The 121,896-nt window shown below is 41.8% G+C and overlaps 4 protein-coding genes, 1 long non-coding RNA gene and 1 other non-coding gene across 7 annotated transcripts; 3 read left to right on the top strand and 3 right to left on the bottom strand.

Annotated features, from left to right (window-relative positions):
* Positions 1–2,802: 2,802 nt before the first annotated feature.
* LOC115111076 (coiled-coil domain-containing protein 60) lies at positions 2,803–46,351 on the bottom strand. The gene is made up of 13 exons (XM_029636962.2): positions 45,916–46,351; positions 42,519–42,596; positions 41,972–42,048; positions 36,004–36,252; positions 25,032–25,136; positions 21,846–21,936; positions 20,956–21,217; positions 18,753–18,852; positions 18,257–18,334; positions 15,720–15,860; positions 11,300–11,437; positions 7,266–7,455; positions 2,803–4,389 (listed from the first exon to the last, which is right to left on the bottom strand). The coding sequence occupies exons 1-13, from the start codon at positions 46,207–46,209 to the stop codon at positions 4,297–4,299; spliced, it is 1,896 nt and encodes a 631-aa protein (XP_029492822.2). The 5' UTR covers positions 46,210–46,351; the 3' UTR covers positions 2,803–4,296.
* Positions 11,155–11,226, top strand: trnaw-cca (transfer RNA tryptophan (anticodon CCA)). The gene has a single exon. It is a non-coding gene; the product is annotated as a tRNA-Trp (tRNA).
* Positions 46,352–48,095: 1,744 nt separating the features above from the next.
* LOC135565325 (heat shock protein 67B1-like) lies at positions 48,096–52,366 on the top strand. Its single transcript, XM_065011728.1, has 4 exons — positions 48,096–48,549; positions 49,095–49,158; positions 49,444–49,564; positions 51,456–52,366. Exons 1-4 carry the CDS (start codon positions 48,096–48,098, stop codon positions 52,122–52,124), a joined length of 1,308 nt encoding a protein of 435 aa, XP_064867800.1. The 3' UTR covers positions 52,125–52,366.
* Positions 52,367–53,223: 857 nt separating this feature from the next.
* hspb8 (heat shock protein b8) lies at positions 53,224–71,841 on the bottom strand. The gene is made up of 3 exons (XM_029638468.2): positions 71,063–71,841; positions 65,428–65,491; positions 53,224–54,396 (listed from the first exon to the last, which is right to left on the bottom strand). Exons 1-3 carry the CDS (start codon positions 71,457–71,459, stop codon positions 54,231–54,233), a joined length of 627 nt encoding a protein of 208 aa, XP_029494328.1. The 5' UTR covers positions 71,460–71,841; the 3' UTR covers positions 53,224–54,230.
* A 468-nt stretch (positions 71,842–72,309) lies between these two features.
* Positions 72,310–96,676, bottom strand: LOC115111922 (serine/arginine repetitive matrix protein 4). Its single transcript, XM_065011149.1, has 12 exons — positions 96,648–96,676; positions 96,139–96,285; positions 84,693–84,785; positions 84,393–84,479; positions 84,077–84,154; positions 83,543–83,629; positions 81,162–81,330; positions 77,795–78,126; positions 77,411–77,608; positions 77,191–77,292; positions 76,884–77,042; positions 72,310–76,225 (listed from the first exon to the last, which is right to left on the bottom strand). The coding sequence occupies exons 1-12, from the start codon at positions 96,674–96,676 to the stop codon at positions 75,907–75,909; spliced, it is 1,800 nt and encodes a 599-aa protein (XP_064867221.1). The 3' UTR covers positions 72,310–75,906.
* An 11,199-nt stretch (positions 96,677–107,875) lies between these two features.
* On the top strand, positions 107,876–113,566 carry LOC135565324 (uncharacterized). 2 transcript variants are annotated; one of them, XR_010461533.1, is made up of 3 exons: positions 107,887–112,151; positions 112,387–112,612; positions 112,729–113,566. It is a non-coding gene; the product is annotated as an uncharacterized LOC135565324 (long non-coding RNA). The 2 variants fall into 2 exon arrangements; XR_010461532.1 differs by having other exon boundaries at positions 107,876–112,612.
* Positions 113,567–121,896: the final 8,330 nt, after the last annotated feature.

The following is a 121,896-nucleotide window of genomic DNA, read 5'->3' as shown; positions in this document are numbered from 1 at the left end:
GTTGGTCAAATAGCCCTTACACAGCCTGGAGGTGTGTTTTGGGTCATTGACCTGAATGAAAAACAAATGATATAGTCCCACTAAGCGCAAACCAGATGGGATGGCGTATCGCTGCAGAATGCTGTGGTAGCCATGCTGGTTAAGTGTGCCTTGAATTCTAAATAGATCACTGACAGTGTCACCAGCAAAGCACCTCTACACCATCATACCTCCTCCTCCATGCTTCACGGTGGGAACCACACATACGGAGATCCTCCATTCACCTACTCTGTCTCACAAAGAGATGGCGGTTGGAACGAAAAATCTAAAATTTTGACTTTCTTGGCCCAAGCAAGCCTATTCTTCTTATTGCTGTCCTTTCCTGGTGGTTTCTTTGCAGCAATTCGACCATGAAGGCCTGATTCACGCAGTCTCCTCTGAACAGTTGATGTTGAGATGTGTCTGTTACTTGAACTCTGTGAAGCATTTATTTGGACTGCAATCTGAGGTGCAGTTCACTCTAACGAACTTATCCTCTGCAGCAAAGGTAACTCTGGGTCGTTCCTTCCTGTGGCGGTCCTTATGAGAGCCAGTTTCATCATAGCGCTTGATGGTTTTTGCCACTGCACTTGAAGAAACGTTCAAAGTTCTTGAAATGTTGACTGACCTTCATGTCTTAAAGTAATGATGGCTTGTCATTTCTCTTTGCTTATTTGAGCTGTTTTTGCCATAATATGGACTTGGTATTTTACCAAATAGGACTGTCTTCTGTGTACCATCCCAACCTTGTCACAATACAACTGATTGGCTAAAATGCATTAAGAAGGAAAGAACTTCCACAAATTAACTTTTAACAAGGCACACCTCTTAATTGAAATGCATTCCAGCTGACTACTTCATGAAGCTGGTTGAGAGAATGTCAAGAGTGTGCAAAGCTGTCATCAAGGCAAAGGGTGGCTACCTTGAAGAATCTAAAATATATTTTAATTTGTTTAACACTTTTTTGGTTGCTATATGATTCCATATGTGTTATTTCATAGTTGTGATGTTTTCACTGTTATTCTACAATGTAGAAAATAGTCAAAACAAAGAAAAACCCTTGAATGAGTAGGTGTTTCCAAACTTTTGACTGGTACTGGATAATACTATGGTCTCAATACCATGTGAACTGTGACACAGGCATGAGCCATTTAGTCATCTCCTCTCTACTATACAGTTTGTCATCCATATTGTTGTTTCTATGGGTTCACATCCATTCCCATTCATTTCAGTAGGATTACACATGAATAAAATGGCGTTTACTGCAACCAACACATTTCTTATAGAAATGATTTTTAAAATTCAGAGTAATGTTTGTTTTTCACCAAACATCAGTAGTTTATGGAAAAAATATATTTGACACAACACTACAGTTCACATCACCGTTGGCCAGTCTTTTGATTTTGTAACCTCTCCACTCTGTACAAACATGCCTTTCTCTCTATACTTTCACAACTATAAGCATGAATAGAGCAGTGGTGTGGTCATAAATTCATTGGTGGGTGGGCCTGACGAAATGTGGGTGTTGGCAAATTTTGCCATGGGGCAAAGAGAAAATTGTGTAGTTCTGTAGCTAATCTATTCTACACAGTTTGACATGAGGCTGACAGACATTGAGGCTGAGAGAAAATGTTGCTGTTTTAAAGCTAATTTCCTGCATTTATACACATTTTACAATGGGGCAGAGAGGAACATGCAATATTATAGCTCATCATATGCTATTCTACAGTTTGCCATGAGGCTGAGACAACATTTAGCATTTTAAAATCTAAATAAAGCTAAAATATAGGTGTGTTGACTGTGGGAAAGGCACTGGATTATGAGCCGTCTTGTTCGCTAAATGAACAAATTAAATAGGCAGTTGCATATAACCATAGAAGCAGAGTGACATACTGTTTGCTTCAATACAGTCATATTCGTGGCTTATTGGGGGGTGTGGCTTTCAGTTAGTTTTTTTGGCAACCCATCCTGTGAGAGTGAATGTCATTCCAGTTCATCAAATCGGACTAACCCAGTGCACTGCTTGCTGCTTTCAAGTAGTTTTTCTTAAACTCATGACCTAGACTGGTAAAACAAAACAGACTTTGTTCCTAGATCAGATCACATGATCAAGGACAAATGCTTGACACTACATTCTTAGAGAAAAAAAAGGTGCTATCTAGAACCGAAAAGGGTTCTTTGTCCCCATAGGATAACCCTTTTTGGTTCAAGGTAGAACCCTTTTGGTTCCAAATAGAACTGTTTTGGGTTCCATGTAGAACCCTTTCCACAGAGGGTTTTACTTGGAACCCAAAATAGTTCTACCTGGAACCAAAAAGAGTTCTACCTGGAACCAAAAAGGGTGATCCTATGTGGACAGCCAAATAACCCTTTTTTTCTAAGAGTGTACCAGTGTGGATTAGACCGTTTTCTCATAACTTAACCTGAATGAGGTTAGAATAAGAGAGCATGTGTCTTCCCCTCCCCATACGTTGAGGTTAAGGTCTGGGGTTCAAACAGACTGTGTGGCATTCCTGAAATATGTGATCGACACCAGTTTTCCCCCCTTCACCCTCTCTCCTCCATCCCTGTCTCCTGTTCTCCCCTTCTCCCTCTCTCCCCTCTGGGAGTCTACAAAGCCTTTGACACCACTACACAAACCCGGGGGTGTACGCTCCAGCTCCCTCCCTCAATCCGACCATCCAAAAGAGAAAAACACAACAGCTTATCACAGAAGATAAGAAAGCTAGACAGTTATCTGCTGACAACAAACATTGGAACAAACACACATGATGATAAGTTATTTTATTGCCATCGCAGCATTTAGTCATATTTCTACAGATGAATGACATATAGCGCCACAGACAGAATCACATAATTGTAACCTTTTAATCATTATTGTTTTAATTATCACATTCATGATTTTGTGAAATCCTCTACAGACAGCTGTTGAAACACTGTATTCACAGTAACTCTTAACTAGTCTGCTCAAAGTCTTCACAAACAATTGTTTCCAGGCAGAGTTCATTATCTTTATCTAACAGGAGGCAAAGAGCATTTGGTCAGGCTCTTTATTTCCCCAATAAATAAGGGCTATCCATCAGACAAGGCCGGGGCTGGGGTAAGGCTGGAGCAGAGCTTGTATGGGCGTGGCACTGGGCTGATTTCAATAACAGACAACACGCTATCTATTATTGTTGTTTGGGATGTTTGTGGGGAGGGAAGGGCGGTGGATGTGATCTGGAGAGATGGGGGGATAAGAGGATGGTAGGAGGACGGGGAGGGAAAGGTTGGTGTGGGAATGGAAGAGAAGGGAGGAGGAGTGGACTGGCGGAGGGAGGGAGAAAGGGATAAGGGGACGGCACAAGGACAGGGAGGTATTTGATGGCTCAGTGAAGCTTATCCTCCCGTGGGAGACATGATTTAAGTAGGTTTGAAACGTAAACAAAAGGGAAACGGAGAACAAGTGGATGTGAATTGTGAGCCCGGCTTCCCACAGTGGATATAAAGGAGGAAGACTCTGGATTGGAATTGCCTGTGGGATCACAGATCTAGGATCAGCTTAATCTCCCCCAAAACCTAACCTTAGGTCAGTTCAGAGACTATGGGCAACTATATTTGTGTATGTGTGTGTTTCATCATCATCCATGGCCAGGGTGTGTGTGTGTGTGTTATTTATTTAACAAGGCAAGTCAGTTAAGAACAAATTCTTATTTTCAATGATGGCCTACCAGAAGGCAAAAGGCCTCCTGCGAGGACTGGGGCTGGGATTAAAAATAAAATAAAAATATAGGACAAAACACACACCACGAAAAGAGCGACACCATAACACTACATGAAGAGGGACCTAAAACAACAGCATGGCAGCAACACAACAACAACATGGTAGAAACACAACATGGTAGCAGCACAAAACATGGTACAAACATTATTGGGCACAGACAACAGCACAAAGGGCAAGACGGTAGAGACAACAATAATTCACGCGAAGCAGCCACAACTGTCAGTAAGAGTGTCCATCATTGAGTCTTTGAATGAAGAAATAAAACAGTCCAGTTAGAGTGATTTTTGCAGCTCGTTCCAGTCGCTAGCTGCAGCGAACTGAAAAGAGGAGCGACCCAGGGATGCGTGTGCTATGGGGACCTTTAACAGAAGGTGAATAGCAGAACGGGTGGTGTGTGTGAGTGTGTGTCTGTGGGTGTATTTAAATGTGTGAGCGTATTTGCGTGTGCGTGAATTTTTTGGTCGTTACATTTTCCTGGTATTAGTAAAAATGTTTACACCTCACATGTGTTTGGGTTAGTGGTCCTGCTGCTGTGGAAGAGTGACCCTGGAGAGGAGCCACGAGTCATAGTCCTCTCTGGACATCTGGACAACATGCTCCCTGGCTATCTGAAGAGAGGGAGGGAGGGAGAGGGGAAGAGAGAGTTACCACACACAGTTCCAAAGCATAGCACCTTTTAAGAGTGTACTATCTAGAATCTAAAAGGGTTATTTGTCTGTCCCCATTGAAGAACCCTTTTTGGTTCCAGATAGAACTCTTTTGGTTCTAGGTAGAACCTTTTGGGTTACATGTAGAAGCATTTCCACAGAGGGTTCTACATGGAACCAAAAATGGTTCTACCTGTAATCAAAAAGGGTTCTCCTATGCCCAAATGAAAAAATAAAATTTTATACTATGATATACTGTAAATACTTTGGTATTCACTGTAGTGTTTTCGTAGCCTTCACTGGAGTGTTTTTGTGGACTTAAGTCTGCAAAAACACTACAGTGAATACTGTAGTATTTACTGTAGTATACTGTAGTATTTACAGTTAACTATAGTATAAATACTGCAGTAAAATAAAACTAATATATACTATAGTATTTATTGTCGTTTACAGCTTGTAGTATACTGTAGTATTTATTGTAGTGTTTTTGGGGTCATTACTGTAGTATTTACTGTAGTGTTCGTGGGGTCATTACTGTCGCATTTACTATAGTGTTTTTGTTATACTATCTTTGACATAGAAGTGGAGGATTTCTCCTTCATGAAAACTACTGGAGGAATACTAAAATAGCAAATTGTCCAGGTAGGTACAGTAGGACTGGGGTCTGAATGGATAAATCAGCGCTTCTGCTCTTTTCTATTACATGTATGGAACACAATATATGGTCTATACTTGCTAGGTTTCTCACTTATGGATGGCACAAATTGCGATATGTGGGAGGGGAACAGGCAGGGTATATTGCCCCACCCCTCCACACACAACCCTAAGGTAAGCATCTTTATAACCAGTCGGTCTAATTTATCACTCTGAATTCCTGTTATTAACTTATTCCAACTGTTCTGTTCTGGGGCTTAGTGGCCATGAAGGCCGTCATCATCGGTGTGTGTGTGTGTGTGTGTGTGTGCGGAGGGGTAGCAGTCTGTACCTAATCATTAGTCTCAATATGTTGGTTTGGATGGTGGGGGGGAGAGGGATGTTCTGTCTAGTGCAGGGATCATCAACTAGATTCAGCTGCGGGCCAATTGTTTATTGAGCAGATGGTTGGGGGACTGGAACATAATTACGAATAATTTGTAGACTGCAAATTGACCGCAAGAAGCCCAAACAGATATAATATTTGACTAAAACATATTACTTCAAACCTTGCTTACATTTGTATATGAAATACTTGGGAACAGATTTCCCAAATTAAAACCACTCGGAGCTGATATTCTGTTTAAAAATACAATTAAAATAATCTCCAACAAGGAGAAAAAAATGACAAAAATGGGGGGGGTCAAATAAAACCACACGCGGGGCCTCCAGGTGGGGAACCGTGGTCTAGTGTCTAGTTTCCTACAATGTGTCTGGTTGCTGCGCATCACCCAGGTGGGTGCTGAATAATTATTGTGGATGAGGTGAATTCTTGCCTTTACAATGTTAAACACTTTTAAACACTTTAAAAAGCTCTATATAGACAATCCAAATGTAATATGGTATATCAACAGACTCTTTTATTCAAAGCGACTTGTACTTAAACTTTTGCGGCCTGAAAAGGGACTTGAAGCATGGACCATTTGATCAATTAAAATGTAACCATGTCCTAGACAGCCTCCTCTGATTCTGACAATGTTACTTGACCACAATTTGTTCTGTGTTAAACCCCCAAAGCCATGTTTGTTTAGACATCTCTCTGTCCTCAGGTCAATGGGGGTCCAGTTTTCCTTCAACTTCAAAACAACTGATCTGAAGTCAGACACGTAACCATTGCACCACAAGGTCTGGTCATCTAGGACCTGAAGAATGGTACAGTTCAATGCTCTATGAATTGTTTCTTGGGCAAAAAATTATGACTGTAATTGAATTCCTGGTTGTACTATACATGTACTATAAACAGTTAATGAGAATGTATATGTGAGGTAAGTGTGAGGTTACTAAGGACTGGGTGGCACAACAGTACTGCATCGGACTCCAGCGCAGAAGGTTGTGTGTTCACATTGGGGTGGGTGCTATTGAGCTTGAGTGAGACTGGGCCTGCTCTGACAAGCAAAGGAGATTAATTGGCTGCTGAATGAACACAGTTTTGGAGGCCACCGACAGCTCTCTTATGGGAAGATGCATACTCCTCAGTGGTGTAAAGTACTACTTAGATAGTTTTTTGGGGTATCTTCATTTTACTATTTATATTTTTGACAACCTTTACTTTTACTTTTTTTAAACATTTTAAATGAACTACAATTCACTACATTCCTAACAAAAATAATGTACTTTTTTACTCCATTACATTTTCCCTGACACCCAAAAGTACTCGTTACATGATGAATGCTTCAATTTTACTTGAGTAACTTTCTATTAAAGGTATCTATACTTTTACTCAAGTATGACAATTGGGTACTCTTTCCACCACTGAAACTCATTGCTTCCTCTCTCCTCGTCTCATTTTTAAAAACCCATTTGATGAGAAAGCCAGAGGTTCCTCCCATCGGACCTCTTCCTCCAATGGGGTTTGAGAAGGAGATGAGGAGAGCGGATGAGAGGAGGATGACATTAAGATATTCCCTATCTGAGGCAGAGGCATTGCAGTCAGGAAACATGTCTTCAAATAATCTTTTGTACACACACAATTATTTCCCCTTTTTAAAATGTTATACATTGTACGTGGCCCAAGCAGAAATCAAACCCACAACTAGCACCATGTTTAAACCAATTGACCAACCAAGAAACAATGCACTTCATTAAACAAATAAAGCATAATAATGAATTCACTATAAATCCATTATTATTTGATGTGTCCGTACCTCAATGGCAACACAGAGGTCAGGTAGGCAGAGCTCCCAGGGCTGTAGACCCCCCAACATCTTCAGGAAGACATGGGGTCGCACCTTGGGGGTCCGCTCATCTGCGAAGCGGCTGAGTTTCTCCAGAACTCGGCTCACCCCTCTGTCCTGAGACACCTCTGGAGGGAGATTGCTCAGTAGAGAGGATAGCCTGGATGGATAGGATGAAAAATACATACAGTATAAATCATCTATAAATAAACCTGGATTGGACGTAGGGCACATTGTAGAGGAGTTCAATTGATTTCACACAAATGTACAAACTGTTGTGCAAACATTCAAATTGTAGACCAACATGCAAAAACGTGTACACACACATTTACCCATGTATGAGTGCACAGTATCGACTCGAAAAAATAAAGAGATTCACACACTGTATATAAGCTCCCAGTAATTTATTGGGTAAACCCTGAAGAAGGCACAGTTAAAGAAACAAAATGGTAGTTTGAGGCCACCCCAAAAACAAAATGGTAGTTTGAGGCCATCCCACACACAGAAATCCTCCTCCCTCTCATGGTGTAGTGCTAACTTTTTAGGTGCCGGAGAGCAATACAAACATAGCCGCGGGAAGTGGGGATGCCGAGGGTGCTGCAGCGCCCCCTAAAAAAATTAACATTTTCACTAAAGTAGTGCACTGGGCCTTTACTAGCAGACCGATATAGACGTCTGCAGTGCGGGCAAAAATATGGGCAAAGACACAAATTCAATATTTTTCTTGATCAAATAACATGGAAAACAACCACTTTTTGTGAAGTATTAATTTATCATCCTTACAAACCACTTAATGTACATTACTGTATTGTACATAGGCTGGTCATCTAGTTTGTACGTGTAGACTTTCCATCACCATGAAGAAAAACAACACACAATTCAATAATTGAGTACATTGAGACATCAAGTGGTTTGTGATGATACACGACATGGACAAAAGTATGTGGACACCCCTTCAATTTCAATCACACTCGTTGCTGACACGTATATAAAATCGACCACACTTCCATGCAATCTCAATAGACAAACATTGGCAGTATAAATAGGCGACCGTATGTCAATAGTTTTAGGAACAGCAGTAACATCAGGCAGTATTTAGGCTACCAACTGCCTAGCCAGTTGTAGCTCAATCTTGGGTGCAATGATCACGTTCCCGCACTGACTGACTGTGTGGAGGCTCATTGATTTAACGTTGCGTTAGCCTACATGATAGACTTGTAAAGTAATAAAATATATAGCGGTCGGCTATATTAGCCACGACTTACCGTTCTTTGTGCAGCTTTAAATGTCGAACAAAGTTGGAAATTGTTGTGCCTCTGTCTGTAATCTTCTTTCCGCATGTTTTGCAAGTTGCAATCCGTTTTTTGTTGAATCAGCATCGTCTTTATATCTGAAAATAATAATTTGGGGTATCATCTTTCCAAGGGCTCCATCTGAATTCACCCGCCGACGTTCCTCTGCACTGCCACGCACAACTTTTTCTCGGCTGGCACAATTTGATTGGCTGCTGTCCAATTCAAACTGTCATCCGTTAAATGAAGAGTTGATGCGCTGCACACTTTTTTTAATAGCATCATTTTAAATATTTGGGCTTGGGGAGGGAATCAAGTCAGGTCGATTCATAAGGCTCAAGTCCAGTCAAGTCACGAGTCATTCGCGTTAAAGTCAAATTTGTGACTCGAGTCCACACCTCTGACTGTAAGTGCTGTTATGTGAAGTGGAAATGTCTAGCAACGACGGCTCATAACGGGACCGGCGAGTGCTGAAGCATGTAAACATAATCTGTCCTCGGTTGCAACACTCACTACCGAGTTCAAAACTGCCTCTGGAAGCATTGTCAGCACAATAACTGTTTGTCAGGAACTTCATGAAATGGGTTTCCATGGCCAAGCAGTCACACACAAGCCTAAGATCACCGTATGCAATGCCAAGTGTTGGCTGTAATGGTGTAAAGCTTGCTGCCATTGGACTCTGGAGCAGTGAAAATATGTTCTCTGGAGTGATGAATCACGTTTTAATCTTGGTTTGTCGGATGCCAAGAGAACGATACCCACCCCAATGCATAGTGCAAACTGTAGAGTTTGGTGGAGGGTGAATAAGGGTTTGGAGCTTTTTTTAAATTGTTTGTCTAGGCCCCTTAGTTCCAGTGAAGAGAAATCTTAATGCTAAAGCATACAATGACATTCTAGAAGATTCTGTGCTTCCAACTTTGTGGCAACAGTTTGAGGAAGGCCCTTTCCTGTTTTAGCATGACAATGACCCAGAGCACAAAGCGAGGTCCATACAGAAATAGTTTGTTGAGATTGGTGTGGAAGAATTTGACTGGCTTGCACAGAGCTCCTGACCTCAACCCCATCGAACACCTTTGGGATGAACTGGAATGCAGACTGAGAGACAGGCCTAATTGCCCAACATCAGTGTCCGACCTCACTAATGCTCTTGTGGCTGAATGGAAGCAAGTCGCCGCAGCTATGTTCCAATATCTAGTGCAAAGCTTTCCCAGAAGAATGGAGGCTGTTATAGCATCAAAGGGGTGACCAACTCCATACTAATGGCCATGATTTTGGAATGAGATCTAGCAAGTGTCCACATACTTTTGATCATGGAGTGTATGATGTGGCTCAGTTGGTAGAGCATGGCACTTGCAATGCTAGGGTTGTGGGTACAATTCCCATAGGGCTTTAGTACAAACATGTATGTACTGTAATTTGCTCTGGATAAGAGTGTCTATTAAAAAGGAACGGATAAAGCAGTTCATAGTGAAGTTAACATAGAAATAAATTGCATTTGCAAAATGCAAAAAAAAAAAAAGAAACTGGAACAATGTCAAGCAAATATTTTTATATTCCACAAGTATTATCAGATGAACTGCTTTGTACAAATAATTATCAGACTTAAATTATAAATGCTGATAAACACTCAAATCATTACGTGATCTTCCAATTCATTGATTCAGGTTTAATTGAAAGATAAACTGAGGTCCACACTCCAACCAACATATAATGTCCACAGAAGAAGAAGAGGAAGAAGAAGACTACTGAAGGAGGATAGATGACTAGAAACGAACTAGAATTTAATTGTTGGAGTAGTGAACGCACGATTTTGTGTAACTCAAAACGGGTAAAAATTCTACAGATCCAGAAAAAAACGACCTTGTGTATTTCAGGTAAAATAACAACCCAATGTTTATATCCCAGGACAAAGAGTTCAGAGTTTATTTTGATACTTCAATCTGCCTGTCTTGTGGTGATGTACAAATCAACATGTGCACGATAGCGCATGCAGACGCATGCGTGTGCCCGGTCTAGTCAGCATGCTAGGCTTCCACATCCTTATGATGTATATAGTTTCATAAGCGTGACTGCAAGAGACAAGAGAGAGGTCGGAATGTCTGACTGAAATATGGGACAAACCTACCCTTTTCCCCAAAATTTGTGGTGTTTGAATTTGTTGATAAAATGCAGTACATGATTGTTTGTGTGTGGGACAAAGGGGCAAAATGCGGGACTGTTCCACACAATCTGGTACATGTGGTCACCCTAGTCCCCATGCTTGTCTCAAAGCAGTGCAATGGCGCTGTCCCAGGTGCGTAGGCAAGGATGTGCCTGGGTGGACACAGGCCCACCCACTGGGGAAGCAGGCCCTACCAGGCCCACCTAATCAGATTGAGCAAAACCTCCAAAATAATACATTATTAAAAAAATAATAAAGAAATATGCCAAAAATACACTATCGCAGCAGTGCAGAAAACGATTTGTGGCTAGCTCTAGTGATGTCCTTGGTCTCTATTTGACTTCCTAGGGGAAAGATAGGGAAGTGAATTCTATGAAATGGCATCAGACACACTAGTTAGTCACAGGACTTCGTGGCGCAACGGTAGCGCGTCTGACTCCAGATCAGAAGGTTGCGTGTTCAAATCACGTCGGGGTCAAAAGTTTTGTTTGTGAAAACAAACACACATTCCAACATTCCAATCCATGTGATGGGTATTGCAGATGTCATACCACATGTTGTTGTTGCTGCAGTCTGTCTCTGGGGGTTTCATGCCGGTGACCCGTGGGGTCACATGACGAGGGATGAGGTGAGAGTGGGTCACATGACACAGGGCTTGGAACCTCTGGATGCCACTCTCTAGCCTCTTCCTGTGCAGAGAGGGAGTACAGAGAGAAAAGGAAGAGAGAAGAGAGTAGTCATGCAGAGAGGGGGAAAGAGAGACGGGGTGGGCACAGTGAGAGCAAAGAAAGGGAGGGGATATACTGTAATAAGATGCATACAGGAGAGATACTTAATCCTCTGACAACCACATAATTAGATAACAGGGTGCAATGGGGAAATTTAAAATTAGTTATGTTTATATTTAGTTTAGAATGATCAACACAATTTTTAGCATACGGTACCTGGAGTTTCTGTAAAAAACATTTCCAGTGTTGTTTTTGGGACACTCAAGGTGTTTGTTGATGGTCACTAGAGTTGAAGCTGAATGTTTAGGATAAGGGCCTGACCAGAGAAGGCTAGCTAGACATTTTCTCTGCTTCTGTGCGGTCTCCCTGTTGCAAACTAGATAGATTTTTGATTGACTTTACCAATTACTGATATTTTATGTTCACCTATTACAAGTACAATGAATTGCAATTCTTCAGGCATTCCATGACCTGTGACCAAAAACAAGCTACATGTGGACAGTACCAAAACAAAATGATCTAATGATTCTGTCTCTTTGCAGCAAAATCTGCAGAGCTGGGAAGATTGTATCCCCCATATAAATAGCATTCTATTGGATGCAAGAATTTTGTATAATCATTTAAACGGAAAAATTCTAAGTTTTGAATCCGGTGTCATTTTGCATATCAATTCATTAACCATGTGGCATGGAATCGGTACGTCAAAAATGTCTTCCCAACTATTTTCAAATCTATATGGCACGGCTGTCAATTTTTGGGTCCTTAAATGAAACTAGTATACTTTTTTATTTATCACAATTGTCTTTAACCAATTATGTCCTTTATGCAGGGCTGACAGACAAGTTCCTTACCTTTTTCCCCTTGCACTCTCTTCTTCCATTTTTGCAGTAATGCTGCAATTAGTTGGTTGTAATTTTGGGTAGAGCAGACATTTCCATGTGTTTTTGTTAGCTGCATGTGTGACATAACTCCCCCTATTTATGATATAATTTACGAAGATTTTAAAAAAGTCAATTAGTATATTTGAGTTTAACCACAATATTTGTTGTATTATTTGTTTTGTGTTTTCTGGTGGATTAAATTTAAATTGCAAACAACTTTCCAAATAGCGATATTTGGGAGATTATTTTCTTTTCAAATAACTGAAAGTGAGAGGTTGTAATCTGAATAAAGGGGAAAAGGGCCATTCTTGAACATAGGGTGAGACATTCATAGTGTTTTTGCTAGAGAACCAGTTTGGATTTAAGTATTACTTTTATATGACTGAAGCCTTTAGTGAGAAGTCTAATGCTTTAATATTTAATCATTTCTGCCCTCAGAATTCATATTCATTATATAAATAGGCCCAATTAACTTTGTCTGGCTTGCCGTTCCAAATAAAATGGAATATTGTTTTCTCATATAATAAAAAAAAAAGTTTGCTATGTGTAGGCAAGACCATAAGCAAATAGGTAAACTGGGATATGACTAAAAAGTTAATCAGGGTGATTTATCCACAAATAGACAGGTATTTACCTTTCCATGGTAGCAATATCTTATCTATTTTTGCTAACTTTCTAAAAAAATGTATTGGAGTGAGATTATTTATTTATTTCGGGATATGTATACCAAGTATATCCACATCACCATCAGACCATTTTATAGGTAAACTACACGGTAATGTAAAACTTGTATTTTTTTAGTGATCCAATACGTAATATATATTTAAACATCGAAAGGCGACTGGGAATATGGCCGAATACAAACAGTGTAGTTATTCCCTACGCAAGGCAATCAAACAAGCTAAATGTGGGTATAGAGTGGAATCGCAATTCAACGGCTCAGACACGAGACACATGTGGCAGGGTCTACAGACAATCACAGACTACAAAAGGAAAACCAGCCACGTCACGGACACCGACGTCTTGCTCCCAGACAAACTAAACACCTTCTTTGCCCGCTTTGAGGATAAATACAGTGCCACCGACACGGCCCGCTACCAAGGACTGTGGGCGCTCCTCCTCCGTGGCCGACGTGAGTAAGACATTTAAACGTGTTAACCCTCGCAAGGCTGCCGGCCCAGACGGCATACCTAGCCGTGTTCTCAGAGCATGTGCAGACCAGCTGGCTGGTGTGTTTACGGACATATTCAATCTCTCCCTATCCCAGTCTGTTGTCCCCACATGCAAGATGGCCACCATTGTTCCTGTACCCAAGAATGCAAAGGTAACTGAATGCCCCGTAGCACTCACTTCTGTCATCATGAAGTTCTTTGAAAGACTAGGTAAGGATAATATCACCTCCACCTTACCTGTCACCCTAGACCCACTTCAATTTGCTTACTGCCCCAATAGGTTCACAGACGATGCAATCGCCATAACACTTCCCTATCCCATCTGGACAAGAGGAATACCTATGTAAGAATGCTGTTCATTGACTACAGCTCAGCATTCAACACCATAGTACCTTCCAAGCTCATCATTAAGCTTGAGGCCCTGGGTCTCAACCCTGCCCTGCGCAATTAGGTCCTGGACTTCTTGACGGGCCACCCCCCAGTTGGTGAAGGTAGGAAACAACATCTCCACTTTGCTGATCCTCAACACTGGGTTCCCACAAGGGTGCATGCTCAGCCCCCTCCTGTAGTCCCTGTTCACCCATGACTGCGTGGTCATGCACGCCTCCAACTCAAATCATCAAGTTTGCAGACGACACAACGGTAGTAGGCTTGATTACCAACAACGAATAGACAGCCTACAGGGAGGAGGTGAGGGCCCTCGGAGTGTGGTGTCAGGAAAATAACCTCTCACTCATCATCAACAAAACAAAGGAGATGATTGTGGACTTCAGGAAACAGCAGAGGGAGCATCCCCCATCCACATCGACCATACAGCAGTGGAGAAGGTGGAAAGATTTACGTTTCTCGGCGTACACATCACGGACAAACTGAAATGGTCCACGCACACAGAGAGTGTGGTGAAGAAGGCGCAACATCACCTGAAGAAATTTGTCTTGTCACCTAAAACCCTCAAACCTTTACAGATGCACAATTGAGAGTATCCTGTCGGGCTGTATCACCGCCTGGTATGGCAACTGCACCGGCAAACAACCTATACCACTCTATTATTGCTCATCCATATATTTATATATTCTTATTCCTTTACTTAGATTTGTGTGTATTTGGTATCTGTTGTGGAATTGTTAGATATTACTGCACTGTCAGAACTAGAAGCGCAAGCATTTCACTACACTCACAATAACATCTGCTTACGATGTTTATGTGACCAATAACATTTGATTTATAGTACACTTATCATTATTAGGTTGTCTGCTTCTTTCCCCAGAGAAAGACGTGGGCAAATTCTATGAAACGGTCTCATACTGCCTGGTTAGTTACCTATGACCTTGTGGTGTGGTTGTTCAGAGACCAACTCACCTCATTGGACATATTTAGCAGATACGCTTATCCACAGCAACTTACAGTAGATGACTGCATACATTTTAAATCTTTGTTTGTACTGGTCCCCCGTGGAAATCAAACCCACAATCCTGGCATTACAAGTGCCATGCTCTACCAACTGAGCCACATGGGACTAGTGCTGGTAAGAGCAGGCCCAGTTTTCATTCATGCTTAAAAACATTAATCCTGACATGATTTGAATGCGCAACTTTCTGAGCTGGAGTCCGACGCATTACTGTTGCGCCACAAGGTCCTACGTAAGTAGACTGCTTGATATCCTACTTCTGGGAATGAGAAACTGAACACCATGTGAGGATCAGAACTTCGAGAGGCCTGATAGCTCTGGTAGCACACCACCAGATTTTGTGGTGCAACAGTAGCGTGTCTGACTCCAGATCGCAAGGTTGCGTGTTCAAATCATGTCATGGTCAATGCTTTTGAGACTAAAAACTAACCAGCACTAGCGATTAATTGGTCATTGAACAAACATGGCTTTAGAAGACAACTCAGGCAGGCCTCCCTCTGAGGAAGAAGGACAAAAGTCAGATTGGAGCTCCCGAGGAGCGCAGCGGTCTAAGGCGCGGTATCTCAGTGCAAGAGGTGTCACTACAGTCCCTGGTTTGAATCCAGGCTGTATCACATCTGGTTGTGATTGGGAGTCCCATAGGGCGGTGCATAATTGGCAGGGGTAGACTCATTGTAAATAAGAATTTGTTCTTAACTGACTTGCCTAGTTAAACTAATATAAACTTTTGTGGAGGTGAGTTGTTGTGACCAGATCTAGACGGTCAGAGAGGGGATAGTCACCTGGCATTGTGGTCCAGATTGTCACTGAAGATCTGGGCCAGCTCCTCTGCTCTCTCCTCATAGGCTGTCCTCATATCCCACAGCATGGACCTCTTACTGCTGATCAACTCACTGGTGGCTGACAGAGGCTTGGCAGGACAACTATACAGAGAGAGAGAGAAAAAATAGAATTACTTGAAACATTGGGACACATATTTCCCTCAGATTACACAGATCCACAAAGAATTTGAAAACAAATATATACATATTTGATTACAAATATTTGATAATCTCCCATATCTATTGGGTGAAATATGTGCAATCACAGCAGCAGAATTTGTGACCTGTTGCCACAACAAAAGGGCAGCCAGTGAGAACAAACATTGTAAATACAACCTATATTTATGTTGATTTATTTTCCCTTTTGTACTTGTATATAGACATAATACGACATTTGAAATGTCTTTACTATTTTGGAACTTTTGTGTAAAGTGTAATGTTTACTGTTCATTTTTTATTGTTGATTTCACTTCTGTTAATGATCTATTCCACTTGCTTTGGCAGTGTAAACATATGTTTCCCATGTCAATAAAGCCTTTAAATTGAATTGAGAGACAGAATGACTTTGCAATACAAAAACATCACATGTACACTGCATTCGGAAAGTATTTAGACCCCTTGTCTTTTTCCACATTTTGTTACATTACAGCTTTATTCTAAAATGTATTAAATAGTTCTATTTTGTCATCATATTAAACACAATACCCCATAAGGACAATGTCCCATAAGGACATTTTTTCAAATGTATAAAAAAAAAAAAAAGGGAAATATCACATTTACATAAGTATTCAGACCCTTTACTCAGTACTTTGTTGAAGCACCTTTGGCAGCGATTACAGCCTCGAGTCTTCTTGGGTAGCGTGGCACACCTGTATTTAGGGAGTTTCTCCCATTATTGTCTGCAGATCATCTCAAGCTCTCTCAGGTTGGATGGGGAGCGTCGCTGCACAGCTATTTTCACGTCTCTCCAGAGATGTTCAATTGTGTTCTGGCTGGGTCGCTCAAGGATATTCAGAGACTTGTCCCGAAGCCCCTCCTGTGTTGTCTTGGCTGTGTGTGCTTAGGGTCATCGTCCTGTTAGAAGGTGAACCCTTGCCCCAGACTGAGGTCCAGAGCGCTCTGGAGCAGGTTTTCATCAAGGATCTCTCTGTACTTTGCTCCGTTCATCTTACCCTTGATCCTGACTAGTCTCATGCCAGGTTTCCTCCAGACATGGCGCTTGGCAATCAGGCCAAAGAGTTCAATCTTGGTTTCATCAGACCAGAGAATCTTGTTTCTCATGGTCTGAGAGTCCTTTAGGTGCCTTTTGGCAAACTCCAAGTGGGCGGTCATGTGCCTTTTACTGAGGAGTGGCTTCCGTCTGGCCACTCTACCATAAAGGCCTGATTGGTGGAGTGCTGCAGAGATGGTTGTCCTCCTAGAAGGTTTTCCCATCTCCAAAGAGGAACAATGGAGCTCTGTCAGTGATCATCATCACCTCCCTGACCATGATTCTTCGTTACCTCCCTGACCAAGGCCCTTCTCCCCCGATTGCTCAGTTTGGCCAGGCGTTCAGCTGTAGGCAGAGTCTTGGTGGTTCCAAACTTCTTCCATTTAAGAATGATGGAGGCCACTGTGTTCTTGGGGACCTTCAATGCTTCAGACATTGTTTGGTACCCTTCTCCAGATCTGTGCCTCGACACACAATTCCTTCGACCTCATGGCTTGGTTTTTTGCTTTGACATGCACTGTCAACTGTGTGTGTGCCTTTCCAAATCATGTCCAATCACTTGAATTTACCACAGGTGGACTCCAATCAAGTTGTAGAAACATCTCAAGGTTGATCAATGGAAACAGGATGCACCTGAGCTCAATTTCGACCCTCATAGCAAAGGGTCTGAATGCTTATGTAAATAAGGTATTTCTGTTTTTGTTTAAATGTGAATTTAAAAAAAAAGTTGTGTGTAGATTGATGAGGGAAAAAATACATTTCTTCCATTTTAGAATAAGGCTGTAACGTAACAAAATGTAGAAGAAGTCAAGGGGTCTGAATACTTTCTGAATGCACTGAAATTACACACAATGCAGGGAAACTTTATATACTGTATATGTCTTTTTTTTATACAATACCATGATTGATAGATTGATTGACTGATTGAGTTGTTGTGACTAGAGCTAGATAGACAGTGGCTTTAGCAGGACAACTATACACAGAGACAGAGACAAGGCTTGTTTTCAATACAACACAGTTACACTCAATACAATATGATACTCAATGTAATGCAGTATAGTAAAATAGTGTAGGCAACATTTTCTGTCTGCAAAATAGCTCTTACTCGCTAACCTGACCTACTTGACCTCTTCTGGTGCAAAGCGCCTCAACTTTCAAAACGGAAAAGTTCCCAAAACAAACTTAACATTTAAAACAGACAGGGCAGGACAGAACTTATTTTTTATTCTGCAGCTGGTAGAACGGTAGAAAAGTAGTAGTAATTTGAGTTTAGGTGTAGCAAGCCAACCTTTTGGGTCTTGGTGTGTCTTTGGTCTTGGGGCGTGTTGTGTTGTCCCCTCTCTGAGGGGTGGATTGGGTAGGTGGCCTGTTGTGTGAGGGAACAAATCCGTTACTATTTAGTTAGGGCGTATAGTTAGTTAGGGCGTTTACATATTAGATCACCCTCTCACCCTGGGGTCTGGAGTTAACAAATGGGGTTGAAAGTCTGCGTGGAAATGCAAATGTTTCATTGCTAACCTGGTCACCATTGGGTCGGCATGACATGATAATGCTTTTACTCAGTCAACATCATGTAATCATCCACTAGCTCAATTCCAACACACACAGCCATTTATGAATTTGTTAATTCCAGAGATAACTTGTCTTGGTACCCCTTTAATCTATTGCTGAGTAAAGGAGAAGAGAGGAGCAGGAGAGTAAGGGATGAAAGCGGAAAGAGAAAATCCAGAGGAGTAGTGACCAGAAAGGGGAGTGGAATGTGGCTAGGCCTAGGGGGACGTTACCGGTATCCGACAGTCAAAGTGCCGTCGCCATGAATCTGCTCTGGATCACCGAAGTCTTTGGTGACACTCTGGTGGACTTCATCCATCAGCTTCTGAAGGTCTGGGCGGAGAGGCAGTAAACATGAACAGTGACAACATTATAAGGACAACGTTTTGTTCTTCTCTCTGTAGCCTAAAGGACTCACGTCTCACAGGTGTCACCGCTAAAGGGTTATCTTTGTTTTTTTTTTAGAGACGATTCAACAAAGAAATTATTTACTTTTTTTAAAGGAGCAAAATCATAAAGTCGAATAGTAGGCTATTTAATGAGAAAATCAAAAGTTGTGTCCCACAGTTCAGAGTAATTGCCAGAAGGACTTGCCAGAGGATGGCACTTACAATGCCAGGGTTGTGGGTGCAATTCCCACAGGGGACCTGTATTAAAATGTATGCACTCTGGATAAGAGTGTCTACTAAATGACTAAAATGTAAATGTCAGGAGAGTAGAGTTTTATGAGACAAAAATTATCCCCTAGCTCCCTCTGCTGTTCAGATGCAGTAATGAATTCAAAGTCAGTTCAGATGAACAGAGATTGTTGGCTACAGAACAAGATCTCTTTGAAACACACTATGGTGGAATACATCACAGGTGACACACATAAAATGACATTGCACTAAATCTTCATAAAGCACTCGAATAGAATGGAATACATTAATCAAAATATGAAAATACACCAACTAGAATTATGCAATTTATATTATGTGAGACAAAATTAATCACGTGGTGATTAATGTGCTTAGATACCTCATAGGAAAAACCCCACCATAAAACACACCGTCAAAAATGATAATAGCCAATCATTGTAACCAATTGTTCTGGCTTTAGATTTAATATAATTTTATAATTAGCTCATAATTTAAATGTATTATCTTTTATGAAAATATTCAAATGTTGATTCCTTTTTCATCAAAGAGTTTTTAAAATGAAAAAAAGAAAGTCCCTCCCTTCACCCTAGAATTCAGGACGCATTCTTCATTTTTTTTTTTTTCAGGTAGAAATGTGCCTTGGGGCGGGCGGAGTGAGTGAGCTCAGCTGAATATCTCTGGTGCCCAATTTCTGGATTTGAGGCATAACTCTGTGGATTATGGAGAAGAGCAGTTAATTGCTTTAACCTATGAGGAGTAGGGGGAGCGGGGGGGTTACGACAACGAACTAATGATGACTCGGGCAAACAAAACTAGTCTTTCGTCAGAATGTGATAACGAAGCATATAACGAAGGCTCTGATCGCTCTTGGATAGATCCGTTGACTAACTATCCTCCAGATTTGATGCAAAGCACTCTGGGAAGCCAGAGCTGGAGAGTAGTGAGGAAGGCTTTAGCTAGCCGTCCAGCTAGCGGGCCCTTTAGTGACCTGACTACAGTGACCAGGGTAGAAAGCAGCAGTGTTGTGTTGGGCTTCATTGCTGGAACAGCATTGGGAGGAAATCAACCCAAAGGAACCAACGCAAAGCTCTGGCATGCGCAATACAGACAAGTCTGGAGGCTTTCTCTCTCTCACTTCTGACTCCTATACTGCATCTGAAATGGTGCTCTATTCCCTACATAGCGCACTACATTTGACAAGAGCCCAATGTGCCCTACAGAGGGATTTGGGTGCCATATCAGATGCAGTGTAAGAGTCAGAAGTGACGTGTTGTACGAGGAAAACATTCCTTCAAAAACAAACATTTCACTTTGAGCCCAGGGTGTGTGTCATATCACGATCACGTCAGAAGGAAGAGCTGTTCCTATGACAACGGGATCCGGGTGTTTGGGTTCTGTGTGTAGATGTGTGTGTATGGGGGGGTCTTTGGGTTCCGTGCGCACGCCGCAGATGTTCCTGCAGAGTGACAGGGCTGATGGGAAACAGATAGGGCTCATTCTGGCTCCAAAAATGCAGAACCAGATGACCTGGAGTAACGAGCGGGCCCCGGCACACATGTCACCTAGTCTCTCGCACGCACACACACACACACACACACACTGAGCTGACAGAGAGCTCCAAAGAGGAGCCAGAATATAACACACAGAAAGATGAGGAGAGAGGCGTTTGCTCCACAAAACAACCCCATTGAACACAGACACAACCTTCACACACACTACCCCTCAGGTTTCACCATATTGCACCCCTTTTTAACCACAGAGACCCCTCTGAATATTACATACAAGACTATTTACTTACACTCTGACATGGGCAGCTCTGTCTCGGAGTCCCCTCCTGCTCCTGGTTGCTCCGCACTATCCTGGCTGGCTCCAGTGGCAGTCACTATAGCTCCAGTTAATGTAGCTCCAGTGTCTTCTATCCCAGGGCCCAGGGAGGACAGGCTGCCCAGAAGGGTAGGGGTGGTGAGGGCTGAGGAGGAGGCTACGCTCAGGGAGGACCCCTTCAACAGGTACAGACGACCAGAGGAGGAGCGGGAGGGCCTGGAGCCTGTTCTACGTGGCTGGGGGATGAGGTGAGAAGGAGGTGTCAGAGGGGATTTCTATGCATAGATTTTCATAAAAGCGCACCTAGAGCCTTGCATATGCACAGGCACACAGAGACTCACGTACATACACAGACAGACAGGCATGCAGGCAAGCAGACACACACACAAACACATATCTCCTTGGCTGAGGACATAGAGTATGAGGATTTGCAGAGGAAACACGTATCTCCCTTTCCTCTCTCCACCTCTTTTTCTCTCTCCCCTGTGCCCTTCCCTCTCTCCAGCCTGTCTATCAGTGTGTGTGTGTGTGTGTGTGTGTGTGAGAGCAGGAGATGAGAGGAGCACAAGACTTCAGCTGCAACAGCTCACAGCTCTCCTAATGTCCTCTACTGCCACAGACACACACAGGCAAGCATCCCCAAGGAGTGTGTATGTGTCTGGCTGGAAGTGTGTATGTGTCTGGCTGTGTGCGTGTGTGAGTGTGCGACAAATGTCTATGTATGTGTGTGTGTTGTACGGCTTGTTTTGCCTCCTCTGAGCAGGTAATATGACTTTAAGTGACAACCCTTTTAAGGACACAACCCCAGAATTAAACTCAAGAGGTGGATAGGCATAGAGAGATAAAAGAAAAGACAAAGAAGACCTTTTGCAGAGACACAAACTGGTCCCATTTGGTCTCTATGGCTCTCTCTTTATTCAGGGTCTTTAGGGTGGTTTTTCCTTGGCCAGGGTCCCTGGGTAACAGGAAAAAATACGTGTTTAGCGGGGTTGGGTGTGTGTGAGTTGAGACACATTCATCACACCGCAACATTCCTTGTCCCCACCACCCAGCCTTGGAGTGGGGACAAAGAGAGAGGCATGCACACAATACGCAGCCTTGGAATGGCAAGACCCTGACCATTATACAAATCATAATTCACTACCTTGATTTTTTAAAATCACTGCACACACATGGTACATCCAGGTTGTGAAGGTAGGAAACATCATCTCCACTGATCCTTTTTTTATTTTACCTTTATTTAACTAGGCAAGTCAGTTAAGAACAAATTCTTACTTTCAATGATGGCCTAGGAACAGTGGGTTAACTGCCTTGTTCAGGGGCAGAACGACAGATTTTTTCCTTGTCAGCTCAGGGATTCGATCTTGCAACCTTTACTAGTTACTAATCCAACACTCTAACCACTCGGCTACCTGGGGCCCCACAAGGGTGTGTGCTCAGTCTCCACCTGTACTCCCTTGAAAGAAAATGTGCTTTTCTTTAAAAAACAAGGACATTTCTAAGTGACCCCAAACTTTTGAACGGTAGTGTACATATCTGGCATTACTCGAATGTATATACTCTATTCTATACTATTCTACGGTATCTTAGTCACTTAATGTTTACATATCTGGCATTGCTCATCTCATGTGGATATACCGTTTTCTCTACGGTATCTCATTCAACTTAAGGATGTTTACATATCTTGCGTTACTCATCTCATATGCATATACTGTTTTCTATACTATTCTACTGTGTCTTAGTCCGTTCCACTCTGACATCGCTCGTCCATATGTATATAGTCTTAATTCTGAACAAGGCAGTTAACCCACTGTTCCCTGGTAGGCTGTCATAGTAAATAATAATTTGTTCTTAACTCACTTACCTAGTATAATAAAAAATGATTGGTTGTGTAATTTGTTAGATATTATGCACTGTCGGAGCTAGAAACACAAACATTTCGCTACATCTGCTAATCACGTGTATGCGACCAATAAAAGTTGATTTGATGGAAACCACTGTAGAACTATAATAACCTTGTGATGTGATTTCAGTCTCTCTCTGTAATACGTCTACTGTATAACTTCTCCCATAAAGCTTAAACTGATAGGAAATGTGATTCAGAGCAGAGTCAGTGAGGACGGAAGGGCCTCAAGGCAGTTACTTGCAATACTCCGAGGAGCGCTTTTGTGACATACTGTTTTCTGCCTTCCATCCCTCTCCGCTCCCTCCTCTTTTCCTTCCTTTCCCATCACTAATTCAACACTTCCAGAGAGAGAGATGGGTGATGATTTCCTAATACATTCTACCCAGCCCCATTGTGAGAGCAGAGCACAGAGACGGCGCTTTATACATTTCCTGAATCCATCCATTCTGCCTCTCAGTGTCTCGTCTGACACCTTCAGAAGCAGAGCATTCAAATCGTTAGCTTTTCAGGCTACTCATTCCCACTTCCATATTAGGAAAGAGAGACAAATATAGAGGGATTGAAAATGTGAAAAGAAGAAAAAGAGGCGAGAACAGATGGGAAGGCTGCAGTCAGAGCAAGATAGTGAACGATGAAAAAAAGAGTGAGTGGAAGAGAAAGTGTCAGAGAGAGAAAATGAGATTGAGAGAGAGAGGAAGAAATGTATATCCTCGGTGTATCATGATAATAGTATTGTCAGTGAAAGGAATGGATATGGTTATGACAGTGGGTTTGAGTTTATGGTTATGCAGCTTGGTGCTGTACAGCATGGCAGAGTAGGGTGGGTTTTCTCCTCAATCTCTGTCTCCTCCCTTCCTGTGTTGGGTCAGTATCAGGGGAGGTATATCGTGAACCTGAGGGGACGTGGAGATAGAGGAATGTAATCTCCTCCCTCTGCTCTACCCCCCGAGGGTTTGGTTTATAGTTCATTTACCACTGTCTGTCTGCCTCAGCCCCAGGCTTCCTGTATGAACCACACTCATGTCTGAGCCTCTGTTCCAATATCCTTACTAGCATCGCGCCTACTGTAGAATGAAACAATTTATTGGGCATTCTAAGTGATAAACTTCTGTCCCCAAAAAAATCCTTTACCCCAGGATACTTCAACGGGTGACTATCCTGGGGGAAAAGGGCTCTGATGAAGGCGATTCATGCCGAAACGTAGCCGATTGTTTTCTTGTCCTGTCAATAAATCTGATGTATGCAGCAACATAGTGCTCCTTTTTCTTGATTGTCCTGGATAGTCAACAGTTGTAGTATCCTGTGGTAAGCAATGTTTTGGGGATTTTCAAGTCCCTCAGTCGGGCACCTGATTTCCCCTTTTCTTTTAAGATGGGCTGAAGCACGTTTGGGTATGCCTTCTTTCCATTGATATGCTACTGTAACATAGCCTGTGTCTCTACAGCCTGAAGTGAACGGTGGCTCTGAGGCTGACTCAGGTGATTGGGATATGTTACAGATGCCGTGTGTTGTGTTGGTGAACTGAAACACAACATACTGCCCTGCTCTACTCTGGTTGGGGTCAAGAGTTAACAGTGTTAATGGGTTGAGTAGGTTACTTTCAAAATGTAATCTGTTACAGTTACTAGTTACCTGTCCAAAATTGTAACCGGTAATGTAGTTTTTGGATTACCCAAACTCAGTAACATACTCTGATTACTTTTTTGATTACTTTCCCCTTAAGGGGCATCTGAAGAAGACAAAAAGGATCCATCAAATGCATTTGGTGTGCCATCATAGTTGTGACCAGACTCGCTCAGGTGGAACAAACTTAAATTTGTGCTTTTTTTACATGTTGAATTAAATGCCATTGAGAAAACAGAAATGTGTCATAATGTATTTTTTCACAAGCATCCTTTCTGAATTTAAAAGTAAGCCAATCATCTAGTTTTTCAAAAATATCTCTAATCTGATTACAATATTTTTGCTGGAAACGTAACTGATTACAGTTACAGTTTTATGGGTAATCAGACAACATGTGATCAGTTACTCTCCAACCCTGGTCAAAACTGTGATTCAGTCCTGGCCTCTGCCCTTTCACTATGTAGCAGCAACACAATAGCTAACCCAACCCAAGCTGCATGTGGTCCATAAAACTACCTTACTTGAGATCCCAGCAGGACGTGACTGGTCCAGCTCTCCCGGTCCTGTCCAGAGTCAGTGCCTCCAGCAACCAGTTCAGACAGCACAGCTGGCGGAATATGGGCCCTCTAAAAGAACAAGAACAATGCTTACAGTGCATGCAGAAGTCCTGAGAGGAAAGGTTATTATAGTTTTTTGTTTTTATTTTCCTTTTTTATATCTATTAGTCTTTCAATTTTGTCATTTGAAATTCAGTTTAGTTTCAGTAAGTTTTCAGACCTGATTTGCTCGTTTTATGTCACGCCCTGATCTGTTTCACCTGTCCTTGTGCTTGTCTCCACCCCCCTCCAGGTGTCACCCATTTTCCCCACTTATCCCCTGTGTATTTATACCTGTGTTCTATGTTTGTCTGTTGCCAGTTCATCTTGTTTGTTCAAGTCAACCAGCGGTTTGTCTCAGCGCCTGCTTTTCCCCAGTCTCTCTTTTTCGCGTCCTCCTGGTTTTGACCCTTGCCTGTCCTGACTCTGAGCCTGCCTGCCGTCCTATGCCTTGGCCCCACTACTCTGGATTATCGACCCCTGCCCGCCTTGACCTGTCGTTTGCCTGCCCCTGCTACAATAAACATTGTTACTTCAATAGTCTGCACTTGGGTCTTACCTGAAACCTGATAGTATTATTGAGTTTTAGTTTCATAAACTATTCATATTTTGTTTTTATATTACACTACATGGCCAAAAGTATGTGGATACTTGCTCATCAAACTTCTCACTCCAAATTCATGGGCATTAATATGGTATTGGTCCCCACTTTCCTGCTATAACAGCCCACCCTTTTCTGGGAAGGCTTTCCGCTAGATGTTGGAAAATTTCTGCGGGGACTGTTGGGAAAATTATGATTAAATGACTGAACAAATCATTTCAAATGGAACTGTAACTAAGTAAACTTATACTCTGTTTTATTATATCTGATTAACAATATGAGTTCATAAGAAGGGATTGTGTGACACAGACAAGGAGTAATTAAAGTTAATGAACACCATTCCAACTGGGAAGAAAGGAATGGTCTGTGGATTAGGTAAACAGATAATGTAGTTAACCTATGGTTGAACTGACGAAACTGAGCTCTGGGGTTTTTAGATAAGGAAGTGAGTGCATTCCTAGGGTTTCTGTTAATTAGAACTGTCAGCTAAGTGGTGATCGATAATGTTGGGGGGTCAAAAGTTAATTCAGTTATGTTGTGTGACCTGTGAGTGTGTTAGTAAGTTAGAATGAACCATTAACCTCACTTGGTCCCGGTCGAGAGGAGGGTATTATGTTAAGCCATGAAATGACGTCATGTTATTGTATATAAACTGTTGCTCGTGGTAAAGTGGCAGCGGCTCCGAGCGTTACCTATTATTGAAATGGCTGATCTCCGTCTGTTTTATGCAAACAAGAATCTTACAAATTCTCATAAAATAGATTAAGGGTTTTCAATTAATGAAAACACAATGGCATAATTAAATTACAGTAACAGGGACTTGCTTCTATTCAGCCACAACAGCATTAGTGAGGTTGGGCGCTGATGTTGGGCGATTAGGCCTGGCTCACAGTCGGCGTTCCAATTCATCCTAAAGGTGTTAGATGGGGTTCAGGTCAGGGCTCTGTGCAAGCCAGTCAAGTTCTTCCACACCAATCTCAACAAACCATTTCTGTATTGACCTCGCTTTGTACAAGGGGGAATTGTCATGCTGAAACAGACCTAAAAATGCTGAAACATGCTGAAACAGGAAAACTGTTCCCACAAAGTTGGAAGTACAGAATTGTCTAGAATGTCATTATATGCTGAAACGTTAAGATTTCCCTTCACTGGAACTAAGGGGCCTAGCCGGAACCATGACAAATAGCCCCAAACCATAATTCCTCATCCACCAAACTTTACAGTTGGCACTATGCATTTGGGTGGGTAGCATTCCCAGCCATCCGCCAAACCCAGATTCGTGGTGGTGAGCTTTACGCCACTCCAGCCGACCCTTGGCATTGCGCATGGTGATCGTAGGCCTGGGTGAGGCTGCTTGGTCATGGAAACCCATTTCATGAAGCTCCAGCCAACAGTTCTTGTGCTGACGTTGCTTCCAGAGGCAGTTTGGAACTTGGTAGTGAGTGTTGCAACCGAGGTCAGACGGTTTTTACGCGCTACGTGCTTCAGCACTCGTTAGTCCCATTCTGTGAGCTTGTGTGGCCTACCACTTCGCAGCTGAGGAGTTGTTGCTCTTAGACGTTGTCACTTCACAATAACAGCACTTACAGTTGACCGGGGAAGTTCTAGGAGGGCAGAAATTTGATGAACTGACTTGTTGGAAAGGTGGCATCCTATGAAGGTGCCACGTTGAAAGTTACTGAGCTCTCCAGTAGGGGCCATTCTACTGCCAATATTTGTCTATCAAGATTGCATGGTAGCAAAGGGTGTGGCTGAAAAAGCCAAATCCACTAATGTGAAGGGGTGTCCACATACATGTGGACATGTATTGTATTTAGTTTCAGTTTTACTGTTACAGATATAAAGTATGGTGGCCTTAGGTTAGGCTAGCAACCTAGTGGATTTCTTCCCTTAGCTAGTGATGGCTAGTGATAGTGATGCAAAGCTGGTTGAAAGAATGCCAAGGGTGTGCAAAGCTGTCATCAAGGAAAAGGGTGGCTATTTGAATAATCTGAAATATAAAATATATTTTGATTTGTTTATTACTTTTTTGGTTACTACAATTCCATGTGCATTATTTCATTTGTTTATGTCTTCACTACTATTCTACAATGTAGAAAATAGTCAAATAAAGAAAAACCCTTGAATGAGTAGGTGTTCTAAAACTTTTGACCAGTAGTGTATGTAGGATCTTAATTTGACCAGTATTGTTGGAGAAAAAACCCTGCAGCAACAAGGATTTGAACATTTAGTTCATTATGTTGCTTTATCAGTGGTTAGGCTATTAGCTGGCCAAAATTAGGCTACTTGAAAAGTGCAATAGTGTTAATAAAACCACGTGTAGGTGTGGATTTCTGGTGAATTAATGCAAATCACGAAGCTCGTCTGCAGCGCAAGAACATTTTCAGCAACAACAAAGTTGTCAAATTAAGATCCTACACCTGTAAGCTTTTATAAAAACTTGAATTAACAAAACCATAGACCACTTAAACTTTTACAACACTTCCAACCACGGGTGGCCAAAAATAATCATTGTACCTTTATATTTTAAATATTAGGTTAAAAAAATGTACTAGATTATCCTCACATGTACCCTAAAATGTACCAAAAAGGAACCTCTGAAGGTACATTATTTGTATTTTGATATTTCTGTGCCCCAGGGAACACTACTGTACTCTAACTGTTCCCTTTTTCTGAGAGTGTAGCTCATAAGAGGTTGGTGGCACCTTAATTTGGAGAATGGGCTCGTGGTAATAGCTGAGAATGTATGGAATGGTATCAAATACATCAAACACATGGTTTCCATGTGTTTGATGCCATTCCATATGCTCCATTCCAGCCATTATTGAGAGCTGTTCTTCCCCCAGGAGCCTCCAGTGGTGGAGCTAGGCTATGAGTCATCCATCACCCATAGCCCAACTCCAAATATACAACTTCATTTCCTCAGACATTCACATCACTAGCTACGTTTCCATTATTCACTTGTCCAGTTGTTTTTTTTGTCGACATTTAGACTGTTTGCATAGAATATAGATGCGACAATTGCCTGCTAGCGTGCGTTTCCATTTAAACTGTCGTGTCGATCAAAGCAGCTGGACATAATTACGTCACATTAAAAATAAAGTTTTCGCAAAAACCTCGTGTCGAATAAATATTAAGTTGTAGACATGATTCATGTCAGTTAGTCCGCAAAAGCCATCAGAAATAGATTCGCTAATATTCTAATAATTATCATGTGCCAACGCATCGCCACCGTCCGTGACATAGTGAAACTTGCACTCCGGTAGTCTAGATCTGAAATAACTTGATGGTAAAACTTGCATCCAGCCAAACATAAAACGCAAGGCGAAGCAATTCATGCATTCTTGAAAGTCAAGAAAATCCTTGTCCTGCAAAGACACATTATTATACCTGAACAATTTATTTAGCAAGCAGTAGGCTTTTAGATTTAAATGTGGAGCTTAGCTTTCTAGTTATGTGATCACGTCACGTGCCTTAAAATCATCATTTATTTGAAAAACACGTTTCCATCAGAATTATTTGCAATAAAGAAATGTTTTACAAAATGAAAATCCACCGCTGCCGAATGGATAACAATGTTTAGAACATCTATAGCTGCTGGTTCCCTTACGCATGTCAGTCACCGTGTTTTTGCGACATTGTCGAATAAACCTGAGTCAATGGAAACCTGCCAACTGTCGCTGGAAAATATACCCCTGCTGTTAGCCGAGAAACCGCCAGAAAATAAGTAATGTTTCAAAGGTTGTTATCCGTGTTCTGATGGATCCTAATCTACGAGATTTGTATCTGCCTCCCATCCACCCGCCCTCTCTCACTCTTTCTCTCCCTCCCTGCCAGGACTGCCAACATACATCCCTGCCTTGATAATGAAAACTTGCCCCACTTTCTGATGAAGACCACCTGACCCACTAATTTGAGTGAAAAGGGAGAAGAGGGAGTGAGAGAGAGATAACGTGTTAGATAGACAGAGAGAGAGAGATGGGGAGGAGGGTGATAGAAAAAGAGAGTGTGAGAGAGAGAGATGGGGAGGGGAGAGACGGCCATATTGTGTTTGACGTGTGAGGAGACATCTGTGTAATGTAGGGAAAGGGAAACTCAGGCCGCCGAGTACTGGAGTTGCCATTCCTGGTGTAGTGTAACGAATGTGGTAATACGGCCTTGAGGCGTGAAGGTGTCAGTAGCTAGGTTTCCATCCAATTGGTGACAGATTTTTATGTGAATATTCCAAAATCTGTGCGTGATGACATAGTGAACAGAAAATACACGTTGTGGTTAAATTCCCATGTACCAGATAAAACAATAAATGGGTTTCCATCGTATTTTCAACTCTACTGACGATTTACTCACAAAAATGTTGTTATATTGTGTGTGCAAACTCTGAAAATGGCACGTGCATTCTAGCCAACAGGCTGTGTGCGCGTTAGATTGGCTAGATCACGCATATAGCCTACATGATGAGATTATTATTATAGACAAATGAGCTAGATTATTTGTATTTGTCAAACGGAAGTCAAGCATTGATTATCATCACACCAGTATACGACCCTCGATATTTATTGGAAAGGAGCATCAAGCTCATCACCTTGCACTTTCACCACCCTGTGAAGTTCATCATTATTTATTTAATCTGTAACCTAATAAACGGTATGCTTTCCCGATGAGTCGTAGTGGGAGGACCACACAACATGTCATCGCCTGACTCCAAATGTACTCCAATATGATGGTTATTATAGTCTATCAATATTTGCACATAAAAGCGTTTCCACCGACATTTCTGGCATAATTCATTTGACTATCAACATAAAGAGAGTCCCACACTCCATATATAAACGCCCAGTAATTTTTTGGGTGTTTACAAACGTTTCGGCATCACTGTTGCCTTCTTTTCTGGGTGCGTGCCATATCGTGTTTTTTATTCTATAATTCATTTTACCAAGACAAAAAGATTCCACCTTGTCTAGCATATTTTGTTTTGTCGACATGTGGAAAGTTTACCGAAAAATGTTCTGTTTCCATCAAGCCTGTCTTTACATATCTTTTTTATCGGACATGTACTTTACTCGCATAAAAAGGTTGGATGGGAAACCTGGTTATTGTGACAGACTACTGATTGACTGCAGGTGACAGTATGATGGAGAGAGAGTGAGTGAAAGGACAGGCGGTTTCACTTTATTCCCTGCCTCAATGGCTCTTCCTACTGGCTTCATTCACTCTGCCTGTTCTCTGTAGTATGTAAACAGCTCACTTTCTACTTTTTGGATCATTTGTTCACCTTTTTGTCTAATCACTTTTTAATCGTGAAATCTATACAATCAATTCTACTCTGTTTAAAAGAGGATCACTGGTTTTATCTAACTAAAGTTGTCTCATAAGCCATTGTAAGGGGATCTCTCTGCAGTTGTTGTTTGTGTGAATGAATCAATTCCCACTCATCTAACCAGAATGATTGTCTGAGAAGAAACCTGACAGCTTTTCAAAATGTCAAACTCTGATTCAGCTGCCACATCAATGGAATTTATTATGAAAGGACATCCGAAAAAGATAAGATGAATCGGAAAGACTGAAACCAGGAATAGTTGTCAGACAATAATTAGACACTGAAATATTAACTATTTATCATGTTCTGTTGACAATTTGTCCGGTTAAACCTGGGGTTGTTGTGGTAATGACTAACAAAGAGGGAATAAAAGGTTAACTGACAAGACAGAAAGACATACATAGTTCTGTTTGACACAGAACAAATTGATGGTGCAGAGATTGCAGAGATTCCTAGATATCCAAAACCTTTTAATGATTTTCTCATGCGTTTTAAATGAGGCAATGCCGTTACAGATAGATCAATTTATTTGACAATGTAAAACACAATACAGCCGCACATGTGGATCATGCATTTAATATCATTGAGGATTACATAAAAAAAGTTTGAAAACGTATTTCCACTGTGGTACTCATAAATAACTTTTTTTTTTATGAACAAACATAAGCATAGCAGACCTATCCTACTAGGCATACTTGGGTAACACATTTAAGACATAACAAAACATAGAGTATGACTTCCTCAGTAGATCAGCAATCTCAGGCTCCTAAACTGAGTTTGATGAAGGTGATGCCAGATGACAGTGATGCAGTGGATGCCAGATCATGGTGATGCAGTTGGCTTGCTGGCTCTGATGTTCGCCTCTGCCTCTCTGTGGCCTGTATTGCCAGGTGATGGGGTTGGCTTGCTGGCCCCGATGTCCTCCTCAGCTTAATCTCTCTCTAGCCTGGACTTCATACTCCTCCATAAACCACAAGTGTAGCCTCTGCTGCTGCTACAGCGCAAAAAAGCCCAGAGCAGAGTAGTCTTCCTCACCACAAGCTCTCTGCCATTTTCATAATGTAGTCAGGTCTCATTGATCAAGAAGCCGGTGCTGAGATGCATTTTCTAAACGCAAACTAGCTAGCTAGCTAGCCAAACCAGACAAGTCAACCTGTCATCAGTCCTGCAATTCTGTGGGTAACAACCACCAGATATATCCAATCAACAACTTAACAACTTATCACAAACAAAAAAACTGATTAAGAAACAAACAAAAACACGTAAAAACATCAAACATACGTACCACATTTAAAGAGCTCTTTTGTTTAGGCTGCTTTACAGCGCCATGACACCCACGCAAAGATATTGAGATCTTATGAACAAACCTGAAACTTTCTCATCAAAACTGCAGACAGACTGCACCCTTGATTTAACTTTTAAAATAACATTTTAAAATTACAAATGTAGGTGTATTTAGGATGCTTTGAACAGTAACATTAAATGTACACTCAAAATTCGATGACTGTTACTTTTAGATTTTTTTTTTGGGGGTGAAATTAAAGGAGGCCGTCGTTGTAAATAAGAATTTGTTCTTAACTTCTTGCCTGACTTGCCTAGTTAAATAAAGTTTAAATAAAAAATAAAAAAAAAATTAAAAGGCCGTCGTTGTAAATAAGAATTTGTTCTTTTTTTGACTTGCCTAGTTAAATAAAGTTTAAATAAAAAATAAAAAGTATGATTTTTTTGGGGGGGGGTTTGACACTATTCAGACAGATGGGAGAAACAGATGCAAGGTAGGAAACAGGGATAGATCCCTGTTCTCAGGTTGTACGCAACACATGCCAGAGATTGTTATCACAACACCAATGCTTTACACAGGAAATATTAATATTAATGGTTGATGGCTGTAGGTAACCAAATCATAGATTGCAGTCTCCTTGTCCATAGACTGCTTTCAAGGTAAAGACACAAACATTTTGTATTTTGTAATTTGGGTGAAGTACCTCTTTAAAATCCAATGCTTATTTGTCAGACTTATTCAAAACTTATCATGAAAGCCTGCAAAAATACATAGCCTCAAATACAGTTGAAGTCGGAAGTTTACATACACTTAGGTTGGAGTCATTAAAACATGTTTTTCAACCACTCACAAATTTCTTGTTGACAAACTACAGTTTTGGCAAGTTGGTTAGGACATCTACTTTGTGCATGACACAAGTCATTTTTTCAACAATTGTTTTCAGACAGATTATTTTACTTATAATTCACTGTATCACAATTCCAGTGGGTCAGAAGTTTACATACACCAAGTTGACTGTGCCTTTAAAAAGCGTGGAAAATTCCAGAAAATTATGTCATGGCTAATTGACATAATTTGAGTAAATTGGAGTTGTACCTGTGGATGTATTTCAAGGCCTACCTTCAAACCCAATGCCTATTTGCTTGACATCATGGGAAAATCCAAATAAATCAGCCAAGACCTCAGAAAAAAATTGTAGACCTCCACAAGTCTGGTTCATCCTTGTGAGCAATTTCGAAACACCTGAAGGTACCACGTTCATCTGTACAAACAACAGTACGCAAGTATAAACATCATTGGACCATGCAGCCGTCATACCGCTCAGGAAGGAGATGCGTTCTGTCTCTTAGAGATGAACGTACTTTGGTGTGAAAAGTGCAAATCAATCCCAGAACAACAGCAAAGGACCTTGCGAAGATGCTGGAGGAAACAGGTATAAAAGTATATATATCCACAGTAAAACTAGTCCTATATCAACATGACCTGAAAGGCCGCTCAACAAGGTAGAACCCACTGCTCCAAAACCGCCATAAAAAAGCCAGACTACGGTTTGCAACTGCACATGTGGACAAAGATCATACATTTTGGAGAAATGTCCTCTGGTCTGATGAAACAAAAATATAACTGTTTGTTATGGGGGTGCTTTGCTGCAGGAGGGACTGGTGCACTTCACAAAATAGATGGCATCATGAGGCAGCTAAATTATGTGGATATATTGAAGCAAAATCCTAAGACATCAGTCAGGAAGTTAAAGCTTGGTCGCAAATGGGTCTTCCAAATGTACAATGACCCAAAGTACACTTCCAAAGTTGTGGCAAAATGGCTTAAGGACAACAAAGTCAAGGTATTGGAGTGGCCATCACAAAGCCCTGACCTCAATCCTATAGAACATTTGTGGGCAGCACTGAGAAAGCGTGTGCGAGCAAGGAGGCCTACAAACCTGACTCAGTTACACCAGCTCTATCAGGAGGAATGGGCCAAAATGCACCCAACTTATTGTGGGAAACTTGTGGAAGGCAACCCGAAACATTTGACTCAAATTAAACAATTTAAAGGCAATGCTACCAAATACTAGTTGAGTGTATGTAAACTTCTGACCCACTGGGAATGTGATGAAAGATATAAAAGCTGAAATAAATCATTATTCTATAATCATTATTCTATTATTATGACATGTCACATTCTTAAAATAAAGTGATGATCCTAACTGACCTAAGACAGGGAATTTTTACTCTGATTAAATGTCAGGAATTGTGAAAAACTGAGTTTCAATGTATTAGGCTAAGGTTTATGTAAACCTCAGACTTCAACTGTAATCCATTTCCAAAGACACAAGTAGGCATTTCAGATTTCAAATATGTGTTTACACTGGCAACATTGGGAAGAAGTGGAATAATAAAATATGTGTAGGGAATAACAGTAGTGTTCCTGCTGACAAGCACACTAATTACCCTATATTTTAGCCCATTGTTAAGAATGAGAATTGCTCTATTGATCAGACTAAATAAAGTCAATAGATCATAAAATCTCCTTAACACAAGATTACATAAATCTACCCCTACACCATAACCAAATAATTTGAATATTTATTGCCCCCCCCCCCCCTGTAGAATCAAATTTACACTTCTGGGTTCTTATTTTCAGCTTTGACAAAAATGTTTTTCATTAGCTACAAATCAGGTCACCCTACCAAACGTCCCTGCTAAAACATACTGTAGGTTTGTCTGCTGCCTTACTGTTGTCACAGCCAAACACCAAATGAGGGGACTAATGCAAGTGTGGATTAAATCGACTTTAGTACATGCTGTCAAAAAGGCTGCATTCTGCAATAGGGACAGGACCTACTTTTGTTGACAACATTGTACATAAAACAGCGCTACCGTGCTGCTCTTTTTACAGTTTTATAAACTCAGCAGAGGATGTTCTCTCTCCATTCAGCACCACTCTAATCTTGAGAGGCGTTTCTTTAAAACATGCATCCAAACCCCTTGATCCCTGACATAACTAAACCAATCATATGCTTCAACGTGCCGTGGTTTACAGTGTTGTGGCAAGACAGGACAACGACGGAGGTGCAGCTCACGATGCTAAATTGCAGGCGCAGACGCTACGATTTCAAAACGATTTGGAGCACAGTTGAAAAGTTAACGCACTGACTATACAATGGGCTAATTAGAAAATTGAAAACCAGTACTTTTTAATGCGTGAGATATGAGGTGTGGCATGAGAAGGGGGTCAAATGTGTGTCTCACGGCCAATGTGTGAGAGTTAGCAGCTCTGCAGTGCCTTCAGAAAGTATTTATACTCATTAACATAGTCCACGTTTTGTTACAGCCTGAATTCAAAATTGATTAAGTGTATATTTTTTCAACAATTTACACACAATACCCCATAACGACAAAGTGAAAACATGCTTTTAGTATTTCTTGCAAATTTATTGGACATGAAATACGGTAAATCTGTTCTATGTGCGATATTTCTAATGCTTCCCGTTCTTAATTTTAGTTTTTGCATCTTTTACTTTTGGTTTCGTACACCAGCTTCAAACAGCTGAAATTACAAAGTTTTGGTTATTGAAAATATCTAATTTTAGCAACCAGGAAATGGCAGAACAATTTCTGCATATTACACCTTTAAACATAAGGTGAAGAAGGGTATCACTGTATTAGGTGATGTACAGTACAGGGCGAGGACTCACTGTGGTGGCTCAGAGGCCTGCGGGGAAGTCAGGGAGCGGTGGATGGGGGTGAAAGGTCGAGCTGACTGGGCCTTCTTCCTCCCTGGGTCGCTGTCAGAGTCAGACTCTGAGCAGGGAGGTCGGGGCTGGCCACGCTGCCACTCCTCTTTCCTCTTCTGCTCCCTCTGCTGCGCCTCCTCCTGTTCCTTCTCCTTCTTCTGGAGGAGGTGGAAGTAACCCCGGCCCTGTCTGACCGCTGACACCAAACGGCTGGGGGATAGAGACATAACACACACACACGAGATGAGTATATGGATACTGTACATACCGATACAGCATGTGACTGGGCTTGAGAGTGGGTAATCTACATGTCACAATATTGTGTTAAAACCTGAAGCCTAGGCCATAACTTAGGCAGATAACACAATTCTTCGGGTTTCAGGCAGATTTACTTAAAATATTTACTTTATTTAGTCATGCCACCAAAGATTCTCAGAAACCACTTCTGTTACTTACACAAAAAGAGTCACAAATATGTTAAATCCCCTACTACAGTGACCGAAAATAGCCCCAACCCAAAAATAGAATAGGACCGACTCCATATACAGCAGTCAATTGAGGATGTGCATCACCTGTGTAATTAATTCCTAAGCAGACAACATATACCCTGTCATAGATCACAGCTTCATGAAGTTACCCTGGTCTTTAAATCACACCAATCGGAGTGGGCCAGGTCTTGAAATCACACCAATCAGAGTGGACCAAGTCCCTAAATCATCACAGAGGCTGAAAAATAATCCTAAATAGAGAATTTGGGGAGAAATACGTGACGTGTGGCAAACTAATGGTTTCATTACAGTGATTTAGCACCTGCCCATAACCTTTCCCTTCCTTTCAAAACCATGTCTGCTGTTTTTCACCGGTGGCTGCATGCGTCATTACTTCGCATTAATATGCTACTGGTGGAAATTGAAACACACACACTTGGATACGCAGGCATGCACACACATGGATGCACGAACACACGGATACACATGCAGGCACACAAGTATCATAGCCATGGTTTGACTTTGCGGCTGAATGAACTGTAATACGCCTCAGTTTTCCTTAATTATCACACATGAGTAAGGAGCCTTGGTAGTTGGGCGAAGGGCATGATTCTATTGCTTCTAATAATCTGCTAGAATGGAGTATAGGTCGCAATCGTACACTACAGTACAGGCTTACTGCTGGTCACGCATGAGTCTTTCTTAAAGCCGGAGGGCAGCATTTAGCCTTTCTTAAAGCCGGAGGGCAGCATTTAGCCTTTCTTAAAGCCGGAGGGCAGCATTTAGCCTTTCTTAAAGCCGGAGGGCAGCATTTAGCCTAGTGGTTAAGAGCATTGGGCCAGTAACCAACAGGTCACTGGTTCAAACCCCAATGCAGGCTAAGTGAAAAATCAGATGACGTGTCCTCAAGCAAGGCCCTTAACCCAAATTGCTCTGCATAAGTGTGTCTGCTAGAATGGAGTATACATCTCCAATTGTATACTACAGTACAGGCCTACTGTAAGTGCTGGTCAAGCATTGGTCTTAACTAAACCTATAATAGAATGCACATTTTCTAAAATGACTACTTGTGGAGATTTAACTGATCTTGAACACAAAACATCTTCTACTCGTGTCATTATATGACCCGAGATGAGATAAATAGACACCACTGTGGAATAATTCTCTCCTTCAAGTCAGACAGGACAACAACAAGGACAATGCCTTGTATACGTTAGAGCCGTCCTGTGTGAATCATTATTCCTCATCTAGTGAGCAGCTGGCTGGCAATACTTCCCCCAGGAGCGGAGCCAAACAGACAAACGCTGCATATTCGGACGACATCACTGTTCGCACACACACAAGGCACGCCCACAGGCACACACACACACACACACTCATGGAGGGCATCAGTGTTTGAACTCTTGAATGTTAATTTGTTTCAGGCTGAACATTGCTTAAATCTGAAGCATTCCCTGCTTGCTCTATTTGTGATACCACAGCCCACTCCAGATCGGTGACTCTCCCTATCCAAATCCCCATGCGCCATGTCTTAATCCAGAATGCTGCCATGCCTTTATCAAAGCATCTTTCTATCCATCTCTCAGCATCTGTAGTGAATCATAGCATCACAGCAGCAACACATCCTCAGATCAGTTGCCATATGGTGTTCCCCACATTCTGTTGACAGCAACAGCCCAGTGTTGTGTGTATGGACAGTGTGCAAGTATCTCTCTATTTGTCTTTGTGTTACGGTATGAAAGTGCCCTTGACTAGACAAAGGCAGTATCTGAGTCTAGCATTGCCCTTACATCTCAGGTGTTGAAGCCAGAGAGTCACTTGTGGTGCATCACCGCTGATTCAATTAGTCTTCATCCCAAATGGCACCCTATTCTCCAAAAAAGTACACTAGGGAGTCAGGTGCCTTTTGGGAGGCAGATAATGTGTGTAGGTTATATTGCTGTGTCTTTAGAATATTGGAACTCCAATGCTTGAAATGCATCTTAAAGAAGGCTAATAGGGCTGCTTGTTTATTAAACACACAGGGCAGAGTTCAGATCAGGTCTAGTGTTCCATTGATTTCAGTGATGTACGTTTAACATCCTGTAAGTATTGAGCTTCCAATCAATATAATTTTGCTAGCCTCAAAACTTGGCCTAAACCTGATATTAGCAAATCACCCCCCCCCCCCCCAAAAAAAAATAGAACAGCGCAAAAGTTTGTTATGAGTCTGGCCTGGTCTATGCCAAAGGTGACAGAAACATTGAAAAAAGGTGTTTAATATAGGTGATATGCCAATACGTATGAAAGAAACTCTTTACAGTCGTTTAAATAATTCACAGTGTTCAGTTGGTAAATGAGCAGCGTTACTCTTCCTTGACTGTTGGGGAAATTGAAGTGATTTGATTTCTTCAACAGGTCATATCAGAAGAGGTATTAGGTAGCAGTTAGCCTGTTGCTAGGCAACCAACGGCATGTAGTTCACAAGTTGTGTAACGGTTCTCCTCTTCGTCTGAGGAGGAGTATGAAATATCGGACCAATATGCAGCGTGGTAAGTGTTCGTCATATTTATTACACTGAACACAGAAAACAAACAAACAAGAGAATAAAGGAAAACCGAAACAGTCCCGTATGGTGAAAACACTGAAATGGAAAATAACCACCCACAAACAAAAGTGGGAAAACAGGCTACCTAAGTATGGTTCTCAATCAGAGACAATGATTGACAGCTGCCTCTGATTGGGAACCATACCAGGCCAAACACATAGAAATATAAACACAAGAACAAAACATAGAATGCCCACCCCAACTCACGCCCTGACCAACCTAAAATAGAGACATACAAAAGGAACTAAGGTCAGGACATGACAAGTTGAGAAGGAGCGATACAGTGATTTGGCAGTGAAGCTTTGTGTCCCTATACAGAGAGAAGGCCAATCTGAAATGGCTCTTCATGTAAAAGGGAGAAATGGGAAAAGATCCACTTTTTTTCAGTTAGAACCTGGTTCAGAACAAGGTCTGTCCTAAATGGTAATTGTTGGGGTAAATTCCACCTACATTATAGGTAGTTAAGGGATTGAATTGCAGTCCTATGGATAAATTATATGTCCAATTCAGCTGACAGGAATTGAAATGGAATTGATCCCAGTATTCTATCCTCTCAATGTAGTGTTGAAATGCAACAGAATGTCAGTTGAATATTCTCATCCCTGTGTCCTGCGGGCAGCAGATACCTGGCACAGACCAGACGTGGCATTTGGTGTGTGTGTGTGTGTCTGTGAGTGTGTGTGTGTGTATATAACAACTCTCAGCCTCGCCACAGGGCGTGCAGACAGACTACACCCTCTCAGGACATCCAAGGGCGTCCCTAAAACGGCTGACATTTCTGACAGCTTCTTATAAAACCCAGATTATTGAATAATTCATACAGGTGTTTGAGGAGAGGAAAGGTTACCGTTTCAGAGGGAGAGAAAAAGACAAATAGCCCTAATGAATAGTGTCTGTTTTCCCTCTGTGCAAATAATAGAGAGGGGTTTCAGTGTTTGTTTCTAAGTGGCAATAGCCTACCCTTTACTGTCTTTTTATATCTGGGAAGACTTTATACCCTATTTTTTGTATTGTCATATTGTATACAGAAGAAATACCGCAGGTAGTTTCGTACCCCATAAAATGAAATATAATATGGTACCAGGTAATTCTCTTATCATATCCCCAAAATTGTAATTTTGTTATTAGTATGTTGCCATTTTTTGTTGACAGAAAACACATGATTACGTACCACCAGAGATACCGATGTATTCAGTCATACCAGGGGAATAGAAGCTCTGCATATGACTACTGTGATTATTAAAGGGTTCTGTCCCTTCACATAGTGCACTACTTTTGACCAGAGCCCTATGGGCCCTGGTCAAAAGTAATCCGCTACATTAAAGAAAAGGGTGCCTTTTGGGATACAGCCCTTTAATAATCATGGTAGTCATATGCACAGCTTCTATTCCTCTGGTATGACTGAATACATCAGTATCTCTGGTGGTATGTATTCTCCACTGGGATTCCTTGTTATGTATAATCAGATCTTCTCATGGCTCGCCAAGCATCTCTCCAGATATCTACATCATACATCACAGGGCTGCCTGTTTCTCAAATGCCACATCAGTCAGCACTTCAATGGGGAAATCTGTTTCACATCACATGATACTTGATAGTAACCATGGTTGTGCCCCAAATTGCCACCCTATTTATTCCTTACGTAGTGCACTACCTTTGACCAGACCCCTATGGGCCCTGGTCAAAAGTTATGCACTATATTTTCAAATAGGGTACCATTTGGATCGCATTTTGTTGCCTATGCAGTTTCTTCATCCAACCTCATTTACATTTACATGTTTGTTTGATGAATTAAACATAATTTAATTTGTTTTTTAGTGGTCTTGTAAAACAGCCCATTGGCCACAACTGTTGATATAAGAAAGTGGATGCATTGTCATCCTGACCATGACATTTATCTATGTAATGTAGAGATGTGTATTAAAGGTAATGAACAGTCAAAATCACGTTTTCATGAAATGTGATGATATTTGAAAGAAACCAGATCAAAGTATGATGATCAAAGTATGAAAAATGACTGTTGCTTCTATATTGATAAAGTTGAATCATAAAGTTACTGGTCCCCTCCCCCATGTTAAACACCTGGATTCATTACTAGGGATAAAAGGTGACATCACCTTAACTCTCATTTTAATACACTAATGGTAACATGATATTCTCTTACATAATTTAGAGGTGTGGTTTATACAGCTTAATAGCTACTCTACTGGTGCAAAAAAATTGACTGTAAGAGTGTCAGTAAATATAATAGAAAGTTTACCCTTTTCATCTACGGCAAAGATACTTACTGTATATGTTTCCCCTTTCATCTGTATCAAGTCTACACATGCGTCAGTGCTGCTGTGAACCGTATCACAAGAGACATGCCAAACGGGAGATATATGTAACAAATAATGTTGTTTGAGTTGCTTTGAGTTTGAGTTGCTATCGCCAAATTTACTTTAGATGATTTTACTGCAACACTGCTCACTGTATCTAAGTTGCTTGACATACAGTAGGTGTTTCAAAGAGCTGTCAGTTAAGGCGAGCTCATGAATATAAGCATCAGCCCACTCAGCCTGGCTTTTCAAACTTCCTGATAGTTAGCCATTAGAGAAAAAATATTTTTCAGAACGGCTGTTCAGGAGCTTTAAAATATGAGTGATTACATTTTTGTATAAGTGTGATAAATACTGGCTTATCTACAGAAAATGTGATGTATCGAGATGTGCTGATGGAAATATGTGAAATTAAATTTGGCAGAGTCAATAGATAGTCTCTGATAAAAAAAATTACGCGCACACACACACACACACACACACACACACACACACACACACACACACACACACACACACACACACACCAGCCTCACCTGGTATGTCCCAGATGCTTCCTAAGAGATACTGCATCCTCTCTCTTCCCTGCCTGGGGGCAACGAAATGGCAAGCTCTAGAAAACAACAACATCAAACAACAACATCAACAACAAACAAAAGGACAAGCAGACAGTTTTTAACACTGTAGCTCTGAACAACCTTATTTGCATAAAAAGCCTCAGCGGAGTCGACTAGTGTGTGTGTCCTCGTCTGACCTCTGGTGGCTAAGAGCCAGGCAGCGGGCCAGGAGAAAATATTGTGTTGCTAATGTGCTAATGCTACATCGCTCATAGAAATGACAGATAATCACACAATTAATCCCTCTGCATAATCGAGCAGCATTTCATATAAAGGCTCTATAGCCTACTCAAAATTATGCAGTAAAGGCAAATGTAAGTGTATATACAAGATAACAGGGTATAAAAACAAAAACTGAGAACAGGCACACCTTGTTTACTTAACACACACACACACACACACACACACACACACACACACACACACACACACACACACACACACACACACACACACACACACACACCTTGTTTGCTCCTGGGGAATCTGATGGAGTGGTGCAAACAGGCACATCCTCTTCTGGTAAGGGATCAGCCTTTAAAGCCTGTAATAAAATAAACAAGAGGAAACATTTGTAAGAGAGGGATGGGCTGATGTGGTCTGTTAATCACAACATTCACATACAGTAGCAGGACAATGTATAGTATACGTAGATGTCGATGACGCCTCCTAGACTGCCCCAAAGGTGCCAGAGGATAGTTCATATCATCATACTCCTAACTCTCAGTAAATCATAAGGCATGACTTCCACAGATAAAGATAGGCCCTAAAGCCCTTTGGCTAATTCAAACTCAAGCCTGTTGATGCTCATTTCTGAGAGAGTAGAGAGGCAGGGTGTGAGACTGGGGAGTTGACAGGACGTTCATTCATCACAGTGAGGCATGTCGCAGACCACTCCCTCCCAGATCTGACTCTGGCTTGCCCTTGTGCTCTCCCTTACACACACGCACGCACACACTGATTGAAGTTGATTGAAGTTGAACAAGGGATCATAACTTCACCTGAATTCACCTGGTTAGTCTATGTCAATGAAAGAGCAGGTGACCTTAATGTTGTGTATACTCACAAAAGTATTGTGCTTGAGACCACCTAAAGCGAGACCAATTCAAGACCAAGACTGGAGCAAATCAAGTTTGAGTCAAGACCAAGACCGGAGGGTGTGGGGGTAAGACCGAGTCAAGGCCGAGACCGGGAGAGGGACAAGGGATAAAGGGAATATGTGAGTCCAATTCAAGACCATGATTGTAATTTTGTCAAATCAACACCATAATTAGATTTCAAAATGTCCAGTGTTTCTGTGTTCATATTTCAGATCAACATATGGACTCTTTAAGAAATTCTAAATATTGAAAAAATGCATGCTGAGGGAAAATAGAGCCCCTCTATTACTAACCCAAACACAGTGGGGAACAATGGGCCTTCTATGCCTTCATGCCTTGATTATAAAAATATAATAATAATTATAATTATATTATTATTTTGAATGATATTCTGATTTAATCTCTTTTTATGGGGAAAGGAAAGTGTTAACACTGAAGAGAAGAAAATCTCTGGGGAGATACATCTAAGCTAGCTAAATCAGCCATTGGAAGCTAGATAAAGCCATCTGCCATTTAACTTTATTAGGGCAGATTTTGGAGTGACAGTGGAATCAGCCAATCACATTTTGAATTAATGGGTGGCACCGTTTTTAGAAAACGAATGGAAACTTCTCCCTTCTTGAAGGCCAACAGGGAACTGAGCAATAGCGAGCAGTAGTTTTCCCACAGCTAGCTAGCTTTTGTTGTCAGCTAGTTTGCAGTGGCTGCAGCAGAGGATGAAGTGTCATTTTAGCAACATGACATCTTATTAAAATCTGTTCATATACAACCCCAGGAAGAATATGACACTTTTTAAAAACATTTTCTGACAAGTGACCACTTAGATATGGTAATTTTCATAAATTCTCAGAATATTTGGGAATTACGTATACTAAGGCATTTGTGAAGATTCTATAGCAATATAGTGTGGGAAAGCGCCCATGCATTTGGACAATTAATAGACACTGCTGTAAATAAAACCAAATAAAAACATCTGTCTGTACTCCAGCACTTTGTATTTGACATGATACAATGACTATGAGGTGAAAGTGCAGACTGTCAGCTTTAATTTGAGTGTATTTTCATCCATATCGGGTGAAAATGGGGGACTATAGGGGGACTATATGGGGGGACTATGTACAAAAATATCCTGATATGGGATGAAAATACGCTCAAATGAAAGAGGACACTGTACATCAAATACATGGTTCCCATGTGTTTGATGCCATTCCATTCGCACTGTTCCGGACATTATTATTCCTCAAAAATGTAAGATTAACGTTATATCATCGTTGTCTCCTACTGCTTCTGACACCACGTGAATGAGATGACTCCAACGAGACAGAGACAGAGAGAACGAGAAAGAGAGAGGGGGGGGAGACCAATGTTCCAGCATTCAAGTATATAAGCCTCCTCTCCATTTGAATGTTGTCACTTTTAATGTGGACTCTGCCTCCTCCCTCCGCTCTGCTCGCCAGGCAAGCTGCCTAGCTGCCTCAGCAACTGAGCGTCCCCGATAACTATGATGAATGCAATGTCCACAGGAATAAACCACCCATTTCACATTATCCAATGATGTGTTAGGTGCCAATACCCCATGTATCTGCTGCTGCTACTTAAAGCCTGCTGATTTGCTGTGATGGCCTCTGCTGCTAGCCTAAAGCACAGGTATAATCGCCTTATAAATGGAGCCCGCCCTCCTATGTCTTACTTCAGATGCATTTATTAGGGACTATGTAGAGAGGCTGTGTATAGAGGAAGACAAACGATGGGCCTCCATGCCTATGCATGATCTAAACAGGATATGGAATATTCACTCTATAGACAAAAGGTCTAGATGGGATAACATTAAAGGGGAAAATCTCATAGCTACTGGAATCCCACAGAGGCTGGTTAAAGTAAACTGGCCAATGTGTGTCTGCATCTTTCACTGAGCCGAACCCTCTTGCTTTGGGTGGCTAGGGACAGAATTGAGAAGGGTTTTTGATGTAATTTTGAGGCATGAGAGCTGGGGCTGGGGAAGTATTTGATTTGTGATGACAGACAGACACACTCTCCGTGTCACTGATCTGTTCAGCGCAGAGGATCACTGTCCATTAACAGTAAATGGAGTTACGTGTCGGGCCTGAGGGTGTGTGTTTGTGTGTGTATGAGTGTGTGTGTGTGTGTGTGTGTGTGTGTGTGTGTGTGTGTGTGTGTGTGTGTGTGTGAGACGCTGAATGGCCCGGTCAGTCCAAGGGGACAGGACTGATAAATGAAGAGATAGACAGGATGCCATGAAATGAGTGCTCAGACACATCACACACACACACCACCGCCCACCAGAGAGAAAATATTACTTGCATACAGGGAAACCCGAGTTCAACGGTAGAAAAGAGGGTACATGAAAGGAGAGAGCGAGAGAGACAGTGCGCACGAGGGAGAGAGAGAGAGAGAGGAAGAAATATGAAATAATAATACATTACTTATCCAATAACTAAAACTTTCATCTTCACTCATCATTATTATGATATACTGGCAAAAAACATAGGTGTTCATTTTAGTGTCAAAAATGCTAATTCATGTTGTGATTGAGTGTCATGGCCGAGTGTAATGGAACTGGCAGTAGGCTACATGGTAGTCGTATGAAGGATAATCAATATTTAGGCATACTTTGTGAGCTATTTATGCTGGCCTACCATAAACTGTCACATAATTAAACTAGGCCTACTCAGTAGCCTAAATTATTCTTATTCAATTAGACACAATCTCCAGATACATACAAGGCCAGGGGGAAACAATCACCTCTTCCACAGGTTGTCCCAGTGATTCTAGTATGAGTCTCTTGGTTTCAAGGTAGAGCGGTTGTCCGACCTCCTCATAGGGTCTCCAGGGGGCTGCTCTATAGCCCTGCCGGCTCAGCTGCCACTGTCGTCGGTGATAGTTATCCCAGAACACCTGCTCCCTGGTCCACTGACAGGCGGACCACACCGTTCTGCTCCGGGCCTGGCGCATTTCTCCCGACGGTTTAAGAATCGGAAGCGGTTTGATTATTACGAAGTGACGCGGGTCTAGTGCTGCATTTCGATGAGTCGTCATTGTAACAACACCAGACAAAGCTTTCAAGTTGTAGACAAAACGTTGTGTAGGTCACGTTTTTAAATTGCCATGATTATCTTTGAAAATAAAAATAAGAAACCGCAGAATGGGCTGTTAGACTTTGGCACCGGCGTCTACATTGAACCTCACGCATTTTTGTTGTAGGACCCTGTCTCCCGTGGTTACAGAGAAACTCAGCCCACACAGAAAGTGCAAGGTGGTAGTCTATATGTCATGGCAGGCCCAACTATCTCGAAAACGCAATAACAATGCACATGCTTGTATGGGATTCCTGGCTTTCTCTTATATTATTTATTATTCAATGACTTTTTGAGGATGTTACTGTTGGTACAATAACACATGCACATGCCTAGTAGGACTTTCACCACTGTAAATCTCTAACATCCTTTTGAAGATATACCTATCATTACTTTCCTCCATGCATTCACAATCTTGTCCAGAGTTTATATTAGTCGTCTAGAAGAAGACAGTGGGGAATTGTAAACAGCAGCAATCTTCCACAAAACCCCAATTCAACCTCTGCTTACAACATCTTGCCTGCTCCTTGAAGTGAAAACTTGCTGAATGACAGAGACATCTGTTCTATCGGGTTTGTGCTCCAATGGACAGTGTGTCAGTATCTCAAGGCGTCTCACAGATGAAACAATTACAACTCTGTCATAGCTGATAAAAGATGGGAATGCTAATAACCCCACTGAAAACTGCCAAAACGAATAAAAATAAGCTTTTCAGAGGGCACACACACCAAATCAACACAAGCACACACACACGAACACACACATGTACACACACACTGCACAAAAATAGTTTAGATGACACAGAACATTTCGATCCCAAATTCCCACGGGAGGCATTTCATGCTCCAAAACAAACAGCATCTCTATGAGCTGTGACTCAACTCTGAGGATACACACTGATGTCCTGTTGGAAACACACACCCTTCCTTCCTCCCTCCCTACCTTGAAGTAATCACTGATCTAACACAAATGGATAGGTCTAAGCAATGATTCTATCACATAGCGTTCACATAGCCAATCATATCAGATAAGGGATTTCTTTGGGGTAAGGTAGGAAGGAAGGATGAAAGGGAGGAAGGAAGTATTTGAAAAGGGCCTGACTTACACACCTTTCATCATACAGCTGAGACACTATAGAGAGAATAAAGATCACTAGAGCGTGAGAAGATTGGCCAGGTCTGTCACAGTCGGGGCTGGGCCTGGACAAGACCTCCTCCACCTCACACACACACACACACACACACACACACACACACACACACACACACACACACACACACACACACACACACACACACACACACACACACACACACAGACGTGAGATGATGGGCCGGGGCTCTCACAGCCGGGGCAGGACTATGCTCCTCCAACTCATACAGAGTCTGGAGTCATCCAGCAGCTATTTGCCATTTTCCCCTCACAGTTATAAATACATGTAATTAGTTCTGTTTCTGGTTGCATCCCAAATGGCACTCTATTCCCTATTTAGTGCACTACTTTTGACCAGAGCCCTTTTGACTAGCGCCCTAAAGTAGTGCACTATAAAGGGAATAGGGTGCCAGAGTTTATGACCCCTTCTCCCTGGCCCTGACTCTGAGGCGCACCCATCACCTCACCCTCACATTCCCCTCTCATAGGATAACCATTAGTGCTTAATAAGTGCTAAAACAGACAGTGAGGGTATATAAAGAACCCTAGAGACTTCTCGGGCTTCACTGCACAGTGCTTCTTCTCTTCTGAAACCCCTCCTCTCCTTTGTTATAAGAATTCATCCTCCTGCGACTCTTCCTCATTAAAGACGAGTTCTGCATTTCTTATTTGCTCCTCTAATATTTTTTCTGAATCATGACCGAGCAGACCAAAGCGTACACGGAGGCCCCATCGGCACCATCACGTCCCCACAACTCCCGGGACTTATTCTGGTCTGCCCTCCGGAGCTGGTGGCAGTCCCCGAGCCCCAGTTGCCTCCTCCCCAACCAGGACTTTGGCCTGCCACCATTCCTAGAGGCTGGAGACCTCCGTGAATTTAGCTGGATAGATAACACCCATAGACGCCTGGCGGCCAGCTCCTGGCCTGGGTACATGCCCTCTCTCCCCCTCTTGGTGCCCTCCTTCCTGGTCCCGGCCTCCTCCATGCACCAGCCAGGCCCCAGGCTGAGCAGGGCAGAGTCTGCAGGGTTGCAAGGGCTGTCAGAGGTCCGGGAAGAGGGGTACAAGTGGAGGATCACCCTGGACGTCAGTCACTTCTCCCCTGTAGAGATCACTCTCAGGACCCGGGAAGGCTTCCTGGAAATCGGAGGTAGGCCTACACCTGTATACAATGTATACTGAAATGTATACTGAAATGCTACTCTTTTGTTATAGAATAGATGCATACAGTGTAATGAAACTGACATTATATGCTTATTTTATAGCACAAAGTATATTATAAAGTAAATGGCTGCTGTGTTGAACAAAACGCTGCTGTTATGTTATACAACAATAGTGTGTACTGAGACTGATTTGCTTCAGTGTTGTAAAGATGTATGGAGAAGCTTCACTCTATACAATCAAACCATAAACAGTCTGGTGTTTAGACAGGATGCCCACAGGACAGAGTTTGAGTGAGTTAGTGGAACACAACAGCTCAGGGAAATTAAGAGAGTAGGACTATGGTGGCATACAGCAATCAATTTCTCCAAAATGGCACCCTACTCCCTATATAGTGCACTACCCAATGGACCTTGGTCAAAAGTAGTGGAATACAAAGGGAACCGAGTGTCATTTGGGACACCTCCTCAGTGTTGATGTCTAGATCCTCTGTGGGTATTCATATTGCTAATATAATTTATATTTCTTCCTTAGGGAAACACGAGGAGAGACCAGACAAGCATGGCTTTATTGCTAGACGCTTTACCAGGAGATACACGTAAGTTTACACAAGAAAGCATATTGATATTCAGAATTTGAGAAATGTATTTAAGCTTCACCAGTTTGTATTATACATTATAATGTAGCAAGAAGAGACACATCGTTTTTAGAATACAAATTTTACACTACTGTTTACACCAACATAAAGCAAAACTAATGTTTATGACATTATAAATTAATCTTATGAGTACTGTACTTATAGACATGATGAATTATAAACATTATGTATTGTAATATTGCATTCATTGTATGTGTATGATAACATGATTGTGTGCTGTCCCAGGATCCCAAAAGGTATTGATCCTAAGATCATCCACTCCTCTCTGTCTGGTGATGGCATCCTGTCTGTGGAAGCTTCACTTCCTGATCCCACCATCCCTGCTGACGTCATCATTCCCATTCAGGTCAGGTGAACAACTAACTAGAGGCGAAACATGAAATTCAACTGTATATAGTACTAATTGTCTGTGGTGGACAATTCCTTGCCTTCGACACTTAAAATAAAGTACGGTATGGAATAGGAAGTCGGAAGCACTGGAGGTATATCCTAGTTTGGAGTAATAACAAAACTGTATCTCTGTGTCTGTCCATGTCCTTTTTATTGTTATCTGTCACATACATTAGAACACAAATAGATACATGACCCTTAATCATAACCTGTATGTTTATTTTATGTTCTTTACTGCTATAGTGGGGCAAAAAAGTATTTAGTCAGCCACCAATTGTGCAAGTTCTCCCACTTAAAAAGATGAGAGAGGTGTGTCATTTTCATCATAGGTACACTTCAACTATGACAGACAAAATGAGAAAGAAAATCCAGAAAATCACACTGTAGGAATTTTAATGAATTTATTTGCAAATTATGGTGGAAAATAAGTATTTGGTCACCTACAAACAAGCAAGATTTCTGGCTCTCACAGACCTGTAACTTCTTCTTTAAGAGGCTCCTCTGTCCTCCACTCGTTACCTGTATTAATGGCACCTGTTTGAACTTGTTATCAGTATAAAAGACACCTGTCCACAACCTCAAACAGTCACACTCCAAACTCCACTATGGCCAAGACCAAAGAGCTGTCAAAGGACACCAGAAACAAAATTGTAGACCTGCACCAGGCTGGGAAGACTGAATCTGCAATAGGTAAGCAGCTTGGTTTGAAGAAATCAACTGTGGGAGCAATTATTAGGAAATGGAAGACATACGAGACCACTGATAATCTCCCTCGATCTGGGGCTCCACGCAAGATCTCACCCGTGGGGTCAAAATGATCACAAGAACAGTGAGCAAAAACCCCAGAACCACACGGGGGGACCTAGTGAATGACCTGCAGAGAGCTGGGACCAAAGTAACAAAGCCTACCATCAGTAACACACTACGCCGCCAGGGACTCAAATCCTGCAGTGCCAGACGTGTCCCCTTGCTTAAGCCATGTCCAGGCCCGTCTGAAGTTTGCTAGAGAGCATTTGGATGATCCAGAAGAAGATTGGGAGAATGTCATATGGTCAGATGAAACCAAAATATAACTTTTTGTAAAAACTCAACTCGTCGTGTTTGGAGGACAAATAATGCTGAGTTGCATCCAAAGAACACCATACCTACTGTGAAGCATGGGGGTGGAAACATCATGCTTTGGGGCTGTTTTTCTGCAAAGGGACCAGGATGACTGATCCGTGTAAAGGAAAGAATGAATGGGGCCATGTATCGTGAGATTTTGAGTGAAAACCTCCTTCCATCAGCAAGGGCATTGAAGATGAAATGTGGCTGGGTCTTTCAGCCTGACAATGATCCTAAACACACCGCCTGGGCAACGAAGGAGTGGCTTCGTAAGGAGCATTTCAAGGTCCTGGAGTGGCCTAGCCAGTCTCCAGATCTCAACCCCATAGAAAATCTTTGGAGGGAGTTGAAAGTCCGTGTTGCAGAGCAACAGCCCCAAAACATCACTGCTCTAGAGGAGATCTGCATGGAGGAATGGGCCAAAATACCAGCAACAGTGTGTGAAAACCTTGTGAAGACTTACAGAAAACGCTTGACCTCTGTCATTGCCAACAAAGGGTATATAACAAAGTATTGAGATAAACTTTTGTTATTGACCAAATCCTTTTCCACCATAATTTGCAAATAAATTCATTAAAAATCCTACAACGTTATTTCCTGGAATTTTTTTCTCATTTTGTCTGTCATAGTTGAAGTGTACCTATGAAGAAATTTACAGGCCTCTCTCATCTTTTTAAGTGGGAGAACTTGCACAATTGGTGCTGACTAAATACTTTTTTGCCCCACTGTATATGTCTCTTTAGGTGGAGAAGGAGGCCATAAGTGAAGAGGGAGAGAAGGGTGGTGCCAAGCCAGAGAGGACTACCGAGCCAGACACAGAGACCCGGGACCCCCAGCCTTCTCCATCTGCTCCTGCTGTGGCTCCTGTGTCCCTGGAGGCCGCTGACTTCACCCCCACAGAACCTGGCATACTATCACCAACTGAGGCACTCGAGCGCTGGGATGAGTTCGCACGGGAAGTCCCTGGAGAAGAGGCTCACCCAGAGGCTCAACCAGACAGCGACGCGGCAGGACCCGAGAGGCATGAGGAGGTGAGAGGAGATGCAGATGAGAGGACCCCTACTGAGCCAGCTGGGGAGATGGCGAGACATCCCTCTGGGTCCGCAGATGATGAAGCCAGTGAAGAGGAAGGTCTTCCGACTTCCACAGAGCCCTTTGAGCACCTCAAGACTCCTGACAGCCCAGACACCCCAGACACAGTCACGTCTGACCAGGGGGAATACACAGACCAGGCCCATGACCATGGCGGAGAGCTCCAGCACCCGGAGGGCACAGGGGAGACAGCAGTAGAGCTCCCACAGCCTGAGGATCCTGAGCCAGGCATGAGTCCACCAGAAGAGGTGGCCCACCACTCCCAGGAGCTGGAAACCCAAGAGCACCCTGATATGGAGCAACAGGAGTACACCAAGTAAAAAGAAAAAGAGCCATGGCCATCATTTCATCATCCCATCAGGGATTCCCTATGAATCAAATCATCCTTCCCATCGCGCCTACATTCTGCAGTCTTCCTCCTCATGAGTAGACTGGTTCCAGATCTGTTGTTCTGCCCACTGCCGACAATGACCATAAGGAGTTTGCAAGACAGCACAAACAGATCTGGGACCAGGCTACTTCATCATCAGCCAGCAGCAAAAGCTTGCATAACTAAATATACCCTGACTCTGTATGTATGTGAAGACCCACATACATACTCACACTTTGGCGCTCCAATAAACCAATAGCAAAAGGCTAAAGCTATGTCCAATTGTAGTGTCCCATTAATTTACATTATGTTTAAGTCATATAGCATACAATCTTTTCCAGAGCGATTTACAATCAATATTCCATATGCTTTGGTATTCCTTGTTCCTCATATTGACATGCTGACCTCCAAATAACCTTTTCTAGATGGTTGATTATCACAGCCACACAGTAATTGTTTACCTACCTACCATGAGTACATAGGAACATGGATTCTTTATGGATAAGAGCGTCTGCTAAATGACTTAAATGTCTTTATCATGGACTTTCATGGTTTACACGTTTCTTGATACATATTATCTTACAGTAACCTATGTTTGTACAGCCGGGCCGCATTGAAGTCACTGCATGGTCAATCCGATGTCTGCATTGGCCTTGCAGCATTTCTGGTGATATGGCCTCTGTAGAAGTCAGGACAGTCATACTTCTTGCGCTTTGCGGACCGGCGCAGAGCTGTTAAGTAATGCTGCTGTGAAAGAAGTTGTCAAGGAAGTGAGTTTGTGTTTACACAGGACCTCTCCTGTATCAATCAATCCTTTGTCTACGTCCCAAATGGCACCCAACTTCCTTTAAAGTGCACTACTTTTTACCAGAGCCCTATGGACCATAAGTAGTGCACTATAAAAACGGATTAGAGTACCATTTGAGATGCACACTTACACTAAGCTGTTACCCAATTACTGTTGTTGGGCACTGTTGGGCAGACATCTTGGATTCTGGCCCATACTGTACGTGGCAGACAGAACAAAACACACAGATGTGAACACACACTGGGATTGATGGGAGGTTTTATTGCATAAACAAATACAAAGACATGAGGGAAAGGAGGAGAGAAGGAGATGAGGGAGGGCAGAGGAAGGAGAGGGTGGAGGGAGTGGAGATGTCTAGCAAAAATGCATTCCCTTTGCACCAAGAACGAGCACAGCGTCATCATTACATGCACAAATAGAAAAATGCAGCGAACATCCATTTGTAAGACCTCTAGGTAGGGTAATCATGGCTCTCAAATAGATGTGTCTATGGGTTGGCACGTACTGTTAAGTGCAATGTATTTACAGACAGTAGGCCTGCATTAGGGTAGAATACGGTTTCAACACACACGTATAGTAGGTTACACACTATAATGATGGGAATATTCCTTTCATTAAGTCTTCCCACTCAGAAATGAAGCCATATGGGATGACTTTATTTGATGATCCATTTGAATGTGCTTCTTTCAATTACACATTTAACATAATATGGTGTATATGAAGCATTCTGTCAAGTGACGTTTTCATCACAAATGGGATACGGATAGAAAACCAAGACATCACAGGATAATCCAGGCAGAATGGGCCCCAGCTTGCTCCTAGGCTGCTCAGTTTAGGATCTGGAGTCGGTTCAGTGTTGCATCTGGGACTGGATGCATACTGTACATAGCAACTCCACTGTGAGACATTAGGATTGATTTAGTTTGGGACTTTTAATTAAATCTGTGACAGATCCAAATAGCCTTCGCTGCCAAGAGATACACAAACACCATGTTATTATTATATATTTTAGGGGAGGGATTGAGTGATTACTTCACACTCAAAAAGAAAACCAGAATGCTTCTTTGGGACCATATTCAGTGCACTACTTAATAGTGAATAGGGTGCCATTTCGGACTGACCCAACAACATAGCGCGGAAGGTCTCGATGGCTTTGAACCTGTGTTAGCCCTTTCTCTACTCTGCTGGATGCTCTATTATGTCCCGAGGGGGGCCCGGGGTGAGCCTGTGTCTCCCCAGGCCTTCGCCCTAGACCATGGTGGCCTCCTGGCTCTGGCTGGCCTCTTCCATCTCTCCCTGAGGACCTTCGTTACTAAAGAGGTAGTAGGGAGGGCTCTGCCGTGCCTCGATGATCAACACACCCTCTGGCGACAAGGAGGCGAAGACCGTCAGAGGGTCCACGTCGATTGGAATCCTGAGAGGGAGAGAAAGAACATTTGAGAGACTTGTACATACAACTTTAAGCTTGAGGGTCTTGAAAAAGTTGGTAACTACAAAGACAGAGAGAAGAGGTGTGGAAAGGAAGGCAAAACATTGTGTACACAACTGTGCTTGGAGGTTTTAAAAACTTTGCAACCTTTTCTGAATTACCTCAGCAGTACTGCAACTACTGTTTGGTGCTAGCAAATGGATTTGATTGACATCTTGTCGATACCTATAACAGCCTCCAGTTATAAACAGAGGATTTAACACCTTGGCTCCAGATTAAATTAATGTTGAAAGCAATTTTTTTTTCTTTGACCAACGCTCATTTTTCAGGTTTTCATTAAAATGTTCTGGCTGCCGTCATCATCGCAGCGCCGTGAGGGAGAAAAAAAGAAGAAGGAGAAAAAAGAGACATACTCGCTCCAGGTGCAGGATTGAGAAATGAGGGCTGATTCCAATTATTAAAAATGGCTGTCTGATGCAAAGTTTATTATCACCTGAAATTCCCATTTGCATACTTTTCTAATCAGCTCATCTCAACAGCCAGACAGACAAGTAACAACCAATTTCCCTCTCCCTATCCCCCTTGGTTTTTGAACTAGTTTAGGACTAAATTAGCATAAATGGCTTCCTCATATATGTGTTTTGAGAGAGAGGGAAAGAGGGAGAGAGAAAGAGACAGGGACAGAGTGACAGACAGAGAAAAATAGTTTAGAGAGAGAGTGAGATATCATTACCGCCTGTCAAAATGTTTATGAGGATTCTGGAGGATTTTATTTTATTTTATTACAATCCCCATTAGCCGACGCCAATGGCGACAGCTAGTTTTATTGGGCTCCGACAAATAATGGAAAATACATTACACACAAAATACTTTAAAAATGTACATACATTTAAAAACATTAACATGTAGTGTGCATGTGTGTTTGCATCTATCAGTTACACATGTCAGTACATACATGAGATGGAAGGCAGTTCCATGCAATCATGGCTCTGTATAATACTGTACATTTCCTTGAATTTGTTCTGGAACTGGGGACTGTGAAATGACCTCTGGTGGCATGTCTGGTGGGGTAAGTGTGTGTGTCAGTGCTGTGTGTAAGTTGACTATGCAAACCATTTGGAATTTCCAACACAAATGTTTCTTATAAAAAGAAGAAGTGATGCAGTCAGTCTTTCCTCAACTCTTAGCCAAGAGAGCGTGGAATGCATATTATTGATTTTAGCCCTCTGATTATAATGAAGAGCAAAACGTGCCACTCAGTTCTGGGCCAGCTACAGCGTACCTAGGTTATTTGTAGCACTTGGCCATATGACAGGACAATAATCAAGATAAGATACAACTAGAACCTGCTGGAATTGCTTTGTTGAGTGTGGTGTCAAAAAAGCAGAGCATCTCTTATCATGGACAGACCTCCACCATCTTTACAAACATTGAATCCATGTATTTTGACAATGACAGTTTACAATCTAAGGTAAAAACCAAGGACTGCAGTCTCCTCAACTTGCTCAACAGCCACACCATTCATTACCAGATTCAGCTGAGGTCTAGAACTTAGGGAATGATTTGTACCAAATACAATGCTCTCAGTTTTAGAGATGTTCAGTACCAGTTTATTATCGGCTACCCATTCTAGGGTTGCAGTGATTTTACTAGCTGTGGTTGCTGACGTGTAGACGGTTGAATCATTAGCATACATGGACACACAGGCTTTGTTTAATGCCAGTGGCAGGTCATTGGTAAAAATAGAAAATAGTAGAGGGCCAAGCGAGAAGGATGGAGAGAGGAGGCCTGGTATGATTGGACCAATATGAGATAAACAGACAAGAGATTGCTTCTGAAATTGCACCCTATTCACGGCCCATAGGGCTCTGGTCAGAAGTAGTACACTTTATAGGAAATAGGGTGCCATTTTGGACAAAACACTAATATGTTTGGACCAATATGAGATAAACAAACAGAGATTTAAAGATTACCGTGGTTGCTAGATAGGACATATCCTTGGAGTATATAGCCCAGACAGAAGCATATGGCTCTGGGTAAAGTTAGAGGTCTTGTGTTCTCTGCTATCAATTCCTAATAAATGTCAGCATGGGATTAACCTTTGCTGAGTTTTATCTGGTCTAATCTGGTTTATGACACTGTAGTAGTGTAATACTTCATAAGCATGATCTAAACATACATTCTCTTTCTTATTTTAAATACATTGAGTGTACGAAACAGTAAAGATGCAGTATGCAGAAATTGCTCTGCCATTTCCTGGTTGCTAAAATTCTAATAGTGCGCCAAATGTCAGTTTATGTGAAAAAACAAGCAATTATAGCGTAGAGAATCATTGTACCATCTAAATAGCTGTGAAATATATTTTCTATAGCCAAAAATATTGCATTTTAGCTGTTTAAAGCTGGTGTACAAAACTGAATGTAAAAGAAAACTAAACTAAACTTGAGAAAGGGAAGCATAGAAATAGGTCACAGAACATATCTACCGCTTCTTAGACTTGCTTTTAAGAGAGAGAGAGAGAGAGAGAGAGAGAGAGAGAGAGAGAGAGAGAGAGAGAGAGAGAGAGAGAATGAAAGACGGACCCCAGACAGACTGGTCTCTGGACTTTGTGAAGCAGCTTGGCCATATAAGGCTCTCTGTCCATCGCTGGAGTTTTCATATGAGCTGCCAAGTGTTCCTATGCTACGTACAAAAGAAACACATGAAAAAAATCACATATGAAAAAAACATGGTTTTCAGACACGTGTGAACACACATATGTGACCCGTTAAGGAAGCTAGGCGTATGTATGTTGCACGTTACTACTCCAGAGGAGAGGCATTTAAACATATTTAAATATATATATATATTGGCCAGAAATGCGTTGGTCTGCCATGTAGTACGCTTCTGTCTATAACGTGAGCTGCTCAGATTATGTTGATTATCCTTTCAAACACGGCTTTTTTGAAAGACATAACATTAGCCATCAACAATTACAAACGTTTTGCTACTTTACTCAACAACATTGATGCCCTGAATTTAGCAGGCGCTATCGACAGATCAGTTGGAAAGAGTTGTGATGGGCTACTTTCTGCACATGCCACGGTCAGTGTAAACCGGAGTGACTTGACACAATACTGGCCAAACAAGATGTCACGTTCTGACCTTTATTTCCTTTGTTTTGTCATTATTTAGTATGGTCAGGGTGTGAGTTGGGGTGGGCAGTCTATGTTTGTATTTCTATGATTTGGGGATTTCTATGTTTCGGCCTAGTATGGTTCTCAATCAGAGGCAGGTGTCATTAGTTGTCTCTGATTGAGAATCATACTTAGGTAGCCTGGGTTTCACTGTGTGTATGTGGGTGTTTGTTTCCGTGTCTGTGTTTTTCACCACACGGTACTGTTTTGGGTTTCGTTCATTCCATGTTTATTGTTTTTGTATTCAGTTGTTCATGTGTACTATTTCTTATTAAAAGAACCATGGACACTTACCACGCCGCATATTGGTCCTCCGATCCTTTTCGCCTCTCCTCTTCGGAAGAAGAGGAGGAAATCCCTTACACAAGATGTAGCTATAGACGGAGTTAAATTGTTCCAGTCTGCCGTAAACCGTTCATCCATGTAAGAGTCTAGCTACATTTTCATATATTATAAGTTTCTAATTTAGTCAGAAAGTAATATTCATTGAAAGTTAAAGCGTACTGTTCGCTAGCTAGTGAACGATAGCTTGCTGGCTCGCTAGTTAAAGTTACGTGTATGATCTGTGTAGTAATATTATTAGAATCAGAAAACTATATGCATTGCTTGTATAAGCCTAATGTTAGCTAGCTAGCTAGCTAGCATTGGACATAGTTGGTTAGCTTTAACTACCTGCATATTTATACTACCACTATGACAATCAGTTTAATATGAGTTGAGATTATGCCAATTCATTGTTTAGCTGAACAAAAAGACTCCACTTCACCAAATGATTACAAGACCCATCAAGTCAGCCAGGTGTGTCTGGGGGTGATTACAGCCATCTATTGTATTTCATGAACATGTGTACATGTCTAGACAATAGTGACCCATCCACTTAGCTGCCTGGGGGATGATTATAGCATTTCTTTCACATGAACCATCAATTTAGACAATGTGTCTGGGTAAGCGTCATCTAATAATTATCTGGAGACTTTCTGTTTTTGATATCGCTACTATGCAAATATGCAAGTAACCATTTCGCTGTACCATTTACACCTTCTGTATTTAATTTTATTTGAGTGTGTGTTTACCAGAGACTGTAATGTGAAGAACAACATGACCTGCACCGCAGTCAGATTAGGATATAGGCCATATATATTTTTACCTGGAATCTTTCCTTATTCTAGGCTACTACTTTTACCATTTTTTGTCTTAAAAACGTTGGTTGTTTACTACACTACTCACTCTGTTTAGCACATCGCCTCACATGTGAATCTTTAAAGAGATGGGTTGGGGTTTTAGGCTAAAGAGGGTGTGAAGGATGCTGAATGGGTGTAGACCAAGAAGAACTCTCCAGTAGGTGTACCAAAAAGCTTCAAGGGCCATTTTCTCAAAAGTGGGGTGACAAGTTGATCAACTTTCAAAGCAGAATTGCTTTCCCATTGTTCCTCAACTGTAGTGTATGTAACATTTTCTATGGTTTCTACTTTTATCCAATGTAAACAACACAATTTTTTAAAATTCTACATAGGACTGAATTCATGTGAAACAAATTCATTATTTAATCATTTGTTGTTGTTAAAAAATGTACGAGTCAGACACGTGGTTTTGGGACACGTGCAAAGCTTCACGTACATTTTTCACGTTTTTCCGTTGTGAAAAAAATGTTTCCCCACATGTGACATTCTTTTTCATATGTTTATATTTCACCACTTCCAGCTCCCATCCAGAGACTGACCGGGACTGACCCTGATTACTGTAGCTTCAGAGGCAAAACAGCAGTGAGATGCAGGGTGCTATGTTGTTGAAATGAATGTGCCAAAACTTGCAACTGGAAAAAAGGCAGAGAAAGCAAAGGCCAGCGTAACATAACCGAAGATAGGGAGAATTGCAGGAAAGAGGGAGGTGGTTTATTTAATCGTGTTATCATTTTTAAAAATCCTTTTGGGCTTTTTAGATGTGGTCACCCTAAATCCCCGGTGGAAACATTTCTACTGCAACATGTTAACACCATCTTTTCACATGTGAGGAGAATAACATGATTTCATCCCCACATGTGAATCTGCATACCCGATTTTCACAATGTTTTTAACACTTGAAACTGCATATTTCACATGTGAAAACACATTATTCTCCTCACATGTGAAGGTGGTGGTAACATGTAAACTCTAAATGTAATACATGTGAAAATATGGTTTCCTGTATGAAATTTAAGCTTAACATGTGAAAACAGCTATTTCACGTGTGAAAATGTGATTTCACATGTGAAACTGCAAATTGGACGTGTGAAACGGCAAATTGGATGTGGGAACTGCAAATTTGACGTGTTTTTTTTTTAAAGGGCAGGGACTCAGACTCAGACCTAGAGTCCAGCCTCCATTTCATTATCATAACCCCTCTACAGTCTCTCTACCGTCTTTACACATAACTGACAATTGCCTGTCCGAGTCTGAGGAAGCCAGAGAGCAAGGGTAAAGAGTGGCATATCAAGGGGAAAGAGATACCACAAGACACACTTACTCATGTGTGGAATGTTGGAAATGAATGAAGACCCCATAATAAATCATCCCAGGCTTCAAGGCTCCAATTCACAGTCCCCTGTTTTTAGGGAGCCAAATGCAGCAAGTCTCTCTGACAAAGTCAAATCACTCAGCCAGCTTATTACGTGACACACCCGACTGCATAATCGTGTCTGTCCGGCTGGGGATTTTATACACCTCTGGCTACATAGCTTTTTATCTCTCCCATTGATTCTGTATGGCTGCCCGAAACTGTCCAATATGCTTTTTTTGGGGGAGAGGCAGTGAAACAGGGCTTGCGGGAAGAAAGAGACAGGAGGTAAAGTGACAATGACAATCCACCCACAGCCCTGAATAACAAACCAAATAGCTAGCACAGAGAGAGACCTTCACAGAAAAACACATAGGAATTACATTCCAGAGAGATACACAGAGAGACATTGAGTATTTGTTTTTTAGAATAGTGTCGTAGCATTTGCTGTCATTAAATATGTAGACTGTTATATTATCAAATCAATTCTCGTTGTGTAATTATTCTGTGATTAAACGAATCATGGAATGATAATTAACCAGGAAGTCGGGGCACCTATGGAAAATGTTGTTTATAGAGTTACAATTTCCCGAATATAACTTATCGATTACAGTCTTCTATAAATGTATTATTTATTATTTTATGTGACAAACCCTTGGATATCTGCACAAACCCTAGCATCATAAATCATGAATCAGTGATATACAAATTGGCTTAATTTTGTATTTACTAAATAACTAATCAATCACAAAATTACATAAACACACACACAGGACATTGGTTACTAACATGACATACAGAAAAGTCCCTAGTGGACGAAATCAATATGACAGCTTGGTAGACAAAGGAAAGGGGTGGGGACAGCTCAAGAGCGGGAAATTTAGAGTTGATAACTACACTGGAAATGCTAATACTTTGAACATGAACAGCCGCTCATTGAAAAATAAATTGCAATTTACATATTTATGAGTTTATGCCTTTGTTGTCCTTCTCTGTGATTGCTGGTCCGTCTGCTGGATAATACAATGCTCAAAAAAATAAAGGGAACACTAAAATAACACATCCTAGATCTGAATGAATGAAATATTATTATTAAATACTTTTTTCTTTACATAGTTGAATGTGCTGACAACAAAATCACACAAAAATGATCAATAGAAACCAAACTTATCAAAAATTAACTTGTCCTTAAAACAAGTCAAAATGAGACTCAGTAGGGTGTGTGGCCTCCACGTGCCTGTATGACCTCCCTACAACGCCTGGGCATGCTCCTGATGAGGTGGCGGATGGTCTCCTGAGGGATCTCCTCCCAGACCTGGACTAAAGCATCCGCCAACTCCTGGACAGTCTGTGGTGCAATGTGGAGTTGGTGGATGGAGCGAGACATGATGTCCCAGATGTGCTCAATTGGATTCAGGTCTGAGGAACGGGCGGGCCAGTCCATAGCATCAATGCCTTCCTGTTCCAGGAACTGCTGACACACTCCAGCCACATGAGGTCTAGCATTGTCTTGCATTAGGAGGAACCCAGGGCCAACCACACCAGCATATGGTCTCACAAGGGGTCTGAGGATCTCATCTCGGTACCTAATGGCAGTCAGGCTACCTCGGCTGTAAGCACAACCCCCACCTGTGGACGTCGGTCCCTCATACCACTCTCATGGAGTCGGTTTCTGACAGTTTGAGCAGACACATGCACATTTGTGGCCTGCTGGAGGTCATTTTGCAGGGCTCTGGCAGTGCTCCTCCTTGCACAAAGGCGGAGGTAGCGGTCCTGCTGCTGGGTTGTTGCCCTCCTACGGACTCCTCCACGTCTCCTGATGTACTGGCCTGTCTCCTGGTAGCGCCTCCATGCTCTGGACACTATGCTGACAGACACAGCAAACCTTCTTGCCACATCTCGCATTGATGTGCCATCCTGGATGAGCTGCACTACCTGAGCCACTTATCTGAGAAGTGGTCTGTGGTCCCCACCTGCAGAACCACTCCTTTATTGGGGGTGTCTTGCTAAATGCCTATAATTTCCACCTGTTGTCTATTCCATTTGCACAACAGCATGTGAAATGTATTGTCAATCAGTGTTGCTTCCTAAGTGGACAGTTTGATTTCACAGAAGTGTGATTGACTTGGAGTTACATTGTATTGTTTAAGTGTTCCCTTTATTTTTTTGAGCAGTGTAGTTAATCAGAGAGTCTCTGGTTGCGTTCCCCCAGAGATCAAAGTCTTTCGTAGTTGTAGCTTGTTATGATGGATACGTCACAGTGCCATTCGGTCGTTCGACCGGTTGCGTTTACCAGACTAAAGTACTTAAACAGCTGCAGCCTGAATATTAATTCTTTAGTTTGTAGGTTTCTTAGCCATTTCAACGTGGGAATGATCTCCACGTTCTCTGGTCTTGTCCTTTCAACATGAGGCGACAGCTTCCATGTTTTCTGGTCTAATGTCAATTTTGGCACTGGTGGCTTTATACAGGAGTAGAAAAGGGGCCATTCCATGACACCATGTAATGTCTGTGCTCATGGGGGCGTGGCCACTGACTGATCATAAGTTACTATGAAAAACAATTCTCATTTAGAAGACTAAGATCACATTGTTATCTTTCCAAAAGTATTCTTATGCTTAATAATTTATTTTATACAACGACAGATGCAAACCCCATAATTGAGAAGTGTAATACAAACAAAGAAGCAGTACTGTGTGTCTCCTGTCCTTCATGAGGTCACCAAATGAAACAAACTCGACATGACTGTTCATTAAGTGTCCACGGACCACCCCAACTGCTTGGAATACAGAAATACTGTTCAATTTTTTAACTTTTTGATGTCCAAGTGTCTCTCTGTGATCCACAGTCACATTCCAATCTCGATACTACAGAGCCCAGAAGCAGAGTATTTTACGACCTCCATAAAGCGGCCCCCTCCACCTCTGCGGGAGAGAGAGGGCACTGTAGAGCGGACCGACTGTAACCCGATCCTTCAGATCTTCACAGGAGAGTTATGACAATAGCCAGCCTGGTCTCAAAGACTAGACATAACATAGTAAACAAAAATCTGGAACACTCAAATGAGTATGATATGTTATGTTTGGTATGGATAAATAAGACAGAAGGTTACTTAAGGCAACAACTAAAGTTGGGTGGTTGGTCGGGGTGGATGGGTAGGTGTATAATGCGAATGTCTAGAAACCCAAATAATAAGTGTTCGAATCTCATCATGGACAACTTTAGCATTTTAGATAATTTGCTACTTTGCAACTACTTAGAATATTAGCTAAATCCTCCCCTAACCCTTTAACCTAACTCCTAGTCCTTAACCTTAACCCTAACGCCTAGCCTAGCTACTGTTAGCCACCTAGCTAACGTTAACTTTAGCCACCCAGCTAACGTTAGCCACAACAAATTGGAATTCATAACATATCATACATATTGCAAACTTGTAACATATTGTATAGGTTGCAATTCATAACATAATCATACAAATTATAATTCGTAACATATTTTATGAATTATAATTCGTAACATTTCATACGAAACTAATGATGGACACCCACAAATGAATAATACAATTCCAAACATAACATATCATACTCATTTAAGTATCCCGGATTTGCATTTACTATGCTACGTCTACCCCAGGTTGGAATAACATAAGTAGTTAACCTTGTTGATGCACTATACCTTTACCACAGAAGAGTCAGAGAAAAATCCTAAATAGTTAATGATTTGTATGCACTCCTCTCTCTAAGATCCTATGCTAATAAGACCACAATAAGTTAATTAAGAAATAAAGGCACAAGCAGCTGTGTTTTATAAAAAATTATGGGAGGGGCTGGGCTTGGCTGGGCTCCGACACACAGCAGAATTTTATATTCTGAAAGGAATAACAAGCTCTAGGGCTTGATTTAATCTGTAGAGCTGAAGATCCGCAGTATAGCGCAAAATAAATTAAATGGCAGTGTTTCCGCGTTTGCGGAGATTGCATTCATGGTAAATGCTGCATATGTTGGCTCAATCGGAAATTACCTTGAAATTACAATCGCGGATCTTCAGCGTTACAGACTGACTCAAGCCCCTTGTCTTTTTCACTAATAACAATAGATTATATTAGTTAGGAAATACAGGAATGTCTCCTCTCTCTCTCCACTGAGGGTAGCCTACTGTACTCTACAGCCAAAGGATTTCTGTATTGAGGACAGTTATTTATATACCCACTATTCTATTTCTCAGTCTGTCTCTTGCTTTGGGTTTCGCTTAGCTGGAGAACGATGTGTGTGAATGTGTTGTGTGTGTGTGTGTGTGTGTGTGTGTGTGTGTGTGTGTGTGTGTGATCTGTGGGATTACAATTACAAGACTTGGTGATATGAAGAGAGAGAGTAGTGCTGGTGCCGGTGCCGACTAGCTGCCTACTAATTAGCCAAGAGTAAATTAATAACATTGACGTGACGCCACCTCCACCGTGCCTGTAAGACAGTGGATGTATCCCAAATGGCACCATATTCCCTACTTTTGACCAGGGCACATAGGGGTATGGTCAAAAGTAGTGCAGTATGTAGGGAAAGGGTACCATTTGATAGGTAGCCAGTGCTCCCATACATGTGATTAGCACCACTGTTTGATGTTCCATAGTCCTAATTAACAGGGGCATGGCCGTATGGAAACTTCTGTCCCCTAGCTGCCTTGGGTTACTGGGCCATTTAGCTGGCATTTTGATATGAGATCATATGACAGTAGATGTTTGAAATGTCTGATGGATTACCTGTGGGGAGACAGTAACTAATCCTGACTAACTAATCCTATTTATTAGGATCCCTACAAAAGCAGCAGTTACTTTTCCTGGGGTCCACATGAAATATGACACAATACATAGTACAGAACATCATTAGTCAAGGACTGAACTACATACATTTAAAATGTCACACATAGCCTACATATCAGTTCATACACACAATGTCTAGGTCTAATACATAATACAGTGCAATTGACCATACAAGATATATAAAATGGCTGTGTCTCGTCACAGTCCCCATTGTGCAGTAAGGTGTTCCTTTATCAGTTGTGTTATTTGGTTATATTGGATCGTATCAAAATAGATGTTTGAAATATCTGATAGATTCCCTGTGGGGAGGCTAAAGGTTGTTGTTTTGCTCATCGAGGAACGAGTGACAACTTTGAAATGGGATCATATGATGTGTTTGAAATGTTTGATTACCTGTGAGATATGGACGCTACGCAAAGTAATCCTAAGGGAGTATGTGTTTATTGGCTGTTGTTGCTGTTGTTATCATTGTTGCATGTGGCTATGGGTACTTACTGTATCTTCTTTGTGAAATTCTTTGTCACTATACCTCCTTCCTCTTGCTTCTCTTCATGTTTTCCTGTGGAAAAAAGCAACATGAAATCCAATGAGCAGAGTTCAATAACCCTAACCAATAATACATTGTCAAATGGTGTAACCTCTGTTGCTTGGCCATTATCAGGTCAAGGAGGAAGATAAGACCCTGAAACTATCTCTGTTACTAGACACAAAAAACAGACCAATAGACCAAACATCACTTCATATATATACAGTTGAAGTCGTAAGTTTACATACACTTAGGTTGGAGTCATGAAAACTCGTTTTTCAAGCACTACACAAATTTTATGTCAACAAACTACAGTTTTGGCAAGTCGGTTAGGACATCTACTTTGTGTATGAGACAGGTCATTTTTCCAACAATTGTTTACAGGCAGTTTATTTCACTATCTCAATTCCAGTGGGTGAGAAGTTTACATACACTAAGTTGACTGTGCTTTTAAACAGCTTGGAAAATTCCAGAAAATTATGTCATGGTTTTAGAAGCTTCTGATAGGCTAATTGACATCATTTCAGTCAATTGGAGGTGTACCTGTGGATGTATTTCAAGGCATACCTTCAAACTCAGTGCCTCTTTGCTTGACATCATGGGAAAATCAAAAGAAATCAGTCAAGTCCAAGAAAAATTGTAGACCTCCACAAGTCTGGTTCATCCTTGGGAGCAATTTCCAAACGCCTGAAGGTACCACGTTCATCTGTACAAACAACAGTACGCAGGTCTAAACGCCATGGGACCACGTAGCCGTCATACCGCTCAGGAAGGAGACACGTTCTGTCTCCTAGAAGCCACTGCTCCAAAACCGCCATAGAAAAGCCAGACTACGGTTTGCAACTGCACATGGGGACAAAGATCGTACTTTTTGGAGAAATGTCCTCTGGTCTGATGAAACAAAAATAGAACTGTTTGGCCATAATGACCATCGTTATGTTTGGAGAAAACACCATCCCAAGAACACCATCCCAAACGTGAAGCAAGGGGGTGGTAGCATCATGTTGTGGGGGTGCTTGCTGCAGGAGGGACTGGTGCACTTCACAAAATAGATGGCATCATGAGGCAGCAAAATGATGTGGATATATTGAAGCAACATCTCAAGACATCCGTCAGGAAGTTAAAGCTTGGTGGAAAATGGGTCTTCCAAATGGACAATGACCCCAAGCAAACTTCCAAAGTTGTGCAAAATGGCTTAAGGACAACAAAGTCAAGGTACTAGAGTGGACATCACAAAGCCCTGACCTCGATCCTATAGAAGATTTGTAGGTAGAACTGAAAAAGCTTATGTGAGCAAGGAGGCCTACAAACCTGACTCAGTTACACCTGCTCTGTCAGGAGGAATGGGCCAAAATTCCCCCAACTTATTGTGAGAAGCTTGTGGAAGGCTACCCACAAACGTCTGACCCAAGTTAAACAATTTAAAGGCAATGCTACCAAATACTAATTGCGTGTATGTTAACTTCTGACCCACTGGGAATGTGATGAAATAAATAAAAGCTGAAATAAATCATTCTCTCAACTATTCTAACATTTTACATTCTTAAAATAAAGTAGTGATCCTAACTGACCTAAGACAGGGAATTTTTACTTGGATTAAATGTCAGGAATTGTGAAAAACTGAGTTTATATTTATTTGGCTAAGGTGTATGTAATCTTCTGACTTCAACTGTATATATATGCCCTGTCAAAGCTTTTAAAACATAATATCCGTATCGTTTTTATGACATAATAGACAGCTTCTATTATGGGGTCTGGGTGTTGAAATCCAAACCCTTGCAATAATTGGCAAAAAAATTTCGCAAATATTTTTCTAAAGATATTTATAGCAGTGTAATTATCTAATTCCCAGGATTGTGGACTGATGTAAACACAGAGTACATACTTAGTTATGTCCCTGGTGTAAGGGTGGGTCATATATTCACAGAAATGATGACGAAAGACACCATTCCATCTCCTCCCATCTTAACCCTGCTTCTTCTCAAAGTATGACCTCACCAACCCAAACACATATATTCCTGACAAACAGAGAGAGTGAGATAAAGAGATAGATCTGGAAAGCCCCAGAATGAAGGCTTCATCTTAATAAAGTTATGTTTATGACTTCTGTCTGTGCAGCTGCTCTACATGCTAAATGTCAGTGTAGCAGCCGCTACCCTCCACCCCTCTGCTCGTTCCTGCCCAGCTATGTGCAACGCTATACCCCTGCAGTGTGAGCTCGTCTGGAGAGAATAAAAACACAACCACAGGCTTTCTCTCAGTCTCCCAGAACCTCTCATCCTCCCTCAGTCCCTTGTGGTACAGATATCACATTCCAAACTCCCCTGGTGACACACTCAGACCTTAATTGCAAATATACAGTAGGCTACACCCATTTATTAAACATAGTTTTTTTCTGCAGCCTCAAGGACACACTGCTTTGGACAGCCTAGAAACTATGATGAGGCAAAACCTTGTTCAGCCAATGTTAGGTTAACTTTAGCTTTGTACAAACTGTGACATGAGAGAAAGCCCGGAGAGGCCACGTCAACCCCGGCTTGAACATGCTTGTGACACGCCCACACAGGCAGACTTTTAGAACGAGGTCACTGAGGCAGAGCCACGGAGATAGGCAGCTAGCTGACTAAATGACCCAACTGGCATACCAACAATGTGTTTATAAAAAGCTTGAATAGGGCCTAGTATCTTCTCTCTGTAGCCTACACGAGCCTCTACTTCCCTCAGACCTTGCCTAGGTGCTGGTTATCCCTGGCATTATTCAGTTGTTCCCTAAATATTTAGTCTACTCTCTAAAGAAGCCATGGAGAGCTTGTAATATTGTTTACGCTTATTTGTCTATACAATCAGGACCTGGTTATACATAACAAACTCAACGATTATATGGATGCCCTGGACAGGAGGTTAATATAGCCCTTAAAATTATTAGGTTCAACAATCAGGGCAGTTCTGTTCTGTAAATCAGTTAAGGGCATGGTAACACAACAAACTCAAACATTACTGGTATATGAATTGGCTAAATACTGAAGGGATGTAGTTAGCCATCAATGGGCAGAAATTGAATAATACTTCCAGAACCTAGCTGTTTCATGTTCTTGGTTCCTAGAATCAGGGCATGGTAGTTCAACAAGCTTATGATTTAATAAATACTGAAGGGTCTAGTCAGCTATCACCAGGCAGAGTAATAGTTCCAGAACATTCTCTCTCCAGTGTTAAACACTAACAGTAGTGTGTTGCTTATCTTCTTGTGGACAGATACTGTTGTCATGGGCCTTCCTCACTTAAATCTATATCTGGCGCATTGGTGAGTGATTTTGAAGGAATCTAAACAGGTGCCGAGCCTTGATGAACTGGTCTAGCAATCTGCAAGTCATGGGTCCTACTGCCCATACTGTAGAGCAGGATATCATAACATCCCTTGATATGAGCTGATATGAGCTGGCTATGTGAATAACTTATGTAAATATTTAAAATATGAATATAACTATTTTGTCAATAATGTCTATTGTGTTACTTTATCTATTGTGGTACTTTACCCAGCTAGAACACAACATTCTGATAATCATATGTTTATAAGAGTTGGTGAAAGCATGGTTTTCCTATGGTAATTTTGCATGCAACCTTCCCACAACTTTCTGGGAATGGTGCAGGCTAATTGCTTGGCTTTGGAACATTCTTAGCACATTTAAGGAACTTGACAAAAATGTTTTATTTTCTTGGTACTGTATTTCAATAGTTTAAAGAACATTTCATAAAACTTCAAACATGGTTACATTGTATTTAAATGTGGGCAATGTTCTTGGAATGTTTTCCAACTGGTTTGACATTGGGAATGTTCTCAAATAGTTCAGAGAACGTTAAGAAACAACATTCTTCTGTGTGAATTTCAGTACTTCAGCATAACTTTTCCTACAGGTTTCCTCATTGTTCCATTTAAAGTTATGTTCTCAAATTGTTCCGAGAACGTTAAGAAACAATGTTCTTCTGTGGGAATTTCAGAAATGTAAAGACATACATACATTAAGTTCTCAAAATGTGATAAAAACCAGAAGAAAATGTTGGTAGCGTTCAGAGAATGTTCTAAAAAATATTATTTAAAAACCTATACATTCCGTTCAGCATCAACAAAACTCATCAACAAAACTGTCTCCTCTATCTTGTTAAGTGTGCTCAGGTGTGTTGGCCGCACCCACTAATTAGCCACACCTGATCTTAATGAGTGCTTGTTTCCTTTGAAATGGAGTCTGTTTGAATAGACAAAAAAATAACATTGTATGCATAAAAAGCATGGCATGCTAGCTCTATCCTGGTGGCACAGTGGACTAACTCCGTGGGTGCGGTCCAAACACTTCAAAAACACACCCTATCCCCTCAGCCCTCAAATTAAGTGGACACTTCTGATGACGTATCATGACGTCTGACAAGTATACACTTGCAGGGCAAGGGGCGAGGGAGGAAGGAATGATTTTTAAATTGACCACCCTTGGCCGGAAATTCGTCACTCAAGCCACCGGTAGCTTGTAGGTGCTTTATATGCGCTACAGTCAATTATGAGTGCATGTCTACTTATTAAATATATAGTTATTAATATACACCTACTGTATGATAGCTAGCACATGAATTGGCTAACTTACGTTAGCCTGCCTAGCTGGAACTTCTGAAGTAGGAAAATGTTTTATTTCTACAATTTCCAAAAGATAACCAAATAAAAACATTTTAACATACATTAAGAGACATATGAGACGTTTTTGTGCCATCGTGTGCATTAGTAGCACAATTTCTAAATGAGTTGCATTCGTTTTTACTTACACGTGTATGTTGACTTCTCCATTGATGTATTTTTTAAGTTTTTGCCGACTTTTCTTAGCAGATGTACAATCGTCACAAATTTAATTATGGGGAGTTTCATCCCCGGAGTGAACATAATTGTACACTCGCAAAGCCGACTAAAAACAAGGGCTGAGGGCCTTACGCTGCAAACTACTCTTGCTTGGCTAATCATTTGGACCGCCCCCCAAGATGACAACGGGGATTTCCCCAAGGGCATAAGGCAAGTAAGTGTAAGTGGACGAGTGTGTGTCTTAACTGTTTGGACCGCATCCCATGGATAGAGAACAGAAGATTATAGGTACTGGTGTCACAATAAAAAATACATGTATTTGCATTCATTTCCATGTGTCCTATCTCTGCTTGGAGTTCACAACATTTTACACAAAATAAGCTAGAAGTGTTATTGAGTGTTTGTTTTTTTACAAAGTTATTAAAAAACCTCCAAATAACCTATAATTTCTGTTCTCAGAGCGTTAATAAACCCTCACAGGAAAACTTTCAAGGAACCAGAGTAAAACGTTCTCAGAACCGTAGAACAAATGTTAACTTGGTCAGGAAAGTATTGCTTCTATCCCACAACCAATGTGAAACCAAAAACACATGTTTCCACAATTGCCAATGAACTAAATGTGCTAGCTGGGTACAACCTAAAACGAAAATAACATTGTTAGTGTTTCTTATTTATCCTCCAAGCAATTCTGGTGGTATTAGTTGGGTTAGTTTCGATTTATAAAGGCGATATTAGTAACTTTTGTAAGGTTTCGAAGATTTCCTCACCTGACACTTCTACAAACCCATCTTTGGTTTTGACATTAAGTTCCTCTGGGTTAAAGCTGTGGACGTTCACACACACTTTCCAAGGCTCTCCCGGTGTTTGGGTCGGAGAGCTGCGGGGGGACTCGCTGTATCTCGTGCAATACACCGGCGTCTGCCCAGTCGATGCGCGCGTTGGCTGAAACCCAGTGCGCAGAGTGCCAGTAAACGGTGCGGAAAGCCGCGTGCTAAGCCGGCTAGGCCGAGCCCAGCCGGGCCAGTCCATTGACAAGTCTTCGGGGAAAGGGGACATCCCAAAGTCATCGTCCATAAATCGGGAGGCGATTGACGGACTCTCTCTGAACGGATCTCGGGGGACCCTCTGCCTACTTCCAAGAGTGTAGAAGTCTCCTTCTGCCATGTTTACCGGTCGTTGTCCCAAAGAAGAAAAGTAAGAAAAAATGTTTACCCTTTCCAAGTTTACTCTCCCCAAGCTGACACCTCTACGAATTTGATAAATATTGAGTAGTCTATGAGAGAGAAAAAGTTGTTAATTTGACAATTTCCCGTGTTGGGCTCATGCCAGTTACGGATTGGATCATCAAAAATAACGGTTTCAACCCAAGGACATTGATTTATAACTACCCCTCCAGTTAGTATCCTAGAAGTTTAATACCCTCTATGAGTTGAACTGACATTATACCGATTGGTCAACCGTTTTATATGGCTTCTCCCTGGCGGTGAATGTGCACAGTAGTGCCTCTGGGCGCAACCGGTCGCGACGCAACAGTTGACCACAGAAGACCCTCCCTCTCCGTCCAAGTTTAGCCATTAGCTGTTGTGTTACTAGTCCAACAAATTCTTGTCTGTTGAAATGATCGCTCCCCGGTGACTCATCTTTTTAATAGAAAATAACGCATGGCTTCAAGCGTGCCTGAGGGGGAGAGACGAAGGGAGGGAAAGGGAGGGAAAGGGGGAGACGCGGATGAGAGCAAGGGGAAACACGCTGATGTCACCATACGGATAAAACTAATTGCTAATGAGTCAAATTCGTCAGTATGTAAACGACATGTATTTGCGGTATCTTTGTATCTGGCCCAACAGTAAAGAAACAGTAAGCAACTACTATCGTCCTACATTATAGTTAAGCTTTTTCTTTTGTATATGTATTGAAACAATTAAGATGGAAAGTAAACCCTGTAGGCTATGAATGAAATACAATTTTATTTAGGATTTTACATGGATTTGACAGACTTACAAGATAGAGGAAGGGGAGGCATACGGGTTTATTTAAGGATTCAAAGGAAGGACAATTACAATTTCAGCTGACACATTACAACAAGTCAAGCTCACACTGACACCAGCGGGAAAACGCATCCTGTCTCTCAGTCTTGCAATATTGTTCTTTCACATGGGAAATTAAAGAATGAATGCACATTATTTAACACTAAAATCAGAGAGCTTACAGATGAGTTGACAACAATGAGGCAAAGTATTTACAGTAGGAGAGAAACCATACCGTACCAGTGCATCATTTTGCATTGATCATTTGATTGACTATTCCACAAATTCTGAATGAATTATGCCACATCCCTCATATAATGACTCTATACAGCGCAGATGCATATTTACACCACAGTAATAATTCATATTCATTTGTACAGTGTACATACTGTACATCATGGAATGGTATATCAGGCCAAAAGGGAGAGTGGTTCACCTCAAAATAGTGCTCAGCAAATAGTGTTTTTTTTTAGGTCAGTTCAGTTTTTGAAAAATAATCATGTTTTTGTTTTTGTACAATAAATGCATTATGTGGGTTCAATGCTGCAACACAGAATAAAACAATTGATGGTAGTGACTGCCCATTACTATCCTTTATTGGGCTCTAGCCATCTTTTATTCACATTACTTTACTTAAATAAAATATTTTGCTAGTGTAAATTACATATTTGTTTTTAGTACACTTTTAGAAAAAAAGGTGCTATCTAGAACCTTAAAGGGTTATTTGGCTGTCCTCATAGGAGAACCCTTTGAGGAACCCTTTTTGGTTCCAGGTAGAACTCTTTTGGGTTCCATGTAGAACCCTTTGCACAGAGGGTTCTACCTGGAACCCAAAAGCATTCAACCTGGAACCAAAAAGGGTTCAACCTGGAACCAAAAAGGATTCTACCTGGAACCAAAAAGGGTTCTCGTATGGGGACAACCAAACAGCCCTTTTGGAACCCCTTTTTCTAAGATTGTATGATGATGTCTCTATCCCTCTCTTGTCTCGCTATCACTCTGCTCTTTCTCGCTGGGTCGGTCTGCCGGCCCCACAGTCTTGCCCGGCAAGAACCAATGATAACAGGCAGCTGTAGGCGCAATGGATTCTGGTCTTAACTTTGAGTTTGACACATTGCGATAGAGGACTCATCTTTGTACCTATGGTATTATAGTCTTTGTGACAGCATGGGCAGCGCCATTGAGGCAATCTCTATTTTGAAGTAGTCAATTTTCTTATTCACGATTGGCTGAACCCTCCTGATGACTCGGTTGGACATGACTCCAACTGGGCCACCAGGAGGGATCAGCCAATGAATTTGGAAGTCCCACCCAGTTGACTACATTAAAATGTTGGAAGCCCTCAATGGTGCTGCCCATGCTAATACAGCCTTTTGGCACTCCTTTTGGCCACTAGAGGCCTCTATCATTCTCTATAGTTGGACAACATCTCCCAGAGAGAAATCTCTAGAGAAACGGCACAAACCGAGATTTGAGCGCACAGAAAAAAATGGAAATAAAAGGAATTAAAATAATTGAACTGACATTGATCAATTAGTTATTTAAAAAATGAAAATAAACCTACATTTCGGTTAATCACTCAGCACTACCGCAAAAGCATGTCATCAGTAGCATATGTAAAATGGGTTGTCAAACTCTTGTGTCATCATCATCCTTCCAGGCTCTCCAAACCTTTGGACAAGTTACTGAACATTCAGATAAATAACTTCAGACTGTTATATGTACAATGCATAGAGAGCAGACCCTCATGCCTGGAGCAGATTCTGAACGTAGATAGACAGGGTGATAGATTGGACCTAATGGAGAAATTAAACATAAGGGCAAAGACAGTTATTCTAAATGCTAATGTTTTCATTTTTTTTTGTTGCTTAATCTACTCAACATAGATCTCCTTGAAAGAGTATATGGGAGTATCCATTGAGGCTAAAAGTCTGCCACACAGGCTTTTAGTACTTTCCTATTTGCTGTTTCTGTCATCTCTGTTGATGTGGCTATTAATAGCATAGCCTCTGAAGAAATAGCATTCTCCCCAAAAGAGAATAGAGGAATGAATAGTTGAGATGGAGTGAAGCAAAGTAACATTGTTTGTATCGATATGCTATTACATTGTCTATTGTGCAAAGTCAGACTAGCCTTGTTCCAGATCTGCTTGTTCGCTTGCCAACTCTGTTACTGTCAATGGATGACAGGAGTTGGTATGATAGCACAAACAGACTGGCACATGGGCTAGACTGTCCACTGTAGAGTTTGAATGGGAACTTTTTTATTTATTTAATCGCAACATACTCATAATTGTATAAACCCAGCAATATAATGGCATTGCATAGAAACATAGACCATTGCTGAGAGGCAACACAAAAGCATGAACATTACTGTAAACACGTTATAAATATGCATGACACAAAAATGTGTGTTTCAAAACTTGACCTTTGGTGGGCGAACTATGCAAACAAGACAGGTGAAGTATGTGTTTGATTCTGCTTCTGAAATACCAAACACATTATTGAACAGTGCTATTTGGGACCGTTACACAAAAAAATCTGAATAACAAAATAACAGATTTATCCAATAGTGAATCTCCTCTCTGTCAAACATATGCTGAGAAGTAAAACCATTGAACACTCTCTCATTGCACTCTTATTAATAATAAAATAAATAGAACGCAGATCATTTGATTAAATAAATAAATATATGAATTAATAAATAACTACCTAGATAAATAAATATAACAACCTAGCAGCTACTAAAACAGTGTAAAAAAAATCTCTTTTGTAAACTCACAAAGTTGAGCTTCACTAGAGGAGCTGTTATGAAGACAGACATTTTTATGAAAACCCACTTTTTCAGCCCTTCTGTGCAGTGGTTTGATCATTAATCTTATAAGGAATTCAATTTCAATTGTTTTCCACTTGATTAGAGGATAAATACATCTGAGCTGATAGGCAGTTTGTTTGGCATCGGGACTTCCGCCACCTCCTCTTCCTCCCCCTTCTCATCATTTCTCAGAGGCATGTTTTTGCTCCACATTGTTAAGAGCTGAGATCAGAGATGGACACCTTTTCCTATGTTCCTGAAAAACCCTCCCTCTCACCCTCCCTCTGTCCCCAAAACAACTTTGAGGTGCACATCCCAGATCTGAAATGGTCAGAAACTTAAGAGTTGTTATAAAATAAGAGTTTATCAGAGGGTTAAATTGAACAATGCTCCTCCATCCTTCGTTTCAGACACAGACGTCAGAGGAAGAGTGTCACAAGGAAAAACAGTCTCTGGCCATTTTGAATGCTAATAATGCATGACGAGGACACAGCTGACTCAAAAAAAAAACTAACCAAAGAAAACAAACAATCTATTTCCAGTGGTTTCTGTCTTCAATACATCATGGACGAGACAACTGCCTCTATTCAAGACATCGTTGAACAAATAACGACACAAAAAAAAATACAATTACTTGAAGGGTTTGGCTCAGGCATCTAACACAAAAAAGACGCAAAGAGATGAAAACATCACCTCATACTTCCGCTGGGAGATTGAGAAATGATAATGCAGTCTCCTCTGTAACCTCCTCAGTCTGTTAAAAAAAAAACTCAGTGCCGGTTCTTGCCTTTGCTGTAACCGTCCAACGAGTCATAGCTGCGACTCTGGCTCTGACTGCGGTTCCGGCGACCAAAGATGGAGTTCCAAGAGGAGCTGCGACTGTAGCTCCGGTAGGAGAAGTAGCTCCTACTCCTACTTCTTCCTCGGCTCCTGCTCCTACTCCTACTCCTTGAACTACTGAGGCAGAGGCCAGGACTGGACCTAGGGCTGCGACTCCGTGTGAATAGGCTGCTCCAAGAGGATACACTGGTAGAGCGACTGCTGGATGAAGGACTGGGCCGGAAGTAGGGGATGGGCCTCTTCCTGGCACTATGGGAAATTAGGGAAGTATGGTTAGCATTTAAGAGACTGTGTGAATCAATACATGAAGAGTAAGTCATTTAAGTCCCAAAGCAATCAATTGCAGATAAAGTTTTTAAATAACAAAAAAAACATTACGGTGTCATTCAGAATGCTTAATTGGATATTGATTTCTAAACCATACCTTATTGTTAACATACAGTACAAGGGGCCTAAGTATTCATGCCTGGATTGCTACGCTACTCTCTTCACAAAATTGTATTTCAGCTCGTGTTCATGTCAGGATTAACTTCTTTAAGATATAGCATTACTGTCACACCTCAAAACAACATTACGCCTGGAACATTTCAGTGCATAATCACGATCACAACTGTTTCATTGAGCTGTCTCGCTTTATTCATTGTAGCTGGTTTAGACTAGTAGAAAATGCATCTGGTAAATGGCCTTCTTTTCACAGCACAGTTCGCCAAAAGCCTCTGCGGCAAACTGGAGGCCATTGTCAAAGGTTAAAAGAAGAGGGACTCTGCTGCAGGAAAACCATTGTTGAGTCCGTGGTTTGAGTAAATAAGTTGATACAGTCAAATAAAAGAGTTATGGCGCACGAATGAAACAATGCATGTATTGTAAGGAATGTGAAAGTGTATCAGACAGAAAGGGAAAAGGATACCTAGTTATCCTCCTGGCTTCCAGGTGACTGGGTGAATCTCTCCTCCTTTTCCTCATTGGAGAGTAGGACCTGCGTCTATGCCTCTTCCCGCTTCGCTTCTGACTGCTGTGCTTCACATCCTTCTCACAGGAGCTGGGGTCCCTCTTCTTCTCTCGAATCCTATGTTAGATGGCAAAAGAAGTACAGTAAGGCATCACTCGTAAGCAATTCTGTAATTCACATTTTAAACTCACGACACTTGCACATCCTGCTATCATTATGCCAGAAGTAGTTAGTTGAGCAAGTAGATAGGTGACACATGCTTTACCTCTCTTTACTGTATCTGGAGTAGCTTCCTCTGGACCTTCCACTGCCCTCACTACCTTTCCTTCTCAAACCAGCCAAGTAGCTTGGTGAACGGGAGTACGACCTTAAGACAAGCAGAACAGATTTACTTCAACAGTGCTCAGCGAAGCCCACATATTTCAGGTGGCTGCTTAAGGTGTCAGTGAAGTACATTAGAACATTAAAACCTGAATGAAACCTACCTGGCAGATGAAAGTGGTCGGCTTCGAGAGTAGCGTCCGGAGTGTCTTGAGCTCCCTGAGGATCTACTTCTGCTGCTCGACGAGTTGGTTCTAGTCCGCTTACGTGAAGAGGCCACCATCCTCAAAGGAGAGAGAGAAGAGACTGTCTTCTGAGGTCTCCCCACCTTGGCCCCACATACTGAGGTTGTTACCGGCTCACTGCAACGATAACAGTGGAATTACACCAATGTATCAATTTCTGCAGCAATTGTAAAAAAATATGTTGATGTCCTCCTTACAGTATGTACATGGCAGGCTTAAATTAAGGAACATTTCTGATCTTTGACTTCAAGCAGCAGTTTACGTCATTTACAGTATGATATTCCTGAAAGATAGGAAGCCCACCTCTTGCCGTTCCCATTGAAAATGGGAGTAGACAAACCACCTTCCACATGCAGAGGTTTACACAGGGAAGCATAGCTGGTCACAGAGTTCCCAGAGTCGGATGCGTTATCGCCATCTGTAAACTTCAGCTTCTCTGGGGAAGCCGGCGCTTGACACAAGACCTTTTTGTCACCGATGACGTTTGTCCGTGAAATGCTGGTTTTGGTCGACAGTGGTGAAGACGTGTCATTCCCGGAATCGTAATCCTGTGGTCCTTTGCTCTGATTGGTCAGAGTGTGATGGTGAACTACTGTCGTGTTTAAAACCTCACTGCCAGGTTTTGACTGCAAGACCTGTAAACAGACAGAAAGAGGATATTGCTTTACTTCTAGAGATGTTTTGGATAGGTTCAAGCAATTACCTGTACGATGCACTGTGATACTCTACAAAGGCACGTATTTCCCTTCAAAACACAGAGAATAAATTATTATTTTGGGACAGAGAACTTGGAAAGATTAAAGACGTCATGCAAATTTGTGGCATGCAAATAAGTTGGAAAGAAAAACAAAACTGAACCAAATAGAAATAAATTAACAAAAAAGTTTTAAAGTAAATTAATTTGGAACTAAAACAAACATATGAAAGGAAGAACAAAAGAACAGAAAAGAACGGAAAAGAAAGAGAGAAACTAATGTGTGAATAAAACTACCAACGGCTTTAGCCAAGTCGACTGAGAGAAAAAGATAGAAGAAAGAAGAAGAAAATAACAAAAAACAATAGCCCCATTACAAAGCCTGTTTTATAGAACATTGAACAAACATCACAAAATGGGTATTATGTAGAAATGAAAAGGATTGCAGACAAAGAGATATCCCATCAGTCTAACTAAGAAAGCCCTCAGAATAGGACAGATGATTGTGCTTTTTCCCTGCAAGAAGAAAATAATTACCCTGCAGCGAACCCTAGGTACAGTAAATCCCTACGTCTGCGGATAGCATCGACTTACCAATCAAGATTTCCTCCTTAAGTAGGTAAGGTGTAAGAAAAAGGGAAGAGCGGGCAACATAAGTGCATCATTAGAGTTGTAAATTGCAAGAAAAAGACAACAACCCTCTCTTCAAACCCAGAGCCAGTTAGACTGTTATTGGCATGTTCCTTTTTCTTCCCTTAAGTGTGATTGTTTAGGAGTTTTCTTGGGGCTAGAAGCCCATAACAAGGTTCTATTATGCACTCAATCTGGAATAGTTACACCGCACGTCTGTAAGGCCTTTTATGACAAACTACTTTAGAATAGGTATTCAAACCACCTTTGTAAACTACACTGTAGCGTTTTCATTTTTTTCCCCCTAAAGTAAGTGAGTTCGTTTTACTCTAAAATAGCAAGAGTGGTTGCTGTCACTGAGGACTATACAGGAATGTTTTCCTGCAGAACGAAACTCGTGGGAAATAAGATACTAAATGACTGAATGTTTAGCGAAACTAAATTCCCTCCAAACAGATAATTCCTCTTTACCTATCAATTGCAAATAATTTGTAGTAGATTACTTAAACTTTGACTGCCCTAAAGCTTTTTCAGATAATCGAGTCCCCGGTCTGCAACATCAGACCAGATTAAAACTGAAAACCCCAGGGGAAACATCAAAACCAAACCATCCGTCACAGGCTACTGACAAATATGCTTCAATCTATCCAATCTTGTTCTTCAATCTTCCTAATACCCACATAGTTTAGCTTCATTAGGATCTGTTATGAAGACAAAATGCTTTCCTGGACATTTTACTAAAAAATTTAAAATTCTGCCCTTCTGTGCAGTGGTTTAATCATTCAACATAATCGAAAATAAGCATATAAAACAGTATTTGCATTAATAAAAAATAATTAAAAAACGTAAGGCTACTATTATACCATGAGTATTTCAGTGTCAACCTGGTTGATTAACAATATTGGGTTGTTAACGGCTTAGTTTTTTATATAAACAAATGTGGGACACAAAAAAATGCAGTGTAGAACACCATTGCCCATCATGCATTGCTCTAATAACTTTCAAAAGATTGTTCCAAAGTTTGCCCCCAGCAAATAATGAATTCTTAAGACCAATTATGAAATAGTTCATTTCTGTTCCTTTTGATATAACTACAGAAAGGACTATACTTTCACTGATGATTAATTCACTTAAAACCTGTGAAAATAAATTCTATGAAAGTGTTAGTTTATATAGGTTCCTGTAACAATATTACTTTAATTCAATTAAATCCTGTATAAAATGAATACAAAAAGTGATAAACATAGTAAAATGATATTAGAATGTAGAAACCCCTCTCAGAAAAAAGGTTTGAGTTTAGAATACAAAGCATGCGTCAACGTAGGCCTAGTTTATTACATTTAAATTACAAAACCTGTGGTTTGTGATTTAAAAAATCTGGGGTGTAATTAGCATAATTTAATGATCACTGGAGAGAAATGGAATGTATTTCATGCCTCAGCAAGCATGAGACAATGAGTCAACGAACGGACGGAGCTGAGCTGGGTTTCAAATCCAAGCAGTTTCAAGCAATAAAGAGATAAACGCCACTTGGCAAAGTTAGATGTTGCCAACCTCCTATTTCGGATCTGAAATACCTGATCAATTACTATCACCCAAGACATAGTTTCTAATACTGCCACAGTGCAGGGCCAATAGCAATTCATAAACAGTCAATAAGAGTATTGTTTTGATGACAGCAATAAGTGATGGGCTTGAGCTCAGGAAAAACAGCTGAATTCAAGAAACAATTAACTGCTACAGTATGTGTTGTAATCTTGCCTGCAGTCAATGTGCTGATAATTTCATCTCACTCTTGCCCCATTAGCTTTTCGCCAAAACAGCTTGAATGCATCCTCGGCACATGACCAATATCTGCCTACCTCCAGCAAGTTCCTCGGGTGCTGTTTCTGCTATGTTTGTATTTATTTGATGGTGTTGGTTCGATAAAATGGAAAAACAAGAACAGATGACATTACCGCTAAATGTGGCGTTCGTAGAAAAGAGGTAAGGAAACGACATGACTCAGACAGGCCATGTAAAATCTATTTGATTCTGAAGTGATTGGAATTCACCCACAAAGGACCAAATTGAATTCGAAAAGTCCACATCTTCCAAAAATACAATCTATATCTGTGCTATATGTGTGTTTTTATACGGCACAGTATTTCTGATAGCCATTTTTGATCTTGGGAAAGGACACGGTCCAGTTGCTTTGAATACATTCTTATATTTGTCATAAGTTAAACAAATCCACTTCGCCGAATGTTTTTGAGATACTGAGGCAGATTTACATGGCCTTAATAGAGTAATAAAACTACACCACTGGTACATCTGTTAAGGCTCAGAATCCCGATAAACACTTACGGTGCCAGTAGAAAGGACGGAGCGAAAGATTGGAGTCGTTTTACAGACTGACTTGGCGGCGGACCCCCAATCAAACGCTCTGTGGTCCAGGTGCGCTGTACTAGGGTCCTCCCTCTGGGCTGCTAGGCCTCCCAACACAGGGTGATTCACTGATTTGTGCAGATGATGGCTGTGGACACAGATTTTAAGGAGTTAAAACCTCACTACTTCATCACAGTCTACAAATCAAGCAAAATTTGCTTGCCAGCTGACAGTATTTTCACAATTGACTGGACTAAATTGGCATCTGTGCGCGTTAGGGATAGGTTGGGACAAAACCGTTTACTCAAAATAGCACTTATTGTGCAGCGTTGAGAATACACATTTGGCCTCACTAGGTCAATGTTTACTGTTTGAACAACTGTATTCAAATTGTCTTCAAATGCAACTTCCCCTCATCTTGTGATGAAAGTTGTTTCACCAAACAACCAAAATGATGTTCTAACTGGTTGTTTGGTGAAACAACTTTCATCACAAGATGAGGGGAAGTTGCATTTGAAGACAATTTGGAAAAACTGTGTAGGGACAGGGGGACAGATGGCCAGATCAGGATATACCCCAGACTGTATAGGAGAAGCAGGCAGCAGCCTCATAGTGAATGTGATCTAAGGCTGAACAGAGATCAACCCTTATCAGATTACAGACTAATGCCTGCAGCAGCTTGTGTTTTTTTTTAATATATTTTTTTTACCTTTATTTAACTAGGCAAGTCAGTTAAGAACAAATTCTTATTTTCAATGACGGCCTAGGAACAGTGGGTTAACTGCCTGTTCAGGGGCAGATCGGCAGATTTCTACCTTGTCAGCTCAGGGGTTTGAACTTGCAACCTTCCGGTTACTAGTCCGGCAGATTAGGCTAAGCTGCCGCCCCAGCTTAGCCTAGCTGGGGCGGCAGCTTAGCTGTGTGTGTGTGTGTGTGTGTGTGTGTGTGTGTGTGTGTGTGTGTGTGTGTGTGTGTGTGTGTGTGTGTGTGTGTGTGTGTGTGTGTGTGTGTGTGTGTGTGTGTGTGTGTGTGTGTGTGTGTGTGTGTGTGTGTGTGTGTGTGTGTGTGTGTGTGTCGGCTTGGCAGAGCTCAGACAAACCGGCTTGATATATAGCCTTACCCTCCAACACGGGCAAACACTGCTAGCACAGATACTGCCACAAGCCCAGCTAAGGGGAGGGAGAACTTACCCAGCCAGCCTTGCCAAACCATGGCATTTCACATTTCAAAACTAGCTAGAGCTGGGGCTGTGAACACGATCCTGGAGAACTCAGTGGTGTTTTATTGGTGGACTTGACAGTTATACAATTCCAAAATAATTATACAGTTCTGGAATGCAGTTGGTGTATAATCGTTTTCCAGGGGACAGGTGGTATGGAATCCCTGGGTATTGAAAATGATTCTGATTGTTCCCCCCTTGTCTCCCCTACGACAGAGTATGTATCCCAAGCGGCACCCTATTCCCTATATAGTAGTGCACTATATGCTGTCAAAAGCTGTGCACTATAAAGGGTATAGGATGCCATTTGCGACGCAAACAGACTCTCGGCACCTTTCAGCGGAGCACGGTCGGCCGGCGTAAAGCTTGCCGCTATTCAATTTCAGTAATGATTTCCTCTGCTGAATATCCCAGGGAAACTCCCAATAATGGAGAGATCCAGAAGGGATTTAAAAGCAATCATCTCTGGTTTAAGATTATTTCAATTTGAAACCTTTGGCTCTCAATTCTGTCTCCCCATGTTACCAGTGTAAATGAATGAGAGAATGAATGGATGAATGAATGAATCCATTAATGAATGAGGGGTGTATGTATGAAAGAGTGGATTATGTCAGATGATGAGTTAATTATTGTAGTGTAGAGGTGACATTAAGGGAGGTCTAATATAATTGTTCTGTCTCTCTTTGAGGATTCAGATGATGAAAATGAAATGGTTTATTGTCAGACTAAATGCAAAAACTAAACTGCTGTCCCAAATCCTTTAGAACCTATCCTATCACCTAACCAATCACCTCAAAATCGTAACTCTGGTCCACACCAACTGCAATATTAATCCACCAAATCCATCAAACTCTATCAGCGCCACCGCAAACACAGCCCGATCTCAGTGATCTGGCCATATGTCACTAATTGAGTGGGCATTGATCTGTGGATGCCGTTTCCCAGCCATTTCCTGTGAAGATGTGATAAGGAGGCTACTGCTACACCCGTTACTCGTTCCTATGATCAGACAGTCACCTCTGGCCTATCAGTCATCACTGTGGCATGACCAGACCAGACCAGGCAGGATGCCCAGGGCTGAAAAGATAAATGGCGGCTTCCGTCGCAGTGTGTGTGTGTGTGTGTTGAGGCTAGGCCTTACCTGCTCTCGGCGCTGGAGGACCGCCAGGTGGAACTCTCTGACTCTGACCTCCGGTAGCGTCGTCTCCGCTTTGTGTGACTCCGTGAGCTGGAAGAGTAAATGAGAGGAGAGAAGAGAGACCAAGGAATGAGTATTTTCTTAGTAAGGAAGAAATGGCCAAACGTTGCTGTGATGGATATTGCACTTGCTTTACTCCTCCATATTCTGCTTCCCTGATTACTGGCACCAAATCAATATATTTCATATAAAGAAGACAAAATATTGTGGTGGAAAAAGGGCAAAAGAAAAAGAAAGAGAACGTCTGAACCTCGCTCTATGTTCAGCAACGACGCTCGGCTCTGCTTTGCTCACTGCAGCAGAATTATAAATGTTGTCGGTTCATAGCATGAAATTGGTTTCTCTTACTCTCTTTTGGTACATTTTTCTCTTTCATTGTGTTTCTTGCTTTCAATCGTGTCTTTCACTTTCAGAACACAAAATCAGTGCAGTTTCAGTGCAGTTGCTCTGAATTGATGGAAAATTACATCAACCAACCTTTTTTTGTGCTTTCGATCACCCTTCCTCTTATGTTTCAAGCTTGAAGAGCTGTGCTTTGTCTTTTTAGAGGTGTACCTGGAAAAGAGAAACAAAAACAGAATGTTGTTGTTGACACTTTCATGTGTGTTCATCCATTTCTTTGACAGAACAGCAAACCATTGAAACTTCTGATTCACTCAAACCTCATATTATACATTTTATAGTGTTTGCCAAAGTAATCTTGCATGCCAGGCTCATGCTGTCTTCTGATGAAAAAGACCAAAGATACTAATTTAATACAGATCAACAACAACATTACATAGAAAGTAGCTACCTGTGGCGTTTGCTTTTCTTAGAGCTCTTCTTCTTCTTCTTCTTCTTCTTCTTCTTCCTCACTGGTGACAGGCTGTAGGACGGAGACCTATGACAAAAACCACATAAACAGTTATGACCACACACGTACAAACACACACACATGTACAAACACACACACACACACACACACACACACACACACACACACACACACACACACACACACACACACACACACACACACACACACACACACACACACACAACAATAGACCCTTCCCCCGGGCCACCAGAGTGCTGGTTCCTTTTATGTACGGACCTTTTCCTCTTCCTCTTTCTCTCCGATTTCCTTTTCTTTTTCTTCCCTTTGGGAGCGTGGGGCCAAGGGGAGAGATCGTCATCAAATGACACACTGGAACAGGAGACAGAGAGACAGAGATTGTTGACATAGTAAATATTTAGTGATGACAGCATTGCCAATGCACTATTTTTAATGGTCATGCACAGGAATGTCAAGAATATTTAATTTGGTAACACATTATGATGTCAAAGGTGATTTATAAGTAAACACAAAGTTCAGTCATAGCCACAGCATTCCTCAGCAGTCAAGACTAGTGGCACATCAAAACATGTGGCCGAACGGGGTATTACAACTTGACAACTTCCAGAGCCCAAAGCAATCAATTAAGTTAGGGAGTAGTACCTTTTTAGCCCTGATGGATTCTGAGCTTTACATTTCTGCCAGGACCTTACAGGCATGGCATAACCCCCCCTCTCGCTCTCTCTCAAATACATTTATCTCGCTTTCCCTTTCCCTCCTTTTCTCTCTCTCTATTTCTCTCTCTATTTCTCTCTCTATTTCTCTCTCGCTCTCTCTCGCTCTCGCTCTCTCTCTCGCTCTCTCTCCTAGTCATTGTCTTTCCACCCAGAGCCTTTTAATTAGTCAATAAAGATGGAACTGTTGTCGGAGACCATCTGCCTCTCAGGATGAATGCTCCTGAAAGGTTCACTTCATTTGCTCTCTGCAAATGGCTAATGCGTCAGGGCGACGAGGCCCTTTTAAGCACTACAGACTCCTTAAATTGGCCTTTCAGGTAGAGATAGGGGTAGATGGTAGAAGGGAGGGAGAGGGGAAGGGAGGGAGTGAGAGATACATAGAGAGGGAGAGACGGTAAAGAAGGGAGGAATTGTGAGAGAGCGATAGAGAGAAGCGTGAGACAGCGAGAGAGATGCCTAGGAAAGGGCCTTTAACTGAAATTTATTCGGGCAGCCTTGCCTTGGCTTCAATAATGAGGTAGAAAATGAGCATTATCTGGGTGTCCGGAGGAGAGGAAATTATCTGGTTAAATTATGTAGGACTCGCTGAGTCGTAAATATGTCTGGCAAACATGGTGGAGCTGAGAGAGACTGCAGTCACAGGTGAGCCACTGTTAATCACGCACAGGCACGGACACACACACACAAACACACACAGACGCAGGCACGTACGCATACATGCCCATTTGCCAACACAATTCCATACGCACAAAAGGAATTTCTCCTTTTCCAAGATAGTCCATCCTCCTGACAGGTGTGGCATATCAAGGAGCTAATTAAACAGCATGATCATTACACAGGTGCACCTTGTGCTGGGGACAATTAAAGGCCACTCTAAAATTTGAATTTTTGTCACACAACACAATGCCACAGATGTCAAGTTTTGAGGGAATGTGCATTTGGCATGCTGACGGCAGGAATGTCCACCAGAGCTGTAACCAGATCATGTAATGTTAATTTCTCTACCATAATGTCATTTTAGAGAATTTGTCAGTACGTCCAATCAGCCTCACAACTACAGACCACATGTATGGCATTGTGTGGGCAAGCAGTTTACTGACGTCAACCATGTAAACAGAGTGCCCCATGGTGGAGGTGGGGTTATGGTATGGGCAGGCATACGCTACAGAAAACAAACACAATTGCATTTTATCAATGGCAATTTGAATGCACAGAGATACCGTGACGAGATCCTAAGGCCCATTGTCATGCCATTCATCCCCCACCATCACCTCATGTTTCAGCATGATAATGCATGACCCTATCAACAAGGATCTGTGCCAGTTCCCGCCAATATCCAGCAACTTTGCACAGCCATTGAATAGGAATGGGACAACATTCCACAGGCCACAATCAACAGCCTAATCAACTCTATGTGAAGGAGATGTGTTGTGCTGCATGAGGCAAATGCTGGTCACACCAGATACTTACTGTTTTTCTGATCCTCGCCCCTTCCTTTACTGTGACCAACAGATGTATATAATCTTTGAATCTGTTACATGTTGCGTTTATACTTTTGTTCAGTATAGATGTGAAATATGTGAAGTGTGTGTGATCAGATTTGTCAAAGCACCGTTGATTTACAAATGAGCTCCCTTTCACATCACCTACTGGATAGTGTAAACATGCGTAGTCTAACAGCATCTGAGTGGCTCCAAACATGCTGCGAGCAACTGAGGGATATGATAGAGACATAAATGCCACTCCAGCAGAAAACCCATTAGATCATATGACAACACAGTCTGTGTGTGTGTGTGTGTGTTTGTGTGTGTGTTTGTGTGTGACCGACTGCAGTCTATATCGTTCCTTCTCTCAGATGAAAACGTACGTGGGCAGACAATATCTCCCCGTCCTTCCCTCCGGGAATGCCTAGCCTTGCTGTGTCTGTCCGTTTAGTACACTCGTGCACGCGTACACACACATACGCGGACAAACGCACACACACACCATTACATGTAGATGGAACGCGGCCGTCTGTCTCAGCATAATAAACGATGTCGGTTGGAGGCTGCATTGGATAGCATTAAACATTAGCAGCTGAAATACATTAAGGGCTGATTATAGGGAAGGAACCCAAGTACCGTCTCGGTAATGAGAAAGCTTTGTTACTCATTAACACTTCTCTCCCACTAACTCCATCCCTACAGAAGAAAGAAACCATTTGCATCTCGCTCAGTAGTAAAAATTAGGAGGAAAGTTTACCTTAACCCCTGATCCACAGTAAAATGAATTATCATCCACCATATGGTTAAGGTTAGGATTGGGGCTGATAATCTCATCCTAGACCTGTAGTTAAGTGTAAATTCTGGTTTGGCACCGAGGGAGGATATGGTGATTGAATAAAATAAAGATGGATGAAAAATTCATATTCCCTTCCACTGAAGCAACAATAGTTACTTCGTCCTTGAGGATCAACAGCTAATCAAAATGTGCAGTTGAAGTCGGAAGTTTACATACACCTTAGCCAAATACATTTCAACTCAGTTTTTCACAATTCCTGACATGTAATCCTAGTAAAAATTCCCTGTTTTAGGTCAGTTAGGATCACCACTTTATTTGAAATGTCAGAATAATAATAGAGAGAGAGTGATTTATTTCAGATTTCATTTCTTTCATCACATTCCCAGTGGGTCAGAAGTTTAACATACACTCAATTAGTATTTGGTAGCATTGCCTTTAAATTGTTTAACTTGAGTCACACGTTTTGGGTAGCCTTCCACAAGCTACCTACAATAAGTTGGGGAATTTTGGCCCATTCCTCCTGACAGAGCTGGTGTAACTGAGTCAGGTTTGTAGGCCTCCTTGCTCGCACATGCTTTTTCAGTTCTTTCCACAAATTTTCTATAGGATTGAGGTCAGGGCTTTGTGATGGCCACTCCAATACCTTGACTTTGTTGTCCTTAAGCCATTTTGCACAACTTTGGAAGTATGCTTGGGGTCATTGTCCATTTGACCGCTTTGCGACCAAGCTTTAACTTCCTGGCAGATGTCTTGAGATGTTGCATCAATATATCCACATAATTTTGCTGCCTCATGATGCCATCTATTTTGTGAAGCGCACCAGTCCCTCCTGCAGCAAGCACCCCTGCAACATGATGCTGCCACCCCCATGCTTCACGGTTGGGATGGTGTTCCCCCTTTTTCCTACAAACATAACAATGGTCATTATGGCCAAACAGCTCTATTTTTGTTTCGTCAGACCAGAGGACATTTCTCCAAAATTACGATCTTTGTCCCCATGTGTAGTTGCAAACCATAGTCTGGCTTTTTTATGGCGGTTTTGGAGTAGTGACTTCTTCCTTGCTGAGCGGCCTTTCACGTTATGTCGATATAGTACTCGTTTTACTGTGGATATAGATACTTTTGTACCTGTTTCCTCCAGCATCTTCAAAAGGTCCTTTGCTGTTGTTCTGGGATTTTATTTGCACTTTTCGCACCAAAGTACGATGATCTCTAGGAGACAGAAGTCTCCTTCCTGAGCGGTATGATGTCTGCGTGGTCCCATGGTGTTTATACTTGCGTACTATTGTTTGTACAGATGAACCTGGTACCTTCAGGCATTTGGGAATTGCTCCCAAGGATGAAGCAGACTTGTGGAGGTCAACAACTTTTTTTTCTGATGTCTTGGGTGATTTCTTTTGATTTTCCCATGATGTCAAGCAAAGAGGCACTGAGTTTGAAGGTAGGCCTTGAAATACATCCACAGGTACACCTCCAATTGACTCAAATTATGTCAATCAGCCTATCAGAAGCTTCTAAAGCCATGACATCCTTTTCTGGAATTTTCCAAGCTGCTTAAAGGCACAGTCAACTTGGTGTATGTAAACTTCTGACCCACTGGAATTGTGAATTCTAAGTGAAATAATCTGTCTGTAATCTGTCACTTGCCCGAGATGGCATAGCAGTTCAGACGTCTTTTGTCCTTGTCTTGTCGTGTCGTGTATATATATATATTTACAACTTTTTTCACATACATTTTATTTTTATTTTCCATCAACTCATCTTCAATACACTCTCCTGCAACCTGCCTCACCAATTGATATGTATAAATACGTATTATTTACCTCAAATCTGCAATCCTCCAAGAAGCTAGCCAGAAGCTAGCCAGAAACTCCAAGAAGCTAGCCAGAAGCTAGCCAGGAGCTAATCAGAAGCTAGTTAGCTTCTTTACTGGCAACTCGTTAGTATTCAGCTAACCACGGTTTGTGGTCATCAGCTATCCTTTAACTCGAAAATCTATCGCCAGTTTTGTACGGCGCAGCGCGGCTCGGAACGGAACATACCGGACCGATTTTTCTCTCCATGTCCCTGGATTTCAACTGCTCTCTGGACATTCACTCCCGGATCTCACAGCTAGCTGGCTGCTATCCGTGTGTCTATCTGCTTTCGTCGATTCCGGAGCAAACATCAATTACTCCGGAGCTAGCCAGCTCCGTCAATCACTCCTGAGCTCCGTCAATCACTCCTGGGCTGCAGTCACCTATCCGGACCCGTTTTACTGCCTACGCGGAGCCCCACCGGGCCTTCACAACTGGACTGCCGACGTTATCTACCCGAAGGAGATCCGGCTGGCTCCTCCGTCGCGACGTTACCTGAATGCCCATCTGCGGCCTGCTAACCGTTAGCTGTCTTACCGGCTGCTCTCAGAATAGACAATCGGACAATTTATTTATTTTTATTATTATTATGTTTCTTCTTGGGCCTCTATAACTATATCTATTGTTTTTATTTTTTTGTTGTTGTGTGATTTGGACTAATCCCCTCTACAACACGGAACTCCACTAATCTACTGACGGAACGCAAGAGGTGGCTAACAACAGACCTCCATCCAAACCAACCTCTCCACTCCCTGGACCCTTTTGATCACTCGACTAAGGATGCCTCTCCTTAATGTCAATATGTCTTGTCCATTGCTGTTCTGGTTAGTGTTTATTGGCTTATTTCACTGTAGAGCCTCTAGTCCTGCTCACTATACCTTATCCAACTTATTAGTTCCACCACCCACACATGCAATGGCATCTCCTGGTTTCAATGATGTTTCTAGAGACAATATATCTCTCTTCATCACTCAATACCTAGGTTTACCTCCACTGTATTCACATCCTACCATACCTTTGTCTGTACATTATACCTTGATGCTATTTTATCGCCCCCAGAAACCTCCTTTTACTCTCTGTTCCAGACGTTCTAGACGACCAATTCTTATTGCTTTTAGCCGTACCCTTATTCTTCTCCTCCTATGTTCCTCTGGCGATGTAGAGGTGAATCCAGGCCCTGCAGTGCCTAGCTCCACTCCTATTCCCCAGGCGCTCTCTTTTGATGACTTCTGTAACCGTAATAGCCTTGGTTTCATGCATGTTAACATTAGAAGCCTCCTCCCTAAGTTTGTTCTTTTCACTGCTTTAGCACACTCTGCCAACCCGGATGTTCTAGCTGTGTCTGAATCCTGGCTTAGGAAGACCACCAAAAATTCAGAAATTTTAATTCCAAACTACAACATTTTCAGACAAGATAGAACTGCCAAAGGGGCGGTGTTGCAATCTACTGCAAAGATAGCCTGCAGAGTTCTGTCCTACTATCCAGGTCTGTACCCAAACAATTTGAACTTCTACTTTTAAAAATCCACCTCTCTAAAAACAAGTCTCTCACCGTTGCCGCCTGCTATAGACCACCCTCTGCCCCCAGCTGTGCTCTGGACACCATATGTGAACTGATTGCCCCCATCTATCTTCAGAGCTCGTGCTGCTAGGCGACCTAAACTGGAACATGCTTAACACCCCAGCCATCCTACAATCTAAACTTGATGCCCTCAATATCACACAAATTATCAATGAACCTACCAGGTACCCCCCCAAAGCCTTAAACACGGGCACCCTCATAGATATCATCCTAACCAACTTCCCCTCTAAATACACCTCTGCTGTCTTCAACCAAGATCTCAGCGATCACTGCCTCATTGCCTGCATCCGTAATGGGTCAGCGGTCAAACGACCTCCACTCATCACTGTAAAACGCTCCCTGAAACACATCGGCGAGCAGGCCTTTCTAATCGACCTGGCCGGGGTGTCCTGGAAGGATATTGATCTCATCCCGTCAGTAGAGGATGCCTGGATATTTTTAAAAAATGCCTTCCTAACAATCTTAAATAAACATGCCCCATTCAAGAAAATTAGAACCAGGAACAGATATAGCCCTTGGTTCTCCCCAGACCTGACTGCCCTTAACCAACACAAAAACATCCTATGGCGTTCTGCATTAGCATCGAACAGCCCCCGTGATATGCAGCTGTTCAGGGAAGCTAGAAACCGTTATACACAGGCAGTTAGAAAAGCCAAGGCTAGCTTTTCAAGCAGAAATTTGCTTCCTGCAACACTAACTCAAAAAGTTCTGGGACACTGTAAAGTCCATGGAGAATAAGAACACCTCCTCCCAGCTGCCCACTGCACTGAAGATAGGAAACACTGTCACCACTGATAAATCCACCATAATTGAGAATTTCAATAAGCATTTTTCTACGGCTGGCCATGCTTTCCACCTGGCAACTCCTACCCCGGTCAACAGCACTGCACCCCCAACAGCAACTCGCCCAAGCCTTCCCCATTTCTCCTTCTCCCAAATCCATTCAGCTGAAGTTCTGAAAGAGCTGAAAAATCTGGACCCCTACAAATCAGCCGGGCTAGACAATCTGGACCCTTTCTTTCTAAAATTATCTGCCGAAATTGTTGCCACCCCTATTACTAGCCTGTTCAACCTCTCTTTCGTGTCATCTGAGATTCCCAAAGATTGGAAAGCAGCTGCGGTCATCCCCCTCTTCAAAGGGGGGGGACACTCTTGACCCAAACTGTTACAGACCTATATCTATCCTACCATGCCTTTCTAAGGTCTTCCGAAAGCCAAGTCAACAAACAGATTACCGACCATTTCGAATCTCACCATACCTTCTCTGGGTGCACCTCAGCCACGCTCAAGGTCCTAAACGATATCTTAACCGCCATCGATAAGAAACATTACTGTGCAGCCGTATTCATTGATCTGGCCAAGGCTTTCGACTCTGTCAACCACCGCATCCTCATCGGCAGACTCGACAGCCTTGGTTTCTCAAATGATTGCCTCGCCTGGTTCACCAACTACTTCTCTGATAGAGTTCAGTGTGTCAAATCGGAGGGTCTGCTGTCTGGACCTCTGGCAGTCTCTATGGGGGTGCCACAGGGTTCAATTCTTGGACCGACTCTCTTCTCTGTATACATCAATGAGGTCGCTCTTGCTGCTGGTGAGTCTCTGATCCACCTCTACGCAGACGACACCATTCTGTATACTTCCGGCCCTTCTTTGGACACTGTGTTAACAACCCTCCAGGCAAGCTTCAATGCAATACAACTCTCCTTCCGTGGCCTCCAATTGCTCTTAAATACAAGTAAAACTAAATGCATGCTCTTCAACCGATCGCTACCTGCACCTACCCGCCTGTCCAACATCACTACTCTGGACGGCTCTGACTTAGAATACGTGGACAACTACAAATACTTAGGTGTCTGGTTAGACTGTAAACTCTCCTTCCAGACCCATATCAAACATCTCCAATCCAAAGTTAAATCTAGAATTGGCTTCCTATTTCGCAACAAAGCATCCTTCACTCATGCTGCCAAACATACCCTTGTAAAATTGACCATCCTACCAATCCTCGACTTTGGCGATGTCATTTACAAAATAGCCTCCAATACCCTACTCAACAAATTGGATGCAGTCTATCACAGTGCAATCCGTTTTGTCACCAAAGCCCCATATACTACCCACCATTGCGACCTGTACGCTCTCGTTGGCTGGCCCTCGCTTCATACTCGTCACCAAACCCACTGGCTCCATGTCATCTACAAGACCCTGCTAGGTAAAGTCCCCCCTTATCTCAGCTCGCTGGTCACCGTAGCATCTCCCACCTGTAGCACACGCTCCAGCAGGTATATCTCTCTAGTCACCCCCAAAACCAATTCTTTCTTTGGCCGCCTCTCCTTCCAGTTCTCTGCTGCCAATGACTGGAACGAACTACAAAAATCTCTTAAATTGGAAACACTTATCTCCCTCACTAGCTTTAAGCACCAACTGTCAGAGCATCTTACAGATTACTGCACCTGTACATAGCCCACCTATAATTTAGCCCAAACAACTACCTCTTTCCCAACTGTATTTAATTAATTTATTTATTTTGCTCCTTTGCACCCCATTATTTTTATTTCTACTTTGCACATTCTTCCATTGCAAAACTACCATTCCAGTGTTTTACTTGCTATATTGTATTTACTTTGCCACCATGGCCTTTTTTGCCTTTACCTCCCTTCTCACCTAATTTGCTCACATTGTATATAGACTTGTTTTTTTTTTACTGTATTATTGACTGTATGTTTGTTTTACTCCATGTGTAACTCTGTGTCGTTGTATGTGTCGAACTGCTTTGCTTTATCTTGGTCGCAATTGTAAATGAGAACTTGTTCTCAACTTGCTTACCTGGTTAAATAAAGGTGAAATAAAAAAATAAAAAAATTAAAAATCAATTGTTGGAAAAATTACTTGTGTCATGCACAAAGTAGATATCCTAACTGACTAGCCAAAACTATAGTTTGTTAACAAGAAATTTGTGGAGTGGTTAAAAAACAAGTTTTAATGACTCCAACCTAAGTGTATGTAAACTTCCAACTTCAACCGTAGCTAGCTATATGTATATCATTAGCAGCTAGCTAGTCATCTACAGAAATAACAGCAGTCAGAGCTCATTTCCACAGACTGTCACTGTTACAACAGATCCTTCGGAGGTAAGTTGGTCGATGTCAGTCAGCAGTTTTGCCGTCGTAGCTCTGTGTATTTCCTGCGTGTTCCCTGGCTACCCCTGCTCCCCGCTGTGTGATGTTTGCTGGTGGGGTTGGGACTCTAATGATTGTGGTGTCAGGTTTGGTTTTAGCTTCTGTCCTTTCTGCTCAGCGCTTTGACCTTCAGGGCATAGTCGGGATAAACAGGCCTTTGATGGAGGCCATTACTTCTAGCTGTCAGATACTGATGCACACAGCCAGGGCAAGGTTTATAGCCGCTCCCTATTCCTGGGAAGCAATGTGGTGAGAGGTCGACAACTACACTGTTTATACCTATCCAGACTACTGGTGTGGTTTACTACTGGTCCAGATTCCCTCCCTAGACTTTCCCCTGGGCCCTTCCCTTAAATGCAAATCTGTAATGTGGAAGCAATATGGTGAATGCACCATCACTACACTGCTTATACCTATCCAGACCCTTCAGATGGGCAAACATTGTAAGGTTAGGGCCAAGGGAAGGGGTAGGAAGTGAATTGGGACTGCCCGTGTGTTACTTCTAGCTGTCAGCTATTGATGCACAGCCATGATATTGGTTGCCCAATGAAAAACACTCAATACAGAAGCAGGGATAGCTAAGGCCAAGGTTTTTATTAGCTGTTACTAGGGCCAGGAGTTTGTCCTCCTGACCAGGACAAACTCCTGGCCATAGTTATTATGCAAAACACAGTTTGCTCTTTTTAACGTCAAGTTCTTAAGCACAGCCCTACAAAGTGCTTTTATTCATACTCTTTTCTTGTGTAAAAGGCGTGATCATAATCGTCAGAAGCACATCAGAGACTGCTTTTTCTCTTTATGCTAAGCTTTAAACCAAAGTGCAGCTGCAGCTGTTCTTTAAAGTTCAACGAGCCAGTCTATGATTTCCACTGCTTATGATCCCGGTAACACTTAAGATGTCTTCTCCCGTGTTTTACATATCAACTACCGCCTCCGGCTGTATTACCACGCCGGCTTTGAAGGTGTCTGAAGACTTATTCCAGCTTTAAAATATCTGACAAAATAGATTTTCTCACCTTAAAATGACATAGCAAAGGATTCTGTCTGCTTCCCAAATGGGACCCTATTCCCCATATCAGGTTTCTCCAACTGGCGTCCCACGGGCCAAATGTAAGCAACACATAATAAAAATACATATGTGTGATCGTATACAAACGTTATCAAGGTTTGAAATTATTATGTTTTAGTCAAATATTATATCTGTTAGGGCTTTTTGCGGTCAATTTGCAGTCTACAAATGATTTGTTATTATGTTCCGGCCCCATGAGCATCCGCACAACAAAATAATTGTCCCGTGGCTGAATCTAGTTAATTATCCCTGCCCTATTTAGTTCACCACTTTTGAATAGGGCCCATTGGGCTCTGGGTCAAAAGTAAGGCACTATTGTGAATAGGGTGCCATTTGGGAGGTACAGACTATTCTTGAGGCGTGAAGTAAAGGAAACTAGTGGGTTGGATGGTGGCGGGTAGGGAGTGTAGGGGGTGTCCATGAGAGGGGAGAACCGACTGTCACTGTACTCAAAATATTTCACAACACCTTTGTGTTTTGCACTGTGCTGGGGCTGATAACAATGTTTACGTCCCTCTCAGCACGACGCACCAGGAAGCTGAGATTACCTCTGTCTTCAGAGCGAGACTTGGTCTGTGTCCCAAATCAAACCTCATTCCCTATATAATATACTTCTTTTGGTCAAAAGTAGTGCAACATTTAAGGAATAGCATGCCCTTTGGGACGTAGACAGGGAGAGAATCCCCCAAGGTGTATTCTGGATATTCGTAGCTTTATCCCCCATGCAACACTTGATCACAAACAAGGCTGTTCAAAAGAAAGCTGGATAATAGTGTAAAAAGTAAAAGGCAAATGTTTAATTCTCAAACCTCCTTATCATCTACAAAGACCGTTCACCTTCAAAGACTTCCCTTCTTCACCATTTGAAATGCTGAAATAGAAGTGGCAAGTGCTTGAAATTTAAATTGATCACCCCCCCCAATCCCAAATTGAAATTGAGCCCCCATACAAGCTATGCTGAAGGAATGCTTGTACAATCCAGTCATTTATTTGGTGGAGCTGCGACTGCAAGACAGAGAGGCACTCACCACCGCGTCCGATGATAGCTGCTATGTTTGTGTCGTCCTATGTCTCTAATGCATCCATTTCTGTCTGTGGTTGTGTCCACCTTGGTGTCCGCGACCTCCCCTTTTCTCTCATCGGCTTTGAGTGGCTGGCAGGTTGTTGTCTCCGTGCTGTGGATTGATAGATAAAAGGGAAGAATGGATTTAGTCTCTCTCTCTCTCTCTCTCTCTCTCTCTCTCTCTCTCTCTCTCTCTCTCTCTCTCTGGAACACATTCCATTTGAAATATTCTCAGAATACGAGCTGTTTTCATTATACCGTTTGATGCATCACTAGGGCCTATTCCCATCCAGACCCTGGCTGCGTACTAAATGGCACCCTATTCCCTATATAGTGCACTACTTTTGACCAGAGCCCCATGGGCCTTGGTCAAAAGTAATGCTCTACAGCTCCTGGAGGCCAGCTAGAGGCCAGCTATTCTCCATTCAAATGAGCTGTCAGTTGAAATGCAGTTATTTACATGCTTCAGTTGACCTGACATCCTCTGAAATTATTTTCTGCATCTCGAGGTCTCGAGGTTGGCAGGCGTAGCAATGGGGAGGCTTTGGCAAGTGGAACAGTTGAACAGCTAAGCACAGGCAGAGGCAGAGCACCTTGAGTTTGTCCTTCCATAAGGGATGAAGAAACTACCGCTTATACTCATTGCATAGTAGCAACTATCAGACCCAAAAGATCAAACAATTCAATCACATTCTATCACCGTGCTATATTACTATGCTCTATTACTCACAGATTTACCACTTCAGTCTCCCAACATGTAGAATGGAAACAGTGTTATGGAAATGACACCAGTAATGAATGAATATAACAGCATTCCACTACATGCATTTCCATTTAACTATGCACTTAACTATGGACGATCATGATTTGGACACAAAGCTACTGTACCGTTTCCTATGCAATTTTGTATTAAAATCACATGAAAATGATTTAGCCTTTTTTGTTGTTGCATTGACTCCTACAGTCTTGGCTTCATCACAATATCAAACCTATGTAATATGACTGTACAGATAATAGTACACTACTTTCCCATAGGGCTCTGGTCAGAAGTACCACACTATATAGGGAATAGGGTGACATTTGAGACACAGACTTCTCTGTGCCCTTTCCTTATTACCATACTGTGTTTTAGTCATGGGAGATTGAAGCGTAATTATACATCTTCCTCCTTTCGAGCGTCTCTGTCTGATTGTAATGAGAAGATAATCAGGAGCTGAGATTAAGACTTGATTGCCTCCTCTCCCTCCGCTCAGAGCTTTCTGCTTTCTCTCTCTCCCACCTCGGTGTTATAGACTGAGGGCCACACACACAGAGGAAAAAAACACACACACACTCACAAGCAATTACAGTGAGCGAGTGTACACGTACACACACGTAGGCACGCACACCGTCTGTACGGCCTGTAGTGTCAAACTACTAATGTAAAAGTGCAGTCTGTCTCCATCACGGTGGTGAGTTTTAAAGGTGATGGGTGAAATGAAGACAGCTGACGCTTGCTGGGTTGGGTGATTAATATGATCAAGGAATCAAGGGAAGGAGACTGAGGCTGAATGAATATTTCAATACAAACTAGATGATGATTCATTTATTTTTTATTCTGTTAGTAGAAAAAGTAGGCCCTATTTATTCTCTAGATTGCTATTGGCATTGACGTCATGGACCAGTTTTTATTACGAAGGCGCTGTGATGGAATATCTTTCCAGAATTGTCTTGTATTTGAAGAGGAATTATGTGGCCTTGTAATCCTCGGGAATTCTGACAGAACCTTGAATTTGTTTACGCTGAGGCAGGTAGAAGACGGGTACAGGTGTGGAATCTTAATTTGTTGGTGTGGTGTCTTAAATGAGCCTCATGATTTACCTAAATTCACTGAAAACACAAATTCCTCTTTCTCTCTCAAACCAGACAGAATAAATGTCCTACTACTCTACGTCCTACTACTGCGGCATTCAAAGGTACAAAAAAATATCTCAAATGTCGCCATACACATCAACAACCGTCATTTTATATAGTTTACTAACACAAGATAGATATTGGTCTCCAGGACGACATACAGTGCCTTCGGAAATTATTCAGACCCCATGACTTTTTCCACATTTTGTTACTTTAGAGCCTTATTCTTAAATGGATAACTTTTTTTTTTTTTTAAATCATCAACAATTTACACACAATACCCCATAATAATAAAGCAAAAACAGTTTTAAAAAAGCAGAAATACCTTATTGACATAAGTATTCAGACCCTTTTACTATGAGACTCGAAATTGAGCTCAGGCGCGGCCTGTTTCCATTGATCATCCTTGAGATTTCTCTACAACTTGGAGTCCACCTGTGGTAAATTATATTGATTGGACATGATTTGGAAAGGCACACACCTGTCTATATAAGGTCCCACAGTTGACAGTGCATGTCAGAGCAAAAACCAAGCCATGAGGTTGAAGGAATTGTCTGTAGAGCTCTGAGACAGGACTATGTGGAGGCACAGATCTGGGGAAGGGTACAGTACCAAACATTTATGCAGCATTGAACACAGTGGCCCCCATCATTCTTAAATGAAAGATGTTTGGCACCACCAAGACACTTCCTAGAGCTGGCCGGGCTCTAAACAGAGTCTATAAAACATTAGGAACACTTGTTCTGTTCATGATATACTGTAGACTGATCAGGTGAAAGCTATAATCCCTTATTGATGTCATGGAGACAGGTTAAAGAATCATTTTTATGCCTTGAGAGAATTGAGACAAGGATTGTGTATGTGTGCCATTCAGAGGGTGAATGGGCAAAACAAAAGATTTAAGTGCCTTTGAACAGGGTATGGTAGTAGGTGCCAGGCACACGGGTTTGAGTGTGTCAAGAACTGCAACGTTGCTGCAAAGCCTGTGTGTATCAAGAATGGTCCATCACCTAAAGGACATCCAGACAACTGGGGGAAGCATTGACTTCAACATGGGCCAGCATCCCTGTGGAACACTTATGACACCTTGTAGAGTCCATGCCCCGACGAATTGAGGCTGTTCTGAGGGTTAAACGGGGTGCAACTCAATATTAGGAAAGTGTTCCTAAGGTTTTGTACACTATCAAAACACTTTTCCCAGTAGGAATGATCCGTTTTCAAAAAAATATCGTCAAATCCTCCCTGCTGCAGGATTATTTTTCTTCTGCGGCAAAAAGGGGTCAAATTAAGATCCAATATCTGTAAGAGGAGTTATACGTTGGACAGGAGTCGGTCAAAACCTGTAAAAAGGTGAAAACTGTTTAGGGGTTAAATAGGGAAGTAAGGAACAATAAAAAGGTTCCTATGCCATGAAGAGCTATACATTTTCTTTATTATGTAGATATCCAACATGACCCACCTTCGTAATTAGACAGAATACCCTGGCAGAGATGGTGTTACAAAGGTATGGCAGTTTTGGGTCATACATTCCCTCGAGACATTCGTTTTCCCAAATAAAGACGAACACAATCATCCTTTTCTGCTTGACATCCTATCACACTAATGATATACTCTAATGATATTCTGTATTCTTAATTTGAGCCAGTTTGCTACAGCAGGAAAAGAATCCTGCAGCAAAAGGAAATATCAGGAATGAAGGTAAGACCCAAGTGCAGACTGTGTGAAGTAACAATGTTCATTGTAACCACAGGGGCAGGCAAACGACAGGTCAAGGCAGGCAGGGGTCGATAATCCAGAGCAGAGCCCAAGGTACAGGACGGCAGGCGGGCTCAAGTCAGGCAGAGGTCGGTAATCTAGAGGTGGAGCAAAGATACCGGACAGCAGGCAGTCTCAGGGGCAGAGACAGGCATTGGTCAGGCGGGCGGGTAAAGGGTCCGGACAGCAGGCAGTCTCAGGGGCAGAGACCGGCATTGGTCAGGCGGGCGGGTAAAGGGTCCGGACAGCAGGCAGTCTCAGGGGCAGAGACAGGCATTGGTCAGGCGGGCGGGTAAAGGGTCCGGACAGCAGGCAGTCTCAGGGGCAGAGACAGGCATTGGTCAGGCGGGCGGGTAAAGGGTCCGGACAGCAGGCAGTCTCAGGGGCAGAGACAGGCATTGGTCAGGCGGGCGGGTAAAGGGTCCGGACAGCAGGCAGTCTCAGGGGCAGAGACAGGCATTGGTCAGGCGGGCGGGTAAAGGGTCCGGACAGGCAAAGGTCAAAAGGACATATTTGGTAGGGGTTGATCCATTTTTCGTTTGTGCAAATCAAGTCTGACATTTTCAATGGAAATGACAAACTTTAGAGGCCAATTTAAACCTTAGGGACACTACTGCTGTGCCGGAAAATTCCCAGCAACAAAAATGGTGTCAAATTTAATATCCTACATATACATTCCCAAATAAAGATGAACACAGTCATCCTATCATACTAATGACATACTCTAATGATATTCTACATAATCATATGCAATCTCTGCTGTTGTGGAACACTTATAGAAAGGGTATAACCAGGCTGTGACTGTGGCTCAGCTTTGTTATTGTCTTTATCAGAGTGACTCATGCTTCCTGGAACAGTGGCACAGGCCCCGGTGCTCTGTTGCGTTGTTATGTAGTACTGCTGCTATTGTGGTGTATCATGTGGAAGAGGGGGGAAGCAACAACAGATGGAGCAGAATCTACATTACAAACAGGAGGGAGGAGCTTAAAGGGGGCATTACTTTCACCTCAGCAAACTCCCCAGGGTCAGAGAGAGAGAGCTAAAGAGTGTGTATGAAGGGGGATGCTTCGGGGGATGGTGTGTGTGCGTGCATTCTTACATGCCCGTTAATGCATTATTGTGTCTGAGTACAGAAATGAACCATCTATTACAGTGTATTTTTCTGTAAGTAAATCTATGACACTCCATTTAGTATGATATATTTCGTTATGTTATATTATGAATGGAATCGCGATAGTGCAATATCATATGCTTTATAGGGCATATAGTGTCATACGTCTTACCCGGTCGTGCAATACGAATTGGAAGAAGTATTTTATCATACATCCTGGGGATGTATAGTATTATATGTCTTTGTCTGAGACAAGGTTGCTTTTGCGCCATAATAACAAAGGAGAATTACGGGGAGAATTTACATCTGTGGTTAGGGGGAACTAATGACAAAGGTTAGGATAATTTATGTTGAAGCTTAGAAGAACTAAAACGACAAAGGTTAGGTGAATTTATGTGGCAGGTTAGGTGACCTGGGTTAAGTTTAGAATAAGGGTTAGGGAAAGGGTTTGCTAAAATGTCCCCGACTCAAACACGCAACCTTTGCTAGACGGTTGCGGATTACGCACACCCATCCTTCCCGACCAACCTCCCTACTTTTGTTTCTGTCTAAAGTAACTAGACCATTAGTACGTATCATCCATCATGGAGTTGCTCAGAAATACGTAAATTATGTTTCGTATGGCTCTGAGGCCAGGCTGACACACTCTTGTGCATGCATGCATAGACACACACACACACACACAGTACCTCTAATGACGGTGTGAAAAAAAATCTATAAGGAAATAGTAAATAAGATTTGTACGCCACTCTGCAAGAAAAGCTGACATAATTGCCTCCTGCATCGGCGTGTGTGTATTTCTCTCTTTCCTTCCCTCTGCACAGACACTTCCAAATGGAGTGTTAACACAAAACGTGAAGGGAAAAAGGGCAGACGATTTGCTTGTGATTTGATGGCAGAATGTCTCGGGAGAGATGGTAGATGGGAGCAGCGTGGAGCGGAGTTTTGAATGGAGCCTCCACAAGGATGTAACAAAGAGGGATTCTGAATCTAGACCAGCATTATGTTCTAACTTCCCTCCCTTCCACTACTGATGCCCTGCTGTGACTGGATACATTCTTCCAAGTACAGTATGACTTACAGCATTTTATGCCCCCCAGGCTTTGTGAGTACTGTGTATGTTTCTTTTGTAGGCCGGTATGGTGTGCCGAGATGAATCGTGGATGTAAGATTCCATTCAGTCCTTCTCATCCACTTCTCATGGTCACTGTGAAGGGATGTGCGTTCTGTTTCGCAAGATGTGGGTAATTTTGGCTGCCATGCGAGCCATGTGCACACAGGGATGCACACACACACACACACACTGTAAAGGAGTTACTGTGAATTTGACAGTAACTTACAGGCAGCTGAGTGGCAAGTAAAATTCTGTATTTCATATTTCAGTACACTGTACAGTGATATAAATACAGTATCAAAGCAAGTACTGTGTAATGGCACACAGTACAATACCGTAAAATGTACTGTATTATACAGTAGAAAAGTAAACGCTACCATAGTTGGTATGAATGAATGAATTAAATTCTTTGTTTGTATTTCACAATATTTTACTGTAATTACAAGGGATTGATGCAAGCAGGCAGGTTGGCTGCCAGGTAAAGTGTTTGCAGATTACAGCATATTAATGAGGCCTTAAAAATGGTTTCCAAACTAGCAGCTTCTACAGGGCGAAACAGATTAAAAGGACATGGCAAAATGCTCAACCAAGGGTTAAGACTTGCTGCAATTCTAGTCTTTCCCCCATACATTTTATTTTGATGGGGCACTAAAACCACATAGAAGTTAAATTGGTACAGCATTCTTACTCACAGGTGCAACAAATATAGCAATAGCAAGGCACACCTCAAAATATTTTGATGCACCAGAAACAACAATACCATGCACCCACTAGTGGTCACAAGGTTTTTGGTGCACCAAAGATGCGGTACGGTACTGTATTCTGCAGTATTTAATTACAGTACCATTCCAAATAAGGCAATTCTTTCCCCATGCACAATATTTCCCACATGGCGCCATCATTTACAGTATGCTGCAGTAAAATGTTTCATATTATTTTACTGTTGACTATACCCAAATTACCATATAAATTAAAGTTTATTAAAGTTTTTGTTTTAGTTTCAGTGCACATCTACAGGGACATACTGCCATTGCCAAGAAGACCCGTGCGTGTCTAATAGAGCTTTAATAGAGGAGATGCCAGGAAGGATCGATACATCTAGCCTCAAACAGGAAGGGAAAACAGGAAAAACAAGATGGTGGATCAATAAATTTAACAGCACAACCACAGCTGTTCAGGGAGAGGGCAAGTCAAAGGAGATGTCAACATTTGGATTATGGTTCTCCTCATTGACATTGACATAGTACATGTAGCTTAAACAGTCGATTTAGGCACAGAAAACAAACATGGTGTGACAGGAACCCATCCTGCATACAAAATGATGGTCTGAGAATGATTAGTGACATTCACTTTATCAATGAATGATCATTGACTTTGGGGGAGCCTTGGTACAGTGGTCTCGTAAACAAATCACTCTGTCTGAGTCAGTAATGGAAACTCCGATAAAGAAGCCCACTGTCCATGTACGATTACCCTGAAACCACAGTGGAGATGGGGGGAAAAAGGGACTTGGAGGTATATGTTCCAATATAGAGTACATACCACCTAGCATACCACTTACAGTATAATTACTTAGTGCTTTTGAAAATGATTCAGACCCTTTGACTTTTTCCACATTATGTTACTTTACAGCCTTATTCTAAAATGGATGAAATTGTTTTTTCCCCCCTCATCAATCTACACACAATAACCCATACCGACAATGCAAAAACAGGCTTTTATAAATGTTTGCACATTTATTTAAAAAAAAAACGGAAATATCTAATTTACATAAGTATTGAGACCCTTTACTCAGTACTTTGTTGAAGCACCTTTGGCAGCGATTACAGCCTCAAATCTTTTTGGGTAATTACATATTTACCTGATTTGTTAGATATTAGTAGTTAGCTATTAATACTTATCAAATAGGAGGATATTTCTGTCCTGTTAGTGTCTGTGTTTTTATGGTCTCCACTCTAGTTCCCTGCAGTTAATCTGGGTTTATGGTCACCAGAAATGGCTTGAGCTGACAAATGAGTTAAAGACTGCATTACATAGACAAGATGTGGTGGGTGTAACCGAGATAGCCAGGAGGAGTGTAGGGTTCAGCTGTATATAGTACTCTGCATTTGTGTAAAGGTTCAAGGGGGGGGGGTCGAAAGATGATTGTTTGAAGAAATGACCAAATCTCTCTCAGTACTGAATTTCCACGACACACTACCAGTTTGGCTCACCTGCATTTGGGGAGTTTCTCCCATTCTTATCTGCAGATCCTTTCAAGCTCTGTCAGGTTGGATGGGAGAGTCGCAGCACAGCTATTTTCAGGTCTCTTCAGAGATGTTCGATTGGGTCCGGGTTCTGGCTAGGCCACTCAAGGACATTCAGAGACTTGTCCCGAAGCCAATCCTGCATTGTCTTGGCTGTGTGCTTTGGGTCGTTGTCTTTTTGGAAGGTGAACCCTCGCCCCAGTCTGAAGTCCTGAGTGCTCTGGAGCAGGTTTTCATCAAGGATCTCTCTGTACTTTGCTCCGTTCATCTCTGCCTAGATCCTGACTAGTGTCCCAGTCTTTGATGCTGAAAAACATCCCCACAGCATCATGCTGCCCCCACCATGCTTCACCGTAGGGATGGTGCCAGGTCTCTCCAGACGTGACACTTGGCATTTAGGCCAAATAGTTCAATCTTGGTTTCATCAGACCAGAGAATCTTGTTTCTCATGGTGTCAGAGTCTTTAGAACTCCAAGCGGGCTGTCATGTGGCTTCCGTCTGACCACTCTACCATAAAGGCCTGATTGGTGGAGTGCTGCAGAGATGGTTGTCCTTCTGGAAGGTTCTCCCATCGCCACAGAGGAACTCTGGAGCTCTGTCAGAGAGACCATCGGGTACTTGGTCACCTCCCTGACCAAGGCCCTTCTCCCCTGATTGCTCAGTTTGGCCGGGACAGCCATCTCAAGGAAGAGTCTTGGTGGTTCCAAACTTCTTCCATTTATGAATGATGGAGGCCACTGTCTTCTTGGGGACCTTCAATGCTGCAGACATTTTTTGGTACCTTTACCCAGATATGTGCCTCGACGCAATCCTGTCTTGGAGCTCTACGGACATTTCATTTGACCACATGGCTTGGTCTCTGCTCCGACATGCACTGTCAGCTGTGGGACCTTATAATATATACATAAGTGTGTGCCTTTCCAAATCATGTCAAATCAATTAAATTTACCACAGGTGGACTACAATAAAAGTTGTAGAAACATCTCAAGGATGATCAATGGAAACAGGATGCACCAGAGCTCAATTTCGAGTCTCATAGCAAAGGGTCTGAATACTTATGTAAATAAGGTATTTGTTTTTAATAAATGTACAAAAATGTCTAAAAACATGTTTTTGCTTTGTCGTTATGTTAAATTAAAAAAAATCAATTTTAGAATAAGGCTGTAACGTAACAAAATTTGCAAAAGGTCAAGGGGTCTGAATACTTTCCGAAGGCACTGTGTGCCCAATACATTGCCTTATTCAAATTGGCATGCTAATATGGACATGGTAACAGAGTCGAAATAAAGAGAATGTGTGTGTTTGTGTGTCTTAGGGATCTTCCTTCCCCAGTTGCTGTGGGTGATTTGAGCATTCATTCGGTCCCTAGACACTCCTCTGAAGTTCAGCAAGGCTAATATGCTGTTCATTACCCATGTCAAAGCTAGCAGGAACAATGGATAATCATTATTATAGGCGATGAAAGTCATGGTAATTAGGAGTGTAAGAGACATGATCTAGCACCACAATTAAACACCCGATAGACTAGCACACCCTATTTAAATTAAGGCTTATTGTTTGTCCAAGTTCCATATTCTAGGGACAACTTAATTATCACCCAAAGACTTTCCTAGATAGCAATTAGATTAATGATGTGAATACACTTGCCCCGGGGGTACTACACTACTCCAATAACAAACTTGTACACTTTTCATGTAGAGTTGGATTGGTCTGCGAAATGCGTCATACTACGAAACATCTTTTCCAGTATTTTTCCAGTAGCTATAGTGGATGTAGAACCAGGCTAGCCCAGCCCAGGTTCAGCTCAGTAGTGGGAAATAGGTCTACATGAAATACTACTGTATCAGGGTTGGGGTCAATTCCGTTTCAATTCCAGTCAATTCAGTGAAATTCCGATTCCAATTCTCTTCAGTGCTTTGCAATTAGGAACATTTGGAATTGGGGAATTGGAATTTGGTTTAGTTTCTGAATTTACTGGAATTGAAATGGAATTGAACCCGACCCTGTACTGTGTCTCCATGTGTTCTCTGTGTCAACCCTCACATATTTGTCCTTTTTTTTCAGCATGCAGTGGCTCATATTTGTGAAGAAGAGGTAAGTACCCACTGTGGTGCTATTAGGTCAGTGTCTAATGAAAGCAGAGGAGGAGAGCTGCAACGATGATTACAGAGGTCACTCCACTCGCGGTCAACACACAACAGTAGGTGGAGGCTCCCTCTCAATACACAAACCCACCCACATCCATGACCCACACTCATTATTAAACATGCAGGTGCATACGCTTATACACCTGCTTGTCATCGCAAACAAGCAAGCCATTTAAGTGGACTGTGGTGGTACTAGATTTTGCATATGGATGAGACCAAGCCGGTGTACTCACAAATAGAGCAGCATCAAATCAAATCAAATTGTATTAGTATTGGGCCGTACTCAATACCCTCTGTAGTGCCTTGAGGTCGGAGGCTGGTGGATGGTCGATGGTGCAGCTGTAGAACCTTTTGAGGATCTGAGGACCCATGCCAAATCTTTTCAGTCTCCTGAGGGGAAATAGGTTTTGTCGTGCACTCTTCACGAGTGTCTTGGTGTACTTGGACCATGTTAGTTTGTTGATGATGTGGACACCAATGAACTTGAAGCTCTCGTCCTGTTCCACTTCAGCCCCGTCGATGAGAATGGGGGTGTGCTCAGTCCTCCTTTTCCTGTAGTCCACAATCATCTCCTTTGTTGTGATCACGTTGAGGGAGAGGTTGTTGTCCTGGTACCTGTCACGCCCTGGCCTTAGTATTCTGTGTTTTCTTTATTATTTTGGTTAGGCCAGGGTGTGACATGGGTGATTATGTGTTTGTCTTGTCTAGGGGTTTTGTAGATTGATGGGGTTGTGTTCAGTGTAGTATTCTAGGTAAGTCTATGGTTGCCAAGAGTGGTTCTCAATCAGAGGCAGGTGTTTATCGTTGTCTCTGATTGGGAACCATATTTAGGCATATTTGGGTATTTCGTGGGTGATTGTTTCCTGTCTCTGTGTTTTGCACCAGTTAGGACTGTTTTGGTTTTTCCACGTTTTGTATTTGTATATTGTTCACGTTATCATCTTTATTAAAGATGTTCAACCATAACCATGTTCAACCATAACCACGCTGCATTTTGGTCTGCCTCTCCTTCCCAGGAAGAAAACCGTAACAGTACCACACTGCCAGGTCTCTGACCTCCTCCCTATAGGCTGTCTCGTCGTTGTCGGTGATCGGGCCTACCACTGTTGTGCCATCGGCAAACTTAATGATGGTGTTGGAGCCTTGAATGGCCGTGCAGTCATGAGTGAACGGGGAGTACAGGAGGGGACTGAGCAAGCATCCATGAGGGGCCCCTTTGTTGAGGATCAGTGTGGCAAATGTGTTGTTGGGCCACCTTGGGGTGGTCCGTCAGGAAGTCCAGGATCCAGTTGCAGAGGGAGGTGTTTAGTTCCAGGGTCCTTAGCTTATTGATGAGCTTTTAGGGCACTATGGTGTTGAATGCTGAGCTGTCGTCAATGAATAGCATTCTCACATAGGTGTTCCTTTTGTCCAGGTGGGAAAGGGCAGTGTGGAGATCTGTGGATCTGTTGGGGCGGTATAAAAATTATAGTGGGTCTAGGGTTTCTGGGATAATGGTGTTGATGTGAGCCATGACCAGGGGTGGACTGAAACAATAATTCAGGCTGGGAATTTGACTCCATCCCAGGCCACCCTGTTCACGCAAACCACCAGACCGCTAATTTTGTAGGCTAACCTCTATTTGTTGACGTAACGGGTACCAAACTAGTTATACATTTGGCCACTATGTTCATCGGGGAAGAAAGTTATCCACATTACAAAATACAAACATTTGGGGCTGACCAACAAGTAGCATATCTGAACACTGAGTTTTCAATGTATGCTATGGCTATGGGTGCACCCTCACCCATAGCCTCCAAAAACCCATAGCCCACCAATCATAGCTCATAAAAATGTACACGGCTAGACACAAAACTATTAGCCTACACTTTTTAAAAAGAGAATGAGATATACAGAGTTAGCTCAAATGTTCAGTTAGTATCTTTACATTCCAGCATCAAGCATATCAAAAGTATCAAAAAACTTCACACGCGCACATTCACTGAACTTGAACATAACCTACAACAATGTACAGTAAGTAAGTAAAATACAAAAGTCGAAAAAGCACTCCCCTACAAAAGAATGTAGATTACAATGTTCACTCACTGGTGTCCATTAAGCAAACAACACAAAACATAAACACATCTATACACTGAGTCAATGAAATTGAACATTGGCTACATAACTGCAAGTATAATACAAAAGTTAAAAAAACATGCCTTTGCACAAAAGCTTTAACTCACAGCAAATTTTCTTTCACCCTTGTCAGCCTTTTAAGGAAGAGTCATAGCATAACTACTTTAGAGTAACCAGTAAGTAATTACCACTAGTAAACCAGTAGGCGGCGCAGTAACTCACTGCTCTATGCCATCTTGTCAATGATGTCATCTTTGTCAAGTCCCATAAGAATCTCCTTCTCTGTTGCCATCAAAAAGAAAACTTCAAGATTCTCTAGAGTGACGGAGGTTCTTAGTTCTTCACGAATTTCAGGCTGGAGAAGGTCCTCTCACAAGTCACCTGAGTGATGGATAGGGTGAGGAGGAACTTGTAGCCCAAACCAATGATGTGATACGCATCCGCGAGCAGATTGTGCTGAGACAGGAGAAGATAGCAGCATATCAGGCAGTTTTTACATGTGGTACAACTTCTGCTCACCAACTCCACACTTTCATCAGGATCCTCAAAGCCTTCCCCTGATTCATCACTGGTGGCGGCGGCGGCCCTGGTGTTGTACTCACTCCTCCAATGCTGACTGCCTCAGTCTTTCCCACTGTTGTGCAAGGCTGATCAGTTCAGCCTGCAATGCCTTAACAGTGGCATGTTCATCAAATTCCAGTAAGCATTGAATAGCATTCTCACATAGGTGTTCCTTTTGTCCAGGTGGGAAAGGGCAGTGTGGAGCTCCTGAGCTCCTTCATGGCTGTCATTGGGAGGCCCTTTTCTCTGATCTCAGGAAAATGCTTAAGATTCATGCAGGAGACATCTGCACACAGCACTGCATCTGCCGCATAACGGAGGTGAACACTTTCAACAACAGTGTCCAGTACCACATTGTGGATGTTGATTTTTGTCATCCATGTCTGCATTAGCACCGGGCTCGTCTTCTGCCAACTCACCTGGTTTTCGCTTATTTTTTTGTTGTTCTCTTCTCTGGGAGAGCATTCTGAGCTTCGGCGTCACAGTTCCTGCTGCTCCTCCAGAATGCCACCGGCCCGACTCAACAAAGTCGTCTGCTGCCCTCTTCACACCCTCAAAGTCTCGGGCACACTTTCTCAGGTTATCCTCCGTTCCCGTCAACAAGTGCTGTGCTGTTACGACATCCATGCCACTTGTTTGCAAGCATTTAGAGAGAGGGGACGTCTACTCAAAAATCCAGAGAAAAACCTCAGCTATAATTATGGTTTCATACTTTAGGCGAGCATCCTTGTACCCTTGGGCCTTGCTTCAGATAGCAAGGTTTTATGGTCACATCCTTTTCAATTCTTTCCATCAATTATTTTCAGTTAGCACAAGGTTGAGGACATGTGAGTAACACCATATGTGTACTTGGTTAGGAGACTCTCCTGTGAGCAATGCAGAGAAGCCCCTGTATTGTCCCTGCATATTAGCTGCTCCGTCTGTTGCATTGCCAACACACTGTTTGATATCGATATCCATCTTCACAAAGGTCTGTTTCACAAGGTCCACAAAGTACTGTCCAGTCGATGACTCGCAGTCAATGACCACAATGAGTCTCTCGTGGGCAACATCAGTGACATATCGCAGAACTACTGCACACGGGTCTTTGGATGTTAAATCTTGTGTTGTGTCCATTTGTAATTGAGAACATCCTTGCCTTTCTCACTTCAACAGCAATTCTCTGCTGAATCCACATTCTGATGACTTCAATTACTTTATTTGCTGTTGTTTTGGACGTCATAGTTACCACGGACCCTCTTCCTTTACTTCCCATCTTCTCAATGCAATCACTAACATGCTCTTGTAGGCAGACATCATATTTGCTTAACAAACAATATAAGCTTAAGAAACATATTTTCCAAGTTATGTACAGCTTCGTGTCTGTGTCCTCTGTAGCTAAGCCCACATTTACCAATAACTTTAACTACATCAATCACACGTTCCATAACCTACCTCCTCCTTCTGACCTGGTCTCGTTGAACTGACATTTGCTTATCACTCAGAAGGGTACGGATGTCTGCTCTGCTGGCTCTGAGGAAAAAGGATTCGCACTTTCTCTATGGGTCTTGCTTCTCTCATGTTCCTGTACTCTCCGATGGGCATGTTTCCAGGCCTGCATGCCTCCTTTGACAAATGCACTACCACTGGCTGGAGGTTTTGCGAATGCAAGACATACTGAGCAGAGCAAGGAGTGAGTTACTTCATTGTATGTCAGCCATTTTATGTTTGTGCCATCTTTGGAGTGGAATACATTGGGAATGACTCTTTTGGGGGGGGGGGGGTTGTTTTGGTTGGTACTGAAAAAAAAGAAGTCAAATTCCATGTACTGAGGACGGGCAAAATAATCAAATGGATTATCTCTCTCTCTCTCTCTCTCCAGAATGAGATTACAGTTTTTCTCAATTGCTAAAACACTAAAACCCATTGGCTGAACAAAGTTCTCAGTTGCCTGGACTCATTTAGCTAATTATGCAGTCTGTTGTCAATACCTTAAACCATTTCACATGGTAAAACACAATTTGCAGATCTCACTTAGACTTTTCAGTAAAACTCTAAACACATTCTCATTCATACTGGTAAACACAAGTGGCAAAAATCAAATACAAATAGAGAACATTTGTCATTGATTGAACACAACCACTCAAAATTGATTTAACCTGTTTCAAATGATGCGACACAACCAATATAAGCCAGTTCAGAGTACAAACAGGTTGTTGAAGGTGGGAAGGAGAAAGTCTGAGAATGGATACTGTAGTACAGTGCATTGTAGGCTGCATACTGTACAATGGACAAATTGCATGGCCCTGAACATTGTGCTTTCCATTTATTACAGTTTTTTCCAATTGCTAACACACTAAAATTACATGCACAGGACAATTATTTAAACTGACACACAGAGAGCAAAACCTCTTTTAAACACATTTTCTGCTTTTCACACATTTTGCAATTCAATTAATTTTACAGTTTTTTCCAACTGCTTCCACACAATCTTTTCATGTCACACTATTTGTGAAACCTCTCACTCAAAGTGCAAAACTACACACCAAATATCCAAAACCATAAGCTATTTCTCAGCCTTTGACTCAGTTGTCAATTGCATAAAACACTTTTTTTCAAAACACTACACTCAATTCTCTATCTAAAACACAAAAATCTAACAGGAAGTGACTTGCTTTCCTTTTCCAAACACAACCAATCAAAATGCAACACTTATTCACCAGGTCACACACACACTCCTCACATGTGCAAACACTAGCTTAACTGATCACTAACCAATCACTGCTTTACTGTAGTATAGGCCTATAAATAGGTCAAAGGTCAGATTACCTGTTTTGAACAATGGATGACAAAAATGGACAGAGAGCAAGAGGAGTAGGAGGGATAGGAAGAGGAAGAAGAGGATGAGGGCAAAGAAGAGAAGGAAGGAGAGCCATCTCTGATGAGATTAGGGCAACACAACGGTTTGACCATGAGAGAGGCTAGACTGAGAGTCCAGCCCAACTTGAGTCGATTTACAGTGGCGTCCATAATTCAAACCTTCAGAAATGAGAACAGGTATGCAACTATCTAATGACTATTTTAGCATTGCAGTAATGCACTGTAAAATACGTATGACTGCACTGTAATGTACTGTAAAATACGTATATTGCATAATCATTTGTAACTCTAAGCCATCCATTTACTGCACTGCATTGAATGAATGAGGTTGGTTATCATGCTGTACTACATTTTTTTGTACATTGTTTACAGTTCCTATGCTGAACACATACTGTGTTTGAATTCTGTACAGAGTGGAAAGGCAAAGACATCATGGAGGACGAGGACGCTTGTTTACAGATGTACAAGAGACTGCAATTATAAATATGGTTTTGGCCAACAATGCAATTAGGATTCGAGAGATAAGAGAGCATATCTTGAATAATGACACCATATTTAACAACATCAATGCTGTAAGCCTGTCCACCATACAACGCATCCTCCAACGGCACCGAGTGACGATGAAACAACTTTACAAGGTGCCATTTGAGAGAAACTCTGACAGTCAAGAATATGCGACATGACTTTGTACACTACTTCCAGTACTTCAGACATACCATATTTACTCATCTGTATATCCTTTTGTCTGTTGCAGAGAGTATTGGAGCTGGATGCCCATGTAATTCGCCATTAATTTATTTATGTGGATGAGGTTGGCTTCAACCTCACCAAAACCAGGCGCCGCGGAAGAAATGTAATAGGACTGAGGGCAATTACCAATGTCGCTGGACAGCGTGGGGGTAATATGTGTGCTGCCATCACTCAAAACAGGGTCCCCCATCACAATGCCACACTGGGTCCGTACAACACCGGCCATATGCTCACTTTTCTGGATGCAATTTACACAATACTTGTCCCTGATTCAGATCAGGAGCCTGCTAGATTTGTGGTTTTATAGGACAATGTTAGTTTTCACCGGGCTGTTCTGGTCCAAAACTGGTTTGCCACCCATCCACAATTTGTAGTTTTGTACCTACCCCCATATTCACCTTTTCTAAATCCCATAGAGGAATTATTTTCAGCCTGGCGCTGGAAAGTGTATGATCGCCAACTCTATGCCCGCATGCCGCTTCTCCAGGCAAAGGAGGATGTATGTGGGGACATACAGGTTGCTTCTGTCCAAGGTTGGATACGCCATGCTAGGAGATACTTCCCTCGATGTTTGGCAAGAGAAAACGTATCTTGTGATGTGGATGAAGTATTGTGGCCAGACCCAGGCCGGAGAAGAGATGAAGCGTAGCTTAGCACTGGTGACTGCCCGTCCCCCTACCAATTCCTGTACTGCCCCCCCGGGACCCCACACACACAATTGTGTTCTTTACTGTATTCTAAAGAATATGTTTTGGGGTTACATATGTTTATGGTTTTGTTGTATGCTACTGTATACAACAGTAATGTTTGGCCTAATAAATATTTTCTGTTTCTACATTGCATTGGTGTTTACAGTGTACTTGTTACCCCTCTCAGCCGATTACTTTCACTGTAGAACATTGTGTTGAAATGTAGATATAAGCCTATGAAAGACCAAAGAGCTTTAGATTTAGAACAACAGTGTTTACATGGTATATACAAAAATGTACTATTATGAAAGCAGTGTTTGCCATTTGATGCAAATGCTTCGTTCTGACATGTGTTTATGGCATTTTGAATGCAGTGTTACATTTTGAAGGAGATGTGAGGCATTTTGCATTTTGTCTGTGCAGTTTTGGGAATTGTGTGTAGAGTTTTGAAAAAAGGAGACAGTTTTGAAAAACGTGTGTAAGCAGTTGGAAAAAAACTGTAAATGTGCTGCACACGGTTCTCTGCATTGAGCCGTTTTACTGTCGCCTGTGTCATCCGGACATTTAGACTGAAGTACAGGTATGTAACCAAAATGTATTTCACACCAACCATGGTGGAGGAAGGGGCCAAATGTTCACCGGGGTACAGGAAGCTGCCATTGTAAACTTGGTTTTGGAAAATAATGGATTCAGATTATGAGAGATTCAAAGCCACATCATCCAAGACAACACCATATTCAACAACATTCAACGAGTCAGTCTGTCCACATTGGCTCGCATTCTTACGCGAAACCAAATCAGAATGAAACAACTTTATAAGGTGCCGTTTGAGAGAAACTCTCAAAAGAAACAAATAGGTCAGACGAGCATATGTGGATGTAAGTACAATATTGACTGCAGTACACTACACGCAACATTGTTTCCCAGTGTACTGGATAACACCATATTGACTGCTTTTGTTCTTTGTTTTCAGGGAGTACTGGAAATGGATGCTCATGCAATCCCACATGAGTTCATCTTTATAGATGAGGCTGGGTTCAACCTAGCAAAGACCAGAAGAAGGGGGAGAAACGTCATTGGCCACAGAGCCATTATAGACGTTCCTGGCCAAAGTGGTGGGAACATCACAATGTGCGCTGCCATCTCCAATACGCATGGTGTCCTCCGCAGTCATGCCAACCTTGGACCATACAACACAGCCCATATTCTCACATTTCTGGACAGACTCCACAACATTCTCATACCACCAGAGCGTATGAATGATGCAGACCATCAAAGAACCCGGTACGTTGTAGTATGGGACAACGTGAGCTTTCATCGTGCAGCCCCAGTCAAAAACTGGTTTGCTGACCACCCACCATTTCTTGTGCAATACCTCCCACCATACTCACCATTTCTGAACCCCATAGAAGAGTTATTTTCGGCACGGCGGTGGAAGGTATACGACCGGCAGCCCTTTGTGCGCAGGCCTCTTGTGCAGGCTATGGAAGAGGCATGTGATGAGATTGATGTGGGCGCGATTCAGGGATGGATAAGGCACTCAAGGCGCTTCTTCCCTCGATGTCTGGCAAGGGAAGATATTGCCTGTGATGTGGATGAGGCGTTGTGGCCAGACCCAGCTGTGCGGCAAGATGCTGCCTAATTATTTTTCTTGCCTCTTTTTTTCTATATATTTTTTCTTTTCAGTTACTGTTTTTTTTGTGAGCATATTTTTGTTCAGTCCAATATAAATATATCTGCTGTGCATATGTTGCATTGACTTGTTTGGTGAAAAATAAAGAAATACATTTTTCAACAGCATGTGTGTGTATCTGCAAATATTTCTGTGCATCTGAAGAATTTTCGACAATTTGAACTATTTTAGTATTATGGCAAAGCATACTAAAGATGAGAGTGCTTTTCATTATGCCCAACAGTGTGTTAGACAAAAATAGTGTAATATGAATGAAGTGTGTGCCATTTCGTGCAAATGTTTGATTTTGATAATGCTATATGTAGTTTTGGTTGCAGTGCTTCATTTTGTAGGATATGAGGTATTTTGCAGTTTGGGGGTGTGGTTTTGTGAGTTGTGTTAAGTATTTTGATAAAACCAGCCTAGTTTGCAAAATTGTGTTTTAGCAATTGGAAAAAACTGTAACAGTACTGACTGCTCAATAGATTTTGACTGGTTGCAGGTTCATATCAACAACGAACAAGAATTACAGTATCACAGAGACAAAGGACAAGTTTGTGAGATGCAGGGTACAGTACTGTAAAAATAGGGGTACAGTGCCTTGCGAAAGTATTCGGCCCCCTTGAACTTTGCGAACTTTTGCCACATTTCAGGCTTCAAACATAAAGATATAAAACTGTATTTTTTTGTGAAGAATCAACAACAAGTGGGACACAATCATGAAGTAGAACGACATTTATTGGATATTTCAAACTTTTTTAACAAATCAAAAACTGAAAAATTGGGCGTGCAAAATTATTCAGCCCCTTTACTTTCAGTGCAGCAAACTCTCTCCAGATGTTCAGTGAGGATCTCTGAATGATCCAATGTTGACCTAAATGACTAATGATGATAAATACAATCCACCTGTGTGTAATCAAGTCTCCGTATAAATGCACCTGCACTGTGATAGTCTCAGAGGTCCGTTAAAAGCGCAGAGAGCATCATGAAGAACAAGGAACACACCAGGCAGGTCCGAGATACTGTTGTGAAGAAGTTTAAAGCCGGATTTGTATACAAAAAGATTTCCCAAGCTTTAAACAGCCCAAGGAGCACTGTGCAAGCGATAATATTGAAATGGAAGGAGTATCAGACCACTGCAAATCTACCAAGAACTGGCCGTCCCTCTAAACTTTCAGCTCATACAAGGAGAAGACTGATCAGAGATGCAGCCAAGAGGCCCATGATCACTCTGGATGAACTGCAGAGATCTACAGCTGAGGTGGGAGACTCTGTCCATAGGACAACAATCAGTCGTATATTGCACAAATCTGGCCTTTATGGAAGAGTGGCAAGAAGAAAGCCATTTCTTAAAGATATCCATAAAAAGTGTTGTTTAAAGTTTGCCACAAGCCACCTGGGAAACACACCAAACATGTGGAAGAAGGTGCTCTGGTCAGATGAAACCAAAATTGAACTTTTTGGCAACAATGCAAAACGTTATGTTTGGCGTAAAAGCAACACAGCTCATCACCCTGAACACCGCATCCCCACTGTCAAACATGGTGGTGGCAGCATCATGGTTTGGGCCTGCTTTTCTTCAGCAGGGACAGGGAAGATGGTTAAAATTGATGGGAAGATGGATGGAGCCAAATACAGGACCATTCTGGAAGAAAACCTGATGGAGTCTGCAAAAGACCTGAGACTGGGACGGAGATTTGTCTTCCAACAAGACAATGATCCAAAACATAAAGCAAAATCTACAATGGAATGGTTCAAAAATAAACATATCCAGGTGTTAGAATGGCCAAGTCAAAGTCCAGACCTGAATCCAATCGAGAATCTGTGGAAAGAACTGAAAACTGCTGTTCACAAATGCTCTCCATCCAACCTCACTGAGCTCGAGCTGTTTTGCAAGGAGGAATGGGAAAAAAATTCAGTCTCTCGATGTGCAAAACTGCTAGAGACATACCCCAAGCGACTTACAGCTGTAATCGCAGCAAAAGGTGGTGCTACAAAGTATTAAATTAAGGGGGCTGAATAATTTTGCACGCCCAATTTTTCAGTTTTTGATTTGTTAAAAAAGTTTGAAATATCCAATAAATGTCGTTCCACTTCATGATTGTGTCCTACTTGTTGTTGATTCTTCACAAAAAAATACAGTTTTATATCTTTATGTTTGAAGCCTGAAATGTGGCAAAAGGTCGCAAAGTTCAAGGGGGCCGAATACTTTCGCAAGGCACTGTACAAGGAGGAGGAAGAACAAAAAACAAAATTGCAAAGAGCAGAGTAGTAATTTCTGATCAATTTTGAGCTACTATGATAGAACATGTTTTCGTTCATCAAAAGACAATGATGGAAAAATATGAATATTTTTTTCGATAAAAATTGTACTTCTGCCTGAGAATTGTATGTTTTGAACAATGTGTTTTCTATTTTTCGGTGTATTGTTTACTGACTGCTTGAGAGTGTATAGCATTTTGATCACTTTGTTTATGATTTGAGAGCAGTGTTTGATTTTGAACACTGTTATTTTGAATAACTGTTTCGAGGTGAATGTTTCATTTTGCAAGAGGAGTCAGAGGTTATGTAAATAGTGCTTGAAGATGAGGTTTTGTGTTTAATGTTTTCAGGAAATGGAGCAAGGTTTCAGAAATTGTGTTTTAGCAATTGAGAAAAACTGTAACATTGTAAATAACCTCAATTTAAACTTGTACTACTAGTGCAGTCATCGATTGTGTGCCCCCCGATTACAGTCCTACTAATAATCTCATAAATAAAGCACATACTAATCTAAAGTCATAGCCTACATGTTTGGGTTTGTGCTCTGAAGTTGTACCTGAAGGTTCCTGCTCTGAGTCTGACTCTGAACTGACCAAAATCTCCAGTTCTGCAGGAGCACCTGAAGCTCTAGTGCTGCTTCCTTCTCCACCTTTGCAATGAAAATACTCATACTCGCTCATTACCATACTCACTATCATTAGTGTATCAGTAGGCTACATTAATACAGCTCTGGAAAAAAATGATGATTGGTCTCTTAATTTGGAGTGGTCTCTTAATTTTCCCAGAGCTGTATATTATTGTAGTAACTTGTAATGCTGGTACTAATGATCTTTGTCATTGCCTGTGCTGTGTCACACAGGCTACTGTGTTACGTTCATGGATGGTTAGCAACCACATAGAAGCCGTCTGGGGATACAATAAAAATGTGTAATGTTGGGTGTACTCGAAGACCGGAGTTGGGAACCACTGATCTAGAACATTCCGTCTGTTTCAGTAAAAGTGCTATTTCATTGTCATTGTCTCAGGGAGAGAAAAATCTCATCACACACTCCCTGGCCTCTCCTGCAAGAGACAATTTCTCAGAGAAAATCCCAAATGAACGTAGTTGGGTAATTGATTTTTAGTAACACTCCGAGCTGCCAGAATTAATTGCTATTCACAGGGATGGATGCAAATCCTTCTGGGCAGCCGAGACAAGCTCAAATTGGCCACCGCCGTCTTCTGGGATGTTTCTGAAATGGCAACCTACTCCCTATATAGTGCACTACTTTTGACCAGGGCCCATAGCGCTCTTGTCCAAAGTTGTGCACTATATCGGGAATGGGGTAACATTTGGGACGCACCCCTGCACAGCCTGATTGGAAGGTAGGATGATAGAAGTGGACATCAAGGATTTAATGGTCGCTCAGACACAATTAGGAGGTATCGCTGGTCGCTAGACGTGGGTTATTCTTCGTCTCTAAGGGTTTTCTCCAATCCTTGTGTCCAGTTTTACTTATAAGGATTTTGACAAGATATTCAGATATAACTACACAGGGTTTTTGATAGGAGGTTCAGTGATCACTGCACAGGGACAGGGTGATGACATTTGCCCTGCTTTTATGCTAGAAAGAATGTCTATATAATATATTAACTATTTTATATGCACTATAAACAGACAACTCGGAGGATTTGTGAAATACATTGGTTTCAAATGTCTCATTGTCTTACTTCTCCAGTCATACTATTCTGTCTTATTTATTTTTTATTTTTTGCACACAAGAATAAAAAATAAAATAAAAATATATTATGAAGGTTTAAAAGATGAACAAAAATAACCTCCCCTTTCAATGATTATAAAACAAAACCATTTTAAAAAATCCAGACTTATTTCAGATTTTTAAGAGAGATAAACAAATAATTGGAGATTTACACAAAGAACAAGGAAAACAGATGGTGAATAAGGGGGTAAAATTCAAGTAAAACGCATAAACAAAATAAGAGGCAAATAGGCAGAGAAGTTATTGGGTAGAAGAAACAAATCCAACCTTTTCACCTGCCTGTACTATTAGCCGCATTGAATGCTAGCCCTTTCTAGACTATTAAACAATTGAGATGGTCAGTAAAGCACAATGTAGCGAGATAGCGAAGTGACTTTGAAGACAATTGAGGTTGGTTTATTCAATCATTGCAGCTTGATGATAAAGTGGAGCAACATAATGGCCTGATTAATTTCCGTTATCACAGCAAGCACAAAGAGTAATTACAACAAAGTACACCGCTCTGTGAACCACACATCAATCAAATTAAGGCAAGTCTCCTCCACTCTCCATCTATTGTGCTCCGTCCCAAATGGCACCTTATTGTAGTGCACTACTGTTGACGATGGACCACAGGACTCTCATCAAAAAAAAGGGAATGGGATGCCATTTGGAAAGACGCCCTGCAATCACTTCCTCTGTCCAAACAGAACAAATTAGGTCAAACCCTTGCCTAGCTTCAGGGCCTTCGGCCATGGAAGTGTTGTTTACTCAAGAACGGTATTCTTTCCTCGCTACAAGACAAATAAAGGTCAGTTAGGAAGGACGAATGGATTGCTGCCATGACTGGAGAGGAGGGGGGGGACTTTAATGGAGAATGTTGTGTTTAATTAACCATAAAGAAGGCTTGGTAGCGTGCTGCAGTTCAAGCAACTCTTTCCTACTGCAGCATAGTCTTGGAAATTGCAATACTATTCTAACTCACAGCATGCACAACTCAATATGACCTCATATCCATTTAAAACCATAATAGTTCCACATGAAATTACGTGATATGATGAAATAGCTACAAAGCTACATACTGTAGTACAGGAGACAGGAGGATCCTAAACTTCTAACCTCCTGAGGTAGATAACTAACTAAGTAAGAGCACTTGACTGTGCTGTCTGGGCAGCTTGTGAATAGGACGCGTCATTGGCTCGGGCTTAGCTCTTATGCGGCTGAGTTGACAGACAGAACCAACGGTGTTATGTAAGCCTCCAGTGTATCCCAAATGGCATCCTATTACCTATATAGTGCACTACTTTTGATCAGGGCTCTGGGTGATCTGATGTGTCTGAAAAGTAATGGGATCGATACATGAGCAAAACAGCAGTAGAGCAGAGCTGAACAGCAAACCTGATCCCAGCTCTCACTCCATCAGGTCTACTCACTACAGCACAACAAAGTCTAATAAACACACAGGGTTTTAGGCACATAATTAAAAATTAGAACTCCTATTAGAATTTGATTAGATCTCTGTTGTTTTGGGGTTTCATTTAAATAGAGCTATTTTAGGACATTTTGTGGTGGTTTGGACTAAATAAATACACTCAAATTACTTAAAAAATGCTGTATTTGGTCCTAAAATATAATGCAATCATAATCTGCCCAGCAACTGAAAACACATTGAAATTCAGCGTCATTCATCATACGGTACAGTTATCTGAATGAATTTCAAAATATTCTTAACGCGGACGCAGATCTATTACACAATCAGAGCTGTGAAAATAAAAGATGTGAAACCATCTAACGATTAAACTATTTTCCTCAAATTGCTATGCCTGGTAAAATGCATTTACACAGATATATGACTCATAGTTCAAAAGCTTCAGCAGACACCGGCAAAACTCTGTCGATTCCCCTGAGAGGCGTTTAGAGAGCTCTCCATGGTACCTAAATAAAATTCACAAGGGCTGTTATTTCTCTGATATCTCTTATTACAAACCAACCACTGCCTGAGAGCAGGCAGAAGAGAGAAGGGGCTTCAGAGAGGAATGACATTTGAGAAACGCTGTTATAAACATTGTATAACACATATCACTTCTGAACTGATTTGACCTTGACAGTCTTCCTTTTTCACAAATCAAATAAACGTTGAAATCACTGTGCGTCAGCAAAGGTAGAAGTTCACCAAATGCTCATAATTGCATTAAGTCAGATAAACTAGGTGTCAAGGAACTTCAACCTCTCTCTTTGCCCTAGACACTTCATGACACAGCACTTCCCCTAAACTCCCCAAAATAGCTGCCTCTATCACCTCAGACTAACATTCTGTTAGCGTCACAAAAAAGCTACCATGACTTATAAGCCAATTTAGTGGCAGAGACAGTTGATGATTCCAACAGGAGGACATGGCCAACAGATCCAGTTCCAGATTCCTGTTTCCCCTTCCAAGCAGGAAGAACTAAGGGATTTGATTGCCGCGGAATTAGAACCAGTTCCTCCTGGCTAAAAAACAATGGGTACAAATCAGCATCCTGACTAACCGCTTTCTGCCATGAAAATGTTCTGATTAACAGAGGCCTATTACCGAGGCATAATGGGCCTCTGACATCCTCGCCCTTCTGACATTGGCACCGCCATCAAGGTCAAAATCAACTACGTTAATTCCATCATCTATAAATACCAGAGCGCATTGTATGTATTTTTTGCTTGGATCGTTAACAAGGGAAAATGAAAGTGTTTCTGCTCTTTCACGGGTTATAAACTCTATACAACAGTGTGTCAATTAGTCCCCCCCCCAATCAAGTTAGTTATAAGTAATTAGG

The sequence above is a fragment of the Oncorhynchus nerka genome, linkage group LG27 (genome assembly GCF_034236695.1).
Source record: "Oncorhynchus nerka isolate Pitt River linkage group LG27, Oner_Uvic_2.0, whole genome shotgun sequence".
Classification (NCBI taxonomy): domain Eukaryota; kingdom Metazoa; phylum Chordata; class Actinopteri; order Salmoniformes; family Salmonidae; genus Oncorhynchus; species Oncorhynchus nerka.
This window is presented reverse-complemented; position numbering and strand designations above follow the sequence as displayed.

Coding starts and splice junctions, on each gene's coding strand:
- LOC115111076 (XM_029636962.2), bottom strand. CDS start 46,209: ATGACGACTCATCGAAATGCAGCACTAGACCCGCGTCACTTCGTAATA. Junction 21,218..21,845: donor AGTTTGTGTCTCTGCAAAAG/GTCTTCTTTGTC, acceptor CTCATCCCCCAG/CCACGTAGAACAGGCTCCAG. Junction 18,853..20,955: donor AGAGCTGCCCATGTCAGAGT/GTAAGTAAATAG, acceptor CTCTCCGCCCAG/ACCTTCAGAAGCTGATGGAT.
- LOC135565325 (XM_065011728.1), top strand. CDS start 48,096: ATGACCGAGCAGACCAAAGCGTACACGGAGGCCCCATCGGCACCATCA. Junction 48,550..49,094: donor AGGCTTCCTGGAAATCGGAG/GTAGGCCTACAC, acceptor TTTCTTCCTTAG/GGAAACACGAGGAGAGACCA. Junction 49,565..51,455: donor ACGTCATCATTCCCATTCAG/GTCAGGTGAACA, acceptor ATGTCTCTTTAG/GTGGAGAAGGAGGCCATAAG.
- hspb8 (XM_029638468.2), bottom strand. CDS start 71,459: ATGGCAGAAGGAGACTTCTACACTCTTGGAAGTAGGCAGAGGGTCCCC. Junction 65,492..71,062: donor TGGGTTTGTAGAAGTGTCAG/GTGAGGAAATCT, acceptor TTTTTTCCACAG/GAAAACATGAAGAGAAGCAA. Junction 54,397..65,427: donor AATTTCACAAAGAAGATACA/GTAAGTACCCAT, acceptor TCTCCCTCTCAG/GATTCCAATCGACGTGGACC.
- LOC115111922 (XM_065011149.1), bottom strand. CDS start 96,676: ATGCAGAAAATAATTTCAGAGGATGTCAG. Junction 84,155..84,392: donor AAGAAAAGCAAACGCCACAG/GTAGCTACTTTC, acceptor TCTCTTTTCCAG/GTACACCTCTAAAAAGACAA. Junction 77,609..77,794: donor TTCAATGGGAACGGCAAGAG/GTGGGCTTCCTA, acceptor TTATCGTTGCAG/TGAGCCGGTAACAACCTCAG.